The following is a 143,155-nucleotide window of genomic DNA, read 5'->3' as shown; positions in this document are numbered from 1 at the left end:
GTCGTCTGGAATACCAGAGTACTAAACAGCAGTGGGTGTTGCACGAGTTATGAATGCAGAGTGGAAGAGCATGATTAAGTAAAATGCTGACTCAAGTCTGGAGGAGTTCCTTTATTTGTCTGCATGTGGAATTAACCTTACAATGTGAGCACTTTTACAGTTGGCCTGTTCACTCCTCAGCAATAAGTATTAGTGTGTGGCTCCATCTTATGATTCTGTAAGTGTAAAATATGTCCAAAATGAAGAGACACGTCTTTTTTAGTGCTTTTTATTCATTCATCATGGGACTGTTCATCAGCTGTACCCACTAATTTCCAGGGGAAGGAAATCTTAACATGACAATGCCCCCAAAGTGAAAACTATTCAGAAAAGATTCTCTGAGTTTGCTGAAGGACTTGGCTGGCCTGCGTAGAGCCCTCGACCCCAGCCAACATATCATTATCACCCAATCACGAATGGCTAAAGCTCACTTTGGTGCTCTTTGGGAGTAAATCTCAGCAATCAAAGTGTGGACGATGTTTTAGCAGCACATTAATGATCATAGTTGTATGACTTTTGAAGAAGTTGCAACATTCTGGCTTTCACACTGCATTGACCTGTCCACATACTTTAGGTGATATGGTTTATGAAACCATGACACAGTAACAGTAACCAGTCATCAGAATGAACATATGGACAACATAGTTGCTCTACACCGTGAAATCTACACATATATTGTTTGTACATGTTGAGGATAGTTGTGGTAATGCAGCGCTCACTTGAAGGTGAATTGTTTTCAGGGTTTTGTAAAAAGACAGACACGTTCTTTTAGCCTGTGTGTGCAGTTAATTGGATTTCTTGCTGTTAATCTCTAAAGACACTATACTCTACTGTGCATATTGTTTTGGTGATATTTCTTCATGACTTTTATCCCTGCAATGGTGACACTTTCAAGTCCAATCCATTTCGACATCAGTGGTTCCCCCTACAGGATACCACCAGCAGCTTCACCACAATGCACACTAACTGTGGACTGGCATGCTTCAGCTCGGGAGGACGGTCTTTCTGCGATTGGAACAGCAGCTGACTTGATGACGTCACCACATCAGCTGTTCTTGCTCCTGGGTTTACTCTAATTATTCACTGTAAATTATTTTTTAGTCAAATAAACAAAACATCCTAAAATGACATTCCGTGACTCAACAACAGTAGTATTTATAAAAAGTCAACTGTCAGTAGTTTATTTTCTCCTCCGCTACTGTTTCCGGTTGCTGGTGAAATGCATTCTGGGATATATGCTGGCCAGAGTACGCACAAGTCTCCTCTGATGCATCCTCCGGAAAGTGGGAGGATCAAGTCACATCCGGGCATTTTGACCGTGCTTTGCGAGAAGCGAACTTTGAATTGCAACATGTACTCGGGCTGAGACTGATGACGTTTCACGAGTCACGAGGACACAAGTAGAGGAAAGTACGCACAAGTACGCATATTGAGAAACGCCGACTGACTGTGGCACGTCTCTGGCAAGTCCGTAGCAAGTCTGTAGCAAGTCTGTAGCAGGCGCTCAGTCAATGTATTTAAAATGTGTTTCAAATGTATTTTGCCGCCACTTACTAACACTTTGAAATCTACATGTGCAATTGTTGATTAAAAAAGAATGTGCCGAGCTGAGTGGGTGGAGCCACATTTCCTGGGAACACCCATTGTTGTTACGACAGGTCAGCTGCCGTAAATCATATTCATGCTTTAGTTCAGCCCCCCCCCCCTCGTCCCCCCTTCTCTGTATACATCCTTTGAGCAACTACCTCTTCTTCTTTTTTTTTGCTCGTTCATTTTGATGAATGATTTTGCTGGTTTTGAAACTAAAAGGAACAAAATAGTCCACTCCATTTAATTTTAGACAGACCACCATTCACACTCCCATTCACACCTACGGGCAAGGTTAGTGGTGGTATAACAGTATGACATGATATGGTACATACAAATAATAAAAAAACATACAAAAGGCTGGTACATTATACATAGTATGATGTATAAGTGTTATATAATATGAAGTGAAATGTAGTTGTAGCAAAATAATATTCAATACAGTACAGCAGTATTGCATATTGTAATTGTCTATAATAAGGCCAACATCTATCTATCTAGACATCCATCTATCTGTACACTTGGGTATTTACAAAAGAAAAAAACGCAGCTCCTCCTTGACTGAACTAAAATCCATACTATAATCATCAAACTTATTTACGGCAGCTGACCTGTCTTAACAACAATGGGTGTTCCCAGGAAATGGGGCTCCACCACTCAGCTTGTCATCTTCTTGACGGGTGTTGAACGAGCGCTGCCTGCGTGCCACAGCCCTGACACCTGACCACAGGCTTGCCACTGCGGTGCCAGTGTCACATGGAGGATCACGGCCTTGCTGTGTAATTGATTGGTCTATTTCTTTTCATAAGCATTATTCTTCTTTGAAGCCATTACATTTATATTTAGTTTATTGCCATTATACAGTACATAGTACAGAAGTGCCTCTTAGTGCAATTAAATGATTGTGCTTTGGCTACACACCCTCTACTCAACTATGATACATTCATACAAGTAAAAATCCTTTACATTATTCGAGAAGACATTGCACCATATGAAGCACATTCAGTGTCTATGTATACATATACCCATGTGGATCTGACTAAACTATAGCACGTACTGTATATGTGTGACAACAAGCCTCGGCTGAACATGGATCATGTGTTTCAGGCACAAGTGAAAGGCAAAGAAAAGTTTGTGTTTTGGTTTTTCTTTGTCACAATAATCGAGGGACTTTATACACCCTCTCCTCAGAATAGAATAGAATGGAGACTTTATTGCTCATGCATCCATAAGTAGTAAGTCAAAAACAGTTTCAAAGTTTTTGTTTCGCTGCTCTTCATTAGATTAAACACCGCCAAAGTTATCGCTGTTGCCCTGCCCAGTTGTTATCGACTAAGACAACGCAATCCTCCACCTGTGGGGCACAAGGTCGCCTCTGCCTGCCCTCGTCGTCTGGCCGCCGAGAAGAAGACACAGGGGACAGATTTCAGTCAGGCGAAATATATTGCTTACCTTCAAGAGTGATGATACTCAGCAATAATGTCGCAACGTTGCATTCCTTTTGAGCTGAGACAATTGTATTTGCTCGATGGTTAAGCAGTTTTCATCTCTCTATAAAGTCTCTCTTATTATTTACTGATAGTTCCACCGTTCTTGTTATCAAGACTGAACATATTTCATTTCATTTAAGGAAATTACTAAAATGACTGAATGTAAATATGAAATATTACAGAATATAGACTTTTAGTTGAAGACTTAGTCACATTCATGCATTTTACTCGTCACCCAGTTAAACGTCTGTCAGAAATCAACACGGATCCAACAAATTTCTAATGCATTTCAATAGCTGTTTATATGTGAGAGTACTGTAGAATATAAAGTGTATGTAGTAGTACGTGTGCTTAGTATTGAGTGCATGATGCAGAGTTCGCAGGCCTGTGACATACCACATATATATCATACTCATTTTAACTCAGTGCACTTTGTGCATACACACAACTTCAGGAGCGCCTCGCAGTGGTCGCCCATGACGACGGGGCTCACTGTTAACGTATGCAGCAGTTTGGCGCCTTGTTCACAGCCAGTGAATTTCCAGTAGCATGGGAAGTGTCATCAAGGTCAGCAGTAGGCCACTGCAGCTTTGTAATAGGACACTCCACCCTGAGCACGGGAGGAGGAGCCCTGCAATCAGACACAAATCACGCAGGTTCAGGAGGAGGAGCGTTTACTCAAATGATGAAACAAAGCAGGATGTGCACAGCTGAGGTAAACAAGGACCATGAGCACAAGCAGCTTACTCATCTCCACCACTGAGGTTTTGGACGACGTGGCTGAGTCAGCTAGTTTGATGTTGCAGGTGAAGTTGGATTTGCCTTTGGGCAGGTTTCTAAACAGCAGGCGGCAGTTGTTGCCGGGGAAGATGCGGACTCTGGCGCGCTTCTTGAAGGGAGCATGCTGCTCCTCGTCTGGGTCGGTGGTGTCAAAGAGCCTTTCGCCATGTGTATACTTGCAAAACGGTTCTGGTGACCCAGGGGGAACCGAATATTTGCAGTCCATCCTGAGTGTGTTTTCATCTATTGAGCAGTAGTACAACTTAATCACCTTCTGGGCTGATGCACAGCCTATGAGGAGTATAATTCAGAGAGAGGATCAGGTATTTTAAAAAATAACGCATGTTAGAAAATCATTCATTATGTCATTTTGTTTTTAAACGTATGAGTATCAGAACAAAAGTCCTCTATTCACATTATGTAAACCATAAATGATCTTACCAAAGAATAACATTGTGGCAAGGAAGAACATTTTCCCAAGTTTCCTGCACACAAAAAAGAGATATTGAATATAACCGATCAGGTATTACTAATGTACTCTACATCCGAAGCAAACCGCTAGACAATTTATTTAGCTGACATGTCTTTACATTATTGAAGTTGAAATCTCATAAAGCTGACTTTGCTGTTCCGAGTGAGGTCAGATTTTATAGACATTAGTACCACACTTCTGCAGAGGTTACTGGAGAAAAGTCGCTGGACCGTAATACTGAACACACTATAGCTCCACTGTCGTCAGGCTGCAAAGAGATGAACTGCAAACTTCCCTGGTAAATTGCCAACAATGACACATTTCGATGCAAACCTTTGTCGAGTGCACATGCTGCTTGTTTGCCACTTATGCTTAATATGCCAATAAAATACACAAAGCAGTTCAGCTCTATTTTGTTTCTCTCGATGCAAAGCCACTCTTGCCTTCATTCAAATATTTGCTTTAGTGCTGACTCCAGTGTTACACCTAATATTTCATCCAGACTAAAAGAGAAGCATTGTGCAGAGCGCAGCTCAATATTTTACCACAGCTCCTATGCAGCAAGTAATAGTGCATGAATCCTTCTCACCTTGTCTGATGCAGTTTAAGCTTTCCTCAGTGCTCTGCAGTGTGATGCCAGGGGTAGATACAGTAGAGGTCGGCTTATAGAAGAAACAGAAGGGAGGGGAGAGGAGGGGAGGGGAGGGGGACAGAGAGAAAGGGAAGGGGGGAGAGAATGCTGCTCCAGTGTACTTTGGGGGCATTTATCAGTATTGAATAAGAGTTTTATTGATTTGTATCCTCTGTTTTACCACAGGACAGAGGATCGCATGTCAGTACACAAACCTCTGGCCGCATATTGAAAGACTAAATTCAGGCTAAATGAGAAAGAAAAAGGAAGGGGTGAGGGTTTGATTAGCTGAGACACCTCAGCTGCTGTTCTACATTTCCTCTTCATTCAGTGTGCGGGTACAATACGCATGGCAGCAGTTTCTCAGCTACTGTTGCCACATATGTTAAAATATATACATATTACCCACATATACGCAGATAATTACATATAACTAATGTAAATTGAAGATGTATAATACATTTACATCTACATAGAATAAAACACACATCATAAGGGGAAAGAAAAGGACACACAGGATGATATAATATATGTTTGAGTGTCATTTCTAGTATTTTAACATTACAATAAAGAGGGACATAATTAGACTAAAAAGAGGTTTATATAAAAGCTACCACTGATCTCGAGTATGTTCACACACAATTTGCCCATTAAGCAGTTTTATGTTTGTGACTAAGACAAGATGATTAAGAGATCTGATGTGTTTTAGTGTGTATTCTTTTTATATCTAACACTGGAATTAACGAGTGTGCCAAGTAAAAAAAAAAAAAAGGTATTTAAGGCCTTATTATGAGAACGGGCCGGGCGTGAGGTCACAGTAGCCGTCGCTTTTGATCCCCAAAAACAAAGCAGTTCTTCCTCGAGTCCAGATGGATGGACGAACCAAATTCCTCGTCAATCAGTACAATATTTGTTGGGACATTTCACTCAATATCACACACCAGAGTCAACAGGATTCATCCTCTGGAGATCATTCCTCTCTTATTAACATGGTAATCCACCCAATAGCTGTTGAGACCACTAGAATGGCTCGGGAGCTCGTCGCTGCTTGCCTATAGCAAATGAGAGGTATATAGTCTGCATGCAACGTGGCAAAATGTTTCTCTATATGATAAAGGACATGGATAAAATGATATAGTATTGTTAACGTTTCCCAAAACGACAACCAGAATTCCATCTTGTCAAATGTGCTGAGCTAGGCCCACTCTGTCCTCTGTATCCTCTCTGTCCTCTGCAGCCTATCCTCTTCTCACTGCTCATCCATTTTGTCAAGGTTCTTCTTGGACAGTTGCTGAACAACTGTCCTCCTGAAGCGGTCTCCCAGGACACTGACAGAAGTGTTGCAGAGGTCTCTGAAAGACACGGTCCACAGCCAACGCCAAAGGCAGAGGATATCTGTCCCTCTGCACTGTACTCTATTTATTATATCAACACTGCATTCTTTTAAAAACAGTGGCTCCTCTCTTTTCACTATCAAAAGCAGATAAAGCAGGTGTAGTGATCGCTGCCAAAAGTATTCATTAAAGATTCTGGAGCTGTGATCCCTGCTGCTCTTCGGCTGACGCTGCTGTTGATACACTGCAGATGAAACACAGAGCCTCGTCAATGATGTACACGACACAATACTATAAGTACTCTCAGCTATACTTCCATTGTACGAGCAAACTGCACCAAGTATTGATTTTAAACTGTGCTTTAGTTGGAATTTCTGTATTTAGAAGAAACGTATTTTTTAAATATTAGGATTGACCAACAAAAACATTAAGACTTTAATGCTCCATTTTCTGCACTATTGCTTTCTTTATGTGAAAAAAGAAGCTTCTATTTTGAAGGAAATCACCCATTGGCATCATGCTGCAGCAGACTTTGCTTCCTGCAATGTTTTTAGAAAGTTTGATGGTCTGGACTGCAGACTAAAATGGTGCAGAGAGGTGAGCAATAACTGAAACCATTGATCATTTATTCTAACGTGTGTGTTTGCATTGTAGCCAACACTAACGTCCTTTAAGTACCACAGCTGCACTGTTTTTCACAATTTGTCCTTGTACTGTTTATCCCTGTCAGAACTCATTAACAGCACACTTCATTTACAGGATGCAGGGACAATGGAAACGTACAATACTGTCCAATTGTTACTCATGACTACCATATACATTATCCATCAGACATGTCTGACACCGACAGCACACAGCGGGGTCCTTGACATTCAGCTTCAATCTGCACAGCAGACGTCCCGAGCCTCTACACACAACAGCTGGGATGCTTATTTAAGGACCATCAATAAATTACTGTTGAAATGAATTGTTACAGAACATTCCTCCTGTTCCTCCATGTTTCTTAAGTTTGGATTGTGAAGGTGTCAATTGTGTATGTTATGTTTTTTGGGTGGAGGGGGCAATACACTGCAGGGATGACTCATTTTTTTAAAATATGCACTTTTGATTCATCTTAAAGGCTACTCGCATTGTCCTCAACAGCAATACAATCCTATTTATTCATCTTCAAATGACTGAATATTGTTATCCATGTATATGCTTTATGTTTTAAATATATACATGGGTACCAACTGTGTAACAATACCAACACATATTGTATAATATATGAATATAAAAAGTTGTTTTATTTTCCAATAGCTTGTTATCCGTCCCACTGACCCAGTACACGGGGTAAAGACACAGCGTGGGCGGAGTCTCATCTGCAGCACACAGGCCTGCTGTATTGCACCAGTCGAGACACAGCAACATTCTCTGTGGTGTAGTTTGCTCTCTGTAGCAAACAGACACTTACTCTGTGTCTCCATGTGGATTGAAAGCATCTTGTGTTTTTCCTGTTTTAATAATGCTATTCTAGGGCTGCGTCCAACATTGTCTTGATGCCTCATGTTGCACATTGCAGATCCTTGCAGGTCTATGCAATTAATTCACACTTGAAGGAAAATCCCCCCTGCTGCTTATAGCAGATAATAAACAAACAACATTGCATTTGTACATGTGCAATTACTGAACAGTGAACACAAACAACAGTAACGTGTTGTGTGTTATTGCAGAGCAGCAGGCCAACTGCAGAGGTACAGGTTATTACTATGTTACCTTTTAAGAAGCTAAACAACCCACAGGGCTGGAGTGAATATGTATGAACGCATTTAGAATAAAGTTAACTCTCAAACTCCGGGATGTGTAATCAATAGGACAGGAGGCTTTATTGTTCTCCACTGGTTCACCATATGAAATGTGTGGTGTTGTTCCAGTGCCTGTCCTGCAGAGGGAACTCTTCTGCTGCATCGAGATACGACAGCTTCCCAAAAATAATCACGGCTGTAGCGTTAGTAACACTATGACATCTAAATTCACTGCCATCATGTCTAAAGTTTCAGCTCATCGACTTTTTAATGTCGGAACCCCAAAGACTTCACGAGTCACACATGGCGAACTAATGAGCGCATCATGAGATCTCTGAACAGATCTGCCCGATGAATGGAATATTAAAGTGAAATTAATTTCCCTGCTCCTTGATCCCTGATGACGATTTGGTATTTGTGTATAGGATGACAGTCGATCTCTGTATGAGTGCATGTCTGAGTGGCTACGTATAGACCACAGAGCAATACCAGCGTCCTCAGTCCAACAGTGAGCGCCGCTGTCCTGATGCTGATGCTGCTGCGCCGCATATCGGCACATCGGCGCAGCTCCAATCCGGGACGAGGACCACATCCCAGGTAAGGCCGATTGTCTCCTCTGCAAAGAAGAGAAATAAATAGTGTTTAGACATTTCATTTGTGTGATCGCTTTGGCGTGTAAGTGGAGCATGTCTGCATGGCGGTCCGGTTCTTCCACCCGCACTGAGGACCCACTATGCGCATAAACAGTGAGGGGAGATCGGCCGCTTGCTGCAAAGGGGAGACACCGCATAGGCGTAGTCCGGTATCTGCATGAGGGCTGCAGGCAGAACCGCACACCCAGGCCCGCCATCACTGCGCTAGAGGATACTGTGGGCTGTATAGGTGTAAGCTACTTTGGAGAATTGCGTGCTTACTTTGTGTCGTGCTAAGCATCTCGTGTTGTTTTTCTTGGGTTGCATGTGTGCAACTTTCTCATGTTGTCCCATGTTGAACTCTGCCAGGCCCTGAGGTGGTGTGAAGGTTATTGATCCGACCGTCCAGTCGCCATGGAGCTGCACCTGTTCGCCACGGCCTGTCTCCTCTTTGGAAGGATAGTGATAACGCATCAAACTCACAGTATGTGTCTGTTTTGTTTTTGGCCATTTGTTCAGATTGTTACATCTGGGTTCGTTGTCGCCAAAGATAGTTTGACGTTGGGCACTTTATAAAGGCATATGGATGACCAAAAAAAGATTAATACAGTTGCAAAACAAAAAATCTAGTTGCAACACTGAAAAGTAATACAATGCATGTTTTGAAGTAGGATCAGTAGGCTAAATCAAGCCCATATTTTCCAGGACAGTTAGACAAAACAGAAATCAACAATACTGCAATGGTGTGATTTAACTAAGCTGAGAACACAGATGTCAAATAGTTGAGTTCACTTGTGTTTAATAAGGGCTTAAATCATATCGTAAAGTATCAAGCCAATTCGTCCTTGTCCGTCTGAGTGACGTCACAAGAATTCGTCTATATGAATATCACCACAGAGATCAGTACAGATTCATTAGGAGGATCTTTATCCTAATTCAGACGTTTAAATAGTCTCCTGACTTTATTACGAAGACAAGTTATACATTGAAACTGAATCAGAAGATGGGATTTGTTTAAAATGCCTCTGTATAACAGTGACATCATCCACTTGGACCTCTCATGTCCACCTCAGCAGAGACCTAAATTAACATTACCATAAATATGTAATCGAACCACAGAGCCTCAAAGTGTTCAATATTCAATCAATACATAAATAGTGTTAAATTCTTTAATGAGTCAGCATCAACGGGAAGAGACAGTATTAACAGCAGCAGCTAATTTAAAAAAAATTGTTTATGACTTAATAGTGAACACATTTGTGCTCCATTAGTACCTTTTCAAAAGACAGCATTTGAACACATTTGATCATTTGTGACCTTGCAGCCAGAGATGTCTTTACTAAATATTGACATATGTTATTGGGTAGCTTTGGGTTTGTTTGGGATCATCATTATGCTGCTGATAACACACCCCATAATACAGAGCCTCCACAGACTGCAGCAGAATTGTCTCCAGGCTTCCTCTGTGTTTTGCTGCTTCATTTCACTTTGAACTAGAATGGGCACTCGGTAGAGCGCATACCTTCGCATATCACAAGATTGGGCATTGAATTATGAACATTTTGGCATTAGTTGCATGCCAATTGGACAAAAATGTATCGTGCTATGGTAAAAAAAGAGTTTGACCTTTCCATAACCTTGACCTTGACCTTTGACCCGATTGATCCCAAAATCTAATCAAATGGTCCCCGGATAATAACCAATCATCCCACCAAATTGCATGCGATTCAAGAACATTTTGACCTGTTCATGACCTTTGACCTTGACCTTTGACCCGATCGATCCCAAAATCTAGTCAACTGGTCCCCGGATAATAAACAATCATCCCACCAAATTTCATGCGATTCGGTTCAATACTTTTTGAGTTCTGCGAAAGATTTTGACCTGTTCATGACCTTTGACCTTTGACCCGATCGATCCCAAAATCTAATCAACTGGTCCCCGGATAATAAACAATCATCCCACCAAATTTCATGCGATTCGGTTCAATACTTTTTGAGTTTTGCGAATAACACGCATACAAATAAATAAATAATTAAATACACGGCGATCAAAACATAACCTTCTGGCATTTTCAATGCGAAGGTAATTAATGTGTGATTCACATCCATGTTTGCATCTCTTTCAGTGAACTCAGTGTACACGTTTCTGTTCACTCCTCGCGGGCCCCAGATGTTTCCGTGTCTAACATACCTGGAGCGAAACGTCAGGGTGGACTGTGAGTTTCCACTGACCTACCAGGCCCCCGGCCCCTACTGTGAGTATCGGCAGGACAGCCGCCTGGTGGGCAGCACCTTCCCCAACGCCGTCATCTACGTGTCCACAGAGGACCGCAGGAGGAGCAACGTCAGCCTGGTCACTCCGAATCTGTGCCGTCTCACCTGGGCCCCGCTGGCTGATGAGAAGCCTTTCACCTACACCTGCAGGGTCTACCAGGGCAGCGGCTGGAAGGAGAACAGCATGGCGGTCCATCACAGTAAGTAGAGTTTGGATCTTTTGGGGTTATTTGGGTCTCCGTTTGTCCTCCAAACATCAACCCGAAAACAATATCTCAATTACAATTCTGCTCTATTACAGGGATTCTTCCAATCTGCTCTGCAATCAGTGTGATGTTCAAATCAGCGCCGTGGTTTCTATCTCTGGTCATGTCCCTCCCCATGGCTGTGGGTCTCCTGAGTCCGTGAACTCCCACTGTCACACGATACCGACTCAATGGACCGTTCACATGATCTGTGACTCACTGTGGTTTGATGGTTGGTGGTTGACTATGTGTGGGAGGATTTTATTTTGTATTATTTTATTTATTTAGGTAGAGTGTCGAAGCCTTGAAACCCCCTCGAAATAAATCAGACTGGATGAAATCAACCTTCCATTGAGCATTGGGCTATTCTTTAAAAAACTACCTTTTGTGATGTGAAAGATTTTATATAACACGTCAAAATAATTTTCACCACGGTACCTTGAACACCATTTTTTCACTATGCTTTCAAAATGGTGAATAAATCATGACCATATAAATTGAAAGACATTAAAAACGAATGCAACAGTGAACAGTGTTCATTTGCTATTACGATGGCACGTCTGTCGTGTTGATCGGTTCTCCCTTTGTAAATAAGATGAATTGGGACTTATTCATTAAAACAATCATCAAAGTCGTTAATGGCAGAATAAATATACATTTCGTTTTTTGTATATAAAAAAAAGGAAAAACAGATGCTTCCTATAGATTTATATTGCATCATATATTAAGGCTCTGGACACAAATGGGTTTGATTACACTGGCATTAAAAGTGGAGACCTTCCCTCAAACACTAAAGGAACAGAGAGCGTTTTGATTGGATTCATTAAGATACCGACTCATGAAAGATTGTCGGTCAGTTCACCCACTTAAAAAACTGAGTGGTTTGCTGCAGCTCTATATATAAACTATGTAACCCAGACAGGTATTCAGGTGGCTGATGTGGCTATTGAGTAAAAGTAATGGATACCTGCCCTAACACTGCCTTTCCTGCTAGCGATGCTAATCTCTGATATCTTCAGTACCTTTAAGTAAGGCATCTGTATACTGGACCCACCTTGAGGGCGGGGTTTCACCTTGTCACAGCCTCTTGTCTACTCCCCCTGGATAGCAATAAGGCCAATACCTGATTGAGAAGACCTTCGGGAAAAAGACTCCAATGTCCGCTCTCCATGTTTCAGTCAGTGCGTTGATGCTAATCTGCCATGCACCCTCATAAGACATGCAGGTGTGTGACAGTTTTAACTGCTAGTTTGCACATTGTGTTTAATGCTGTGGACGATGCAGAGGTGTGCACGTCTTGTACTTATAGTGATACTGCGGCTGAATGACAATGTCGTCTCTTATGCAGCTCAAGTAATAACTGGTTGACAGTCATCGTTCTCCTACGTCTGCATGTTTTAATGTACACAGAATATGTGTATAGTACGACAGAATATTGAAGCTTCATGTCCCTTTTCAAAGCTGCTTCCATTTTAAAATGTTATGTTTACAGGGCACACACACACACACAATCAGGGCCTTTGTGGGCTCTCTTTATGCTGCCAATTTAATTTGAAGGCTATTTTATCTTTTATCTCGATATCACACTTAACAATAATTGTATCCGCACTGCCTGCCTTTCTGGTTTATGCTACCGTTCTTTTTCGATTTTCTGTATTATTTGCCAAGTAGTCCCTGCAATAAAGATGTCTTTATATTTTTTCAAATAGATAAGTCAGCTTGCTTTGTTTATTTTATTCTACCACCCAAGGTGTGCCAAATGCTATAGCCAAACTATAGTAATTAATAAAAGGTATGCACAATAAAAGTGTCCTGTGTTCTCTCTGCACAAGTCACTATTTCTATATACATTGTTGCTGATAATATTTTATTGCTTAAGATGATCAACAAGATGTTTTCTCCTAAACCCAATCAGCATTAGAAATGCACTGAATTAAAAGGTCTGAAGCTCTGACTGTTTAATGCACAGCTCACTTCCCTCTTACTCAAAGCATGTTGCTGTTTTATTATTTGACGGTTTTGCTTACAGCCGCTGGCCTGCAGGGGGCGCCCTTGTTCAGCACGAACGTTTGGCAGCTCCTAAGAACACGCAGTTTGTTCACGGTATTGAGCCCCGACATGATCGAGTGATCTTTATAACATAAATGTATAATCTTTTTCATTAGTTTCATGAATAATTTAAATGGTTGAGTTCTATTCAGCACGGTGTTTGTGCCGGCACATTTAAAACTGAACTGAGCCATCATTACATGTCACGCTTCATGCAGCTGGACACATGTGCACCTTTTACCTCACTATTAAACACCTACAGTATAGTTACTGGTTACTTTGGACAATTTAAACCATGTGGTGGATTGTCATTCATCAATCAGCCAGCAGTATATAAAGACATTAAAATAGCTCAACACACTGTTGTATTCCTGCTTTTAATTTCAGTAAAAAGATGATCTACTGTGAAAGCCTATTCCTGAATAACATTGTTTGATATCAATTTCTGTCCGACTTTGAAGATAAACAAGCATGTCATGTTGAAACCCTCAAGTTATTCAGTAGGCCTACTTGCTATTTGCTAAAAGAACACAGCCTCACGCTGTCTTTCATGCGTTGTCTCTCATGTGTTCATGAAAAGATGCAGGACCCAAAAACTATAACCGTGGCGATCAAATCCCACAGTTATACACGTATATCTTTAATGTGGGACATGTTTCAATTGTTGAGGGACTCCGTGTGCATAACAAGGGAAATACTATGGGGTCAAATGTTAGTTATTTTCTAGTTGTTCACAGAAGACTGTTGGGAAAGAGTCTAAAAGTACAAACGTTGAAGAAATGGGGCCCTTCAGAGGGAAGAGGCATTTCATCCTGTGAAGACGTCGCCTCAAAACTGTGCTGTGAAAACAACAGCGTCACTAACGGTAAAGACATATAAAAGAATAACATGAAGCAGCTGCATGCAGCTGATGTCACTTCCTGTGATAATCAGTTTCGTGCAGATGAGAGAAACCAGTGGAAATTGTGTCTGCATGGAAATGACAAGGGCTCTTCCTACAAGGGAACAAATACAAATACTAGGTTTGGCTTCCTGCCCTTATAAATAATTAACTATCCATCATCTGTCAGTACCAGACAAAAAAGTACTCTAAAAAAAAAGTGTGACGCAAATGTTCTGCGACCGTAAGGGGAGTAAATACATTTCCCTTGAAATGTAACTGAGAATGTAGTTTAGTTGTATGGGAACATCATATTGTTGGAGACAGGGATGCAGCTACAACATTAAAAATTGCAAAGGATATGGATGTAATTAACATCAGTAACCAAAAAAGGACACGATTATGACAGTTGCAATCATTATATTTTTGTTTGGGTTTATAACCCAACAGTAACATGAGAGATATCACGAACACTATACTCCATTAATGCTAAATTTGGTCAGTATTTCAGATCAGTGTCTGACTTACTGTATAACGCTATCCACATTATTCTCGACCATTTCCTCCTTTCAAAAACACTGACATGTTACTGACATTGTATTATATTGTATTATATTGAGCCTGGAAAATACACTGTAGCATCTTTATGTAGGAGCATTTTATTGGATTCATGGATCATGGAGGTCTGGATCGTGGTCCATGCCGACTACTAATGATTCATACATGTCATACTCATTGATTGTGTTCTTACTCTGTAATGATTCCTTCTGTACATATGACACATATTGCTTCTCCTGGAGAGGGATCCTCCTCTGTTGCTCTCCTGACGATTTCTTCCACTTTCTATTTCTTGGGAGTTGTTCCTGATCCGATGTGAGGTCAAAGGTCAGGGATGTTGTATGTGTACAGATTGTAAAGCCTTCTGAGGTCAATTTATAATTTGTGATATTGTGATATTGGGCTATATAAAATAAACAGAATTGAATTGAATTAGAGCCTTTAAAAAAAAAAATTTTAATTGCAAGCAACTATGATTCTGTCATCCTGCGCCAAGATGCGGCCGGAGTGGTTCGTCCTTATAGGACCTGCTTCCTGTTCAAGAATCATGTGATGGGACTGGATCAGATGGTGCCAGGTTAATGTCGTCATGAATTCATCTTCCTCTAAGAAGCAACAGGGATACATTGCAGGTCTGATGCTGGGTGTGCGTGTGCATATTGTGTTGTACATTAGCAAAGCTCCAGTGGCCCAGACCACCTAATCACCTGGCTTTGTGCCTTGGCCACACAGATAAATTAGCCCGGCCCCAGCTCGCTGTGCAGCACCTCCAGGCCGCACAAACATGGCAGGAATAATGTGCAACAGCTCTGAGCATTAAACAAGCGTTCATCTTCCCCTGCATGCAGATGTTAATAGAGGTTATGCTGCTTTTTGTATGAGTCAATTAAGAGCCTCCACCAGGAGTGTTGACGTGACGTGACATGTTGACACACACACACTCATGCATGCACACACACTTGAACACGTCCTTCCATCAGTCTGTCCGTGCGTGCGTCTCTGTGTGTGTGTGCGTCCGTGTGTGTGTGCATGTTTTGTGTGCCAGGAGGACACCTTTAAACCACATATGTGTCATGTGGTAATAATTGAGTTGTATGTGTTGTTCTGTGCTAGCATCTGTGCATTCGAGAAGTTAAAAAAGAAAAATGTTAGTCATTGTTAAATAAATTATGAGTGATACATTTGCGATAAATTACAGCCACAAGTTACTCACAGACCAACATAAAATGAAAGTGTGCGCAGCTTTTTTATTCCATAAATAAACGGAAATGTAAAAATCAGAAGTTGCTGTCTCAAAAAATAGACTTTTTTTGTTCAAGTCTTCCATACTTGATCCTTATAGTAACATCAGAGGTGGGTCATACGCAGAGCATGTTATGTAACCAAAGAGGCGGACAAGACGGGCCCCAGTCAAACAAATAAATGACAGCGGGTGTCCCTTTAACCCCACTCAGCCACCCACCTTGCTTCTACAAATAAACTTTATTGACCAGTCAGGCAGGAGAGGTGACCCGACGGCTCTGGGAACAACAACCACTTAAGGGCTACAGGCTTTGTGATCTGCCTCCCTGCTGTTGAATGGCTCTCATTATGGGATTAATTGTGTGTGAAGCAGGCTGTGTATGTTAAACTGACTACTAAGATGTTGGAGGAACAGAGTGATGAAAGAAGTACCGTTTCACATTACATCAAATTACAATAAGGCACGTTTCCTTATGATGACAAGGCCTTTGGGATGTGCTGCTGTGTGCATCACAACTGAGTTGTTTAACTGATTCTGCTATAAAATTGATAAACAAAGTTGGAGATACTAAACAATGCTTCGTATTTTTAGCTGGCCTTATTTAAGGAAACAAGCATGTTTGACAGAAACCAAAGTGTCAACAGATGTTGTGACACTTTATGTCACAACATCTGCTTTCTGTCCTGCTCCATTTGCATTATTACTGTAATATATGCTTCAATATTCCCTTCCTCAATGCAACCAGGCTTGAAAAAAAACACACAAAAAAACCTTCAGGTGGCAACAGGAAACAGACCAGATGAAAGATGCCGAATGTTCAATTTGTTTGCTTGTTTGCGAGCATAAAGATCGACTTCCAGGAAGCAGCCAGTTCACCTGAACGCTCAGCGTTTAGCCATCAGCTAAATTTCACATGATGTTCAGTGACCACCACAGGATTTCAATCTGGAACTAATGAAACATCCTTATTAACACCCGTTGATAAAGAAAAGGTGATTAATCTGCTGATCTACTCCTGTTTTAAGATTGTACCTCAAATGTCTCGTGATTATTTTCTTCGCTTCTGGGTTTTCTTCATGGGGACGACATGATCTTCTCACGTTTACAACACAACCTGCAACAAGCTCTATGTTCATATGATGTCGATATGCGGTTTTCCTCTCAGTATGTTGCTGTAACTCATATACATGGTCATGGTGCCATAACTGGCTATTTATTAAGAACTTACTAAAACCAGATAACGTGTACCTCGACAAAACATGTCACTGTCAAACGTGTACTTTTAGACATTTATAATCCAACATTCACAACCACCTCATTTCCTGAGCGGCATTGTGAGCTGAGGAGTTATGCTGGATTTTAACTTTTTCTTTCTCATAGTTCCAACACATATTTTGTACACAGCAACACCAAAGACTTTTTTTTTCGCAGGAGGACTTCACAAAAGCGTCATCCATTGTCCCCGTTTGTATGATTCATTGAGACTACAAAGACGCTTGATGTTTGAGGCATACCGAGGCCTTAAGGGAAGCCAAATATTTTCAAACTAAAGGTTTCCCTTTCTTTTAAATGCTAAATGTGTATATATACTGCCAGAAAGCTTCCATTAAGGCTCTAACAGCAAGAACCCAAGTTACAGCTCATTCAATGTTAAGACTCAGTGGAGACTGAGTAAGTCACAGTTGGAAGGATTGGAAATGTGGAGGAACCAAAGAGCCTTTAATTTGGGGTCCTGCCCTGGGCTGATAACCTGGAAACTATATTTGTAGGCAGTGTGTTAGAGGTACAGCATGTTTCTGTTCCCCAAAATAATTTATTTCAATAATGACTTGTTTCATTCATGTATTCCACTCCCTACAAGTAAATGCATTGATGTCCTTTAGGATAACGAATGGCCACATGACTCAATGGTGTGCTTTCATTGCAGAAACACACATACACACACACAGACACACAGACACACACACAATCTATTTATACAAGCAATGAAATAAAGGATGCTTGCCAATTTAAGGAATCAACACTAATCAAATCACCTGCCATAATGAGTTGGGTGATGCCGTTATTGAAGCCTGCAGTGAGAAGCCACATCAACATAGGTGACTCACTGTCTCGCACATTGTAACATTTTCTAAAGGTTTTTAACGACACCTGAATCACCACGGGACATATTCTGGAGACATTTCTTTTAAATTATTAATATTTGATGTGGCGTTATCTATTGTTTTGTCATTTAACATCCTAAAAATCCACAATGGAAGCAACCTTTTTTCTTTCTTTTTTTAAAGATGTATTTTTATTTACCAATTTTTTTTTTACAGTATATTTATGATGAAATAGCCAGCATTTACAGTTTGTTATACTGAAAGTATTATTTTACAAAAAGAAAATACACAAATGTATAACCTTATAGAAACAACACACAAGGATGATGTTTTTTTTGAACATCATAAGATGAAAACAAGGAGAAAACAAAAAAAGACAAAACAAAACAAAAATATTACACAAACTTTTCCCCATCCCACCCCCTCCCCAACAAATCATTAAGTAAAGCAACCTTTACTTAATGATCTTATCGTGACCTGTGCAACCTGGCATGACCTCTGACGATCTGGATGTGAGCATGTGGGCTTAATGACAGGTGTCCATCTTTCTCGAGTCTCACTCCAGTCCTCACAGCCAGTTTCGCTGTTTGAGATGCTCGGGAGTTGCGCAATAACTTCAATTCACGCCGGGTCATGGTGTCAAAGGTCTTGTCTTTCCTTAACCACTAAACAATGAAGTAAAGATCATCCAAAACACTAAGACTGAAGTAAGAGTTGATGTCTTTGGGCAGCAACATAAATAAACTAATGTAGATGTGGTAGCACGGCTATTATAGGTAAAGAGAAACCATTTCTGTATATAACCGGTGGGGCTAAGTGCACCACTAACCACAGGCAGTCAGAGCCGAAGGAAAAGAAAGAAGCGTCTGTCTGCTCATATATATATATATATATATGAGCAGACAAACGCTTCTTTCTTATATATATATATTTATATATATATATATATATTTATATTTATATATGAGCAGACAGAACATGTTGAGAGCTTAGATGCCATTGATGTGCTTATAATAATTAGATGTCATTATGTTGCCTTAAAATGCTCCTATGATGCAGAAACACAGATAATTTAAAAGAAATTCCTTTAAGTGCATGTGCACATTTTGATGTATGCACTGAATGGGTAACATAGATAATGGCATTATTTAAAAAAAATACCTGAATGTGTATATCAACAATAAAATATGACTGCATTTTATTTTCCCCTTGAAAAATGTGTGCAAATAATTGGGTTTCATCATTTCTTTAATGTCCAATATTACATATACAAATGCAATGCACTCTCTTTATTAAATCATGAATCTCATTTGTTCAAGGTAGCATTTTGGCCGATGATAAAAATTCTCCCGTCAAACATTTATTTCTGATAAGCTTTCACAATTGCAGACGTATACGCATTATTATGAAATATAACTATATTCTGTTTACTGAATTCCTTTCCTTGAGTTTTGTCTCAACAGATGAATTCATGTTTTTAAAGAACCTTTAAAAATATATAATTTCACACAAACACATATTCTGATTTAAAATTACTTACTTTATGACAAAATATTTAAAATATTTACTCGAAAATAATGGCTATAATCCTCCAACACATTAGAAATATCAAGGCAGATGGTGCATAACTCCCAATAGGTTTAAACAGTATCTTTCAAATACATAAAAACAAAACAAAAAGTATTTACAAAACAAATTGTCAAAAATTAAGACAAATTCAATACATTACTTACAGAGGAGAATGGCAGGAGAAGTCCCTTTAACACTTCAGTGGTAGAATATTTCGAGGTATGAGTGTTCATATATTTATTGATATGGTTTGGACTCATATATGTAAACAACCATTTCTGACACAATCATACATACAGTATAATACTTCAAGAATAAGTCATTTAAACCACTCATATACAAAAATGTACGACAAAGGAAAATAATAATTTCATTATTATAAGTCTGTGAGAACTCTTTATTGTGTGAGGCATAGTAGAAACTCTTTGGTGCATAAAAACAGCTGCTGGGAGGTAAACAGCATCAAATCATGTGCTGTGTCAGCGAAACTTTAAAAGCCATCATCCATTTCCAGTCAACTTAGGGATGTCTATCTGCTAATTCTCCCACTATATCATTCATCTTCACTGAGGTGAAAATCTAAAAATTCTACAAAATGGTTTCAACCTGATCACCGTGCTTTTTTTTCAGTTTTTCATAACTTCCAGTGTAGCAGAATGTCCTAATGTAAAAGACGTTAACGTGAGTTGGGAAGATGTCCCCTGATGGCAACATTGAGTCCCAAAAGACAAACTAAGATGTTTAGGATTATTCTTAACAGCCACGTTTTCTAAACTGCATGTAAACACTATTAATGTAAAAGGGAGCATTCAAACTTATCTACAGTAAAGGATATTGGTTTGGACTTTCAGTGAACAGTTTTTAGAAGGCGACATCTCTAATCTTTAATTTACGAAGAAGTAAATTAAATGTTAGTTTGACGTATCAAAACAAATACAGCATATCATGTAACGGTATATACATTGCACACAGCATTGGCACACATTGTTGTACAAGCAAAGTACAAAGCAAGAATCCAATTATAAGCTACAATTAAAACAAAAATATAAATAAATACCTTCATATAATATATGAATGAAAATGAACTTCAGTCAGAGATGCAGCTTGTCTCACGATCTCTAATGAAATCTAACGGTGGGAGATATGGCTGATATTCGATTAGAGTTGAATTTGATAGCACTGTACCGAGATATCTGTGAATAAACATTTAATCCGTGGATGTTCTGGATTTATTGGTGTTTGTTTCTTAGTATGCTATGTGATGTTGTCTATTCCTGGACATGTCCTGTTCTCAGTCACCGAAATATTGTCTCTGGGTCATGTTAGCTCACCATCTTAGCTATGAAAGTACACTTGGTAGAGTGCAGACCTCCAAGGTCCTGGAGCATACGGTCAAATGAGCACCAACAGGTTTAAGCTGATGGGGCCAGAAGTATACAAGTTCAGCCTTGGCAACACACACACACACACACACACACACACACACACACAATAAAGATGATAACATCTTTCAATATGCAGATGATACACTGACCTCACTAGGTTAACACTTATCTACCATTATGGGCTTTTCATTCAACCCTCAAAAACTCCCTAATCAGACTATATAGAACATATTTAGCAGGCTTTTGCTTGATTATAATGTAATATCAACTTCTCCTTTAAATATATGTGTTCCATTTTAGACTTGATACAGGACATTTTAAGCACCGATACAAAATAAACACTGTTTAATGGTTCAGCTGAATACATCCTGATCTGTTGGCTCCAAATTACCCCAAAAGTGGCTAATTTCACTGGGTGATTACTAGTTAAGAACTGATTTTAAAACCTCGTGTGTGTGTGTGTGTGTGTGTGTGTGTGTGTGTGTGTGTGTGTGTGTGTGTGTGTGTGTGTGTGTGTGTGTGTGTGTGTGTGTGTGCGTGTGTGCGTGTGGTCACACCCTAAATAGCTACAACTGTGTTGTGTCCTTACTGCAATTTCAGGTCCCACTCGTATGCTCAGCTGGGCCGACTGGCTGCTGCAAAGTTCATTCCCAAATCAAAAGGTGATTGTGTGTGTTGGTCTAATGTCGAACTGGCCACAAATCATACATTTTGAGAAATGAATTCTGCAAGGCACTCTTTTAGGTTTTGTCTTATGTAATATATTGTAATGTATATGTTTATATAAACACAAATCAGCAATAATAAAAAAATATATACATGTTTCCAGTTTTGGACAGGTAATTAAAAACAAGGCGAGTTTGCAGATGCTGACTTGTCTCTCATTCATTTTCTCTTTGCAGAGTTTACGTTTAATGCAGTTATGACTTAAACCATTTCCTCTAATGTGTCTTATTTCAGTATCTCGATCTAAATGATACACTTCATTAGTTTACTCTATTAAATATAAAGTAGTAAGATGTATTGTTATACATGGAGCTGCAACCCAAACAAGTAAAACAGTTTTTAATTAGATTTTGCCAGATGCTCTGCGGAACGTGACGGCGGTGGCTGATTTACATTTCCCAGTTTCTGGGTGAAGGTGAGCGGCGGCGGGACGCTGAGAAAAACCTGAGAGGGAAAATGGAAAATGTTCAGCGTTGAGAAAACATTTTATTGGTTATAATTTGAATACAAGTACTTACTGACACTCTAGACTAGTTAGTCTCACCTGTTGTGATCCACCATGCGTCCTAGCCTGACACCCAGCTATGTGTGGTGGTCTTCACCCTCTGGGGGAACCCATGAGGACCAGCTGTGGGGTCAAAGTTAAAGTCCAGTGCGCCGCCATCCATGAGGGTGTCATGGAGGACAGTCTCCATGTCACATTCAAACCTCTCAATGGACACGTTGTCCAGGTCACTGGGCAGCCGCTCCTGGTGGTGACTGTGTGGGTGAATAAAGTTGAGTTCCCTGTAGCCGCTGTTGCTGCCGTAGCTCGCTGAAACAGCGCTATTGTGTGTTGGGTGTCCACGCGGGAACTGCACGGATGTCCTCAGGCTGGTCATTCGAGGAGGGGCCCCTGAAAGGCTCCTCAGGGGGATCATGTTACAGCTGCTCAAATCGTGTGAGGTTGAAGGACCCTGGCTGTGTATATCTTGTGGATTTACATGAGGAACGAGAAGACTTTGAGGAGGAGTCATCATTTTTCCTCCATTATGACAGCCCATGTGGCTCTGACGGCTGTAATTAGGCATTAGACAACCTCCCCTCCCCACTTGAGACAGCTGTGCATCTCTACTGGCTTCTGCATCTGAGGTCAGCAGCTCTTTGAGGAGGCCAGCAGGACAAATATACTGGTTCTCATAAGCCCTAAAGCCCGGCTTTGTCTCTGTTCGCGTCTGCATGGGAGCAGGAGACAGGGAGTTCATCCTCACCTGGCTGTACATGCACTTACGGTAGTCCTTCTGTGGGTGCGGAGTCAAGCCAGTGGAGCTGTAGGGACTCTGAAGCATGGCAGCATTTGATGAATGTGAGGAGTCAGACCCTAGCTGGGCTTTAGGAGACATCACGCTCAGGTTGTCCAGCAGGCTCTCCATGGCGCTCTCGGAGCCATGTTGGCCCATGGATCCAGCGACCTCGGAAAGGCTGGGCAGGGTGGAGCTTATCTTGCTCCCCGCTGGCCCAGGGTACATCATGTGGCTATCAGAGTCCCCGAGGTCATCCTGTTCAGGAGGAAAAGGTGAATGGCAGCCGCTCAGCGTGCTGGCATCAGAGCTGGTGCGCGTCCTGAAGGAGCTCCAGGCTTCAAAGTCCTCGTTACTGTGGGAGTTTGGGCTTCCCAGCCAGTTAGAGTACTGGGAGCCGGGGCTGCCTGCACCTCCCTCAGCTGCTTCCTGTAGAGACATCTAAGGACAGAAAAACATTAAAGGTTACACGGGCAACAATAATAATTACCAGTGTATTATTAACTTACATCAAAATGATGGGAGGAGTTTGACATTTTAGGGAATGCGCTTATTCGTTCGCTCGCCAAGAGTTAGATGAGAACCCCGACACCACTCTCATATCTGACGTTAGCACCACCAATTGGTTAGCCGAGCAGAACATTATACTGGGAATCTTATGGCTAGCCGAGTTAATTTCCAAAGGCAGGGGTCCCCAAACTTGTTCCTGCGAGGGCCTCATAACTTTTCCCTTCTCTAATGGGGGCCGGGGTCAGTTTATAACAAAAAGTGTGACGATCGCAGGAGTGCCTAAATGTGAACATTTATTGTTTTCCAGAAAGCCACACATAACCAAATATGAATAACCCTTTCCAGGATCTTCACACATTCTATTTGACAGGGGCTAGTCTAGGATTTGCGTGGTCAGACTGGAAAAAAAAGTCATAATGCGTCTCTGGTATTGTTCAGGGGGGCCGGGCCAAATGTGGAGGCGGGCCGTATCCGGCCCGCGGGCCTTAGTTTGGGGACCACTGTCCAAAGGTGACAAAATGTCCGCAGTAACTTAACATAAATTCAGAAGAATTGTGAGAAGAAAATATTACCAACCTATATACAGATTGATCTTTTGAGTAAATGAGTGTAGTGGCAATACAAGAGAGGGTTTACCTTTTTCTTTGTGGCCCTTCCTCTGCTCTTGGTGAACTTACTGTTGTTGTCCATGGAGGCAGCTCTGCGTCGAGGTGACTTTCCGCTCTTTCCCCCCTCCGGGTTCAGCATCCACCAGGAGCTTTTCCCCGTTCCCTCGTTTTCGATGCGCACAAAGCGGCTGTGCAAGGAAAGGTTGTGTCTGATGGAGTTCTGGGTGGGACACAAGGGAATCATTTGTAAGGTATGTGGAGGCTACAATGCAGCTAGAAGCATCAACATCATTCCACAATTATTTTCCAAAGATGAAGTCTTTCTGTTCAACGGTCATTATTTTTCTCCTGGATTATTCTAGTCTATAAATGATGTTGTTGTTTAAATATTACACACTGATCCTTTTGTGCAGCAGTGAGAATGAAATAAGAAGGTGTATTGCTACAGAGGAAATGTGTATCATACTGAATGGAGAAGAAGCTGGGAGTTAAGTGTGATGTCAAAGCCAACAGATGAACAGGAAGTATGCATATGTCCATATCCTCCGTCAGCAGTATTATGTCTACTGAGCCTTTTCCAATACTCTTCACACTCTCCAGCAAAAGACATTAGTTACTTTGGCATGAGGGAGCGAGGGATGGACGGGATGTGTGTCATTTATTTTACACTAAATAAACACGTGTTACCATTGCATGACAGAAGTCAGTACAGCTGGAGTATAATATATCCGTTTTATGAACACCATGGCGAACAACTAAATAAAAGATGGCATCAAACAGACTTCATGTGCAATAATAGAATTCAAAAGATGTTTCTCCAAACAAAAGATAAATAAATAAATATATATACTGTATATATATATGTATATATATACTATACATACAGTATATGATCATGACATACTGTTTATACTTAGTGTATTTACTTTGTGTACAGTATGCCATGATCAGCTACTCAAGGTTTATTCAACATTAGTATTTGAGAGCATTTTTCACTAATATATATATATATATATATATTTATATAAATAATATACACATATATATATAAATATATATGTATATATAAACATAATATACATACTGTATATATATATTATGTTCATATATATATGCATATATATATATAAATATAAACATAATAAATTTATATATATATACAGGACTGTCTCAGAAAATTAGAATATTGTGATAAAGTTCTTTATTTTCTGTAATGCAATTAAAAAAACAAAAATGTCATGAATTCTGGATTCATTACAAATCAACTGAAATATTGCAAGCCTTTTATTCTGATTTATTGCTGATTATGGCTTACAGCTTAAGAAAACTCAAATATCCTATCTCTAAATATTAGAATATCATGAAAAGTATACTAGTAGATATTAAACAGCACTTGAATTGTCTAATTAACTCAGAAACACCTGCAGGGTTTCCTGAGTTAATTGACAAACACTCAGCTGTTATAAATCTTTTTTTTTACTTGGTCTGAGGAAATATTAAAATTTTATGAGATAGGATTTTAGAGTTTTCTTAAGCTGTAAGCCATAATCAGCAATATTAAAAGAATAAAAGGCTTGCAATATTTCAGTTGATTTGTAATGAATCCAGAATGTATGACATTTTTGTTTTTTTAATTGCATTACAGAAAATAAAGAACTTTATCACAATATTCTAATTTTCTGAGACAGTCCTGTATATGAATCACATCTGTGGACATAGAACTATGCTGGTATTTTTAAAGGACTTGTATGAGTCTCAATCACAATTGTCTGACTAAGCTTCTCCTTGTAGAATGTATATTGATGTGTATAGATGTATTTTTTAATCACATTAAAGTATTTAAACTTTTTAAGTCAATGTTGTTTAGCTTTTGTCCTTTAATTACCTGTAGTTGACGCCGTGAATTGAACATTAGAGTTTATTAGTGGTCATCCTACTTCTCCTGACTGTCGGCCATAATCATATGTTTCCTGTGATTTACAGCAAGTTTGATCTGCACAGCAGATTATTTTTACTGAAAGAGCAGATTCAAAAAACCTCCTCAATAAGAAAGGCTGTATTACTTTGGGCTTAACCAACTTTTGTGTGCGGTCACATTTGTCAGCGTGCCAACGTGTATACACCTAAAGCCTCATTCAGTACATTTTCTCTAATGCTATGTTATGAACTCTGAAAGAGACGCAGAGGCGCCTCCTGCGGTACTTCTCTCAGAAAGGAAAACCCCGAGAGAGAGACGGTCACTCTCACACAGGACACAGATGTACTGTATAGCCTGGTCTCTCTGGACAACACATGATGGTCAATCAACCGATTGTGACACATATTCAAGCATATTAATAGGATTTATTATATATTGTAGATGGCTCTAAAAGTAATCTAAATAAATAAATACAAATATAATATAGCTGCTTACTTAGACTGGAATGACACTTAAAATAATTGTATGACTAGAACAAGCAGCAGAATATTGTTTTGGCTAACTATCCCCATACGAAGGCACTGGACCAGAGCAAGTTCAAGCTCAAGCTATGCATCCACTCGTGAAGCCCGAGCCTCAGAGGGGAGGCAGCGCGTTGTGCGTGAATGAGACATTTTTCCTGAAAAAGAACGCCGGGGGGAGGTTACAGGGTTTGAAGTGAGGATGGGAAGGGCCTGACAGAGGGAGAGGAGTTTTGGGGTCAATGAGTTCACTGTGTACTGAACACAAGCTCTTAAGCTGGCGCTGACAGAGACATGCAAACAGGTCGGATGGAGCAGGAACAGAGAGCAGAGGAGAAGCATCACATGTGGCGTGCTCCCGGGTCGGTGTGCTGCCCCCTCCCCCCCCTTGTGAACCGGACTCCTCCCATTGAAATAAGGCTTCCTGCATCCTGCACATGCAGACTGGCGCTCACTGCCCGGCCTCATAATGAAACGCTCAATCTGACTCGTGTTCATTTGTGTCGTGACCTTTTCTCTCCCTTTTTTTTCTTCTTTTTTTTTTAGAGAAAGACCGGAAATGAGTCATTAGCAGAGGACCTGAGATCTGAGCAGTGTGCTGCACAGACTGCGAACCAACTGATATTCCACCAACCAAAACGACATGTCTCACAGTTGAGATCACTAGTGATATGCAAATGTCTGTAGCCCCTGATTAGTGCGTACAAAGGATCACGGGCTGCATGACTGGGCTATGGGAAGGGGAATTCTCTACTCCGCCAGAGATAATCCTCGTCTGAGACAGACCTCATCTCAGCCCAAACAGAACAAAAGACATCCCTGTCGCACTAGTTCAGGAGGTGCCCCATTCACACATTACGTCTGTGAAAGCCAGACCCATGGTGGCCTATACATTTAATTGTTGATAAAGTTCTTTATAAAACATAATGTTACAGCCCTCATCTTTTAATTAGCTTTGAAGGAGGGAAATCTGTGCACCTGTAACCGCATGGCAGATCATGTGAATGTGGGGCATTAAGAAATCTCGACACTCTCCATTGACCTTGCATGGCAATGGGAGTTCCCATGCACAGATTATGTCGGCCTGAAAGTCACATTATTGCATCATAGAGGACATGTATTGAGTCATTTCACCAGGAATCCAACACAAGCTGGTGAACAAGTTAAGATGCATTACATACAGTGCATCTCATCTCAAAGTGATGTAATATATTGCTAATTGGCAATCAGCCGATCTTGAGTTGAGGTCCACATATATTGCATTGTGTTTGCGTATGGGGTGATGGCAATTGATGTTTATGTGCTTAAAATGCATTTTCAAAACCAATTCTGCATCATACTTTGCTTTATAGTGACCGAAAATCTTTTCAGAATCATGCTTTTGGCCTTTAATTAATCATATCTGCTAAGAAGAAATATATTATATTAGTTTATATCAAGCTTTGTGAAGGAAACGCAACAAAAGGAAACAAACTGTCACTCCACTGAAGAACACGTGAGCTTCACCATTACACTGACCCTACAGGACTGTCTCAGAAAATTAGAATATTGTGATGAAGTTCTTTATTTTCTGTAATGCAATTTAAAAAACAAAAATGTCATGCATTCTGGATTCATTACAAATCAACTGAACTATTGCAAGCCTTTTATTCTTTTAATATTGCTGATTATGGCTTACAGCTTAAGAAAACTCAAATATCCTATCTCTAAATATTAGAATATCATGAAAAAGTATACTAGTAGGGTATTAAACAAATCACTTGAATTGTCTAATTAACTCGAAACACCTGCAAGGGTTTCCTGAGCCTTGACAAACACTCAGCTGTTATAAATCTTTTTTTTAACTTTATATTAAAATTTTATGAGATAGGATTTTAGAGTTTTCTTAAGCTGTAAGCCATAATCAGCAATATTAAAAGAATAAAAGGCTTGCAATATTTCAGTTGATTTGTAATGAATCCAGAATGCATGACATTTTTGTTTTTTAAATTGCATTACAGAAAATAAATAACTTTATCACAATATTCTAATTTTCTGAGACAGTCCTGTATGTCAGCTGGTGCAGTCAAGCATGACCTGGGAATGCTCTTTTCGCTTCTGACACCATGTATTTCCAGATTGCCCTCAGAAATGCAAGCCGTTGAGCAGCAGGCTGTAAATGCAATGCAGCGGAAAAAGCAGTTGTCTCTGCAGACTGAGTCCACCTGCCGCTACCCAACGTCACGGAGAATCACCCGCCGTCGTGCAACGCTTCAAATGCACCCAACGATCTCAACATCATCTGTGATCAATCACCCCGAGACAAGCTGCCGCGGCATGAAGCGACTCCTCCAACTGGACTTCAAAACAATCCCATTGACACAGCTGCTGTGTCTTGTGCAGTGGAGCTTGAGGCTTGCAGTGACGGTCGCGGGATAAGTAAACAAACAGGGGCCGGTTGCAGCGACAGGTGCAGCCGCAGTGAAAGTGGCCTCTACTTGCAACGGGTCCAAACGCTTTACAGACAGTGCAGCGACCGCATCAGAGAGGATCCCCCAGGAGATCCACTGCTGGGGACCAGATGCTACCCGAATAAGTACCACAGTATTATATCAATGATGAGGCCTGATAGTGAGTTTGAGATGAAAAACTGGAGGAAAAAAGAGAAGCACTTCCCAGTTACACTCATGTGGCGGCATCATGCCATCATACAGTTAACACACCAATAGTGACGTGAGACGATGTGACTTTTGATGTGACGTCATGTTCCTCACTTCTAAATCAGAGCTCCGGTGACTCTCCATTGCATTGTTTTTGTGGTTGCTTCTGCCCAAAGGTTATGAAACAAAAGTTGTAGTGAATGAGGAAACACGTGAAACAATTGCACATAAATCAACATCACATTAAAAGTGAAATACGGATCTTTTTGGGTGCCATTGACTACAAAGGGTTCAGCTGTGGTACGCTTCATGAGCGGTTTGTCGTCCGCCCACGTGTTGGCTGAGTCCCCTGAGACTTCCAACTAGTTGATTGTGTAGCTCACAATGTCAATGGACAGATTGACTTCCTCTTAGTGATATTTGGGTGATATATCTGAACTCAGTATGACTATATTATGTTTTTTTAAAAGGTGATAGATATCACATTATAGGACAAATTCAGCTGATGTTTATTGTGTTCCACTGATGAACATTACATATATTCACATATGTAAAAACATTTTTACTGTACCAAGGAAGAGTTTATAAAAATAAGTCAGACTTTTGTATGTTAAAAAAAGTCCTGTAAATAGATTTCCCCAAGAGTTCAAGGAAATGAATAATTCAGATGTGTTACATACATATCTGAAATCCCCTACAATAGCAATCAAACAATTTTAATGTATCAATTAGGACATTTTTCAAAGTAAAAGTCCTAAATGTTTAAAGAAATCGGTCATTTCTTTAATGTTTGAGGTGCTTTATATATGTATTTCCTCATAGTCCGAGGCAATAATGCTACACAATAAATAGAATGCTTCAATCGACACCGTGATCGGTGATCGGTATTATCGGATCGGCAGATACTGATTTCAGTGATCGGTGATCGGTATTATCGGTGATCGGCAGATACTGATTATAGTGATCGGTGATCGGTGATCGGCACCAAAAACCTGATCGGTGCATCTCTAATACCGATACAATTCTGCTAAAAAATACTACTGCAGCCATATTTCTCATTCCTGTCAAATGCAAATGCAAGACAGGAATATAAGTTATTCTCTTTAGCAGCAGCTATATCTCCAGCTTCTAAATGAAAAAGGGATAAATCATCTTCTTGGTAAAAAAGACAAAAACTAATCTGGTGTGACAAGAGTTGACCTCAAATGAGTATGGCTAATGTAGGCTACTGCTTCTTGATGTGATACTGTATGATGGCTCTGGGTGCAACAATACAATGACATATGACGATGAATCAAAGCCGTTATCTATAATAACTGCTGTCATATCACTACCTCCCCAAAGCAGTCAGGGGGTGTAAGTAGGAGAATAGGAGAGCAAAGCACTTGCAGAGATTGCAGTAAAAGGGCAAGCCACTTCCTGACAGTGTCTTCCTGTGCACCCCTCCCCCCTTTCTCCTCTGACCCAGGAAGTACAAAAATGAGCATGCGGCACCTGAGTTGTTCTGTGACATGGCGGTAAAAAGGCACGCAGGAGGAGAAGAGCCCTCCAGCTCGGTGTGGAGGCCACGTCGCCTCTTCATGGCTCCCGGCACAATGCAGGCTACTTCATTAACACTGAGCATCAAGCTGAGTGACCTACTTCTGCCATGGCTTCAAAGTGGGACTATGAAAAGGAATGGGGAGCTTTATGTATTATACGCTCAGCGTTCAAGAAACAAGAAGAATACAACTGTTAAACATCCTCACGTGATGCACGATGGATTAAGAAACAACCTCCTACTCAGACATACTAAGTTTATTAGAAACTTGATCTCTAATCTTTCCCAGCCTAATCTTGAGAGTGACACACATTCTTTTCACACTTTACAGTGTAAAGAAACATCTGATACTTACTTCAGGATCTGACACTATAATCTCAGTTACCTCTGATCCTGTTTCTCTTTCTTCACACTATATTTCTTATTCTCCTCCCTCGACACCCATGAGTATTACCCTGTGCGGGACTGCAAGACAATGCAGAAACGCAAATGCCACAGATTCCACAGGCTCCAACACGTGTCGACAGCAGACTGGACTCAGGCCTCAGCCCACAGCCAGCAAGTCAGCTGGCTGCTCCCCTCCTTCCCTCAAGCCACGGTGGCTCCTCTTCGAAAGCCCCTGACCCGAGCCACCCTTTCTTCATGGGGTTACTTGAAGGTTTTATTCGGCCTATTAAGTTTGGGACAGTCCTCCCTTTTTAACCTTGTGATCCCAAAACAAATAGCCGGCGGCCTATTTTCAGGCCTATGTCCCCAAACATAGCTCATAAACCAACCATTAAACCCCTGATTGATTACAAAATGTTCCATTTACGCAACAAGAAATGGAAACTCAAGAATTTCCTTTCTCTGAATGTTATAGACCACTGTGAATAATATACAGCCATTCATAAAGGCACAGTGGTTGCTTTGAGCTATAGATGTCAGCATGATGACGCAATTCTGAGTCTGGAAACCGTGTTAAATGTCTTAAATTTCTACATGAGCATACTAACATTTGCTAAAGTAATTAGAAGCTAAACACTGATTATTTTGGTGTAATTGGTTTTCAAGTATTTGGTCATAAATCAGTGTTCAGAAATCAAGTGTTGGACAGACACAATCAAAAGTACAATTCACACTGAGGGCAACACAAAAGCGTGTGTCACAGATTTCATGGCAGTCCATACAATGGTTGCCGAGTCATTTCACTTGAAACCACAAATGACGATGTAGAGTAGAAAATTCAGTCTGCATCGAGTTACAGAATACCATTTCCATATCTGAAGCCACACGACTAATATATTTTAACTCGGGTTATCTACATAAACTTCCATTTCTGGTTGTCTTTGTTGATATAATAAAAAAGGGCCTTTTCTCAGCTGTCATCTGATCTGGGGAATGTGTTCAATTGGAGGTAGAGTGAGCTTTTCTACTCAGCTCATCCAGAAAAAAGAGTCAGCAATGTCTGTCAAGTCATATGCAAACATCAGGAGCTTGACAGCACAATTGACAGGCTACTGATTGTAGTGTCGGGGCTCTTTTGACATCCGCGGTTAATCATATAAGAAAAAGAACCGTCACAGGGTTTGCACACATTACTGCAAGCTGTCACTAAAAGCTATATATTAATCCATAAAGCACTGGTCCATAAATATCACAACTGCCTTATATCTGTGCATCACTACAAACCAATGGCTTTTACCCACTTCATAACCTTTAAAAAGTTCAAGTAGCTGTTGGTAAAATAGTTTCTTGCAATTTAATAAACACCTCCCAACAACCGCTTCAGTTAAACTGAGGATTGTGACTTCCTGTTTGATTGTTTAAGGTCACAGTTCACTGAGAAAAACAGTTGCACTCCCAGTAAGATGGTAAAGTACCGTGTGTGCTGTATTCTGCACTCATAGACCCACCAATATCCCAGGGGAAGCACGTCTACCAATTGGCAGGGGCCTTGTGGTAAAAGGCGTGATGATCACCGCACAATTTTTTAGAGGGAAAAACAAAAATGAATCTCCATGACATGAGGGAGACAGGAAGCTCTCGCTGCGGCAGCAGCGTCGCCCTCGCCCTGCCCTCCACCCACCTCCAGTGTTCTAGGTGGAGCTGTATAATCACTGAGGTTCAAACACAACGCCCTCCACCCACCATGAGGTCTCTGGCTTATCTCTAACTGTCATTACAATCACGGCACCACCTCATGCATGTGGATCGCAAAGTCAACACACGGGCCAGGAAGTGGCACAAAACACAACAACGAGCAGGCTGAATATTTATTTACGCCTGTGGCGGGAACGTTGAAATGGAATAAAAATGACTTCACGTATTAGACGGGCAAACATGATCCATGTACGGTCTGTCCCATTAGTTCCTTCTCTTTTTCCAGCCCTGACCCGCGTGTTTTGCAAGGCAGGGATGGCACTGTTTTCCATCCACTCCGCAGGAAATGCATCATAGTTCATTGTGAGGGGACCGTCGTGTTTTTTTAACAGGAAAGTGTAAAAATAACTATAAGCCGGTGGTTCCAAGTCCCAGCCAAGCATGCCAACATTTAGGAATGCAGAGGTTGGAGTGGTGATGTGTTGGTTTAATATCAAAGATAAACAGGCTGGTGCTGTTGTTATTGAGGCATTGCTGCTGCTGTGATTGGCACCCAATGAAAAAAAGGGCTACAGTAAAAACTATTTTTGATTGTTGTAGATATAGAGAGTTTAGCGACTTTTCCTTTCACGGTAGATTCTAAAATAAAAAAAGTAAGAAAGATTATTATCTATAGATATTGGTGCTGAAAGGACATTGGCCGACAAAAAAACTCTCTGAACTCCTTCACCAGAAGGCCTGAAAGAGGGCAGGGAAGGAAGTGGACGGATAAAGAGCAGCAATCCCTTTCTCCAAGCTGCAGCATCCGCTGAGGAAACTCTAGAAGACAAGGACACAAAGATATGAGCACACAACTCAGGAATGGAGGAAGTTTGACGTTGTTTCCCAGCATTCCCTTCTCCCAAGCCCCTTCCCCTCTGACACACTCCCCAACACTGATTGAGCTGTTTGTGTCGCCTCCTGTTATTGTTGGGGGGGGTCCAAACACTTTACTCCACGACGCTTCTTGGTAAAAACCTGATTGCTATCCCACCAGCCAGTGCGCCCACTCTCCATGGGACCGAGTGCAGCTGAAGAACTGCAGAAAGACTCAGAAAAGGAGGAGAGGGAGTTTTAGCAGAGCCATAAAGTCATTATGGAAGCTGCGATCAAGCTTTTCAAAAGCGGGTGTTAGACAGTAAATGTGTCTTCACAAAGGCATTTCTTGACATAACTTATTACGTCTCATGAGGATACCGGGGTTACTGGAAGGTCTGGAAAGATGAAATATGAATTGGGCTCAAATTGTGGTTTTAATTAGCGTCTGCTTTACTTTCTCTGTCTGCTTCTGCCCCCCTAATTTCTATCCCTCACGGCTGAGTAACTTCCTCACTCGGCGAGACAATATTAAGACCTGGATTAGCATGTCTGGACAGGCATTAGGCTACCGCTTTTCCCGAGTGCTAAATATTTCCAATACATTTCCAAGCCACAAAGCACAGCTTTGTAAACGGTATACCAGTTTTTCCATGGGAGTGGAAATGCTGCATAGACCATGAGTCAGCATGTTTTGTGGTTATACTGGATAGAGTGTTGCCCACTGAGGTTATTTCTCTGGAAAAACTAAATGTATAATCTGAAATCTGTGTTGATCCACATTGTTCTCGTGCATTAATCTCATCCATCAAACCAGATTTCATCTGTTGCTCAGTGAAGCCAGCATCTCAAACCTCTCGTTGACAGGTGTATGATAAAACCTCATTTTCTGATATCCCCAGTATTCTCAATACTAAACAAATCCAATATTTTTGCCCTGCTGGACTCCAGGATTGTAGAGAGAAATGTCCTCAAGCCCATGCGAGGTGTTTACAGTCAGACTTGCTGGCTGGTCCTCTGGTGTGTTTCCTCACTGGCACAACACACTGACAGAGGAAACCGCTCCACAACGTCAAAGGTTACTGACGTACCAAAGTTCAGCAGACAAACTCAAGAGTAACTATTCAGCATTTTGAAACCCTGTTCATGGATTGTAGAACTTTTTTCAACAAGGAAGACATATTTTACTCTGGGAGATGGGAGAGATAGTACAATATTCCAATTAGTAAATCTTTTCTGATGAATGTGCACTCAATATTGGCCAGTTCGTCAATGAGCACATTGAGATCATTGATGTCAGTGATGTCATGGTATATTTGGCTGGCTGTAGCAAAAAGAGTAAAAGTTCCGCCATTATTTATTTAAATTATTGTGATTGTCTTATTGCGACATATTAAATTGGCTTTAAAAATGCCTCCCTATATCTCCTATAATGCAACAGTATGTAACAGAATAGGATGGAGCCTGTTTGTGTCCCGTGTTGAGGTTTGCCTGCTGGTTTCTGCACGTTCAGATTAAGGTCTGGACAATATGTTGCTGCTGCCAAAAGCATTGAATTACACCTTGTTGGTGTTTAGATTGTTGGATTGGCGTTAAAGGGGTTAAAGGTCAAATCTCGACCATCAAACCATCCCAAGTTCATCCCATTTCAACATGATGCTTGAGTACACTCACCTTCCAGCCCGCGGAGCTGTTGCTGTCTCCTTTATCCTTGAAGTAAGGCACATTCTTCACCATCCAGTCGTAAATCTGAGACAGTGTCAGTCTCTTCTCGGGGGAGCTGTCTATCGCTTTGGTGATCAGGTCGGCGTACGACATGTTGCCCCAGGCGTTGCGCCGGGACGAGCTGCTCTTCCTCTGGCCGGAGCTGCCCAGGGGTGCGACACCCGGAGGAGGCACCTGTTGCTGCGGCGGCAGCTGCGGGCCGGGGAGCTGCTGCTGAGGATGAGGAGGAGGAGGAGGAGGAGGATGGTGGTGGTGATGTGGATGCACACAGTTTCTCTCCCGACACCGAAAATCATTGCAGGGCATGTGCGGTTTCTGCTCTGCATACTCCTCGTAGTCCTCCTCTAACAAGCCGAGGTTACTGATGAACTCGGTGTTTCCTCCCGGCTCCTGCTGCACCGACGGAGCCGGGGACGACGTGTTGGAGCTGGCCGGGTCGCTGAGCTCCGGCCGGGGCAGTGGCCAGGTGCAGGACCGCGGCCGAGAGAGAGGCTCAAATTCTGGGTCTATTTCGACCGGCTGTGGTGGCGGTACCTCAGCCATGTCTGAGTCGCTCTCACGTTCACTCAGACACTCACATACACGAAATAAATAATGACTCGAAAATCAACAGGTAAAAAAAAAAAGAATGTACAAAAAAAAGAAGTTTCCAGTTCTAAGGTAGAAGATATAAAGAGAGGTTTGTAGTGGATAAGTCAGATAACTGTTTCGTTCAAGGTCTTCACTGAAGTTCACACCATCCTGCACAGACTCGTCGCAACTCTCAAGTCTGCCGCTCTGTCAATGACAATCGTCCAGAGTCTGATGCTGCGTTCAGGGCCCACTAACAGACTCGGTCTTTTAGATTATTCAACTTCACGGTGCGTTTGAGTGCTCTTTGGTTGGTAATTCCCATAAGGACTCGGTTTCAGATGAAATGTGCATTTTATGTGCAATGCAATTATGTATGATTTTAAGTTTAGCTTAGTGATTAAGTAGAACATCATTAATTACTGGACTCGTCTTCATGACTCCTCAGATTCATTAGAAAATGTGGCTTCTGGAGAAACGGGAGATTCAGGAGTTTAACATCTCTAGGCATGAGTTACTGTGAGATGCTGCCACGGCATTACAACCATAACACAAATGAAAGTTTGTATTGGCTCAACAGTGAGTGGAAATACAGTAGGTATCCTTGCTATTAACAACATATTTTGAAACGTTTAATAAAAGTGATGTCATCATTGTTCAACTCTGTCATTGCACATTCTTGGATTATGTACTAACACATTTTGAAGGCACCTAAATGCACCATACTGGACCAGCCGGTCTAGTGCTTTGAGAGATATTGTACCCACCTGATGGGAGTAATTGGTTTGTACACTCGGACCCTTGTGATTTTGACAATAAATTATATTTATACATCTGCTAGTTTAAAAACAATGACAGGTTTATAATGTGGAGTTTCCCCTCAAATGGTCTTGTTTTCTTCAACAGTCCAGATACTCATGATTCTGATATCGGAAACTCTGCCATTACATCACACGTTTTTACATCATATCCAGTTTCATCATATTGGTTAATACAATAAATGCAACACATGTACTGCACTGCAGAGGCAGCTTTTAGTTTAAAAATATCTAAGTCTCGGGTCTTTTGCTAAAATCACTTTTATTAGTTATCCTAAGGTCAGAGGGGGCAGATGCAAGTAGTGCCATCTAGTGGGGTATTTACATAGAAGTTACAAAAACACTTTCTTTGTACTCTATACTCCTACGAGGATGGAAGTGTTGCCAACATCTTATCGAGACAATCAAGTGTTTAAGGAAAAGTGAACAAAATGTGGAAATGAGGCACTCAACTGCCAAGCTCTCATTTTCCACACTTTCTCAGACAATAGCTTTGAGACCAAAAGGAATCCGAGTGGTATATTGTTGTTAACATGTTTTCTTCTTTCCACTTAAAAAGCACTTCCCTTCCAAAGGGCACCCGGTTCATGGTCTTGTACCTACTGTAAACCTGGTCTGAGGTCCTAGATGCTGCACACACGTCATTTGTTTTACAACCTGCCTTGGAAAACACTATTCATAACAATCACAGGTGTTTGGGTGACCTTATACACAAAAGGAGAACAATATTTTCATCAACCGGTTCTCTTTGAATGTGAAGGTCTTCAACCATCCATCTACTCAACAATCCACTGATATTCAAACCTGCCTCGTTACAAAACTAAAATATTTATTCATAATTATAGTATAATGACACAACAATGCTTGCATATCACTTAATACCATTTGCCAATCACAAAAAAAACATTGGATGAGGTAAGTTATTTCTGTGAAAAATGTGGTAACCGAATCCAATTGTCGTTTCATGTATTTGTATCACTATTGAGACATCTTTAGTCTGCATTGGATTAAGCAAATAATGATTGAAAAAATGTAATAATTCAAAAGACAAGTCTGTAATTTTGTTGTTTTATACCATCTGTATTATTTGTACAAGCAACATTTCATCAGTTAGTCTGATCAACATTATAGAGACGGGACATACTGTTCAATGTTGTGCAGCCAGGACACAGATTGATGCCAGTCCACTCCACCAGGAAGAGTTAAGATATCTAAACTGAAGGAGTAGACATGATGCAAAGTCCCACTGAGTAGACTTAGTTTAATGTGTCCACATTCAACAAATGTTGAAAACGTATGGAATTGTCTTTAGCTCAGTCGAGGCAAACAGCAGCCTCCTTGAGGACTTCCTCTTTCTGGTGGAAGTAGTCTCTGAACCAGGAAATGTGTTCCCTCTTCTGTTGGACGGTCAGGAAGGGGTTTCTGGACAGACCGGCCACCACGAGCTCCATGAAGTGACGCACTGGTCCCTGACGGGCAAAACCCTCCTCCAAGTGTTTCTCTAAGAAGATATGCTCATGGAACGGGACACTGGCTTCCTCCTCCAGGCCTAACATAGAGCAAGGAAACTGTCAGAGGGTCATGTTGTTCTTCTCTCTACATTTAGCTAAAATACAGCATGCTTTACTCACCAGCTTCATTGTTGATTGGGTATTGCCACAATTTCCCCTCTTTGGTCCACTGGATCATTTCCTCAAGCCCATTGCGGGGTGTTTGGTTGGTCCACAGAGACAACTGATTAGCAAAGTCCATGTCCCATAGGGTTGGCCGTGCTGGAAATGACAGAGGCATTATGAGCAGATGTCCTGATGAAGTTAAAACCAAGAGCTTTTGCAATGTCACATGAAGGAGAGTCACAGTCCAGCTACTTGACAACATTTCATGACAATAAGCGATAATGAAGGCCAAAAAAGTATCTAGCCAAATAACAACATACATCATGCACTGGAAACAAACAGTCAATAAATACAAGTTGGCTTATTACAAATTCCTTATTACCGACTGTTGAATCAACTCCAGCTTCATCAGTAGTCGGAGAGAAGATGTTAAGTCTTTTTCCTGAGAACAAGTTCTTCCTATAAAATAAAATAAACATTTAATACATAGTCAATCTCCAAACTTATACAAGTAAAAACATGAAGAAAGTATTTACCTCCTCCGAACACCGTCCAGCTCAGCGGTGATTCCTCTATCGTGCGTGTATCCTCGGCCGTCGTCATCAAAACGAATCTGATTGGCTGGCCGAGCATTCTGTCGGTTGGGATTCTTCCCCACTTTCATGTCAGCGATTATTACTCTGAGAAAATATTGTTGGATTCACGTTTATTACATGTGAATTGTTTTTTTGAATCTTTCCATGATACAGGATGAAAAAGCAGATCAAATATCACAGTCTCATTTAAATTATGCAGGCCATTAACATTCCTTTGACTGGAGGCCTGTACGAGAGACATACCCAAGGTTGTTCACGTCCCCTTTCTTCTGGCCCTCGGTGATGGTGTCGTGGTGCCTCAGCTGCCTGAGCAGCTCAGACTCAGCCTGGCTGCGGTCAGGCAGAGTGGAGGCGGCAGCAGATGCAGCTGCAACCAGTTTAGGATCCAGTGTCTCCCTAAAGAAAACAGTGGATGAAGTCAGATCTGGGCTTCAGACGTCCTCTCAAGTTTAAAGGTATAAAGTGAGTAACAGGTGTACCGGCACAAAGCACAGGTAAAACAATCAAACTCGCAATATAAATCAATGGCAGCACGAACCATGTGGTCATCTCATCATGCTTGAGACGAAAGTCAGCATTTCTTAGCTAATGTTGTGATACAGAATACAACAACAAAAAACCTGTTCATTAACAATGCAATGTAGGCGGATGAAGAACTCCAAACCGTCTCTCACTTCTGTGATGAAGCCTCCACTGTAGCCTTCTGAAACATGCTGATAGTGCTCTCCATAGCTGCTGGCTTCGACTTGGGTGTAGACTCATCATTTGGCTTCACTATATTTTTGAGCTTCCTCTTATTAGTTACTTCGACCTTCATGGCTCCAAGAAGGTCGAGGAGACTCTCTTTCCCACTCTTGGCTGCATTAGTCTTCACTTGTTTTGGCGTTGCCACGACCTGCTCAATTTTAAAATCCACCTGCTGCTGCGTGGTACTTCCCTCATCTGTCTTTATCACCACTGGCTCCTCCTCTCTATGTTCAGCCATCTTGATAATGTTGCTGTCATCTTCAACTCTCTGTGTCACCACAGTTGGAGTTTCTGTTGGCTCAGTGTCTTTATCTGCATTTGTTTTCTCAACTTGAAGAGAATTGTCAACATCGTTGTTCTTTTCACAGAGTCTCGCTGAACTTGTGCTGAGGGCTTTGAATCCACCACCATTTGCAACCCTATGTTGAGAGAAGAAAACAGAGTTCATAGTCATATTGGTCGGACCCAGATGGGATCCTCGAAGCTTAAATAATAATAATTACAATACTATTATTACAAAAGGTGGAGGTGGGCAATACAGTCCCCCAAAAAATTGATTTATTATTAATATGATATTTGTGATGATAAAACCCTGAGTTGGCTTTATTACCAATTGCAGAAAGTACTTACCTTAATCCCTCAAATAAAGGTCAATCACAATGTCCCACCGCATACGTGCAGGGTTAGAAGGCCAATAGCCAACATTAGCTGTCCCCAGCTTTTATGTTAACAACACATGTTCTAGCCATCTCGAATGTGCATTGTTGTCACTATACACACTTTGCATCACCACAAACACACCCAAAAGGACCGCTCAGTGAGTAGCTGACGTTACCTTGTTACTTTATGCTTCATGTATCCAGTCCACTCACAGACAAACTCACCTTGAAACAGGAACTGCAGCTTTGTCACATTTAGCTGGAAACACACAGGACTCAAATACACTGACTGAAGAATGTCGCGCCGTGCACACTTTCCGTAATAAAAACCTATACATGATTTCTTCTTGAAACGTCCTTCCACGCTCCTGATATTTGTCACTGTTGCTACATCATAAGGTCCCCCGCGGAAACTCGAGGATGACATTGGTTCCGGACGCAGTACTTCATAGATTCATGGTCTAAAGAGTAACTATAATGTAAATAATGTATCTGTCAAACTTATATAATTGTGGTATTGGCTATTTTTACATTTACAATACATATTCCGTAATTTATTTTAAATACGTTACTTTTCAATAAACGACTGCTCTATCTGTCAAACTGTCTCAATTATAGTCTCGCGATAGCTCAACCGAACGTGACTCAAAATGGCGACGGAACATAAGCGCTAATTCACGAAAGGAGGTCCCAGCTGCAATCCGTGAATTAGTTAGTTGTTTATACCGAAAGATGGATATTCACAGAGAAGAATTGGCTTTGCGAAATAATTATTGTTGCAAATCTCAACATTGACGGTTTTTATTCGCGTAAGTTCCTGTTCGTACTCAGAAAGGAGAGGACAACTTCACACAGGTAAAATGTCATCGGAAGCTAAGTTACTAGCATGCAAGCTAAAACACATCATATGCATTCACTGTAAGTTAATACTAAATAACTCTGCAGTCGTTAATCGGCTTTAAATCCTCATTGTTTAACGTTAGATGTATTGGATAAAGTCGCTGCACTTGCTTGGATATACCGGTACTTTAGAAGTGGCTCGAGTATTGTATGTTGCTGGCTGATTGCTTTTCCGTGAGTAGAGAACCCGCTTTCTGTTCAGCTCGGTGTGTTTATGTACGAACATGAAGCATTCAACCTTTTTTAAAGTATCTATTCAATGGAATTGGTCTCGTGTGCATTGAAAACAAGATTGAACCTTACGATCAAAGTTGAGGTAATCAGGAGTAATAAGTAAGGTATTGAATATCGTAGCGTAACGAAGTCAAGTCGATAACGTTATTTCCTTGAGGCATCTCCAGCCTAAATTACTGCCTCTGCTGATGAGACCTGCATACACTTCCTAACTCCTGATATGATAACTTATTTCGTAAAACGTGGATAATGATAATGAACTGCACTTTTTAAGGTTTGCCAGCTTATTGTTGTAGTCGTATTGGTAATAGCAGTTAACGTTACATTTCTGGGCTTGACTGCTCACGACATAAACATTATTGTTTTGACTTTATGTAAAGCTTCTGCTTTATGTTTGCGGTCGTGTTCTTGTTGTATTCATGTAACCATGTTCAACAGTTGTTTGGCTTATGGCAAATGTAATATTTGTTTGTTAAAAGTGTAGTTTCGGTCTCATAGACTAGAGCCGTCTTGCACGTCGTGTTGAGTTTCCCCTGAGCTCTCTGGCTGATGAGTCATAAGTCCTTCGTTTTTAACATTGACTTTTTTATCATCCCACAAAGCTGCATTGAAACACCCAGTCCTATGCACATTGTCTCACAGCTCAGCGCTAGATACGTGTAACTTCTTGAGTGATATGATTGGCCTCTGAAGTGTTTTTTATTTGTTGATCATGGTCTCCCCAAGGCAGACACATAGTGAAGTCATTTTGTCGAGAATATCTAAATGTTGGGCTAAAATCCTCCATTCTAATATTTACATTTGGCGAATTAGAGTAATGATGCATTCTTAGTAAACTGGAGGCTGTATACATTGTTTGCTGAATCATCATCACATAACTATTTCAAGACTGCTTGTAAAATAAAATATCAAGATGCTGAGTTTGTGGTTATTACTGGTGGTGAACCATTCACATTTTTTACAACTAAAAATGGATTTTACCCTCTAAAAATAATGCTGCAAAACCAGTGTCCCCTGAATAAGAGGAGTACATCTGTTTGAGTTCTATTTTTTCTTTTTGTGTGTGTGAGGGGTGATATTCACAGACCTCTTTTCTTTGTTAGCCATGGCGGAGGAACGTCGATCGAAGCAGTGTTCGGTCACCCTGCCCACAGAGTCCATGAAGGCCATGGCAGAGTCTGTGGGAGTGGGGCAGTTACAGGAGGAAAGCTGCGCAGCCCTCAGTGAAGAAGTCAGCTTCAGAATAAAAGAAATTGCACAGGTAAATCATGGCTGACAGATGAAGATATTGTCGGTCTGTAAATTGCACTGCAACTACATTCTCGATTGTCTTTGGCATAACTGATGAATGATCTTTATATTTTTATTTCTGTTTGGCCTTTCTTCCTTTCACTTAGGATGCTCTCAAATTCATGCATCACGGGAAGAGACGTAAATTAACCACCAGTGACCTAGATAATGCACTCAAACTAAAAAACGTGGAGGTAAGGGAGAACTTGTATTCTTTTTAGCTTTTATTATACTTGATAGATGTTGTTTAAAGGAAAAGCTCAAGGTGAGTCTTTTGCTCTGGTTTCTTTTTATGTTCCGTCTTCAAAGTAAGTTTTCTTTTGTTACAGCCCCTGTATGGGTTCCAGTCGCAAGACTTTATCCCTTTTCGCTTTGCAAGTGGTGGTGGAAGAGAGCTTCATTTCTATGAGGAAAAGGAAGTCGACCTCAGTGACATTATTAACACACCGCTTCCCAGAGTTCCACTAGATGTGTCTCTCAAAGGTACGCAGATGATCAGTAGTCCACGCTGTCAAACTCTAGCATGTTGTATTGTTTTGACTCTAAGCTCATACACCATCCTTGTTTACATCCACAGCCCACTGGTTAAGCATTGAAGGGGTGCAGCCTTCTATTCCAGAAAATCCACCGCCAGGTGAGCCTTGTTTAGATTTTTTTTTCCTCTTTTAAGACTCAAAAATATATACAGTTGCAAAAAAAATTAATATTGGGTTTTATCTACCGTTTTCAGCACCAAAAGAACAGCAAAAGGTTGAATCTACAGAGCCTCTCAAAATCGTCAAACCTGGTCAGGAAGAGGAAGGTTTGATTCCAGGCAAGAGTCAGGGGGCACTCACTGCTGATGGCAAAGGTCAGTGTCGTGTGTTGTGTTGGAATCAAACATTTCTCTCTTGAACATTCCTGTCTCCCTGCTTTCCTTCCTTCTTCTCTCCCTAAACCTTTTTGATTAGGATTGCCTCCATCATCCTATGTTTACTTATGTCTCTTTCAGGAAAGGAGAAGGGTCCCATAAGGTTGAAGCCGCGCAGCACTCATGAGCTGTCTGTGGAACAGCAACTCTACTACAAGGAAATAACAGAAGCGTGTGTGGGCTCCTGTGAGGCTAAACGAGCTGTAAGTCTTGCTTTCATGTTCTTTTATTATGGTTTATTTTCTACATGCTGAGTAAGAATCAGATTTATTTATTCTTGAATAATTTTGACTAGAATTTATATTGTTTCATTAATTGGCTATCAAGTAAAGAAATGGCAAAAAAATTTGTAGCCAACATAGAACGTAATGTGTCCTTACAAAATCCTGCCAAAAAATGATCAAATAGTCGTGACTTTTTTTTGTTAAATGTCTCCTTCAGGAAGCTTTACAGAGTATTGCTACCGATCCTGGACTGTACCAGATGCTTCCAAGATTCAGCACATTCATTTCTGAAGGAGTGAGCATCTTTTCCATCCTCTCCGAATGTCCTAAAACATTATTCACCTCATAAAAAAAAAAAAGCATTTCTGTGCTGAAATACTGACTTTATGTTCTCCTCAAAGGTTCGTGTGAATGTGGTGCAAAACAACTTGGCACTGCTGATTTATTTAATGCGGATGGTCAAAGCTCTAATGGACAACCCCACCCTGTATTTGGAGAAATACGTGAGTGCAGAAGACAAACAAGCGTTATAGAATCTTTTGACGGGTGTAATTTCAACTTTTTACTTTCATCGTCATGTTTACGTTTCTCTTTCTGTATTTGCAGCTGCATGAGCTCATCCCAGCTGTGGTGACATGTATCGTGAGTAAGCAGCTGTGTTTGCGACCAGATGTTGACAACCACTGGGCTTTAAGAGACTTTGCTGCTCGCCTCATGGCCCAAAGTTGTAAAACCTTCAGTACTACGACCAACAACATCCAGTCCCGTATTACCAAGACCTTTACTAAGGTGATCACTTTTTCGATTACCCGTATTGAACATTGCGTCGCCTTTTTAAATCACTTCACATACTAAACCAGACTGACGTGTGTCTCCAGAGTTGGTTGGATGAGAAAACGCAGTGGACGACGCGTTACGGCTGCATCGCTGGACTCTCTGAACTCGGACCTGATGTGAGTGTGATTCTGATTCTGTTTTCTTTAAACATGTTTTTATAATTGTAATCTTAACGATCGGCACCAACCTCCTGATTAATTTCCCCCGCAGGTGATTAAGACGTTGATCCTTCCTCGGCTCACTATAGAGGGTGCTCGCGTCAAAGCGGTGATGGAAGGACCAGTGATCTCCAATATTGATAAGATAGGAGCTGACCATGTCCAAAGCCTCTTACTGGTAACTAGTTTGTGATTTACTATGCACTGAAAAGTAGACTACTTTACCACAGGATTCTAACTTTGTTTACTATTGCGGTCAAAGCATTTCCTTAGCCCTCCTGTTACCTTAGGGTCAATTTGACCCCATTCAATGTTTAACCCTCCTGTTACCTTAGGGTCAATTTGACCCCAGGCTGTTTTTCACTGTGTCAAACATATAAGAAATATCAACTTTTTTATATATTTAAAGGGCTATTTAGGTAGTCAACAAACAAACATAAAGTACCTCACACTTAAACTTGGAAAACAATATTAATTCTAATAATTTTCTGGAGGTTTTAATTGCTGGGGTCAAATTGACCCCGAGGGTAAAATATGTCAGTAAATATAAAGGTAACAGGAGGGTTAAACATTGAATGGGGTCAAATTGACCCTAAGGTAACAGGAGGGTTAAAACATGATATTCATCAGTAATTGTTACTCTGTTTTAAACCAAAACACATGTTTAATATTAACAAAATGCTTTTTGTTTTTCAAGAAACACTGTGCAAGTGTTATTGCCAAGATCCGACCTCAGCCTGACAATGTGGAACAGTATCGGATCGACTACGGTTACCTTGGACCCATGCTGTGCTCCCATGTGATGAAGGCCAGGACCCAAGCAGCACTGCAAGCTCAACAAGTGAACAGAACCACATTAACGATCACACAGGTACATTTAATCCTGGTATATATTATGTTTCGTGAAGTAAATGGTCGTTAGAAAGCTGGACGGATGCCATAAAAACATTGCTATACTATGTCTCATTTTGGCGTTGCATTCACAGTCCAGAGTTACTGTGAAACGTTGCAGAAGGACGTGTAACTAAACAGCTGTTCAATGGCGACTTGTTTTCTTGCAGCCTCGTCCCACACTGACCGTGTCACAAAGTGGGTTATGTGGGTCGGTAGGACAGCGCAATCCCAGCATCATTAAGGTCCCAAGCTCCCTCACTCTGATGTCTCCTCGACCAGGGACCCCGTCGCAGCCATCTCCCTCGGCAACAAAATACATCGTCATGGCAACCAGTGCTGGTGCCTCCTCAACTCAGCAGGTCCTTTGGTTTTTTTAATTCAGTTTTACACATCGCAGAGTTGCTCCACAGCACCGCCACCATAGTAACTCTCCACATGGTACTGTCTCTTGCCTATATTAAGATGGCTGCTGCAATAACAATGAAAGCATCACGAGTGATGGCATTTTATAACAACAAATATCGACTGTTACATTATTAAAAATAAGGTAGTATTTACATTTAAGTACAGCCATTAAACATTTAGATATTTTAAATTAATTAGTAACTTGACAGGTCCTAACATTTAAATTTAATTTAATATTTTTATATTTAATTTAATTTTAGTATTGTATTGTGTATGCATATATGTTGTATATATACATATATATTTTATTTTACTTTGTATACATCTATATCTTTCATCACTGTTTTTTATATTTTATATATATATATATATATATATATTTTTTTTTTTTATTCTAGTGTGTTTAGCTTATTGGTGCTGCTACTGCTACGATAAATTTCCCCTTGGGGATTAATAAAGTATTTATCTATCTCAAGGGATTTTTACTGAAATCCTTTTCTTTAAAATCCTTGTGTGAATTTACAGCCGTCTTTTTGTCTTACCTCCAGGTAATCACCCTCAGCTCTTCCCAGTCAGCCTCACCAGTCACCAGCACTGTGCCCAGTGCCACTTCGACCTTGCAGCCTTTGGTCAAACTGGAGTCTGGAAGTGGCCCTGGCCTGACAGGTTCACGACCGATGCAGAAGTACATAGTTGTATCTCTGCCTTCGTCTGCCTCTTCGTCTTTTGAGACCAAGAGCTCCGTGCTATCGACCTCAATTTCTTCAAACCCACTTGAAGCGGTGATGAAGCTCGACCGGTCTGAGTCTCCTGGAGCGAGCACGCAGGCACCACACTGAGACAGTATAGATAGTGAATATCTTTACCATGTTGATGCAGCTGAACACACCAAGTGATTTGTTTGGGCTGAACATAAAGGGGTAAACTCTGGCATGGTATGAAGGGGAATATCTGAACTCTTGACGGATAATGCGCAAATGTGACTAGACATTGTAAATATGTTAATGCCCAATGAAAACTCAGGTCCAGTTGTCAGATCTGTAATGTTTCAGCTTATATTCTAATTGATTCCATGTTCTTTTTTTACTCTAAAATAAATCTGATTTTGTATGAAAACCTTGTCTAAATGTGTGTTTTTGTTTTTTTCCCCATGTTTTTTTTTAGAAAAAAAAGTGTACAGCTTTCTATCAAATATGTCCTTGGTCCAAACGGCTGTTTAAACAAACTTATTCTCTGCAATGATCACGAGTTTTACTCTAGTAAAAGTAATACTACATTATAAATACTGTTTACATTTATTTAGCAGTAAAACTGAATACATGGCATGAAAATATGATTCATTTAAGCCTACAATAATGAACTACGACTCCTCACTTAGCTTTGGGGTCAATATAAAAAACTTGTCCGAGATTTACTCTGGAGTGTTGTTCATTCACCATTCATCCAGGTGTTGTTTTTTTAACCTGGTGCTCGTGTTTTTCCCACAAAAAATAAAAAATTCAAATAAATGGGTTAAATATCTCCACTATCGCCACCTTAACGTGATGGAGGCTTTTGAGAGTGAGAGCTTTGTTGTCCGGAGCATTAGCCCCTGGCAAACATGTCTGGGAAAGCCTAGACTAAGAACGGTTTATGTGCATTATTTACTTAATAGTAATATAACTATTTGTCAATGACCGGTTCATGTGTTCAATTTAGTTTATTTTGTATAGCCCAAAATTACAAATGACATTATCCTCAGAGGGCTTTACAAACACATGGACATCCCTGTCCCAGGCCCTCACAGGAAAAATCAGGAAAAACTATTTTTGAAAGTACTACTAAGAGTCTGAAGTTACTGAATTGTTATGTATGTTGTATTACCTCGTGTCCTTAAGATGCACTTAAAAAAAATTGTGATACCATATCATTCCAGTAAGTGGCATATTGAACCAACTGAAAATCAGCTCAGAGTGGCCGGTGTTACGGTTCAACCTGAGACCCTGTTAACTGGCGACCTTCGGTCGAATGCGTCTGTTGTTGTCGTAGTTACGGCAGATGTTGATAATAGCAAGAGAACACGCAGCTATCCTCGCTAATGCCGCATTGTTTAGTTCTACAATTCAATGAGAAACCTTCTCGTGTCGTGTCTGGTCTGAACATACCGGAGGAGACGATGGAGAAGAGAAAGCGTCCAGCGACTTGAAGCGTCGCGTGTTGTTTATGGGTTGAAACAGGAAGTTAGCAAACTGCCCTTCCTTTGAAATACATGTGGTCAAATAAATAAACACTTAATCAACATACAATTGGGAGTCTGTTTTGTGCAAACATGTATAACGTAGCATAACTCTAGTACAAAAACAACAACAAAAAATATATTTCAGGATGTTACGGGATTCGAACTCATGTCTTTGGGAGGAAAAAAGGTTAATTGACGGGGATTTTACCAATAGCCCAAGACCGACACGATTTACTCTGTTCGCACAATTAAATAACGTGCACTGCGGTCACTGGTCACCACGAAAGGCAGAGAACTATCAGATCAACTTGTGACCAACACACTGCCGACCACCATGGAGCATGTTGACGTGAACGAAGGAGCACTCGACAATAGTGATGGCTTCTCAAACTAATATTCAGCTGTTTCAATTCAAAACGTCTTTAAAGGACTGCACACTAATGAGAAAATGTTTGTGTTGTTGTCATGAGGTAAACATACACAATCTGGACAATAAGGCCAGAAATGGTCATACATGTATGAATATACAAACATTACACCCATATGTGTTTACCATCTGTCCATAGACCATGGGCATTGACCACATTAAGTTTGTCATATTTACTTTGCCTTATTGTGTCTGTGATTTATGCCACTTAAATAAAGTAAATAAGTGACCTGTACTGTTTGACTTCTCTGTGTTCATGGCTGGCCACACAATTAAGAATTCAACCAGCCAAGAACACAGAGAGGTCAAACAGTACAGGTCACTTCTTTAGTTTACTTTAAATATGACAGATGGTAAACAATCACATATGGGTGTAATGTTTGGATATTCATTGAGAAGCCATCACTATTGTCGAGTGCTCCTTCGTTCACGTCAACATGCTCCATGGTGGTCGGCAGTGTGTTGGTCACAAGTTGATCTGGTGGTTCTCTGCCTTTCGTGGTGACCAGTGACCGCAGTGCACGTTATTTAATTGTGCGAACAGAGTAAATCGTGTCGGTCTTGGGCTATTGGTAAAATCCCCGTCAATTAACCTTTTTTCCTCCCAAAGACATGAGTTCGAATCCCGTAACATCCTGAAATATATTTGTTGTTGTTGTACTAGAGTTATGCTACGTGATACATGTTTGCACAAAACAGACTCCCAATTGTATGTTGATTAAGTGTTTATTTATTTGACCACATGTATTTCAAAGGAAGGGCAGTTTGCTAACTTCCTGTTTCAACCATAAACAACACGCGACGCTTCAAGTCGCTGGACGCTTTCTCTTCTCCATCGTCTCCTCCGGTATGTTCAGACCAGACACGACACGAGAAGGTTTCTCATTGAATTGTAGAACTAAACAATGCGGCATTCGCGAGGACAGCTGCGTGTTCTCTTGCTATTATCAACATCTGCCGTAACTACGACAACAACAGACGCATTCGACCGAAGGTCGCCAGTTAACAGGGTCTCAGGTTGAACCGTAACACCGGTCACGCAATGCCGGCTAAATGCACCAAACGTTATGCTTTTTTTGTTTTTTGACTGAAATCTAAGCTGCAGTATTTGTGGATTCTGGTTAAAGAGTCAGAGGAGAGGACGACTTGGAAACTAGTCCTGTAACTAAAACCATATTCATTCAATTATGTCTGTAGCGGCTAAAACTCCCTTCGTGTCATCAGTAGATGTTTCTTGACATTTCCATTAGTTTTACCACTCTTAGACGGAAAGAACGAGTCTACGCGTGTAATGTGTTTCAACAACAGTAGAAAACAGTGAGTTCGCTCGGTTCCTTTTACTGAATTCTGGAGCACGTGAAACAAGTCCGCCCGTTGATATATCAATGCGCGAGCTCAATACGTCACAACTCACCTCTGATTATTCTAAACAATGCAAATTATAACATACAATGATGCAATCACTATAACGAACAAATCTAAATATGAATCTAAATAATATAGTATCTAAATCTGAGTCTAAATTACAATTACAATTACAATATGGAAAATGGCACTAACATTCCGGCCCCTAATTGCTCATCATGGGGATGACAATTACCTAACTAATCAAATCCATTTCTATATTCTAAAACATTTCTCTGAGGCCTAAGCCAACATAAACAACCGAGACAAGTCTAGATGAGGCCTACAAAAATGACAACTGTAGAAGTAATAATGTCCTAAATAACAATGTCCTTTATTGTCCATGGGGTTCTTCCATCTCGAGCAGGAGACACAACTTAGTTATGGGTCTCACTATGGTGTTGGTCTTCGTTTTGACAAGGACCCGACGGACGAACCCTTTGGCGTCGGGGATTGTCTTCTCCACCTTTCCCATCAACCAGGACCCTCTTGGAGCCCTCTGGTCCACGATGAGTACAACGTCTCCCCCTTTCACATTCCTCTTCTTCTCCAGCCACTTCTGCCTTTCTTGTAGGAGGGGCAAGTATTCTCTGGACCAGCGCTTCCAGAAGATGTCGGAGATGTACTTCACTTGCCTCCATCGTCGTCTGGTGTATAGATCCTCCTTCTGAAGGACACCTGGAGGGAGTGCTGGTTTTCCCTTGAGAAGGAGAAGATGATTCGGCGTTAGTGGCTCAAGGTCGTCCATGTCATCAGATGACTTGGTTAGGGGTCTGCTATTGATCACTGCTTCAACTTCACACCACAGTTTGCAGACATTCGTCGTCGAGTGACTGTAGCTTCAGAAGGTTGGTGAGTATCTTCCGGACTGTTCTTATCTGTCGCTCCCAGACACCACCGTGATGTGACCCAGCAGGCGGGTTGAAGATCCAAGTGACTCCTTTTTGCAGTAGAGTCTCAGAGATCTGGGACTGGTTCCATTCTTTCATCGCCCGGCGGATCTCGTGTTCTGTAGCTACCAGGTTCGTTCCATTATCGGATCTCATAATCTCGACTTGTCCTCTTCTGGCTATGAAACGTCTCAGTGCATTTATACATGAGTCGGTGTCGAGAGAGTGTGCGATTTCTATGTGGACTGCTCTGACTGTAAGGCAAGTAAACAGGACTCCATAACATTTTACATGCACGCGTCCACGCTTTGCTTCGAAGGGGCCAAAATAGTCGACACCGACGTTAGTGAATGGTGGATGGTCAAGCAATGAGCGATCAGGCGGTAGATTCGCCATCTTCTGTTCACTCACGGCAGCTTGACTCTTGCGGCATTTCACACACTTTGAAAGCACATTTCTCACCGCTGCATTTCCTTTGCATATCCAGACCCTTTGTCTCAGCCGAGCAAGGGTATGGTTTCTCCCTCCATGTCCGATTTCCTTATGAGCGTTCCTGATGACCAGGGTCGTTATGTGGTGATCCTTGACCAGGATAGTTGGATGCTTTGTGTGTTCTGGCAAGGCCGCCTGGTGCAATCTTCCACCAACCCGGAGAACCCCATCTTGAAGGAAGGGATCCAGCTTCACGATAGAACTGCTTCTCCTGATCTTTTCACCTTTCTGCAGAGCGTGAAGCTCCTCATGAAAGGTTTGACTTTGGTGGAACTGAATGATCGCAGTTTCTGACCTTCTGACATCCTTGACAGTCAACTGGGTTCCTTTCAGGGTAGATTTCCATTTCTGCATGTGGTTTTCAACTGTCTTAATTCTTGCGTCTTGGCTTTCTGAAGACTGGGCTTGAGACCCAAACTTCTTCCTTGTTTCGCACAGACTTTGAAGCAGTTCCTTCAGCCTCAACATCCAGGCGACAGCCTTCTTCAGGCTGTGCCAGTCGGAGTAATGATGAATCAGCTTGAAGAGAGGGTCTGTGCTTGAATCTACAGTCTTGATGATGTTCACGCTGATCATACGCTTCACTTCAGCGTCTTCTTCACTTATCACTCTTGAGAACTCTGATAGGACAGGCCAGTGAGACTCACTCTTGTTTAGGAAGTCGGGACCTTCAATCCAGCTCTGACACTTCATGAAGTGCTCTGCCTTCATTCCTCTTGATGCGTAGTCAGCTGGGTTAGAAGCCGTGTTGACATACTTCCACTGTGCTGGCCTTGTGTTCTCTCTGATTGTCGATACTCTATTTGCTACGAATGTTTTGAAACGAGCGTCGTCGTTGTCGATGTATCGGAGGACGGTGGTGCTATCTGTCCATAGCACAGACTCTTTGAGGTCCATCCGAAGCTCTTCCTTCATGAGCTTATCCATTTTCACTGCAATGGTAGCCGCGGTGAGCTCGAGGCGTGGGATTGTGACAGGTTTAAGCGGCGTCACTCTGGATTTCCCTAAAAGAAATGAGCAGTGGACTCGACCGTGGCTGTTCTCGATGCGGAGGTACGTGACGACGCCGTAGCCCGTCTCGCTAGCGTCGGAGAAATGGTGCAGCTGTGCTGACATCACTGGACCAAATCCCTCTGGCTTGATGCACCTCCTGACAGAAAAGCTGGTAAACTGGCTCAAATCGGACAGCCAGGCGAGCCATCTGTTTGCCATGTCTTCTGGAATTTCTTCATCCCAGGTAAGTTTCATTCGACAGAGACCCTGGACAATGGTCTTCGCAAGAAGAATGAACGGCGACAGGAATCCAAGGGGGTCGTATATTGAGCTTACGACCGAGAGAATACCCCGTCTGGTGATGGGCATGTTCTTCACATGGACACGGAACTTGAAGGAATCTGATTCTATGCACCAGTCCACTCCAAGGGCCCTTTCCATAGGTAGTTCATCCTTGTCCAGGTCTAGATTCTTGATCTCCTTTGCTCTTTCTTGTTCGGGAAGTGATGACAGCACTTCGCGGCTGTTGCTTGACCACTTAGTCAAGCGGAATCCTCCACTCTCACACAGTGCAATGAGGTCCTTGGCCAAGGCAGTGGCCTTCTTCTCGTTGGACGTCGAGACCAGGCAGTCGTCGACGTAGAAGTGTTCTAAGACTGTAGTTACTGCTTCAGGTGACGACCTGTCTTTTCCATCCTCTGCGGTCCGTCGTAAGGCATAGTTGGCGCAGCTCGGGCTCAACTTGGCCCCGAACAAGTGGACCACCATCTTGTACTCACGCGGAGGCTGGCTCAGATCCCCCTGTGGCCACCAAAGGAATCGTAGAAGATCAGAGTCCTCATCACAAACTCTTACTTGATGATACATCGCTTCAATGTCGGCGATGAGTGCGACGTGTTCGTGTCGAAACCTTGTCAAGACTCCAACCAGACCATTAGTGAGGTCCGGACCCTATAACAGTTCCTCGTTCAGTGACTTCCCCTGAAACGAAGCGGCACAATCGAAAACAACCCGCAGCTTTCCCTTTTGTGGATGGATCACGCCGTGATGTGGAACGTACCACACTCTGCCGTCGTTGCGATTGCGCTCATCTTCAGGAACTTCCACTGCGTAGCCTTTGTTCAGCAGGTCTGACATGAAGGTCTTGTAGTCATCGTGGAAGCTGGAGTTCTTAGCGAGTTTCCTTTTCAGGTTTGATGCCCGTTGCTCGGCAACACATCTGTTGTTTGGCATCACCACATTTTTGTTTCTGAGAGGCATCCCAATGCTGTAGTGCCCATTGACTTTCTTGATTGTCTCAGTCACAGACTTCATGAACTGAACGTCTTCTCGTGACATTTCTGACTTCTCTTCGCAGGCTTGCTCCGGAAAGTCGTGGTTGTATTGCTGCAACAGCATGCTGTCCACGCCACTGACTGAGATTCTGTTGACTGAAGCCCTTTGACTACAGTGACTTGATTTGTGGTGATCGTCACGTTTCTTGAGAGGGCCATTAACGACCCACCCGAGAGTCGTCTTTACTGCGTAAGGCCCGTCACCTTGGCTGTGGATTATCTTCCACGGCTCCATCGCAGAGTGAGCGTTCATTCCAATCAGTATCTCAACATCTGCGTCGATCTGTGGTAACCGTACTTCTTTACGCAGATACGGCCATCTTTCCAAGTCCTTCTCAGCAGGAATATTGTCCTTTGTTACAGGTATGTCTGTGTGGGTGTAGACGTCTGGCAGGCTTATGTACTTGTTCTCTGTCAGACCGCACACTTCCAGATCTGAGATCACGTAGCAGGACACAGGCTTCTCCTGGCCCATAGTACGGAGTAGCACTTGAGTCTTCTTACCATGGACGCCGAGCTGTCTCATCAGTCTTTCGGAGCAAAACGTAGCGGAACTACCTGAGTCCATGAACGCATACGTCTCTATTGTCGTGTTGCTCCTCTTGGATTTGATGCGCACGGCCACGATAGACAGGACACAATCATTTCCTCCGGCCCCGGTGACTGCCGTGACTTCCCTCTTGACTGACGCGTCTTCTTGTGGATGTGAGTGTCCGCTGGTAGAGCTTTGACCTTTCTCAGGCTTGCTGTTCTCTTGGTCAATGTTCTCGTCCCTTTTGCTGTGAAGCAGGCTTGGGTGTTTCTTGCTGCAGATTTCACAAGTGGCTCTCTTTTTACAGTCTTTTGCCATGTGCCCTTGGGTCAGACACCCGAAACAAAGTCCTTTTCCTTTAATGAACTCAATTCTTTCTTTGTTTGGCAGACTTCTTATTTTGTAACATGCGCTCAGGGTGTGTCTGTTGTTGCAGTACAGACATGGCTCCTGAAACGCGTTGCTTGTCTGCTTGTTCTTTCTTGGTTCTGAGGCGCCCCCTTCGTCTGGCTTGACACTCGTAGCACAGCCAGTGGTTCTTTCGGTCCGCCTCCTGGGCAGATTTAAAGCTTGACCTGCCTTTTTCTTTCGCTTCGGAGTACTCGTTGACATCACCGAAGAGTGGGTCTGAAGCTATCCTAGCTTGTCTGTTGATGTACGTCGTGAGATCAGAGAACTTTGCTCTTCTTCCTTCCCTTTCTTGTATGTCGAAAGCTATGACTCTCCATCTTTCACGAAGTCTGAAAGGCAACTTTGAGAGGACGATCCGCAGGTTGCACGGGCTGTTCATCTCCTCGAGATATTCCATGTCCTTCATGACGTTGTTACATCCAGTGAGAAAGATGGAGAAGCTGTGAAGTGACTTTGCATCTTCCGGCTTGACTTGAGGCCATTTGAGAGCCTGATCAACATAGGCTACAGCTATCTTATACTCATTACCATAGTGATAGGTCAAGAGCCTTCTTGCTTCATTGTAGCCTTGTTGTGCGCTCATGTGCTGGCAACTTCTCACAAGTTCCTTTGGCTCACTGCTGGTGAATTGCTCTAGGTAGTACAAGCGGTCTTCATCGTTGTCTGTACGACTGTGGATGATGTGCTCAAAAGCCTTCAGGAATGGCAGGAACTCGAAAGGATCGCCACTGAATATAGGGACTTCTCGTTGAGGTAAGTTAGCTAGTCTTTGTTGTGTGACTAACGTATCTATGATATCCTTCTGGTTCGATATCATTTCGCTGAGTTCAGCCTGCCTTCCATTGGAATTTGTACTTGTGTTGTTGTTTTCATCCTTTACTTGCACATAAGACTTGTGTCTAGGTGGAAGGTAAAATGCACTGTTGTGTTGGCTAACTCGAAGACTGCTAGTCAACTTTGGTCTGACATCTGGAGCATAATGTTCGATGGTCGCTGCTGTAGGCATGTTCTTGATGAGGTAGGAATTCATCCCATCGTCGTCCATGTTATCATACTCTTCCATCACTTGTAGCTTTGCTGTGGACTCTGCGATAGCAGTCTCAACATCTAGCTCCTCCATTTGAGCCTTCAACTGAATCTGCTTAGCTTTCCTTTGAGCCTCCAACTGAATCTGCTTAGCTTTCATTTGAGCCTCCAACTGAATCTGCTCAGCGTTCATTTGAGCCTCTTCCAACTGCAATGCCTGTTTCTTCTTAAGTGCTGCTGCGCGTGCGAGTAGGGCTGCACGGTTAGCTTCCTCGTTTCTACGCAGTGACGAAGCGTGAGATGACGCTTTGGATGACCTTGAGTGTCTGCTGCATATGCTTCGTGCGGTGACTGAACTATGATTTTCTTGTACAGCAGATGCACTGTCGTCTGGATCCACATCTTCAGTGTCAGACTCACCCTGCTGTGTCGTCGCGCCAGTCTTTGGGGTCGCATTTTCAGTAGCGGCCTGTTCGCCATCGGCATCGGCGTGCCGTCTTGCTTTTATTATCCACTGCTCCAAACTAGTCCAAAAGTTCTCATATTTCATGAGGTTTGGCTCACTCCAATACCGCTGGTCAGCTTCCCTTTCATCGTCAGATAACAGTTCACTAACTGCATTGTTCACTTCAGTAAATCTATTCAGAAATTTGGAGTAATCACTGAGATGATCCTTTTCCACGATGAGAGCATTGGAATCATTTATCATGAGAATTTCTATTTCCTCCGCTTTGGAGACCAGACGTGCTAATGCACGTTTCCTGAGCTTCATCTGTTCATCAAGTTTATTTTCTAGGGCCTTTGTGGTCAACTTGATCCTTCTTTTAATGTCTAGCTCGACATTGCCTTCCATCCTGGTTTCATTCAAATCAGACATTTCAATTGGCTATTATTGTTAGACAAGTCTCTTATTATAGCAAGCTCTTGCAAACTTCTGAAATCCAGATCGACAGTCCTTTAACCTCAAAACATGTGAATGCTTTCCAGAAAAGATTCCAGGGCTGTCTTTATTTCCAGAATAAACTCGAGCTTCTTCGTGGCTAGATGTGACAAGCTAGCAATAGCACTTTTTTCAAATGTCCTGTGTGGCCACTGTCTCGTAGCACATCTTATTTGTTCATTCAATGTTGTTCTTTGTGTACTCATCCATCATCGTAGAAGTCGACCGCATATCCGGTCTGCTGCACAGCGTTGTAGACGGCGATAGCTAATCCTGTAGCTGGTTAGCTTCCTTCGTTAGCAGCACGGCATTGTCACCGCCGCAGCTCGCTAGCTCCCGTCATCCGCAGCACCGCCTTGTCATCGGCGCTAGTTTAGTTTAGTTTAGTTTAGTTTATTTCGATCAGCAATACTATACAAAAATCAAAATTTCAACAAAAGAAGAAAGTGGCCGACCGAAAGGGTCAAGGCTGAAGCTATCAAGCTTATAAGTGCCCTAACCTATGCTTTCATGAAAATACTTATTTTAAAGAACCATTACATATACCTATATATATATATACATAAACATATACACATGCATACAAATTCACACCCATATAAACATACAGGACTGTCTCAGAAAATTAGAATATTGTGATAAAGTTCTTTATTTTCTGTAATGCAATTAAAAAAACAAAAATGTCATGCATTCTGGATTCATTACAAATCAACTGAAATATTGCAAGCCTTTTATTCTTTTAATATTGCTGATTATGGCTTACAGCTTAAGAAAACTCTAAAATCCTATCTCATAAAATTTTAATATTTCCTCAGACCAAGTAAAAAAAAGATTTATAACAGCTGAGTGTTTGTCAAGGCTCAGGAAACCCTTGCAGGTGTTTCGAGTTAATTAGACAATTCAAGTGATTTGTTTAATACCCTACTAGTATACTTTTTCATGATATTCTAATATTTAGAAATAGGATATTTGAGTTTTCTTAAGCTGTAAGCCATAATCAGCAATAATAAAAGAATAAAAGGCTTGCAATATTTCAGTTGATTTGTAATGAATCCAGAATGCATGACATTTTTGTTTTTTGAATTGCATTACAGAAAATAAAGAACTTCATCACAATATTCTAATTTTCTGAGACAGTCCTGTATATACACACACACATACCTACATATACATAAAACAATCAACAAAACAAAACCAAAAACAAAAAAGCTTGTCCCCATTATCCGTTACTTATGAAGCGTCATCAATGCTGATACGTCTGTACTTGTCCAGAGTCATGTCTTTAAATTTTTTTTTGAATATCACCAGATTCTTACTTTCCTTAATGTCATCAGTTAAACTATTCCACTGTTTCACCCCACAGACAGATGTACACATGTTTTTTAGAGTTGAATGAACAATCGGCTGTTTGAAATTCCATCTCCCTCTTAGTTCATACTCTCCTTCTCTATCTCTAAAAATCTTTTTAATATTTCCAGGAAGTGAATTATGTTTAGCTTTGAACAGAATTTGTGCTGTTTTGAACTCTACTATATCCATAAGTTTCAGTGTATGTGATTTTAAGAACAGTGAATTGGTGTGCTCAAGATATCCTACATTATTTACGATTCTAATTGCTCTTTTGCATGATGCATAATGGCTGTAGGGTGCTTTTGTAGGTGTTCCCCCACACTTCAACACAATAGGTCATGTATGGTAGAATGAGAGTGTAATATAATGTCTGCAATGATTTATAGTTCAGTATGTGCCGTGTTTTGCATAATATCCCTACAGTTCGTGCTAATTTGGACCTTACATACTTGACATGTTGTTTCCAGCTAAAGTTGTGGTCGATTATCACACCTAAAAACATATTCTCGAAAACTCTTTCCAGCTTAACACTATCCAACATTAATTCTACCGGAGTATTCGGATGTATATTTTTATTACCAAAAACCATAAATTTTGTTTTTTTTATGTTTACTGATAATTTATTGACATCGAACCACAACTTTAGCTTACTCAATTCTGCCGTGACAACCTCCAACAGCTGCTGGAGGTTCTCCCCAGCACAGAATACATTAGTGTCATCAGCAAAAATAACATAATTCAATATTTTAGAAACATTGCAGATGTCATTGATGTACAGTATAAATAATTTCGGTCCAAGAATTGACCCCTGCGGAACACCACATATGATATCTAAGAGAGGAGACCTAGCTACACCCATCTGAACAAACTGTTTTCTGTTTTCAATGTAACTTTTTAACCAATTTAGCCCTACCCCTCTAATCCCATACCTTTCCAGTTTATGTATTAAAATACCATGATCAATTGTGTCAAACGCTTTCTTTAAATCGACAAAAACACCGACTGAATATTTTTTGTTATCACTGTTACTTGTTAATTCTTCGACTAAATCCATTAAAGCCATTGCAGTTGATCTATTCGTTCTAAAACCATATTGTCTGTCCATAAGCAACTCATATTTGTCAATGAAGCTGTCCAACCGTACAACAAAGAGCTTTTCGAGAATTTTAGAGAACTGGGAGAGCAGTGAAACTGGCCTGTAATTAGTAAATAGGTGTTTCCTCCAGCTTTGTGTACTGGGATCACTTTAGCAGTTTTCATATTGCTGGGAAAGCATCCCAAGTCAAACGATAGATTACAGATGAAAGTTAGAGGGTCTACTATAGTGTCAATTACTTGTTTTATTAAAGTCATGTCAATACCATTCCAATCCAGAGATGTTTTGTTCTTAAACTTCTGAACAACGTTCATAATTTCATTTTTATCTGTACCTCTCAAATAGATAGTATCTGGATTTCGTTCTCCGTAGAATATTTCAGCACCTCCTCCTTGTGGAGGGTTTATTTCATTTGCCAGTTTGGGCCCCACATTCACAAAGAAGTTGTTGAAGCTCTCCACCACCTCCTTCTTGTCAGTGATTGTCCTATAATTATCTATAAAATAATTAGACAAGCTCGCGCTATTTTTTTTTCTTCCTAATGACTGAGTTTAGTATGTTCCATGTGCCCCTGATATTATTTTTATTCTTTTCTAACATTAAATTGTAGTAATCCTTCTTACATTTTCTAATAATATCAGTTAATTTATTTTTATATCTTTTATATTTCATTTCTTTTTCTCTAGTTCTATCTTTTATAAATTTTTTGTACAAGGTTTTTTTTTTTTTACAGGCATTCAACAAGCCCTTTGTGATCCATGGTTTATCAGAGCTATTGATTTTCTTATTGCTTTGTCGCATTGGACAGCTTCTATCATATATTGATAACAAAATATCCAAGAAAGAGTCATAAGCAGAGTCTACATCCACTGCTTCATAAACAGTTCTCCAGTCTTGTCCCAGCAATTCCCTTCTAAAAGCATCAAGGGTAACTTCTGTTCTTACTCTACTCAGTCTTGTTATACCTTCATCCTTCATCCTTTTATATTCACAATCGTAGATAACAAACACTGGTAGGTGGTCACTTATATCATTAATAAGTAACCCACTAATTAAATTATCTTCCATGTTAGCTGCCCTTTAGCTGGTTAGCTTCCTTCGTCGGCAACACGATGATCTTCCCTCGCTCTCGGCGACTGTTTTCTACTTAATGTAGCGGCTAAAACTCCCTTCGTGTCATCAGTAGATGTTTCTTGACATTTCCATTAGTTTTACCACTCTTAGACGGAAAGAACGAGTATACGCGTGTAATGTGTTTCAACAACGGTAGAAAACAGTGAGTTCGCTCCGTTCCTTTTACTGAATTCTGGAGCACGTGAAACAAGTCCGCCAGTTGATATATCAATGCGCGAGCTCAATACGTCACAACTCACCTCTGATTATTCTAAACAATGCAAATTATAACATACAATTATGCAATCACTATAACGAACAAATCTAAATATGAATCTAAATAATATAGTATCTAAATCTGAGTCTAAATTACAATTACAATTACAATATGGAAAATGGCACTAACAATGTCTTTCATTTTAAAGGCATAACTGCAACACCGGAACTATTTCCTTTGACTTAATTGTCAACGACCCGGTTAAACGGGTTTCGGGTGTCTGACTTCTGCCTGAGCAGAAAGACGGTCTCCCTGAGTCAAGTGCGGACTGTGCTGTTTTCTACAAAAATGCTTTTTAAAGTCCGGCCCGCAGCAAAGGAAGACTGCAAAGAAATATCGAGAATGATAATGGTGAGGCTCGTTGTAACTTCTTCAACCTAAAAAACGTGCGTCGCTTCACGAATACATGTGATACACATTGCTGTGACGTTATGTTGTGAGTGATATTTGCATCCGCTCATACATTCACACATAACTAAATAACACCGCCCTTTCCCTCAGGAGTTGTCAGATTTTGAAAAAATGACGGACCAAGTGAATATAACTCATGAAGGTAATTCTTTACTTAATACAAATGCTAAGAACAGTTTCCTTGGATATGCAGAGGTGATGTTTTGAACATTTACACCTGTGATTTTCCTGCCATGGATCTAAGTTGTTAAAATCAAATAAGAGCAGGCAACAGTTGGGGGTGGAAGAAAGTAATGAATTCATCTTCCAATGTTTCTTGCACTTGTTTACCTATAATGTGAAGATGAGATGCTGTTACTCTTAATGTGAAGATGAGATGCTGTTACTCTTAATGTGAAGATGAGATGCTGTTACTCATAATGTGAAGATGAGATGCTGCCATTTGGGTAAATGATCTGTCTTGCTTTCCTTTAGAACTGGAACGGGACGGTTTCTGCCAAAATCCTTTCTTTGAATGCCTCGTTGCTGAAGTGCCGGAGGAGCATAAATCTAAAGAAGGTAACGTGTTTTTATTTATTGACATCAGGACATCAGAAAGTCTCTACATCTTCCGCCAGAAACTAAAAACACATCTCTCTGACGGGGAGTAGCTCGTCATACATCAACACACAATTCAATATTGCTGTTATATGTGTAGGTAGTTGTGTTGTGGTATTCTGCCTGTTTGTTTTTTTGATTGCTTGTACCTTTTGTCCGTGTAGGATTCACAGTGGTCGGATACGCCCTTTACTTTGACAGCTACAGTACATGGGTGGGGCGGTCAGTGTTTCTGGAGGACCTGTATGTGATGGCAGAATTCAGGGGTGAATTAAATATGGATTGAGTGGTTGCTTGGTTGTGCCAATCATAACGTGTCTTTACGTTTCTGTTGCATCTTTTTATGTAAATGTTTTGCCCCCACAAAAATATTTTATTAATTTTCCTTTGCAGGAAAGGGCATTGGCAAGGGCTTACTCAGCAAAGTTGCTGAGGTAAGCATGTCTTCGTTGACCACTACATCACCGTTTTCTAGGAGCGATGTGTCCCGTGTGGCGAAGAGGTAGCAGTGCATGTCTTTGTCTCCTCAGGTGGGGAAGAAGAAGCAGTGTGTGCGGCTGCAGTTGACTGTGTTGGACTGGAATACCCCGTCTCGAGACTTCTACGCTGCTAAAGGAGCTCAGGACCTCACCGCCAGCCAAGGCTCGCACCTTCTACGTTTTGATGGACGAGATCTGGACAATTTAGCAAATGAAGCTCCTGAAGATTAGACATTTTCCAAAAGGAAACGTGTCTACTATGCATAAATATGGTTGTTTAACATTCAACCTGAAGACAGCGCTAACATATGCTTCAGTGAACCCAATTCCTCACTAGCTTGTCTTTCTCCTAATTTGACACAATCTTGTTTCATATTATTCTCAAGGATTTTTGTATTTTGAAATTTGATTTTAAATACTTTTTTTTTTCTCATGAAAATACCTTTTGAGCATCATTTATTTTGCAGACATGGATGCATCAGGTTCAGCTTTGTCCCTGCAGCGTGGGCAGTCATATTGTACATCAGTGGTCGCCTACCCGTCGATCGCGATCGACCGGTCGATCTCGGAGACGTTCCCTGTCGATCTCCAAAATAAAATGAAAATAAATTCAGAAACACATTGTTCCTTGTTTTCTAACATTTTCTGAAGTGTCTTCTGAAACATTTTCATTCTGACTGGAAGATTGACGTCAGAAAACATCTCCGCCTGATTCATGAACGCCTGAAAACGGGTTCTCTGACAGCGGTGTTCTCAGCTGTGCTCCTGAAAGAGCAACGTACCACTACAGGTGAGGCGCAGGGGGAAATAGAGAAACACCATTATTGATAACTTCACATATTACACAAGCTCAAAGTACACCGACATAAAACTACGTCATCAATAGATAAATGTTGAAATGCCTGTACCTTCGTGTACATGTTTACGTTACGGCATTAACAGGTTACGCCTGCGCATGCGCGACAGCCGAGATTCTTGGCGACTTGCCAGGTCTTACCTCCGTGAGTTGGGCTTTTCTGCTGTTGTCCTTCAAAACAAAAGCTCAACATTGAGCTTTTTTTTCCTTGTCTGATGGAGCAATCTGGTTTACTTGAAAGTGATTGCAATTGTATTTATTCTATTATTTGAAAAAGCATAGATGCAGAGTTCAGTCACAGCCATAACACTGACTGGAGTCACATGACTTGATGGCATTATGATGAGAGCTGAACGTACATGAGTTGCACTGACTGATCATGTTGTCAGTGTTGTTGTAATTGGATTGGATTCAATGTATTGTCATTGCTAGAGTACAGGTACAGAGGTAACGAAATGTAAATAAATACAACATTTATATTGGTCGTTCATCCAGCTGCTCATTGCAAATGTGTTTTTTCTTGTTCATATATTGTGCGGTTAACAAATATCTTACACTTAAATTCTGTGTTCCTGGTCACATCAATTTGAACGCTGGACCAAAATGACAATTAGGCCAAATAAAAAGTTGTAAGTCCAGTCTGGACCGTCGTTTTCTCTCAACGCCTCAATAGGTAGATCTTGCCGGTCATGAAGGCGGAGGTCAGTGATCTTGGCCTCAAAAAGGTTGGTGACCACTGTTGTACATGAACATCTCTTCACTGGTTACAGGTGGCTGCCCGCTTCGCTTTAAAACATTGGTTATTTCGCACCGTGCTACGAACAGATCGGGTTCCGTCTACATCCAGGATATGGTCAAGCCTTACACCCCAGCACGTTCACTTCGCTCGGCATCTACCAATCGACTTTTGACTCCTTCACTTCGAGCTAATCACTCAACACAATCAAGACTGTTTGCTGTCCTGGCTCCTCAGTGGTGGAACGAGCTCCCAACTGACATCAGGACGGCAGGAACTCTACATTTTCCGCTGGAAAGTTTTTAAAAAACACATCTTTTCTGACTACCTTTTAATAAAAAGTTTAGCACTTCAGTGGCACTAATAGTATTCTTGTAGTTTGCCTTTCTTAAAGAAATGTTAATTTCTTGATTCTTGTTGTTTTGAGTTTGTATTTATGGTTGAATGCACTTATTGTAGGCTATGTCGCTTTGGATAAAAACGGCAGCTAAATTACTGTAATGTAATGTAACATGAAGAAACATAAGATTTTCTCTAATAGGAAATTAAACACAGTTAAGCCCGTAAGTATTTTAATCTTTGCAATATCTGACCATGTTTTGTGAAGATTTTGGAAAATGTACCTACAACACAATGCTATTTGACTTGATTAAACCAATCCCAGGTGTAATACCATATTATTCCAGTAGGTGGCGCATTGAACAAACTGAAAATGAGCTCTGAGTGGCCAATCAGGCAATGCCGGCTAAATGCACCAAACGTTATGCTTTTCTCTTTTCTGGACTGAAATCTAAGCTGCAGTATTTGTGGTTTATGGTTAAAGAGTCAGAGGAGAGGATGAAACTATTTATGTTAAACCCTATTCATGAAATTATGTCTTTATTTTGAAGACATAATTGCAACACCGGTACTATTTTCCTGTGACGTCATTGTCAACAACGCGGTAAACCGGGTTTCGGGTGTCTGACTTCTGCCTGAGCATAAAGACGGTCTCCCTGAGTCAAGTGCGGACTGTGCTGGTTTCTACAAATATGCATTTCAAAGTCCGGCCCGCAGCAAAGGAAGACTGCAAAGAAATATCGAGAATGATAATGGTGAGGCTCGTTGTAACTTCTTCAACCTAAAACACGTGCGTCGCTTCACGAATACCACATGATACACATTGCTGTGACGGTATGTTGTGAGTGATATTTTCATGCGCTCATCTATTCACACATAACTAAATAACACCGCCCTTTCCCTCAGGAGTTGGCAGATTTTGAAAAAATGACGGACCAAGTGAAGATAACTCATGAAGGTAATTCTTTACTTAATGCGAATGCTAAGAAAAGTGTCCTTGAATATGCAGAAGTGATGTTTTGAACATTTACACCTGTGATTTTCCTGCCATGGATCTTAGTTTAAATCAAATAAGAGCAGGTAACAGTTGGGGGGAAGAAAGTAATGAATTCATCTTCCAATGTTTCTTGCAATTGTTTACCTATAATGTGAAGATGAGATGCTTTTACTCATAATGTGAAGATGAGATGCTGTTACTCTTAATGTGAAGATGAGATGCTGTCGTTTTGGTAAATGATCTCTCTTGCTTTCCTTTAGAACTGGAGCGGGACGGTTTCTGCCAAAATCCTTTCTTTGAATGCCTCGTTGCTGAAGTGCCGGAGGAGCATAAATCTAAAGAAGGTTACGTGTTTTTATTTATTGACATCAGGACAGCAGAAAGTCTCTACATCTCCCACCGGAAACTAAAAACACATCTCTCTGACGGGGAGTGGGACCTCTGACACGTCATACATCAACAGTGTCAGATGTTGTTTGTCGATTCCTTTTCGAAGCTTAAAACTAAAGGGATGAAAGGGGCGTTGCACAATAACTGAGCATCCACAGACTCTTCATCAATTCACCATTTTTTTATGCAAGACACACAATTCCATATTGCTGTTATATGTGTAGGTAGTTGTGTTGTGGTATTCTGCCTGTTTGTCTTTTTGATTGCTTGTAGTTTTTGTCCGTGTAGGATTCACAGTGGTCGGATACGCCCTTTACTTTTACATCTACAGTACATGGGTGGGGCGGTCAGTGTTTCTGGAGGACCTGTATGTGATGGCAGAATTCAGAGGTAAATTAAATATGGATTGAGTGGTTGCTTGGTTGTGCTAATCATAACATTTCTTTACGTTTCTGTTGCATCTTTTTCTGTAAATGTTTTGTCCCCAAGTAAAAATGTTTCCTTTACTAATTTTCCTTTGCAGGAAAGGGCATTGGCAAGGGCTTACTGAGCAAAGTTGCTGAGGTAAGCATGTCTTCGTTGACCACTCCATCACCGTTTTCTAGGAGCGATGTGTGGCGAAGAAGTAGCAGTGCATGTCTTTGTCTCCTCAGGTGGGGAAGAAGAAGCAGTGTGTGCGGCTGCAGTTGACTGTGTTGGACTGGAATACCCCGTCTCGAGACTTCTACGCTGCTAAAGGAGCTCAGGACCTCACCGCCAGCGAAGGCTCGCACCTTCTACGTTTTGATGGACGAGAGCTGGACAATTTAGCAAATGAAGCTGCTGAAGATTAGACATTTTCCAAAAGGAAACGTGTCTACTATGCATAAATATGGTTGTTTAACATTCAACCTGAAGACAGCGCTAACATATGCTTCAGTGAACCCAATTCCTCACTAGCTTGTCTTTCTCCTAATTTGACACAATCTTGTTTCATATTATTCTCAAGGATTTGTGTATTTTGAAATTTGATTTTAAATACTTTTTTTTTTCTCATGAAAATACCTTTTGAGCATCATTTATTTTGCAGACATGGATGCATCAGGTTCAGCTTTGTCCCTGCAGCGTGGGCAGTCATATTGTACATCAGTGGTCGCCAACCCGTCGATCGCGATCGACCGGTCGATCTCGGAGACGTTCCCTGTCGATCTCCAAAATAAAATGAAAATAAATTCAGAAACACATTGTTCCTTGTTTTCTAACATTTTCTGAAGTGTCTTCTGAAACATTTTCATTCTGACTGGAAGATTGACGTCAGAAAACATCTCCGCCTGATTCATGAACGCCTGAAAACGGGTTCTCTGACAGCGGTGTTCTCAGCTGTGCTCCTGAAAGAGCAACGTACCACTACAGGTGAGGCGCAGGGGGAAATAGAGAAACACCATTATTGATAACTTCACATATTACACAAGCTCAAAGTACACCGACATAAAACTACGTCATCAATAGATAAATGTTGAAATGCCTGTACCTTCGTGTACATGTTTACGTTACGGCATTAACAGGTTACGCCTGCGTATGCGCGACAGCCGAGATTCTTGGCGACTTGCCAGGTCTTACCTCCGTGAGTTGGGCTTTTCTGCTGTTATCCTTCAAAACAAAAGCTCAACATTGAGCTTTTTTTTCCTTGTCTGATGGAGCAATCTGGTTTACTTGAAAGTGATTGCAATTGTATTTATTCTATTATTTGAAAAAGCATAGATGCATAGATGCAGAGTTCAGTCACAGCCATAACACTGACTGGAGTCACATGGCTTGATGGCATTGTGATGAGAGCTGAACTTACATGAGTTGCACTGACTGATCATGTTGTCAGTGTTGTGTTGTAATTGGATTGGATTCAATGTATTGTCATTGCTAGAGTACAGGTACAGAGGCAACGAAATGTAAATAAATACAACATTTATATTGGTCGTTCATCCAGCTGCTCATTGCAAATGTGTTTTTTCTTGTTCATATATTGTGCGGTTAACAAATATCTTACTTGTTATATGACACTTAAATTCTGTGTTCCTGGTCACATCAATTTGAACGCTGGACCAAAATGACAATTAGGCCAAATAAAAAGTTGTAAGTCCAGTCTGGACCGTCGTTTTCTCTCAACGCCTCAATAGGTAGATCTTGCCGGTCATGAAGGTGGAGGTCAGTGATCTTGGCCTCAAAAAGGTTGGTGACCACTGTTGTACATGAACATCTCTTCACTGGTTACAGGTGGCTGCCCGCTTCGCTTTAAAACATTGGTTATTTCGCACCGTGCTACGAACAGATCGGGTTCCGTCTACATCCAGGATATGGTCAAGCCTTACACCCCAGCACGTTCACTTCGCCGCATCTACCAATCGACTTTTGACTCCTTCACTTCGAGCTAATCACTCAACACAATCAAGACTGTTTGCTGTCCTGGCTCCTCAGTGGTGGAACGAGCTCCCAACTGACATCAGGACGGCAGGAACTCTACATTTTCCGCTGGAAAGTTTTTTTAAAACACATCTTTTCTGACTACCTTTTAATAAAAAGTTTAGCACTTCAGTGGCACTAATAGTATTCTTGTAGTTTGCCTTTCTTAAAGAAATGTTAATTTCTTGATTCTTGTTGTTTTGAGTTTGTATTTATGGTTGAATGCACTTATTGTATGTCGCTTTGGATAAAAACGGCAGCTAAATTACTGTAATGTAATGTAACATGAAGAAACATAAGATTTTCTCTAATAGGAAATTAAACACAGTTAAGCCCGTAAGTATTTTAATCTTTGCAATATCTGACCATGTTTTGTGAAGATTTTGGAAAATGTACCTACAACACAATGCTATTTGACTTGATTAAACCAATCCCAGGTGTAATACCATATTATTCCAGTAGGTGGCGCATTGAACAAACTGAAAATGAGCTCTGAGTGGCCAATCAGGCACTGCCGGCTAAATGCACCAAACGTTATGCTTTTCTCTTTTCTGGACTGAAATCTAAGCTGCAGTATTTGTGGTTTATGGTTAAAGAGTCAGAGGAGAGGATGAAACTATTTATGTTAAACCCTATTCATGAAATTATGTCTTTTATTTTGAAGACATAATTGCAACACCGGTACTATTTTCCTGTGACGTCATTGTCAACAACGCGGTAAACCGGGTTTCGGGTGTCTGACTTCTGCCTGAGCATAAAGACGGTCTCCCTGAGTCAAGTGCGGACTGTGCTGGTTTCTACAAATATGCATTTCAAAGTCCGGCCCGCAGCAAAGGAAGACTGCAAAGAAATATCGAGAATGATAATGGTGAGGCTCGTTGTAACTTCTTCAACCTAAAACACGTGCGTCGCTTCACGAATACCACATGATACACATTGCTGTGACGGTATGTTGTGAGTGATATTTTCATGCGCTCATCTATTCACACAACTAAATAACACCGCCCTTTCCCTCAGGAGTTGGCAGATTTTGTAAAAATGACGGACCAAGTGAAGATAACTCATGAAGGTAATTCTTTACTTAATGCGAATGCTAAGAAAAGTGTCCTTGAATATGCAGAAGTGATGTTTTGAACATTTACACCTGTGATTTTCCTGCCATGGATCTTAGTTTAAATCAAATAAGAGCAGGTAACAGTTGGGGGGAAGAAAGTAATGAATTCATCTTCCAATGTTTCTTGCAATTGTTTACCTATAATGTGAAGATGAGATGCTGTTACTCATAATGTGAAGATGAGATGCTGCCGTTTTGGTAAATGATCTCTCTTGCTTTCCTTTAGAACTGGAGCGGGACGGTTTCTGCCAAAATCCTTTCTTTGAATGCCTCGTTGCTGAAGTGCCGGAGGAGCATAAATCTAAAGAAGGTTACGTGTTTTTATTTATTGACATCAGGACAGCAGAAAGTCTCTACATCTCCCGCCGGAAACTAAAAACACATCTCTCTGACGGGGAGTGGGACCTCTGACACGTCATACATCAACAGTGTCAGATGTTGTTTGTCGATTCCTTTTCGAAGCTTAAAACTAAAGGGATGAAAGGGGCGTTGCACAATAACTGAGCATCCACAGACTCTTCATCAATTCACCATTTTTTTATGCAAGACACACAATTCCATATTGCTGTTATATGTGTAGGTAGTTGTGTTGTGGTATTCTGCCTGTTTGTCTTTTTGATTGCTTGTAGTTTTTGTCCGTGTAGGATTCACAGTGGTCGGATACGCCCTTTACTTTTACATCTACAGTACATGGGTGGGGCGGTCAGTGTTTCTGGAGGACCTGTATGTGATGGCAGAATTCAGAGGTAAATTAAATATGGATTGAGTGGTTGCTTGGTTGTGCTAATCATAACATTTCTTTACGTTTCTGTTGCATCTTTTTCTGTAAATGTTTTGTCCCCAAGTAAAAATGTTTCCTTTACTAATTTTCCTTTGCAGGAAAGGGCATTGGCAAGGGCTTACTGAGCAAAGTTGCTGAGGTAAGCATGTCTTCGTTGACCACTCCATCACCGTTTTCTAGGAGCGATGTGTGGCGAAGAAGTAGCAGTGCATGTCTTTGTCTCCTCAGGTGGGGAAGAAGAAGCAGTGTGTGCGGCTGCAGTTTACTGTGTTGGACTGGAATACCCTGTCTCGAGACTTCTACGCTGCTAAAGGAGCTCAGGACCTCACCGCCAGCGAAGGCTGGCACCTTCTACGTTTTGATGGACGAGATCTGGACAATTTAGCAAATGAAGCTCCTGAAGATTAGACATTTTCCAAAAGGAAACGTGTCTACTATGCATAAATATGGTTGTTTAACATTCAACCTGAAGACAGCGCTAACATATGCTTCAGTGTACCCAATTCCTCACTAGCTTGTGTTTCTCCTAGTTTGACACAATCTTGTTTCATATTATTCACAAGGACTTGTGTATTATTTAGAAATTTTATTTTAAATACCTTTTGAGCATCATTCATTTTGCAGACATGGATGCATCTAGTTCAGCTTTGTCACTGCAGCGTGGGCATTCATTTCATCTTGTACATGAACATTTGTTAATCTATAAAGAAATATATTATTGTCTTTATTAGGAAATTAAGCCTAGTTAATCCCTTGAGGATTTTAACCTTTGCAATATCTGACCATATCAGATTTTTGCAAATTTACCAGCAACACAATGAGATTTGACCTGATTAAACCAATCCCAGATGTGATACCATATTATTCCACTAGGTGGCGTATTGAGCCAACTGAATATGAGCTCTGATTGGCCAGTCACCCGATGCCGGCTAAATGCACCAAGTGGTTTTTTTCATTTCTAGACTGAAATCTAAACTGCAGTATTTGTGGCTTCTGGTTAAAGAGTCAGAGTAGAGGATGAAACTAGTTCTGTAACTAAAACCCTATTCATGGCTGATGTTCTTTCTGTTGATAATTTAAACTCCCTCATTACCAATCAATCGCTGGAAAGTATGTTTATTTTTTGTAAAAAACGTATTGAAATTCAAAGGCACACATGTACAATAAGCCAAAAGAGAAACTGTGACATTATATGTGAAATACACATGTGTGCTAAAATAGATTATAATGCACACAACTTAGCAATGTTTATATGAGTTTGAACCCTTTACTCAATTATTCTGGTTCAAAGATGAGCGTCAACTACAATCAGTGTGGGAAAGCCCTGGTGTAAATATAACTGGTTCCAGTTCAACGTTAAAGTAATACATTTCCTCCATGACTTGCACCGTCAGATTTACTCTCTCTTACTGATATATTTTGATAGATTATTAGATCATTCTACTAAGAGCTTTATTTACTTAAAGACCAGCTAGATTATTGATTCAGCAGATTTCAGAAATTTCTGGTATTGTCTTTTCATTTCTAAATGGGAAGAGATTTTGAGCTTTTTATATTTTGCAGAGACAATTAATTTGAATTTGTAGCACAGCCCCAAGAAGTGATGGGTTTTGTGGAAGTAGAGCGGCTCTCATCTTTCTTGACCATTACACCTGATGGCCAGTTTAATATACAAGATACACAGATATTACAAAGGATTACAACACTTTAGATACAAACTTCAGAAACTTTAACTCAATTTGAAAAAAGGTGAAGGGAATCTGAGGATAATATATTTCTGATTGCCCATTCCAAGTCCTAGTGGGAGTGATAGAGAAGTTTAAAAAAATCTAATCTTCAATTAAAATAATGTTGAAGTAGCACACCCTCTATGGTCAGAGGATCCACACTTTCATTGAACAGCTTTCTGTATGATAAGGTCAACCTGTAGCAATCATTAACACAGAGGACAGGACACGTGCGATTTGGTGTTATATGCACTTATTTAAGGCTGTTATACTTATAGTGGTATCACCACCACCACATTCATGTTAGTCTATCATATTATATGTGATCAACACTGTAACAAATGTTTAGCCGGTCACAGTTTTCATTATGTTGCAGTTTGTCTTTGTAAAGCGACAGCAAACTAGTAAGGTCAATTGCATATATATATATTTATATATATATATATATATATATATAATATATCTATATATCATTAAAAGCTTTAGATTGGATAAAGCCAGAATAAATCAAATCAAGGTTGCTGCTCCTATAGAAAGTGATCATGAGGCTCTGTCATGGTTACCATTGTAAATCCTTCTCATCGTGCATTTCATCTTGTGAATTGACTTCGAGATGACGTTCCCTTCGTCTCCTCTCAGACATATGCGTTTCGACCATAGTTGCCGGGGACCAACTGGGACTTTGCCACAGGCGACTGCACATGTCCTCTGGAGGATGGTTGGTATGGATAAGGACTGGAACACAAAAGACGCCTCTCAGTTCAGAGATTGTGCAGCATATTCCAAACACTATATCCAAAGATCAAACGTGACAGCAACAACGACTCACGTTTTCCCCTCGGGTGTGTCGACCTTGCAGGCGCACATCAGACACGCACCTCCACAAAGGGCGAGTGTGGCTGACGACCAGCCGATATACAAACCCTCCCCGATCTCATACCTGTGACACAATGCAATGAACATATATGTTCCCGTGTATTAATAATAAATCCATAACAGCAATGCCGCTCTGTGCCATTCAGCTCTAGTTCTGTTTCGACCCGGTGACCTCCGAATACAGAGTATTGACTCACTTTGTCCCCGGGTAGAACTGGTCAAAGAACTCCTGTGTGATGTTGGCAGCATACCAAGATATAGCAATCATGGTGGACATCCCTGCAACACACAAAGTGGGATGCAAACAACACACTCACACAGTAACACGCTGGAACAAGGGGTCTTATAGGCCCTAATAATAGCAACGAGTATTCTGTTTGTGGACACAAAGGTCTCTCTCACCGCAACACGCACGGTTCTCCTTAGTCTCACAAACATGCTGTTGCATAAGGTATTTTGCATTGTGATGATGTCTCAGGATGTAAAAGGTACATCCTGAGACATCATCACAATGCAAAATACCTTATGCAACAGCATGTTTGTGCGACTAAGGAGAACTGTTTGTGCCAGGCATGATTTAGCTTTCTAGCTGTTGTGTTGTGTGTTGTGTGATTGTGAGGCCGTGACATCCATCTCCAAGTCTTTACCCTGCAGTACAAAGAACACTCCTCCAATCGCAGCGATCCTTCCCTTCAGGATGTAGTTTTCTCCGCCTATTTTTGAGCACTTCATTCCAACAAGAGTCGCCACGAGACCAAACGTCCCGAACACGATGGCCGCGATCATGAGCGCCCGGGAGGCCTGGATGTACCCTGTGTGCAAAGCATGAAAGAAGTATGAGGATAAATGCTCTTAGAGTTAAGGGTGGGACAAAACAGGATTCTATAGCTCATAATAGGTTAAACGTATTTCCATTATTGGGATAGTCAGAATAATCTGGAATATAGTTGAAAAAGCTGTCTCGCTCTGTATTATCGTAGTTAAGTGAAAAATATGGCTTTATTAAAAAGAAATAATCAATAATGACTATGTAGGAAAGAACAGATGTGTTGCTTATTTAAGAGTGAAAGGATTTTTTCTATTTCTTGGGAGTTTTTCCTGATCCGATGTGAGGTCAAAGGTCAGGGATGTCGTGTGTTTACAGATTTTAAAGCCCTCTGAGGCAAACAGAATTTAATTGAATTAAAAAAAATAGTCATATTCTTTGATGAATGGGATACTATTGTGAATCATAGTTATTTTGTGAAATAATAATTGTGAAATAAAATGTTGATATGGCTCCATGCCTACTTGTAAGATCATGTTACACATTAATATAGATGAACCACATAAACAAATCAAATGCATAGTTGCATTATTAAAAGCAAGCATCACATATTCTTATTGTGTTGCTTGCTTTAGCCGCAGAGATGACATCCATAGTTACAGCAGGACATGACTCCTGTTGATGCAGGTGGGGGCCTCCTAGAGGCCCCTAGAGCACAGCAGGGCCCACTAGTTGCCCTCTGACCCCGAGAGAGCAGCAGGGGCCACGAAGACAACATTAAAGAGCCAGATAGAATTGAACATTTAATACAAGATACGTTCTTGAACCGATCCAAACATCTAGCATTTCCCAACAGATGCACGGTAGTCATAGTTGACGATACCTCTATAGCTTCAGTTGGCTCAACAACGATTAGATTAGATTAGACACAGGTTTGATTCCCCACTAATACGACAACCTTTTAAATCCCCTCTTGACAAAACATCAATATAAATGTCTGTGAACTGGAAAGCGTGTTCATGCTGTGATGGGACGAGGGCATGTTATACCTCAGGGCTCCAGACGAGGGCGTGTTTCACTTCACTTGATACCTTCACAGTAGTTTTGACCAAAGTAGTTAACAGTCTACAACAAATAGGAATGAGTAGTCTGAAAGAAGGTCTGTATATTATTTTATGGTTCTTGAGTTTGTCTGGGTTCGCTGTGGTTGTGCTTATCATATCTCATATTCCCCGCCTTTAATACAGATTATAGTACAGTAGATTGCTCCTGATATGCTTTTAAAGGTACACGAAGATCCTGTCTAAATCAGATTAACAATGACAAATGAGAACAGACATTTCTTTAATCTTTAGTTTGATCCAGTGGTATAAGATTCGTCTGAATTCAACGAGAATCATTTTTAGTCAAACTGTTTTATTGTACATAAAATTCTCACCCTTTTAGAAATTGGAGATGAATTACAATGTTTGTTCCTCCTACATAACGTTTATACTATACTGCTTGAGGAATAACGTTATTCTCGTTTTCTACGTTGCAGTCTCCAAAGTCCTGATTCCTTAAGCCGGATGAGAAGTAATCAGCACGAATACAACTATACTTCTATTTGTTGGCTACCTACCATTAAGTGCGAGCAAAGATGGAAAATCCCGGCAGTTGTGAACTCCTGTAGAGTCAGTTGCACAGGACATCCAGAGGTTTTCATAGATGGTTGATGTGGTGATAACGTTACCGTCCACTGTCGAGACCTTCCAGTAGCGATTAGGAATGGCGATCCCGACCATCAGCCAGGCCAGAAACCCCAGAAGGAAGGCCAAAGCTTCCACTATCTCATTCATGCTCCCTTGTTTCGTCTGTCCAACCGTGCAGTTATCCAGAGAGAGAAACACTTAATTCAGACGTTGATTCCAAGCTATCGTCCGGCGCATACGTGTGGATTTGTTGGAGCCAAATTCTCAGTTTGCCAGACTAATTGCCAGCAACCCCACAGCGAGGAAGAGACAAAAAAACCACAAATTAATGATTCATTCCAAATAGCCAATTTATGATGGCATCTTTTATTCTCGACTCTATTGAACCTTTTCAAAGACTCCGAATGTTTACTCATCTTAAGGGCCAACAGGGACCGACCTTCACGCCTGCCTGTTAGCGACTATAGACCTAAAGCTATTTGTCATCTTTTGACGTTTTGCTTTGAACACTGTGTCAATAATATCAAACTGTTATTGATGGGATCTGAGTCACTTTTTGGCTGCTCACTTCACCCTGTGCATGATGGGTATGTGCGTGGCATTTAGGGGTGAGGGTACCGAGCTGCAGACGACCAGGTCTGTGGACCAGCAGATGAACCGGTTTCATGTCTGACGACTGAGCCCAAAAGTCTTGTTACCTTCGCATTGAAAATGCGGAAGGTTATGTTTTGATCGCCGTGTATTTATTTATTTATTTATTTGTATGCGTGTTATTCGCGTAACAAAAAAAGTTGTAAACCGAATCGCATGAAATATGGTGGGATGATTGGTTATTATCCGGGGACCATCTGATTAGATTTTGGGATTGATCGGCTCAAAGGTCAAGGTCAAGGTTATGAAAAAGGTCAACATCTTCTTGAATCGCATGAAATTTGGTGGGATGATTGGTTATTATCCGGGGACCATTTGATTAGACTTTGGGATCTATCGGGTCAAAGGTCAAGGTCAAGGTCATGAAAAGGTCAACATCTTCTTTTTACCACAGCACGGTCAATTTTTATCCAATTGGCATGCAACTAATGCCAAAATGTTCATAATTCAATGCCCAATCTTGTGATATGCGAAGGTATGCACTCTACCGAGTGCCCATTCTAGTTTTCCTTTGTTTTACTCGTGTAGTGCCGCTCGTTATCAGACCATCATCATCAGGGTGATGAAGTACCACTGAGGCCTTTTGGCCACACATAAAGAAACCCTTTGACCTGACTATTACACATTTTTTACAACCTAAACACAAGAACTGCGCTATGTCAAAGTTGACTTTCTGTAATGAATGTCCAAATATCACAAGAAGTAAACTGTCTCAACAAGAAATATGTTTCACAAGAACTAAGAACAACTTGCTTGACTGCTTGTACATGCAGTTCCCACTGCACACTGTATTTACTGTCAGCTTACACTTATGTTGATTTCTTTGGCTCGATGATTATGAAAAACTTGAGTTGAGCTTCAGGAAGGGAATTGTTTTGTAACAGGGATTGTAATTGAATGAGACTTAAAAAAAAGTGTGTCCACTGCAACAGTTTTTTTGGTGTCTAACAAACCCATGAGGCACATTATGTGCATAATGCACAAATAACAATATCTCTATATCTATCTATCTATCTGTTGATCCCTCTCACTGGTGCTCGCTGGCTGTCTAACATATGCATTACATTAAATACAATGGTGCAATGTAAGGATACTCTTATGATGCTACAGTACTGCTTGTAAGGTTTCTCAGGTTATTTGGTTTTATTGACAGTGATCACCTCAAAATATAATGCAATCCAGTACAATGTGTAAATGTTCATAAAGTGGATGTAAATTCCTCACATACAACTTCAACCTCAGCTCTATCGAGCTATTGTGTTGCAGTGCACAGCTGCTCCTGCTGAGTACAGTACGAGCATTCATTACATATGTTTATTATTTCATTTATTTGTCGAATTATGTATCGAAAGCTCATATTCAGTTTCTAAGAGAGAAAAAAAGAAGCCATAATCAGATACCAATTTCTCGCAGTCTGACAGAGATTATAAAATGTGTCAGCTGGGAAATAAAGCAGGATCATAAGAGAACAATCTGTAAGAATATATGGTAATGTTCCAAAGCATATTAATAGAATTACCAGAAATGGGCACATTTGAATTTTTTTTACAGCAGATACAAAAAAAAGTGACTTTTCTAAGATCTTGTACTGTAACAATCACAAACTTACCTGGGAGAGCAAAAAGGGATGGAAAGTCCCGACAGTTATAGATCCCTGTTGAATCACTTGCACAAGACATCCAGAGGTTCTCGTAGATTGTGGAGGTCGTAATGACGCTGCCCTCCGTGGTGGATTCTTTCCAATACTGATCTTGTAGTGATATGAAAATCAATATCCATCCTGAAAAACCAAGAAAAAGTGCTATAACCTCGATGATTTCTATCATCTTGAAAGTAATCTTTGATTAATAATGAAATAATTAGCAGAACTAATAGATAATACCTCTGTGAGGACCTCTATTCCCAACTTCTGTACCTGATATACATTATGGGAGCGTGAGAACTGAACAGATTTTTTTTTTACCCTCAAGCACTCAAACCTGGACTAATTTGAACATTGATTTATTGGCTGTAGCTACATGATAAGTCTGCTATTCCCGCCCAAAAATCACGTTTCACGTGTCTGGCACGTTACCATAGAAATGTAAGTATACAATGAGCTGCTTTTTTTCTCCTTCTTCTTTTCCTCTTTTGATTGGCAGTGGAGTTATAGAGAATCTCTTGTAAAATAGATATCACGGTTTTAAATCCACGGGCCAAATGTCTGGAATCATCTGGCCCTGATTGCTTTGATGTGCCTTTGAAGCTTCTTCAGGAGGCAGTAAACATGACACTCCATTGTTTTATCAGTAGTAGTGTTTTAAGAAGCAGTGCCTCCATAATTGCAAGATTATATTGTGACTATATGATCAGGATGATCAGAGGAAAGTATAATGATGTGATCTGTGAAGTGATATTGTCATTGTACTGAAGGTTTATGACTCTCTGGGTATCATTCATCTGCTTTTTGTGTTTACTCACATCATCTCGTATTCCCTTTTTGAGGAATTGGTAGCTTTGTGGTTTAAGGGAGGTCATTTCAGGTTCGACGAGCAAACATTAATGTGAAATACTGAAAAGAGAGCAAAACAAACAATGAAAGTGGAGCGAGGTGGGTGATTTATCGGAGGCAGAAAGTGTCTATTTTAGCACTGGTTAAGCATTAACGAGTCTGCTGCGGGACAAAAGATGCATTGAAAGTCTTTCTCTTTTGTCAGTGCATTTTTTTAACTGTAGCATATCAATGTAACCCTGATGGAGCGTGTTGACAGAGTACAGTGCTGTATAGAAGATCAGACAGCCCTGACACACCCTTAGAATTAATTGGTTGTTTCTATACATTAAGCAAACAGTCCAGATCTAGAAGTTTTGACACTTCATAATTATGTTCAGTCTTTACAAAATATTTGCACGAATCTACTATGTGAAGATTACATTAAAAGTCAACACTTTTTCCATTTTGCAAAGTCGAGCTACTCTTTGTTTACGAGGATCTTCGCGTCAGTATCTTATCAAATGTGAATTCTCTTTTGCCAACCAGTAATTAGAAGCACAGTTCAAAGTACTGCCATATACTTACAGTATTGAATAGACATTCAGCCTTTAAATCTTATGTCTGTTAATTTTTTATCTGCTGGCCCTTCCCTCAGTCAGCTGAGTGGTTTGTCCGCGTTGACCCGCCGGCTTAAAGGGAAAGTTCAATGAAACCTGAAAGTTCGTCAGCACCGGTATTTAGGTCACATCCACTAGGTTACTGAGAACACGCATTTCTATCAGGGTCGGGATCATTTGATTTTGAACATTAAGTCAATTATTAAAAATTGTCATCGTAAATTTTTGAGTTTTAAATGCTCAACAGCATTAAAAACTAGAACGGGCACTCGGTAGAGCGCATACCTTCGCATTTCACAAGATTGGGCATTGAATTATGAACATTTTGGCATTAGTTGCATGCCAATTGGACAAAAATGTATCGTGCTATGGTAAAAAAAAGATTTTGACCTTTCCATGACCTTGACCTTTGACCCGATTGATCCCAAAATCTAATCAAATGGTCCCCGGATAATAACCAATCATCCCACCAAATTCCATGTGATTCAAGAAGATTTGACCTGTTCATGACCTTTGACCTTGACCTTTGACCCGATCGATCCCAAAATCTAATCAACTGGTCCCCGGATAATAAACAATCATCCCATCAAATTTCATGCGATTCGGTTCAATACTTTTTGAGTTCTGCGAAAGATTTTGACCTGTTCATGACCTTTGACCTAGACCTTTGACCCGATCGATCCCAAAATCTAATCAACTGGTCCCCGGATAATAAACAATCATCCCACCAAATTTCATGCGATTCGGTTCAATACTTTTTGAGTTTTATAATAACACGCATACAAATAAATAAATAAATACACGGCGATCAAAACATAACCTTCCGGCATTTTCAATGCGAAGGTAATAATGACCATTTGTGAGAACAATTTACCTTGTATTAATCTTTATTCTTTTTCTGCTGTGAATTCCCTGGTCGTAAATAACTACCGTATTCTCACAGAGATGTTTGATCTCTGAAAAAGTTTAATCCGTCCCATTTAACGGAAAAATGTGATGTATTGGCAGAGACAGTGAATACATAACTGTTTTCCCAAGCACAGAAACATACTTGTACATTTTACACTATTTTTCCTTAAATTACTTAAATTCTTAAATCTCAACTGCAAATATGTAATAGCAGTTTGAGAAATGTGATATTGCCATGACTTTGAACAGTCAGTATTTGTGTACCTGTCTTATTGATTAATATGACCATGAACTCACTGTGTCTCTGTCTCTCTCTCTCACACACACACACACACACACACACACACACACACACACACACACACACACACACACACACACACACACACACACACACACACACACACACACACACACACACACACACACACACACACAAACACAAACACAAACACACACATGACACCAAGAAGCTGGACAGGTCCTTGGTGTGGAGGGCGGACCACAGGAGGTCTGTGGAAAGGAACATTTCATCTGATTTACAAGAAAAGCTTTCAGACTCATTTTGGATATGAATGTAAGTGTCTGACCCTCTCGGTTGGTCTGACGATTAGATGGATTTGTACGGACCCTCATAGTCCCAAGAGGGTGAACCCTTTACTTATCCCCTGTCTTTCCCTCTAGTGCCAGCATGTTTACATTAGCTTGTGTGTGTGTTAAAGAAGAAATACTTGTAAAACTCATGACATTAACTTTGGCTATTTTGTGTTGTTGGTGCAAATGAATAATTAATAGTTTGCTCAAGTAACGTGGTGACCTTGTTTCAGAGCGCATCGCTCCATCAGCAATAAGCGTCCAGCTCAAAGCAGAGCGGTGCATAGATAGTATCTCGGGAGTGAAGAGGAAAGGAGGAGAAAGTAGAGAAATGTCCCTCTGTGGAGGCGTGAGGGAGTGGGTGGGGGTTGTGTGGACAGTGGGAGGTTCGAGGTTCCCCCGGAGAGGTGTTCCACCCGTTCCAGGTGAGTCAGCCTTGAGCGGGCGATGGAGCCAGCCTTCCCCAGTTGTTGTTAAGACCAATGCGGCACTGGAGCCAGCCCCCAGCAGACAATGGCAGCGCTGGTGCCACAGCCCCTACGGACACCCAACAGACAAAGGCAATTGCTGCACCACGACCATCAGGAACTGCTTTCTCAGAAAAGACATCTTGAAGGATCCAGCTTTGAGACAGAGTGTTCTTTATCCTTTCAGTTCTTGGTCGATGGAGACGCAGAGTACTCACAGTCCTTCATGTTGTCCCACGCTCCTCCCAGGACACCACCAGGTGTGGAGCTGTCGCTTTCCCTCCCCACCACCACCCCCTCCTCTTGCAGGGGCCCCATCCACCACCAGCAGGTGGTTCACCATCGCGCTCAGCCGCAGGCCACCCACTGCTCTGCCCTACTCCATACCCCCCTTCCACACACATGACTCCCCGACCTTATCCTCATCACTGGTGACTGAATCAGCAGACTACTGCAGAATCATCAGAGTGCTGTAGAACTGGTCACAGGGTGGTGAGGGCAGGGACAGAAGGGGACAGACAAAACACGAGGAAGACAGCACACACCGTTCCTGACCAACTCGGCAACTGTCTCTGACCCTGTCATGACATGGTGATCTCTGTCCACCGTGGCTGCCAGGTGCGCCCATCACATGAGATGGGCTGCAGCCTCTGCCTCAGCCAGTTCCTGACCACCTCAAGAGTGACTGGAGGGCACCAGTTAAATGGACTGAACTCACTCAGACAGGTATGAGCATGGTGCACCAGGTGTCAAGCCAGCGGCAGATGCTACCACACAGACATGAGGGGCAGTCGTCCAGAGGTCCAGCCGGAGCGGATATGGCCTGCACAGAAGGCAGGTCCAGTCACTCTCCCACCGCAGAGGAGGGTGGTGGGAGGTGAGGATGGTGATGCACGTTGAGGGGACAAGGTGAGGGCGACCGAGGGGTAGTCGCTGAGGCTGATGGCACCCCAGCCGACGGCCACCAGGAGCCTGAGGGACACCAAAGCAGCGGCACCAGACAGGGCAGCTGGGACTGAGGGCTGATAGGACTGCTGCTGATGCCATCAGGACCTTCAGCTCTCTTGAGCTGCTGGCCCTTCCTCTGGGTCTGCTCAGCTGGCGCAGGTGTCACAGAGGTGCCACAGGGACAGAGGGGTAGAGACAGGAGGGCAGCAGGGCAGAGGAGGGGAGGAGGGGGAGGGGAGAGGCAGCTTGGAGGTGGGGGGAGGCTGTGAAGGGAGGGGGTTGAAAACAGGGAAGCTTGAAAAAACTCTCCAGGGAGCCCTTGGGCCAGGAGCCTCCCACCTTCTCTCCCACAACCCTTGTGCCCCAGACCTTCCCTCTGCCCTTTGTTCCCCCCTCTTTTTTGCTGCCCTCCCTGACCAGGAGTCTCTTCCCTCCCTGAGCTTGCCCTTAGGTTGCACACCTGGACTCTGCGCTGGGCTTTCTCAGCTCATCCTCAAGCAGCTTTTCACGAGAAGAAGCAGCTTTCAGGTCCCCTGTGATCCAGGGGTGATCCAGGGAAGTTGTGTCAGTTGTGGGGGATGGGTGGTGGATGGTGGTTGATGTCAGTTGTGTGATGATGGGACGTGATGTATGTGTGATCCTGTCCGTCCAGTGTCCGTCCAGCATTTGATGGTCTCCGCTGTTGCGCCAGTCACAGCCTGTCCCATTCTCCTCCTCCACCACCACCTCCCTGGTGGGTTGGTCAGACCCTCCTCACAGGAACAATGGTCATCGTAGCAGCGTCACCAGGCCAGGTGCCAGACGAGGGGAGGCAAGGAGTAAGGACGGTATATATCCTTGTAGTATTACAGCAATTAGGGTCAGTTGTTTCCTTTTCAATGTTGTCCAGTGTATTGTTGGCATGGTTGGGTTGCTTTTTTGATGGAATGTGGTTAAAGTCACCAGAATGTGGTGTGGTGAAATCCTCCATGCTGATGATTCAGCAGAGCATGGATGAGACAGTGGAGCAGCAGCAGTGCAGTGGATGGCATGTGTCAGCTCGCGGCAGCAAAATAACCAAAATGAACTCGAAACTTCACAAATAATGCCCGCGCCCGAACTCTCTCGGCAATGTAACCGGCCAAGAAGCGCTCCTTCACGCAACCGGTCCGGATGGCACCACCGCTCATTGGCACCACCCGTCATTCCTCCCTCCAGCGCTCTGTGTGTAGTCTCTGTCAGCTTCTTAGTCTGTCAGCCGGGCCAAAGCGGCTAGTCAGAGGCAGAGTCCGGAGCGCAGCCACGCACCAGTGAAGCGCGCCAGCAAGTCTCTCCTCAAGACCCTCTCTGCTCTCGTACCCACGCGCCTTTCTCTCGTCATTACCATTCGCCAACCTCGCCACGCCCTCGACCCCGCCTCGGGGGTGTATTGTTGTATCTCCTCTCCGCGCCCTCCCCACCAGCCCGACAGCGGCCGCGCCTCCGTGCCTTCCCCGGAGCACAGATCTCTCCAGGGTCAGGTCTGTTCAGAAGCTTCGGCCTGCAGCTGAGCAGGAGGCAGCGAGCGACGCGACAGTCTCCGTTTTTTTGCTGGCTTTGATTTTAGTCACTCTCCGAGTGAACAAAAACAACAGTAGAATTATCGAAAAAGAAGTTATGGTCCAGTGTCCGTCCGTAACTGAACAAACGTGAAAGAAAGAAAAAAAAAAGAAGAAAAAAAAAAAAAAAAAAAAAAATAAAATAAAATCAAAACGCCACTACTGAAACAAGCAGCCGTTGGCACAGCGCTGACATTACAAAACCTCATAGTCTGGTTACCTTCGCATTGAAAATGCGGAAGGTTATGTTTTGATCGCCGTGTATTTATTTATTTATTACCTTCGCATTGAAAATGCGGAAGGTTATGTTTTGATCGCCGTGTATTTATTTATTTATTTATTACCTTCGCATTGAAAATGCGGAAGGTTATGTTTTGATCACCGCGTTTTTATTTGTATGCGTGTTATTCGCCTAACTAAAAAAGTATTAAACCGAATCGCATGAAATTTGGTGGGATGATTGTATATTATCCGGGGACCATTTGATTAGATTTTGGGATCGATCGGGTCAAAGGTCATGGTCAAGGTCATGAAAAGGTCAACATCTTCTTGAATCACATGAAATTTGGTGGGATGTTTGGTTATTATCCGGGGACCATTCGATTAGATTTTGGGATCGATCGGGTCAAAGGTCAAGGTCATGGAAAGGTCAACATCTTCTTGAATCGCATTAAATTTGGTGGGATGATTGTTTATTATCCGGGGACCATTTGGTTAGATTTTGGGATCAATCGGGTCAAAGGTCAAGGTCATGGAAAGGTCAACATCTTCTTTTTACCATAGCACGGTCAATTTTTATCCAATTGGCATGCAACTAATGCCAACATGTTCATAATTCAATGCCCAATCTTGTGATATGCGAAGGTATGTGCTCTACCGAGTGCCCGTTCTAGTTCATTACTGTTTTTATAAGTAAAGTCTGAAGTCACAGTTAAAACTAATGTTCTCATTGATGCATTTCACTGTATTATTTCAATCTTCATAAAACATTTTTTTTGTGCTGGCAGTATAGAGCACAATTCGTTGTGAAATGGTGTTAAAGTTTGACCCTCCTTTACAGTAGACCTGACAATGATATGTAATAAAACGTAATCCCACAGTCACTTTTACTTCTGAAGTGTTAATTTAGGATTAACTTTTGATGTGAGACCTGAAATGCTCTGTGGTTTAATAATTCACCCCTAGGGTAACCCAGGAGACTGAGCCGATTTAAATAAACAAGTGTGCTGGAGACTCCAGTTATTGTTTTACCAAATATGAAATGTTGGTTTATTGTTATCTAAAATAGATCATCATAGACTTAAACCCCCCACCCCATCACTATGTATGAAGATTTTTAGAAACAATAAATAATCTGGATAAAATACAACACATGACACGTGTCAGATCCTTGATGATATTTTTAACATGGCTGGATGTGATGAACGGTCCACTATGATGGTTCCACTATCTGGGGTTGTCATGGAAACACATCAGACACAAGACAAACACGCACTGGGCGAGGGGAGAGCGGGTGGTCTGCTGGTGCGATCCCTGGCTCCTCTAGTCCACATGTTAACGTTTCCTCGGGTAAGATACTGAACCCCATGATGCCTCACCAGGGCTGTGAGCTGCGAGTGAATGTGTGTGAGGTTCATGTTGACATGTAGTGGACAGCACTTTGAGTAGTCAGAGGACCTGAAAAGTCTATTTACCATTTACCACGATTCTAATCGACATTAACGGTCAAAAGATTGATGAGTCAAACTCAAAAAAGTCCATTAGAAGTAACATTTAGAAGGTCTATACAATATTAATGTCCAAATATAGATATTTGAATTAATACGATGTTTGTGAGTCAAATTTCTAATTGTTATTTTTCATCTCTCCTGTCATTAGCCTGATATAAACACACGGATGTGGACAGTAACGAAAGGAACACAGAAACATTCAAGATTTTATTTATCGCTTTAACTCCTCTTTCTACAATGTTTGCCATAATAATAACTTAAATACTATTTGTTAGATAATAAATAAAGAATGATTTAATGTTTATAACATGTTAATAAAACTAATAGTAACAATGTCAAGTATTGTATAGTTTAAATAATTTATGTTACATAAACATTATATGTAGTTTCTACTTTCATTCATTAGTTTGTATTTACTAAACCCACATATTGACGTGTGTACTATGCCATTATTTGTGCATCCATATTTACATTTCATATATTATTGCACCATCCAATATATGTTTACCATGATTCCACCTTTACTTTAACACTATAAATATTACATTATATATGATAAGATCTAAATATGCATTAATTACAACGATGACAGATACTTGTACAAATGACAGATAATACAGAATATGATTAAGTGGCACCGAATGAGCACACAATGTGCCCACATGTGTTTAATTTAAGACATTCTTTCCACCTGTTTCTGCTCAAAGGAGCACACGTCCTCCACCTTTGGCCTCCACATAGTTTGGATCGAGGTCATTGGGCAGCTTGCCGTTCTCTCCCCAGATGTTTAGCTCTCCAAACACGCCTGTTTCGATCATCTCGTCCTGCCAAGGGATCGGGACGTTCCCGGAAGAGAAGTCGTTGTAGAACTCCGTGTCCTTGCTATCCAGGACCAGACCTTTGATGGAGCTGAAGGCGCCCACGTCATCGGTGTCTTTGGCGTAGACCATCCTAGGGTCGGGGACAAATGGTGGCGGCAGCATACCTTGAGATGGAACACATGAAACAAATTCAATCGCTTTTATTTTTCTAATTCACCATCTAGAATTCACCATCTGCACGACCGTTCCAAAGTTTGGGGTCACCCAGACAATTTCGTTTTTTCCATGAAAACTCACACTTTAATTTATCAAATGAATTGCAAAATGATTATAAAGTATAGTCAAGACATTGACATGGTTCGAAATAATGATTTTTATTTGAAATATTTATCTTGTTCTTTAAACTTCAAGCTCAAAGGAAGGCCAGTTGTATAGCTTCTCTCGCCAGCATAACTGTTTTCAGCTGTGCTAACATAATTGCACAAGGGTTTTCTAACCCTCCATTAGTCTTCTAAGGCGATGAGTAAACACAATGTACCATCAGAACACTGGAGATGGGCCTCTATACACCATTAAAAAACAGACGTTTACACCTAGAATTGTCATTCACCACATGAACAATGTATAGAGTGTATTTCTGATTAATTTAACGTTATCTTCATTGAAAAAATCAGTGCTTTTCTTTAATATACCCGCTTCCAGGCGACCCCAGTTAATCTCTTTAAAGAATGGCTGATTCTTGAGCTCTTCGCACTCGATATTTTTGAACCCGAGGCGTTTCGATGGGTCCTTTTGCATCAGGCCTTCACAAAGATCCTTGGATGCCGCGCTGAAGCTCGGTGTATGAAACCGGATCGTTCAAGATTCTGCGAGCGACCTCGTCGTTCTCAACCTGAAGAAAGAGACCATTGCGTATGTATGATTTGGCACTGGACCAGAGCAAACATGGGAATTGAGGATATTATTTTTCCATAAAAGACACCCGGTGTGTCTGTTCTCCACATTAGTACCTTCTCTCCTCGTATCCTGAAGGGCCCTTTGGCGGCAATCATCTCAAAAACGGTGACTCCCAGCGTAAAGTAGTCCACCGACGAGTCATACTGCTTCTTTTCCAGCAGCTCAGGAGCCATGAAGCCTTTATTTATGGATAATATTATTTCATACACAATAGACTGCTATAGGAGAAACATGCTCTTTATTTCACTTGATATCAATATGTTGGATTTGTACTCACCTGGAGTTCCTGCATATCCAGTAGTTGTGTCTGTTCCGGGTGGAAGTTCAACAGCCAGACCCAAATCTGACAGGCGGACGTGTCCTGAGTGAAAACAGTGGGAAATCAGCAAAAAAAGTATTTAAAAAAGTCATGGTATGGTATCTGTCAAAAAATTATTATTATAATACGTCAAAAAAAAGTCATGATATATTGTGTTTTAAAGTGTGATGAAAAAAATCTGAGTTTAGTAAGTCTTAAAAAAGTAATTGTAGTATACCATAAAAAGTCATAAAAATGGCATAATATAAAAAAGCCAATATAAAATGTAATATAATAAAATAAAATAAAAGTGGATGGGGGGGGGAGGGCTCACCGGCGTCATCCATCAGCACGTTCTCTGGCTTCAGGTCTGTGTTGACGATCCTGTGCTGGTGGAGGTGCTCCAGCCCACAGATGATCTGAGCTGTGTAGAAACATGTTCTCTTCTCATCAAAGCCAGGATTATTTTCATCCACGTTGTACATATGAAACCTGGAAGAGAGGATGTTGTGTTAGAGGAAAATCAACAAGTACATACAGAGTGTATCTCCTTCAGGCTGATGAGTAGAGATGACATCACAGACGTCGGTGCTTTAGAGGTGCAGTGATGAGGTCAGTGTGGGTGTGTATAGAGCTGTATTCATATAGAACACCTGAGGTCTCCACTGTTCATGATGGTCATGACGAGGCAGAGGTCAGCGTTGAGCTGAATCTGAGGGCCTAGTTGTGTGAGACTACACTTCCCAGAGTGCAGCAGCAGCAGCAGCAATCAGTGTTGCTTATTAGGAGCACCTGTGGGGATGCTCTGATGCATTTTGTAAAGACAAGCAGCAGAGAGAGGACGCTTCAGGTCACTCCACGGTTCAACCCAAAGACGGCAATGGTGAAATGATTTGTTTAATTTCATGGTGTTTAAAAATGCTGATTTTGTGTTAAAAGAATATTTCATTTTGAGTTTGGAAAATGAAAAGAATAAAATGTTTAATTAAAATGTAATTTATGTTCTGTCTTAAAGATTACAACCTAATTCACTGGCAGAGCAATCAACGAACTAAAGAAAAATAAAAGAAAGATTAAGTCAGTAATTTGAGTTGTCTTCACGTCCTTTGGAAACGGTGAACAGGAGCTGGACTTGACAGTCAGTCTTGGTCTGGAAGGCGTCGGCCAGCGTCACAATAAAGCGGCTGTGAACTTTTGCCAGGATGTGTTTCTCCACAATGGCTCCCTAAACACAAATCAAACATCAGGACAGAATCAACACAACAAAAGCAAGAATTAACTAGAACGGGCACTCGGTAGAGCGCATACCTTTGCATATCACAAGATTGGGCATTGAATTATGAACATTTTGGCATTAGTTGCATGCCAATTGGACAAAAATGTATCGTGCTATGGTAAAAAGATTTTGACCTTTCCATGACCTTGACCTTTGACCCGATTGATCCCAAAATCTAATCAAATGGTCCGCGGATAATAACCAATCATCCCACCAAATTCCATGTGATTCAAGAAGATTTGACCTGTTCATGACCTTTGACCTTTGACCCGATCGATCCCAAAATCTAATCAACTAGTCCCCGGATAATAAACAATCATCCCACCAAATTTCATGCGATTCGGTTCAATACTTTTTGAGTTCGGCGAAAGATTTTGACCTGTTCATGACCTTTGACCTTGACCTTTGACCCGATCGATCCCAAAATCTAATCAACTGGTCCCCGGATAATAAACAATCATCCCACCAAATTGCATGCGATTCGGTTCAATACTTTTCGAGTTTTGCGAATAACACGCATACAAATAAATACATAAATAAATTGCGATCAAAACATAACCTTCCGGCATTTTCAATGCGAAGGTAACAACGTCAAGGAATATTTAAGGGTCCTGATACACTTACTGTCCAGACACACAGGTGTTGTTTGCCTGATTACACCGACATGGCATTTAATGTCATTGTATTTTAGACGCTGGCTCTACTTGAAGCCAAGCTAACCAGGTGTCTTTAGTTTAGTTTAACTGGACTAACTGATTCATGAGTAATTGCTTTCTTTCTTAAAAAATAAGTCAAAATGTCTCTTTTTAAAAAGGTGTCTACAAACCCAAACTGGTGCAATTAGTTACATCAGTGCTACGAGAAGTGGTCAACTCTTGTCAGACTTCAACATCCTGTAGCATGTTTAATTGAGAGGACTAACCTGAGGATCTTTCTCAGAGGCAGTGTGAATTGTTTCTGAGTCTTAAAGAGACTCACACGCTTCTTTGCATTGAGCCTTTTTCATCAAAACAAAACCTCTGGGCTTTAAGTCCGACTTATTTCCTGCTTTAGTTCAGAATAATCTTGCTAGTAGAATGGTTTCACGTTGTGTTGTTACTCTTGTTACTCACTCTAAGAATGGATCTCTACATCATCGCTTTACCTCGTAGCCTTTGCGCTTCTTTAGCCTCTTTTTCGCCAACTTCTTGTTGGCGTACATCTTGCCCGTCGCCTTGGCCTGACAGGCAAACACTTCCCCAAAGCTTTCTTTCCCCAGGACCCTGAAGTCCATGAACCACTCCTCGTCGAAGGGCTGGCTCTCCAGCCACTTGAACAAAGCGCAGGAAGAACCCGCTGCCCTTGAAGCCATCGACGGCCTTCCCCTCCAGGTGCTTGAGGAGCTGCTGCTCGCTCTCTTTGAACAGGTCGCCGCGGGCTTTCTTCAGGTCCTCGACGACTCGAGCGACGGCCTTTTCTTCCAAGAAGCCGCACGAGCTCTTTGAAGCCGACTTGTAGTATTTATTGACGACATTCTGAGCCTTCCGCACCCTCTCTGTCTCTTGACATACGGCGTAGTCTTCGATGTCTTTCCACAACTCGACGGCATTTTTATGGCTCGCGCAGCTCTCCAGAAACTGCTGGAACAGGCGCTTGCCGACGGGCTGTTTGACACATGCTGTCGAAAGTGGCGTCGACAGATGTTTTCATGTGTTCACAATCTCTGATGTGTGGGAGCTTCACCCTGGCGCGCATCTTCTTGTCCCGCATGGTGGCCGCCGCCGCCGCTCCGTCCACGCCGCCACGAGCCGAAACGTAGGCGGAGTTGGCCACCACCGTCTCCAAACCACCGATGTCCATGGCTGCTGCCTTTGTCTGACACACACACACACATCCAGGAAAGAAGTTAACGAGAGGGCTGAAAAGGGCCTTTTCAATCATTGTGATCCTACGGGGCGCAGAGTTTTGACATTTTTAATGCACAAAAATGGGATTTTTGATTAAATCTGCTGTGATATTCTCTTCTTGATGTTGCTACTCTGATTTGAGTTCATCTGTCTTGTACGGTTAACATCTTTTTTGTCCTATTTTCTTTATTATCAATCAATAGCACCAAGTTATAATCTTATTAAATGTTCATAGTATCATTAAAATGCTTTTTGTACAACATACATAATAAGAGGCACCGAATTGTATTCATTTTTTCCTAAGTATTATAATGTGTAGCCATCCATAGCCAATATAAACCACACGGGTTATTTTGTTTGATCATGTCCTCTTTCAGAATACTAATTCCCCCAGTCTTCCTCATACACAGAACCGTGTCAATGCTCCAGGGCATCATAATCATAACAAAGGCTTTTCCCATGTTGTAGTTGTGATGTGCTGCGCCCTGCTGCTCGAAAGACACAAGTCACGGAAGAGGACTTTTTATTTCAGATGCTGCAGACAGGAAACGAAGCTCAGCTTGACCTCGCATCTGCAATGAAGCATCTTTCCCCTGAATACTGGGCCCTTCATGTGCAACACGACTTGTCCCTGCAGCCACATGGGACAGGAATGTAAAGTGGATCACTGGATCACTGTGTTAGTCTTTCCTGGTGTGCATTTAATGTGTCTAAACTGCTCTTGACCTGGTACGTGTCGTACCAGAAGTGATACTGTTGGCTGTAGTGCTTTCCCGACTTCACATAATTCAATTATGAATGACTGCTGATACCAGGGATTTACAACACTGGTAATTGTCCTCCTTGTTAATTAACCTGGTTTTATCGATGGGTTCCTAAATGTGTTTAAACAGGAGGAAGACTTAACAGAAGTGAGGTCCTTATTGCACGTACAATGTAAATAATAACCAACCATCTTTAGTAAAAGCACTTATTGTGCCAGTGTGATACATTTTGATTATTATTACTGCAACACATTCATATCCAACCATAAGAAGGATTCTGCACTTGGAGGACAGAGAAGTTCAGCGATGCTTGTGATGTAAATATGTTTACTATTGTATTAAAACAGGCTTTATTGTCCAAGAAGTTTTCAAATGGTTTATTTAGTTTAGGATGGACTGTTTTCTCAACCTATAAAAGAAGAACACCACTAAGTAAAGTACAAGAACCTCAAACTTCACTACAGTACTTGAGTAAATGTCCTCAGATATCATCTTTAATTAATACATAGAAAATAGAACATTTTGCCCAAATGTAGTTGATGCCAGGGTTTAGTTTAAAATGCTGAATTATGCAATATAATTGATTCTAACATCTTTAACGAGGGAACATTTAATGTGTAGTATGTTATGACAAACCAATTAATAATGTCTTTAGGAGAGACAGTATTTGACGTCATGTTTCACAGTCCATACAGCAGCACTCACCGTCGACTTATTTGCACGAGCAGGGAGTCAAGAGAACTTGAGGGCACAGAATGAAATCCAGTCGTGTAGCATCCAACATGTTTGTTCCTCCTTCCTCTTATCGTCCATCAACCAGAACAAATACAAATCATCTCTGTGCTGTTGGACCCTGAGCACGTTTCCTTTCCTTCACGTCTCTGACCATCCTTTCCTCACCCCTCGTCCCTACAGTGTGGCGTGTTGGAGAGGTCGGGGCATCGAGTCGCGGTTTACTCACCTGAAATCCTACTTGGGTGTTGATTAGCTGGAGAAGGCTTAGCACCTGACACCGTGGGAGGGAGCAACGGGGCAGAAGCTATAAGTGTAAGTCAGAAGCAGGAGTGATTACTGATAGGGGGCTCACTCCGTAGGGCCGGTGTTACTCCACTGGTCCCAAAAAAAGAGTTCATGTTTGGTTTTAAGGATTTTATAGAAAAAAAGGGAACGAAATACAAACCACGGCCCTTAATTAATTAATTAATTAACCACGGCCCAGGCTGCACAACAAACTGCAGTAGATCGCTGGAGATCTTGGCACACTCAGCACTTTATTTTCCTGGACACTTTAACCTGCTGGAAATTCACTTTAGTCACTGCCTTGTGGAAATATTTAGTTTCCTCTGTATATTTAGTATTTTAGTATTAAGTATTGTTATTGTGTTTTAATTTTATTTTTTATTAATGCTCTAATGTGCCCCTGTTGCTGTGATCCTGAAATTTCCCCACTGTGGGACAAATATAGGAATATCTAATCTAATCTACTATTCTTGATTGATAAGTGTCCTATTTTCCTTGTCAAATCTATATGTTTTGAATCATACCCATGAGGAAAAATAAATGCTATAAGATGTATTGCAAAGCAACATCAACACATTTTGACTTGTCCTGTCGAGTCAGACTGCATTGGAAGTGGATTGTTGTTTGCATAATCTTTGCATATATTTTACATTTAGAAACTAGAAAGAAAAAAAAATAAGTTCACGATCTGACCAGCATCCACATTTTGGAAAGAAAACAGGTTAAAAGGTGCATGGATCAAGAGCCGACACACAACACATGTAGATCTCTTTGTCTATTTAGGTCCGTTTAAACCCACTGCCTGTCCTGGGCTTCAGACACTGAGCACAAATCCTGTTCAATAGGGAGTAAAGGTGAAGCAGATTTGGCGTTCATGTCTAATCTAGCTCAGTGACGAGAAACACACCCATGAAAAGAGTTCAGGCGGACACAGACAGACCTGCATCCATCTCTGCTCTTGCATTTGTCAAGTGACCCCCGACCCCCCCCCACACCTTTACATATCTGGATCATCGATATCAAACATCGTCTGGGTTCAAGTAATTCAGTGTAGAATCTCGATTACACGAGCATGCTCGTTGGAGTTGATCCTCCGACTGCATCGGCTGATGAAACAGATGTGAACAATAATTAGAAGTGTCTGTTCTCCCACACACAATAACGTCTAATGGATGTTTTAATGGCTCTCAGCAGCTCCCCTCAGTGCTGCGGTGATGTAGACTCCACGGTGTGGCCAGTACACTATGACGTCACTGCTGGTGGTCGTCAGAGGTATGAGGCAGTGACGTCCCACCTGAAGCTTGTTGCTCAGTTTATAAAAACTATAAATAAATTAAAAAACAGACTTATTATACCACGAGGAGAGCCATGCTGGGATTAAACACAGAAAGATATTGTTGGGTTGTCGAGTAGTTAGGGAGACTTTCCCAGAACCGCTTCAATAGTCCAAGACTTGATACAAAAAAGCACACTGGGCACATATTTTCATCACAGTTAAGATTTATTTCATTCAACATTTCACATTACAAATATTTAAAAATTATGCATACTGTTATAAATAGTTGGCTGCAAACAATTAAATAACATTAGATTTTTCTTTTTCGTTTTACTAGCACTTCTACAGACCAACTCCTAGAAATATGGACATATCTGTATTACATAACTTAATTAGAAAGGAAAATACAAAAATAGGAACTTATAAAGTGAAATGACAATAAAAATTAAGGTGATATCTTAAGTAAAAAAATGCTATTAATAAATACAACAACCTTCCCATACACAGTTAAAAACTATTGAAATCTTGCCATTAAGTAACATCATTAACAGACAAATATTTAAATATTTATTTTCCTTCAGAAAATGTGAACCATATATTGTGGAGCACAATATAGCAATTAGTAAAAACTAGACACTTTAACATATTAAAAGCTTCACCTCAAAAATATAACAAAAATCTGATCAAAATTATAAAAATCAATTATACATTCCAATTAAAAATATACCAATAAACATCTAAATACATTGTTGACCTAATAATTACAATGCAATCAATCACAGTAGCTTAAAATAAACAAAATAAGCAAATGAGCACAAAACCTTTAATGTTTTAAAAATAACTTCAATTATTTATATTAGTACAAATAGTTTGATTTCTTTTCTTTTTTACAAACACCAGCATGAAAAGGATTACAATAACAGTAGAAAATGACTGTGAAAAACATATTAACATCTTCTTTAATTAAATGTCTGCAATTAAAAATGGCATTAAAGAATTACATTGCAAAGAGTCTTTATCTGGAAAAAGGTTCAAAAGAAGTATTGCACATAACAACTTGAAGTTAACTTGCAACATTTACCACATTCAAGTCTTTAAGCTCCCCTTCCTCCAGATAGGTCTACATACGATCCCTCGACAGACAGCGTGAGCTCTCCAGTCTTTCCGAACAGTGTCGCTCTAAAGGATGCTCAAAGTCCCGCACTGCCCCGATCATTCAACGTTACGCTTCTGTCTGGTTCTCGACTTATCTCGGTCATGTGCATCCTGCAGAGGTCTGCATATGGGGAAGCGAGGCGGTCAACACGAGGGCAGGGCAGGGCAGGGGAGGGGGGGGGGGGGTGAGAGCGGGTTTGGGGTGTCCTTAACAACTTAATAGTTGAGAAACATTTGGTGCACACCACAACAATTAATTTTAATAGCTAATTCATGTACTTGTCATTTTCTCTTCTTTTTTTTGTCATGCATGCTAAGGATTACAATAGGTGCTAGTTGGCAAGTTCAAGAATATAGATATATATATATACTTTTTTTGAAATATTAAAATATCTAAACACCAAACATCCATTCTTGTGATACGAGATTCAGCGTTACGCGGGAACCAAATTTTGCATTCTCCTTATAATAAGTTATACTCCATCTATGGAGAGGAAACCAAGACAGAAGTTACCATTTTCCAACTAGTATAGCCATGTTTAGAGACATTAACATCGATTTCAAATTACAACTGTTTTTTAATTTTTTATTATTCTCGCCATGCTGTTATTGACCAGATTGCCTGGAAATATTTAGTGTACGAAAAGCTAAGACCAAGAGAGCAATACACTTTGGTCTCTCCTCTGCAGATCTGAAGCCGCGTCAACAGAAGTGCGCACTTAGTTGTAAAGTTTCCTCAGCACTGAAATGTATAAAAAGCATAATTGAAAATAATATATATTGAAATCACCCAACTTTTTTTCTTAAAATGAACATTTCCATATATGCAGATCTCTCAGTAACAAAAGTACAAAAGCTACCTTTCACAATGTGAAAAATTGAGGTATTGCAAAAAGGAGTTTCCCCATTTGTGAAAAATGTGCCTAAAATGACTGTTGGAAAAAGAAAAAATATTTAGAAAAGTAGTGCATAATAAATGTTTATATGTGCATGACAAAATAATTTAGCTAGAAAACACTGTACCAAAAATCAGCAGGCCATGTATAAAATAAATTTTTTTCATCTCATTTAACAGCAAATTCTTCACAAAGTGTTTTAACTTCTAAAATGCTCACCCACCACACAACTAATGTCCAGGGTGCAAAACTGGTGCAACGACGGCGATATGAGGAAACGTTTCTCACTAGTGTGTATGATCAAGTTTCTGTACCAACTCCCTGACATATTTAAATGCTCGGCTAGTCGGTTCCCACTGAGTGACGGGAAACGTCAAACAGATGTAAGGACTAGTTTGACTTTTGCTGTGTGAATGTGCACTTAATGTTTAACTTCCCGCAGACCTATTTGAGATAAAAAGAACTGTGCCTACAAGCGTGCACCTTCATTTTGAGCTATGGTGCCTTGTGTGTGTGTGTGTGTGTGTGTGTACGTCTGTGTCTACAAGCCCTGTTGTTTTTCCAGTGGTGTTCTAATGCGTTTTAACTGCACTGTCAAATATATATATATATATAAATACATTATGTTCAAGGCCAATCTTTGGTTTACTGGGCTTGACAGATGAGCAAAACTGGGTCGAAGTGACAGAATGAAAAAAATATATATGAGAAAACATCCTGGAAAGAAATGAGAAAGAAAAATAAGAATAACGACCTAAATAAGAAATGAGCTACAGTATGACCCACTACTGCACAGCCATCTTTGGTTCCCAAAAAACCACCGGGTACAACCGACTGCCATCGAGAGCAAACTGCATGTGGGTCACAAGTGTGTAGTAGTAGAGCACACTGCAGAGACTATCTTCATTTATGCTTCAAAAACACTGGATGCTGAGTTGGATTAGCTGAGCAGGAGAAAGGATAACGGGTCTCGCCGAAAGGGCGGAGACCCCTTCGTGACTCAAACGTGTGCTGACGACTGGGAGAATCAGACATTGAATTGCTTCTTTTATTAAATGTAGCTGACTCTCAGATGCAAAGTAGAACTTTTTTTCATTGAAGACTGGGGAGAACTGCACAAAAGCATTAAAACTAAAATAAAAAGACACTAACAAAAAAAGGACAGGCATTTTTTCCCTGTTTGGTGGTCGTCCCCGTAGAAACTGCAGTGAAAAGGCGGCCACTCGACCGGCCTTCTCTCGAGGAGTTAGCAGAACTGCAGTCCTGAAGGATCTGGATCCAAACCCGACGGACACAGAAAGCAGGGTTCGGTCCGCGAGGCCCGCCCCTTTGTTAGCCGCGAGCTTAGCAGCAGAGGCCGCAGCAGACATGAGGAGGGGGCGTGGGGCTGGACTCTCTTTCCCAGTCGGTCTGTCTACCGACTCCATACATTCCCCTCATACACTGTATACTGTATTCTGTCCCGAGCACAACCCTGGGTTTGATTATAGAAATAAGGAGGTGATGAAGCAAGCGAGTACAACACGGTGCCAGTGACATCACACGCTGCCTGTTGCATCACTTCCCTTTGATTATAGTTCTAAGGAAAGGAGAAAACAAGCAGGTGACGATGTTCTCTCTCTCGCTTTTCTTCCCTTGCTCTTTAACTGTCTTTCGGCACATTAGCAGCTGAGTTTGAGGTATTAGTTTTTGCATGTCAAAATGGAGATCAAAACCCAAATATGTGTTTGCTAAAAATTTTGTTGCAATTTTCAAGTAACGTCAAAAGATTTTAATGATGTTGGAAATCATAAAGAGAAAGGTTCAAACATTTTGATATGGGAGGGAAAAGAATCCATTTCGTTCTGCAGTGGGCCCTCTGTTCCTCAAAGTCAATTCAAGATTCCGCTTTGGTAAACTACGAAGGGTCTCGTATACTTTTTAGAATTGGAAATAAGTGCACTCTTCTTTAGCAACACCTTTTTCAATTCACATTTGTTCTGGAGCCTCTTGGATCAATAGAGAACACCTTTCAGAAAACAAACAGCCTCTGGAGACTCGGTACACAATAAAAAGCAATAGCTCTGCTACAAAACAAGTCAATCAAATATCAAATAAAGTGTATTGTTTTGGGGCCTCTTGTATCAAAATTAAAATACATTTAGAAAAAAATTGCCAATTGAATAGCAGAGTACCATATCAAACTTCAAACTTTCCTATATATGTACTTTTTTTGAGAAACCAATAAAATATTCTTTTAAAAAAATCAAACGCATAAATAAAATTATGTTACACATCTTTTTTCCTTGCTGGACATATTTGGATACAATTCCAGTTTTTCTTTTCTATCTTCAAAATATAGATATATATTAACTTAACAAAAATTAGGAAAAAGGTTCAGCGAAATTGGAACAAAAAGGAACCAGCAACAGAAAAGTGCATTTATTTGTACAATGATTTGCGACTCCTGCACTACCTGCCCTCCTGCTGCCCTGTTGCCTCTCTCCCTCTCTCCGCCGCCCGCTCAGTTCCAGCGGAAGGAGATGTGACGGGGTCGGTCGCCTCCTTCCTTCACCAGGGGTTTGTGAAACTCTCGTCCGGCGCGTGAGTGGATGGCCGCCCAGCAGTACTCGCAGTAGTACTGCAGGCAGGTGACGTTGGCGCAGAAGAACGGCGCAAACTTCCCGCCGCAGCGAGTCCCCTGGCACTCATCGCACAGCTGGTCGTCCAGCACGTATGGCTTCACTTCCACCTGCAATCGGAGGCGGGACGCATTTGGATTTAGTGGATGATATTTCTCTGATGGATGCTTTTGATGATTTTTCTGCAAGCTTGCAGGAAATGAAAACATCTGGCCACTGGTTTGTCTGGAAACAGGCGCACAACTTGTTTCATGTCAGTAAAAGCATTTAGTTTTCCAATCAAACCTTTCTTCATCGCATTTCTGGTCTGTGTTGGCTCGCAGCCAATGTATGTCGCTTATGTAAGAGGATCTCAAAATTGTATCTTTCCTTTTTAGCGGCGCAGTCGGTGGATGAGCTTTAAATGTTGCGGTAATGGAACGAGGAGGAGCAGCTAGAAGGAGCTGCAGAGTTCTGAGTGTTGATTTCAAACTCCTTTTGCATCCTTGTTCCTCCAACTGCTTCATGATGATTGTCCGACGCCGTCGACAACATTTGCCCAGCGTTGTGTCAACGAGAAAGCAGCATGATATTATTACAGTATTTCATATGATGACGTTACCTCAATAGATATTTGTTGGATTTCTGTTCACGCCAACTTGTTCACTCCATTGTGTGCAACTGTGAATAATGTGTATGTGCAAATTACAAAGTCGTTGGCGTGTGCCTTTTGGACGGTTTGTTGCAGAACAGAAGTAGGAATCAACTTTTAATGTTGCTGCAGTGGCGTCGTAAAAATAATCTCACACAACATCTAAAAAAGTCTCACTAGCCTCACTCATAAACCGCTCTCCAAACAAATAAGCACTCGTGCTCATCAAACCAACCCTGTACTGTAGAGGGAACGGTTTTCATAACTTGAGGATTGCAGAGTTCCCAGAAGGAGTTGAAAGTAGCGACGCCGTTGGAAAAATGGTTTCTGTCAATATTGCAGAGTGCAGCGAAAGCTTCAGAGAAGCCACAGGAGAGCGCGACGCCCTGAGCTTTAGTCATCGAGTTCCTCCGCTACACCGACATCAGAGCCTCCGAATACTGGAAGCTACGCAGAAGGAAAGAGAGCTCAAGGCCACCGTGAGGTATGCGATAATGTATTGTGCGACCGTGAAAGTGAATACCTGCATCGATGTAGAAGCAGCAGTTACAAATATCTATACTTCATAATCATCAGTTGCTAAATTTTTCAGTAGCGTTTCTTGAACTAGTACAATCCTTTGAACACATTTCAAGGATTGATAGCGTTTATTTTTTTAGGCTCGATCCGCCTGCGGCACCAGATATGATGAGGAGACACTAGAGGGCAGTCTTACAACAGAGGAGGTGATGACAGCCTCAACCTATTTGTCTCGGGGAAATCAGCAGCCATGACTGGTTCCCAATAGAACACAAGAACTTTAACCAAAAAATGATTAAACGACTCTTTTCACAATTTGGTATTATGCTAGAATCAAATGAGAAGGCACTGACTATTGACCCAGACATTACAGCTCATACTGGCCTCTTTCTATGTTACCCCGCGGATATAAACATTACCTCAAGGTTCTTGCTCTACAACCTGAAATGATTCGTGCTGAATATCAACAAGCGAATCGTCGACTGCTAATGTAAGAAGGTGTTTCAATATCATCCATAGCTCCAAATATGAGCCACGCCAATGCGTGGCAGCACTGCGTGACGTTGGGGAAGGCTTCCGACAACGCCGAGTGGCAAGAAGTGCTCGAGACAATCGATGGAATGAACATAGATCTGGAAGCTTGGAGTCATGACGAGTAATGCCATGTGCACTGATCTTCTGAAGCGACTCAACTATTGTGCAAAATGTCCTTCCATACAACACGTTCTCCACTAATAAGCAAACATCATGTATAATGCATGAGTTGTTCCTGATCCGATGTGAGGTCCTGGGACAGGGATGTCGTATGTGTACAGATTGTAAAGCCCTTTGAGGGAAATTTGAATTTGTGATATTGGGCTTCACAAAATAAATTGAATTGAATATACAGTGCTGCATTTCCCAAGCTCTAGTGAGACTTTCTCTCTTCTAGCACGACTCGGATGAGGGGGACAGGCGAGGAGAGTTTGAGAGAAACGGAACAGGAAGGGAGGCGTGGGGAGACAAAGGAAGAGCGAAGAGGCTGGAGACCGGAAAAATACCCTGAGCTCTCTTTTATTTCCACTCACCCGTTTATCGATTTCTCCGTGCTGCAGCTGGACAAAGCGAGCGCTGATAGCAGCAATGTAGCTCTGCTGGTTAGAGAAGGCGACCCGCCCGGCTCCCTTGGGGTACTTCAACTCGGGGTCTGTGTCGATGCCGGCGTAGCAAACGCCACCGTACAGGCGGTCCATGATCATGGCCAGCTCCACTGCGGGGGAGGGGGGGGGAGACACGCGTCAAACGAGTTGATCAAAACATTCCCAAAATCAAGTTTGACGCACAGAATCAAAAATGTAACTCTTTATACATGAACTCAGGTCCAATGTAAACACACCATGTCGATGGAGGTTGTTGATCTGAGAGTTTAAAGCCACGACACAGATTAATTTAAGTCTCCAAGTTAACAACAAGTCTATTCAGTCTTTATTGTGTGTTTCCCAACAGAAGTTGACAAACATGCAGATTAAGGGGAGAGAAACTTGCTAATTAAATGGGCAACCTTACTTGTTAAAACATTAAAAAAAATAGGAAATGGTCCGTGTTTTTTTTATGTGCATATTTTACATGTGTAAATTACAAAAAACAAACAATTGATGCTCCACAGCGATGTATGACCTTGGTCATTTCCATAACTACAAGGAAGAAGTTAGGAACACAGCTACCAACAGCGTGGCTCTCAGGATAAAAAGAGGTTTTATATTCTTCCCAGCACAGTGAGCCGCAGAGGGAACATCCTGACAGGACCAGCGAGGTCATAGTCGACCTGCCGCACGGTGACTCGCCGCACGGTGACTCGTCGCTCTGCCCCCTGAGCAGGTATCATGGTCATTATGAACACAAGCTCATACAGAAAGTCGAAAATAGTTTACAGCTGGCATTTAAACGATTGGGATGAAATGAGAAATGAAGGATGCTACTTAGTGTGGCTTAGTGTGATATACAGTATAATCATAAGAAGAGATGGATTGAATTTGTATCAAAGATTTTTGGATAAATGACAGAAAATATGAGATTCAACCCATATGCACACTCCAAACGTATGAAGTGTGTCATTATAAAAGCTGATTTGTTGGAGATTCATTTCAGTGGAAAGACTTATAAAAAGGAAATATACCTGCACGGAGCGGACGAGGGACACCTCCAACAAAGATGGTTTTCCTCGGGTCCAGAGGCTGAGATCCATCCATCACAAAATCGCTGTCGTTCAGGTTCCACGGGCGGATCTGGACCTGTCACCCCCAAAGCCAACAGGTTTTCAGCACGCTAGTTTCACGGCGGTCAGTGGAAAAGGCATACAGTTTGTGTGTGTGTGTGTGTGTTCCTACTGACCGGCTTGTCTTTGATGGTGGGGCTGGACACGCAGAGGTACAGCTTGCCGTCCTCCTCGATGCAGGCGTCAATCAAAGCCTGCACTGAGCTCTCATCCTGGAACAGCAGGAAGGCGTAGCCTACACGAAATACAGCAGAGTTATTCAGGCGGCCGAGGACACGCTGTACATGTGGGAATTGTGCGCAGCGATTACTGTGACTGAACACAACCGCCTGCATTCACAGTAGGAAGGCACGAGCTTTTACAACTGGACAGCGAAACGGACAAACAGTCCACACACAGATGTTTTGGCCCCCGTTATTGCCAAATTGTTTTAATTGACTACCGTACTGTACTTTGTCTGTGAAATGTGCAATATAAATAAACTTTACTTACAGTTACAAAATGCTTCAGATAACAGCCTTAAGACAAAAGCCCACTGCACACATATGAATAGTGGGAGTGCACAGATACAAGGCTAACGATGCTGGACTGAAGGATGCGACAATCCGTTACCAAAAAACTAGACAAATCTGTCTTGTTCTCACGCAGACACTCAAAGACAATGAAGCAATAACTGAAACCTTTTTCCTGGAGTAAGAAATTGGTGCAGGAATTAGTATTGATAAAGGTCAAAAAAGGTTTTAAATGAAGAATTTAACAAACCTTTGGGTGGGAAATAGGATTTGCTCTCCGCTTTGTGAGGCCAGTCCACAAACAGGTGTCCAAAACGCCGGAAACTGGCGGTGATCTCATCTGAAATTAAGCAGACAGAAGGCATGATTCGTTGGCAGCTGGCAATTAAAACAAATAATTAAAAAAACATTAAAAAGGGTACAGGAAGGGTCCTGCGTCAGAAGGCATCCTTAATGTTCAGTAAGATGCTTGTGCTGCAGGTGTTATTCTCCAATGACGTCTTACAATGATGGTATAACTTGCCCTCAAGTTTCAATTCGCCAAAAATGAAATCCCTTTGATCCTAATGCAACTACTTTACCTTCATCGATGTCCGGGGGCAGTCCTCCCACAAAGACCTTGCGTGAGTAACGCTCGACACGCTCTCCGTTCTGGTGTGGAAAGCAGTGTGGAGAGCCCAGGCCCTGATCACTGCGCTCGTCGTCAGGGAAACCATCCTCCATTGGGAAGAGAGAGGAGTGGCCTGAGTGAGAGAGAGAGAACAGGAAACGTTTATTTCTTGAGGAGAGACATCGGTGTGAAGGTTCAGGGGGCGTCTGTTTTTACTGCATTAAATAGTCCACCTGGTGCTGGGTGAAAGGGGAAGAAGGTACATATTTATTTTAGTCTTGATCTAACGTCACTTACCACATCACTTGGGCAAGTTAGTAGCATGCAAAGCGTATGGATGGATAACATATATCTTTATTTCATCGGGCACCAATTTGAAATGTTGAAAACCACTTTGCCATGGAGATGTTGACGTGTGAAAAAGAGTCATTTGTAAAATAATTAAAGTGGAACAATAAACAAAAAAGTAAGAAATAAACTAAATGTCCCGTAATGAGCTGCTCTGGATAGGAAGCTTCTCTGCACGTAACAGTCGCCGCCCTCAGCAAGTCCACATAGTGGAGGACTGTGCATGCTGCGAGAGTCTTAGGCTGTGTTGAGAGACTAAGCCCTCCCCGGCCTGTTCCTGCACCTATACAACCTGAGCTGCTTTATAAAGAGTTATGCAACGGAGTTAGCCGCAGCTTACAGTGGGTGCTGTGTGTGTGTGTGTGTGTCCTGCAATGTGCCTTTCTTTGCTTCTGCTGCAGTGTGTGTACATTGCATATTAAAATGTGTGCGTCTGTCCGCCTCATTCATCAACTTTGAGGTAAATGTGACAATAACTACTATCGTTTGACTTAATGTTGCAAAATGAGTGAGAGGATGAGAAAATAAAAAGCAAGCAGAGTCGAGCATCATGACAGAAATGACAAGTAAACAACGAGAGACGCATGAGATCATTTCTCAAGCTCACGACAACATTCGGCACTTACAACCATGCAGACAAACATGTCACGTCACTGTACTGATGCAAATCGCAGAGTCGTCCAAAAAATGTTGCCGCATACATCTAACAAACAACCAATGCCCTCACACCAATAAAATCATATTGGCAGCTTCAGTCGATAAATTGAGACCTAGAGATGGATTATGCAGGACATAATGTACCCATGGTAATATTTTACCTCGTCTCCTGCTATAATTCCTGGCTGCATGTGGAATAAGGACACATCAGAGAAGAGGGTGATTATAAAAGATGCATAATACACTGAACCAATAAAAGAGCCAGGTGCTTCATGACAACTTTCATCGCCTGCCTGCCCTCAGCTGTGAGTGAGAGTTCGCCTGTGCAACTGTCACCACGGGACAATAAAGATAAAGTACAAGTCTGTATTTCGAACACTTCAGGGAAGAAAGGTACTGACTTGTAGCTTGATCACGTCAACACAATGCTGTTATCTCGTGATGTCAAAGACTGGAGATGTTAGGCATCTTGACATGTGGACACGTGGCTGTGTACACGCTACTCATTATCAGTGAAATAAAAAACACAATCAAAAGGCAACAACGGAAAGATCAATACATCAGCAACAAAGATTAAATAAGCCCGATAGCAAAATATAAAACCAGTAAATACAGGCACCAGTATTGCAACATTAGACATTAGACTAGAGGCTGAACGGTTGTGTAACTGTGTGTTATCATGCGTCACAGTGGAGGTGGTTTCATGCCTTCTCATTAAGGATCATTTAAGGGAAAGAAGAACTTCCCCAAGGACTGAACCTAGATGTAGACCATCGTAGGCACAGTGATGACAATATAAGATAGTTTAGTTCAGCCTTATCAGGGACCATATTCAAAATGACGATCTAAAAAAAGATTAAAAGATATGCTTGGTACCAGATTTACTTCTAGCTCATTTCCATCTGCAGTTCGTGGGCAGGTGAAGGGAAACGAGACGCCGCAGGGCAACGCCCATCCCGTCTGTTGCGGACGCAGAGGAAGAACTCGCGTGGCAAACTATGGTGGGAGTCCAACTCTCATCCAATATGAATCAAATGAAACGGCCAGAGTTAATAACCGTTAGCGTCCAGTGTTTCTGGGTCTGGCCAGCCCGTTGCCCTCCTGCAGTCACGCGTCAGACTTTTAAGCAAAATGCATCGACATCAACAAGCGGCGACCGTTTTAACCTCCATCGTTTCCAATTTCAACACAAAAGCAGCCGTGCGGCCAAGGAAGCCAACAGCGGCACCAAAGAGTGGCTATCTGCCTCTCCTGCCAGCTGACAATGGTTGAACGCATGTGGCCATGGCAACCGCAGTAGTTAGATTGAGGCACACAACAGTGTTAAACCACTCACTCGTGGATTCTTCTTAAGCCAGATAGCTTTTATTCTGAGGGAACACATATAATCAATGGCTGTGATTACTGGGTACTGCTTTAAAAATTTATGTTTCGCATTTTAAATAATTCAATTGAGAATATATCAATATAAAAAGGTCACAATGGCTTCTTTTCTGGTGGATTTTACAGCTCCATCAGACCGCAATGCAGTTCACTCGATGACAATGCTCTTTTAACTTTTTCCATTTAATACGCACACAGGGACATGATGTTTCTTTACGAAGAGCTGAAGCAAAACAAATGAAAATGTGGACACTGGAGAGATTAAAGTATCGACTCATCTAAAACTGTAAGGACATGAAGACGATGAATTAGTGGCCAGAACACGAGCAATAATCCTTCAGTGGACTTTACCGACCCGGATGGACATTAACTCTGGGGGGGGAGGTCATAGAGAGAGGGCAGAGAGAAACAGCAAAGCAGATTGAGAGAGAGCAGAGTGCTATAAAAAGGTGCATGTGTGAATAGTTGTGTGTGTGTGTGTGTGTTAGACAGAAAGAGAGAAATAGATTGGAAGAGATGGGGAAACGAGCTGATTATAGACGATGTGGGTTTGAGAGAAAAGGAGAGCGTGCGAGAGAATCAAGAGAATGAAGGATGCAATTTGCTTATGCTTATGTCTCCTAAGACACACACACAGAGAAAGAGAGAGAGCTGGTGTGCAACCTCTGAATCCTGCTTATCCGCTGGCACCATCTGTCTCAGGCTTGATGACAGCTCCTGACCATGTGATCTCACCATGTGACCCAGCGATCTCGTGAAGAAACTACCCGCCTCTCGTGTTTTAAGACCAGAAGGCAAAAGCTACAACAACACAGTTGCATAATGATGCAGAGAATGGGGCAAAGTAGAGGTGACTAATATCAAACTACCGTTGTGGAAACTGCGGCATGTCAACGGGATTTGCCAGATTTTATTCAACCATTGGAGAGAGTTAAAGTTATCTATATACAGTTTAAAGGCATTCGTCACTTTGTGCAACGGGACCATATCTGTTAATCAAATGACCGTTATAAGGACAAACATCTTTAACTACAAAAGAGCGGCATGGTTTGCATTCAAAAAACCTAAAAATCAGCAGCGACGCCGCTAGTTTGGTAAAGTAGAAGATAAAAACAATCACTGCTCATGCAGCCAATCGAATACGAGTAAATTACTTTTATGATTATGTTACTGCATTTCCTATTTCTTGCCTCAAATGTTTGCAGAAAAATAAAACACATTTTAAGTGCATCATTTAGCTTCAGAATGTGATCCGGCTTCCATGTTGAAAATAGTAGAGCAAACACCAAACTACGCCCAAGAGATAATCGCTGTGCAACGGACTGCAGTGGAACATTAATCCGTACAGAAACCCCGTCACGGGTTGTGCACGCACGTGAAAAGCAAATTACTGACACAGTTTAGCAATCATAGTGTGAAATAAAGTTTTACTGCAGATCGTATCAGCTGATATTCAGTCAAAATAAGCAATCACAAGATCAACATTGATGCTCTCTAGTCCAGATCCCTGATAATGCTCCATTGTGAACAACCAGCATAGCGGGGCTCCATTGAGTCACATGGTGCATTCAGGCTCTGTTCAGAAGAATTCAGTATTGGGCTCTGTTCAATTATAACATTGTCATAATGTGTTCAAATGTTGAAGGAGTAGTTTTCACAGCAATATAAAATAGAAATTAGTGTATATTGTGCCCCGCTTCATCCACTTATGTATCTGAGGGACAACGCAGTCACAACAGTCGTAGGAAAGGACCCGACAGACGTTCACAACTAGGTGAAGGGTCATCAAACGAACTGCTTTACTTTTTATTAATCCTGCCGGATGTGTGCATATTTTCAGATGAAGGAACGAGAGCTGGATTGAAACATTATTTTAAAAGTGATAATCTCTTGTAAAATGAATGGCAGTTTGACATTTCATCAAATATGTTTGAAAAGATCTGATATATTTTGATGTACTCCAAATAATGTATTAGTTGTGTACCAAATAATTAGGCATCATATTTCTCACACAAAAACCTTTTTATCCTTTATGACTTATCGTACGTACCATTGAGGGGTAACGGGTTGTCTGCTCCTGGATGGGGGAACCCCAGACGACCTGCACAGGGAAACAGAACAGACACATATATGGAGCTCAGGCCTGAATACATCATGCACAAGTCGTATGCTATTATTCATTATTCTAAATAACAACCTATGTTTCAGCACAACGTACAGAAGGATCTATTTTGATTAATGAATAGCCTTCAAAAAGTATCACATTATTTAAAAATAAATAGAAAATATAGCACTTCTATCTCAGTTAAGCAGTTTGAAATTTGGCAACAGGCTGTGACCACGATAATGTTCTGGAGATTATTGCTGCATGTGCAGAGATTCACTTTGCTGATGGGCAATATTTGAACAAGTCTGCACACAATGCAGGACGTATTCCTGGGCGTCACCCGGTGTGACGCCGCCCGTCTCTCCCCCTCTGAATCGACCTCCATTTCCCTCTGTGTGCCTCAGCCACATATCATACATTTCACATCAAGGCATTTGCCAGGCTCGTCTCGCACGCGAACACACGCGCGCACCCACACAAATACATGTTATGATGCCAAACGAGCTTCAAAGTTATGCAAGGCCCGCTTGCTGCAGAGGGATAATGAGATGAAAGAGCTGAAATAGTGCAACCATTGTTGTATGGGTACGAACCACCCTGTGATTGGTGCATTCCGATGGCGCATGGAAATCGGCTGGCCCCTCCCCACACCTTGCTTATCGAGTCCCCAGTCCTCGGTCGCTGTGGTGCATACAACGAGAACTAGACCACAGAAAGCAGAACGTACCACCAGGGGCTAAAGGACTACACGACAGCTTTCCATACAGCCAAGCACAGTCATGACATTATGAACATAAATATCCAAATTCACTTTCTCTACAAAAAAAATTAAGTTTAATCAACACCACAATACGCAGACCAGCTAAATTCCTCCACACTGCAGTTTAACCCTCTCTGTAATTTAGCAGAGTAATATACGTGCCGATAGGCGCACCACCCAAAATCAAAGTCCATCGGAGCGCAACACGTCATATTGGGAGTTTACGAGCCTTTAATAGCCCCTGAGGAGCAAGTGAGCTGGCCCGTAAGCACGCCGCATACAAGCGTCCGCCGGGCTCTCCGTGCCCGCTCTGTGAACCTTATTTGCAAGTGGCCGACTGCGGACATGTAGAGTTTAAACACATGCATGCAAGGACACAGAGCGCGGTGGTGTGTGTGTGTGTGTGTGTGTGTGTGTGTGTTGTCTGAACAGAGGGATCCTTTCTGTCGGTCAGAACAATGCTGGAAACGATTCAAAGTCACTGCTACTGTAGACATTTTGTCTCGCCTGTTCCCTTGCTTCATCGAGTTTACTTTGTTCAATATGTGCCGTTGGAACGAGAGGTTTGTGCTCCGGTTATGTGAACGCGCCTGCGTATGCACGCTCTCTGATTATTTTACTTGAGTGTGTGCATGTGACAAGAGAGCAGGAGGAAGCAAGAGGCATCTGGTCGGGAGAAGGGTCCGCGCTGAAGGAACCGTGCTCCAATTGCGTTTCTCTTTTTCCTTTGCTGCGAGGAAAAAGGAAAGGACTCGCTCAAGTCGCTGCGAGACTTGGCATAGCAATTTACAAGCTGGGACTAATTATGAAAACAAGGAATAAACCGATAACATTTTGTCGCAGGCCGAAGGCAACAAGCCAGAAATGGGGTGAGATGTGTTGTGAAGCATCATGTGAATGCAGTAAAGAACGGGGCACTGAACACCAACAAGTCTGTAGAGGAAGAAAGCCAAGGTCGAATAAGAGGGGAGATAAACACGTTATACAATATATTGGATAAAGCACCACTTCAATGGCTATATAACCATTATAAAAACATACAAACTGTGTGTATTTCTGAACCAAGATAAACGGAGCTGCGACACAATTGGACAAAGCAATCAACTCTTATAGGAAGTTAGGTCAACATCTCATAAAAAAAATAAAAATAAAATGTAAAACCACCTTCATGGTTCAATTCTTAATGAAGAAGGTTTTCAATTTATAAGAAAACTTGTAGTTTCCAAGCTCTGGGATCTAATCTAGTCGCAGGAATCTGTGCCAGCATGGCTGGAGCGGAGACACCAGAACGTGGCTAATGAGGTAACCTTCCAGTCTTCCACTATTAATATTGAGAGGAGATTCACTAGAGTTTGACAGCAGAACATTAGATCACAGCTGGATGTGGCTGCGCCCAGTGGGCGTGAGGCTGAAACAAATAGGTGATTGTGAAGTATCTGGAGCTCAGATTCTTCACTCATCTTGTTATTCTGGTAGTGAAACTGCTATACATGTGTGTTTTACTGGGCAATATATGGGATTATAAACATTCAATACAATTAGATACATCTTGTGAATGGATTTGTAGATCTTTTGAACTGAGCTTGAAGCAGAAACAAAACAGTACAATTAATTTGCGTTACCCTTCCCCATTAGACTTCAATGACGTAAACAAATAGAACAAGATGGTTGTTCAGGAGTCATTGTCCAGGGTGAGGCCTGGATAACAACTTAAAATCTACACCCAAATCCCTGAACTTCCACTAAAGCCTCGACACCAAGGTGTTTCCCTTCAATCATTCATTGCCAGAACGAGTCCTACAAGCTGCTCCCTCTCGGCAAAGTGAACAGCCCGTCTCATTATTGTCATTTCCTTTCATTCCTTTCACAAACACAATGTGCACTCGTCCTCCAGTTAAGCTTCAATGTTATAAATAGGCTACACTTATCAAAACGACGGGAACAGTCAGGCTCCCCAGGTGGCAATTTATACTGCAGATACGAATGCTAAATAACAAACACAAAAAGATTATGGAAGAAATCCTGCCAGTTTATTTGGCAACCTAACTGTGACCAAGTTTCTGTGAATGACTGCTCTGAAACAATAATCAACACTGGCCACCGGCCGTATTCAATGACCCTTCGGGGTTAGCATTTGCCAATGTTCCCCAACATCATTCAGCCAATAACAGACATCCCCTCGTCTCTATTTATCACTAATCCAAAATAGTTAGGAGTCAAATTTCCAATGGATGATTCTCTTTTTCAGCTAATTCTCAGTGTTAGTGCCTACTTTGTAATTTATAGAATATTTATTCACAATGTATTAACCTACTAGCTAAAACTAGCTTAATAAGGTGTACACTACCGTTCAAAAGTTTGGGATCACCCAGACAATTTTGTGTCTTCCATGAAAAATCACATTTATTAATTCAAATGAATATAAAATATAGTCAAGACATTGACAAGGTTAGAAATAATGATTAATATTTGAAGTATTAATTTTGTTCTACAAACTTCAAGCTCAAAGGAAGGCCAGTTGTATAGCTTATATCACCAGCATAACTGTTTTCAGCTGTGCTAACATAATTGCACAAGGGTTTTCTAATCAGACATTAGTCTTCTAAGGCGATTAGCAAACACAATGTACCATTAGAACACTGGAGTGATAGTTGATGGAAATGGGCCTCTATACACCTATGGAGATATTTCATTAGAAACCAGACGTTTCCACCTAGAATAGTCATTTACCACATTAACAATGTAGAGTATATTTCTGATTAAATTAATGTTATCTTTATTGAAAAAACTGCTTTTCTTTGAAAAATAGTCATTTCTAAGTGATCCCAAACTTTTGAACGGTAGTGTACCTATTTTTGATATTTTGAATCCAAATGTATATTGATAAGGATAGTTTACTGTAAATAACAGTAACACATCTCAGTATAACATAATTCAGCCTCCTAAACAATCACAAAGTTGAATCAGCAACTTTTCAACAGAAACTGAATATTATAACTGTTAAAGATACATTTGATTGCAGAGCTGTTGCTTGAGACCAAATAGTAATCAAGGGATTTACACACAACCAGAAATAAAACAGTCCCACATCTCTTTAAAAACGGTTCTTCTTTTGCTGACATCGGTTTATGGGCACCGTTTGCCAACAAGCAATCAAAGGTTAATAGATAAACGACGGTCACACTACAGGTAACGGCAACATTCATTTGTATCCATCACAAATGTGCCCGACCTTTTGGATGAAAACAACTGTGCGTCATTGTGTCGTGAATTCTTTGTTATCATCATTTAAAATGGGAGGCTTTGCAGCAGTGATTATTAGAAACTAATGATAACCAACTTCTTCAGTTCAGTGGGAGTCCATCCATCTCTCACAAATCCCCTCTTAAATACAAAGCCTGCGCTTCCAGCCGCCCTGTATTCTCGCCACGTCTCCTTCTCAAAATGCATGAGAAAAAGAGGTCAGACTCATTGCATTGAATTTGTTTAAAAGTGAGAATAAAAAAAACTCTGAAAATGTTATTCCGTGGTGGAAGGGGAGCAAAGGATGACAGGGGTGCGGGTTGACCTCTCTTATTATTGCCGATCACAACACTAGAAGATGAGAAACGGTCTAGACATCTGATCTGTGGAGGATGTGGAACTTTTCTGCTAAGAATTGGTGCTAAATTGTGAATAAGTGTGTGAGCAGATATCAGCTCGACCTTGAAGTGAAACAATCCAACTGAATGTTTGGCCCAATCATTCCACATTTACAGTGCATCTTCACTACATACGTTTGATGTTCATTTATTAAAGGAGTAGGATAAAGTTTCATTGAATTGAATTACTAAACATTTTACCATAACATTCGGCTTCGAGTTCAGATCAATCTTAATGGAACACAGAAGGAATCACACATGTATTGTGTAATTTATATATAAATGTCTCTCTGAACAAAAATGTTTTAAATGCACACACAAATAACATTATATATGAAATGTGAAAAAAAATCCACATTTGAAAAAAACCGCTTGCTTTAAATTTATGGAATAAAAATCCACAAAAGAACTAATTTGGAAGTTGTTACATTTATATACAAACTGTTAAACCTGTTAAACTGCTCGTAATGTGCGAACGTAACTGCATCTGTGTTGTGAGCTCCCTTAACGTCGCTCAACTAGGACAGTAAACATTTGCCGAGCTCTCTTGTCAAAGGTCAAATGATCTGCCTTTAGTATTTCACGTAGCTACATTAAGTTTGCCTGTTATTTGGTCTTTCCTTCAACATTGTGAATGTAACCTTCAATCCAGTTGATTTGTATATTTTGTGTGCAGGGAAAGTTGTGAATCCTTCTGTGTGCATTCATTAATTTTGAGAGTAATCCGACCACGTACTCCCAAACTTCCAATTTATATTTTTCATACGCTGGTTTCTCGTTAAACTAATTTGAAATGAGCTGTCGCATGCCATGGCTAAATATTGTGCGCTGGCCTTGTACGAAATGATGTCATACGTGCATTACACGTTGATAAAAATACATCTTTAGTAGTTTTTGAGGTTCTTGATTGACATATTTACCTTTCAGAGTGTCCTGCTCGGCCCTCATGATGTCGATCAGGGAGCTCTCGAGCGTGTTCATGTTGAAGCTGTCGAATGATCTGGTGCGTTCCTGAAGAGAGGAGAGAGAGAGCAGAGACACCACTGCCTCAGTTAACCCAAGCTGGCCAAAGAGCACACGGAAGAAGAGGAGACTATCAAGCTGACAGTCTCAACAGTCTGCGCACGATTAATTACAAAAAATAAATAGAAATGGGGACCCACCGAACATTTTACCACTTAATTCTTGCTTGAGCTCATCTCAAAGAAAAATACAAAAGACTGTTTTTTTCCTCCTTGCTTTAAATACATGCAATACATCAAGATAGTGTTGCTTTCAGTTATTAATTTCAGCTTCTGACACATAAAATGTGGCATAAATGACAAATAAAACAAATTAGCAGTGAGTCCTAGTTTTACATTCGTGGATTCTTGAGTGATTCACAAATATATTCTGCGGACCGATGTCAAATCTGAGAAAAAAAGAGGTTGGATAAACAATACTTAGAAGTTATATTTTATGTTTAAACATTCCCCAATGCTGCTTTTCAAGCCAGAAACCCGGAGTCTATGGTACAGGTGTGTGAAGCATGAGGGACACAAGGTTTATTAAGAGACAGTATTTCTTTTCTCCTTGTCTTATTGTTGAGTATATATTAAATTAAAAAATAAATAAAAACTCTCCTCTTCACTTAGTTATTGTGCATTTAACAGCTATATATTTTCCTATTCACGTCGGGAAGTCAACAGTTAAACCACCAGTAGAAATTAAGTACGCGCTGAGGCAATCCTTGAGCGGCGGCATCCTTGGCATACTGGAAATGTTTGTATGCACACAGAAATATGTGTAAGAACACACAACTGTAATACACAAAATAGGCAAGCACATAAAAAACATGCACACACACGTGCACACGCATGCAGATAAGACTTCTGTTTTGACTCCACCTCAGCCAAACTAAATATGCAGCCACTGACAACAACTTGTTTACAAATTCTGATAAATTATTTTGGCTTCCTTCTCTAAAAAACAACCACAGACACTGCTGCTGAAGCCCACCGTGCGAACATGCATATCATCCTCCTGCTTTACATTTATATAGTCGGTGCAACATGTCCCCATGACATGGTGTGATTGTCTGTCTAGTGCCTCTTCCTCATTTTTCCAGTCATTCTTTAATGTTTCAAAAGCAGAAATACCTTTAAAAATATATTTCCATTCCTCATTTATGCATCTCTCACTGCACAGAGATAATGACTCTTCTGGCGACACATTGTTGTTCAATAAGCTGCAAAGAGTGACTCAAATGATTATGTTTTTCTTTATTGCCTGATCACGACACAAATACACTTTTTTTTCTTTCTTTTTCTGCTACATATCCATTGTATCCACCACTTGGTTATTTCAAATGTATTGCTACAAGATCAGGCATAATTGATATGGCTGTAATCAATAAAATATGATATTAATATTATTAATAATAACAAAGAATATATACAATGATCTGCCCTCGTCACTGTTTAGTAAGCTCTGCCCTCAACCTCATTTATAATGGACGAGCCTCGCACAACCAGAATGAACCAACCTGAAAGTAACCATCTTAGCATGTGTTCAACAACCAGGTCACACCTTCACGACACAGACCAATGAAAGCAAAAGCACCTTGAGAAAGCCTCGTAGCATACTCTGTTACACCACGAACTCCACAGGGGTCAAATGCTAAAGGGTTCAGAAAAACAGACCTGCGTCAGAGAACCACATGACCAACGGCCGGGGCAGGCAGCTCGCTTTTTTTAATCTTCTGTCGGCAGTGGTTCTCAAAATCTAACAGCTACTTTTCCTAACTGACCAGCCATACAGCCTGGCACACGCTGGCTGATGAAACCACCAAAACGCCTCATCTGGAGCCAAAATCTCACAAGCATTTTGGCTGGTGCAGATTTCCCTCACCGTCTGAGGGAACATGATGAACACAGAGAAAACATGATAGAAGAACACACCCACTGCACTCTCTCCCTCAAAACAAACAACACAGGGATGTGGGCCAGACTGGGTCCACTATTTTCTCATATCCGCCTCAGTATCTTATGTCGACTTAGGGTATTGCTTTAGCTCAAATAAACCAACCATTCAGAGACAAGGGAAGCAGAAACAAGTTCAGAACTGGTTACTGTGGGAAGTAGACGCCACTCGTGAGTATATCTGAGGCAAGCACGTAAACACATTACCCAAGACAAACACGAGAGGTATCGCGGCAAAGTGCCATATTTCTGTCATCTTTTCTAGAGGTTATGTATTTCTGTGATGCACAGTAAGCAGAAGCTCTTTTGTGTTTCAACAGCTTCAAAACAATTAAATGCCTTCATTGGGCGTCATTATTTACAGCAGCAGTTCACCAATGCAGTGCTGCAAGGTAATCCTGTTAGATTGTTTCAGGACGATAGGAATTCATTTAGTGGCTGAGATGGACGCAGTGAGCGGACATGAAGCCCGGCTGGTGCCTTGCCGTTGCTAAGCATTAGCCTGCACAGGTGCAGAGGGTGATTAATCAGCAGGTTTGTGCTTTCGTTTCCCTCAACAACTGACCAGCACAGTACTCGACCGACCGACCCACACACACCCCCACCCCCACAATATAATAACCATGACCCAATCGAGTTAAAGCTAAATGGATCGATATGGAAAGACACGCCTCTTTTTCTACAGTGACTGTCAATAAAAACCTGCATGATGGATTGATTTGCATTATACACTATGGCTAAGTGCATTTACCAAGCCCGGTCGCCATTTTGGAATCTGGTTTAACAAACCTTGTGAATACGTATTTTCATATAAACGAGTTCATCTGAAACAAAATAGTCCTCTGATCATTTGGGAAAATGCAACTTAGGCAATGCTACCTGAAACCGGTTAGTTGATTGAGATCAAATTCATCAGCAAATTTTTTGATGATCGATTTTTAATTTCAGGCTTTTTAAGGCAAAAATACTGAAAGTGTGTTGGTTCCCCAGCGTGATTTGCTGAAGTTCTTTGTCCTCACACTATTTCAAACTGAATGACGTTGGGTTTGCTACTGCTGGTCCGACAAAACAAAACAATTTGATGACACAAATATAGGTTCTAGGAGATTGTGGCTCTTTTTGTTCTGAACGAGTCAGCAATCAATCAAGAACATGACTGTCAGATTAAATGTGTAAATGGTCAGACGGAGCAGGCACACGGTGCTCCAGCTTGTTGCTCGACTCACATGCCCCATGTCATATCCATCAGCTGTCACACACATTAACAATAGACACTATTGGGGATCTGTCAGAGCAAGTCAGACGCAAAAATGCATGTATATAAAAACACTTGAAAAGCTGCATTTGTACCTGTAAGAGTGAAAAACGTGTTTAAATGACCAAATAGCTCAGAAAGTCAACTATTTTTTTCATAATAACCACCACAAAGCAGAGGGCAACCTCCAAAAGATTGTGATGACATATAGGGAAGTTAAGAATGATTAAATACAGCAAGTTGTGGGTGATTAACTCCAACATTATTCACCTGCCTGTTAATGAAAAATGGAAGTTGAGGGTGGAAGAGTGGAAAAGGTAATAAGGCAAAGCACATAAATGCCTTATGATTTTGAGGTTTTCAGAGGCTTAAGTTGTTCCAAATCCACCTCACATTCATAGGAAGGCTGATGTTTTTCCCCTTACTTCCTTTAATCTAATTACATCCCGATACATTAGGGCAGGAGAGAGGAAGCCAAAAGCAAAGAAGGGAAGGGGGAAATGGCAGATGGAAGAAAGGGGATGAAGGAAAGTGAGGAGCGAGGTAAGGCAAAGTCAAAAGAGAAGAAAGGAGGGCAGGAAAGGGAAGCAGGTTGTGCTTTCGGTGCTTGCGATTATGTTTCTTCCTGGACAAAGTTCTTCAAAGGCCTGCTATGACATTAAATACCCCAAACTGTCAAAAAACAAACCATCACCCAGTGTGGGCTGAATGACGTGTCAGTGTTTGGGTTGCAGCAGGGGGCCGTTTGGGGATTAGAGTGAACGGACTCCTTCATGGTATGCCGCAAGCTCGGTCTATGCTAAATACAATATGGCACTTTGCATAGACTATGCTAGGACACATGTGCAGAACACATAGGACACACACACACACAGCAAGGGGGGGGGGGGGGGCAATAGCCGAAGCCCATACAGCTTGATGGCCCAGAGAATGTATCTGTCGACATGCATGCGCAAGAGAATTTGCATGCACACATGAATAAGGGAAGGGAGGCTACCCGAAAAAAAAGGACGCCTCGTCATGGAAGTCTCACGCTAAACCCGAGGCAGCGACAGACACTTCCCGGTTTCTGATACTTGCCTAAAGACCTGCCATATTCACGAGGTTGCCTTTCAAACAATCGGAGGTTAAAAGGAGGCCGGATTCTCAAGTCAGACAAGAGGTGTGCAACATTTGTTTCCACTACAGGCTCGAACAGGCAGTTTAATAACGAACCTTCACATATAACGGCACGGTATACGGCTGCAGGAGCTCTAAGCTGCACAAACAGGGAGGAGGGAGCTGTAACCAGCGGTTACCCCGGTAGCTTACCGAGACAATATCCTGTCCTGGCTTACTCGCCTTCAGGCACTGCAGGTCTTGATCTGGTCCCAGGCCAAATGTACCAGTGTAAATGAGCCCAGTACACCTGACAGCAGAAGGCCTCGGGACTTGAATTTCACAGGTGAGGAATTAGGGAGCAAGGAAAGAAGGAACATTCATATGGATTTTCTCCAGGTGCTTCGATTTCCTCCAACAAACCAGCCGGCTGAGGTTCATTTGCCAGTCTAAATGTGCCCGTCATTGTGAATATGAGCATGTCTCTTTGATTGATGGGCAACCTGTCGGGTGTTCCCTGCCTCTTCACCAAAGTCATTTTGGATTGGCTTCAGTCCCTTCTGCAGGAGAAGCAGGAATAGGGAGTTTTTCCTGATCCGATGTGAGGTTCTTGGACAGGGATGTCGTATGTGTACAGATCGTAAAGCCCTTTGAGGGAAATTTGTAATTTGTGATATTGGGCTATACAAAATAAACTGACTTGAATTTAATTGAAGAGTGGATTAATGGATTCAAGGATGGATGGGTTGAAAAGCAAGAGAGAATAAAAAAGAAAAACAAAGACGGCTTTCCTGGCATTTAAAACACACTAATTTCTGGCCTGGGGCTCGTTCCGAGCTGACCAGTGTATTAGCAGTGAGTAGCACTGGGTCTGGTCTGGAGCCCATCCCAAATACTAAAGCTGCTCCAGTACAGCAGTGGCCCTGCCTGCTGCAGCTACAGGACTGGGAATATTTTCTCTTTGTGTGCCATGGTGCTGGACAACACTTTGGATGAAATACGGAATATGGCTTTTTTTCTCAAACTGCATCTACACATTTCCTCATACCGACGCACATTAATGTCAAGAGCTAAGGCAATTACAAGAAAATGGCACAATATGTAAAAGTACACAGAGAGGGATATTTGCTTTAGCAGATAGGTTTTGTGATATACATTAGTCATACATATTGCTGTTTGAATGTGCGATTACATTTACTGAAAAGCATCGAACTGCAAATATTACAAAAGATCTACTTTATGGAATTCGAACATCTGCTGGGTCTCAGTTGTAGTTGCAATAACATCTGATCCAAAAGTGTACAAAGATAACTTTGATTTCACAAAGGCTGGAAAACAATGCGACTTCTGAAATAAAAGCAACTCATCCTTCATCTGTTGCGTCAGGGCTAAAATGGAGACGGTTGGAGAGGACTTATAGTGAAACTGTGTGACAACAGTTCCTCATGGCGTCTGTTTAGTTTAGCGTTACAGGAGCTACACCATTTCATTACCAAACCCGGTAGTGCCTTGTGTAAGGCAAGATGTGTCATCAGTCCTCTAAACACTTCATGATCTCGACAAACTCTGACATTTATTTAAAGAAACGCATCAGTTTAGGCTATTCCAAATCAGCAAAAGCAATGAAATGGGAGTTAATTGAAATAAAGTGGCCATACTTTCGTCAGATGTTATAAACTATGACACATTTTCGAATTATATTACAGGGGGTGGAACAATACCATTGGGGACACACACACACACACACACGCTTTGGGACAGGTCAGATTTGAACATGATCCCATTGCAGCTACGAAGTCTTCAGCAGAAATACATGTCAAGACATGTCAGCACAACATCCTGACCGTTTGACCTGCGGTGCACCGAGTCATTAATTGAAAGTAGAGATAAGGAAGCGCATGGAAAGGTCACAGCACGCATTTATGACAGACTTGATGGCAAGATCAGTAAAGCGCTTAATGAAGCCTTTTACCGGGTCATTTGGCCAAGCTGCTGCTGTTGCAACCTCCCTCTCTCCCCCCCCCCCCCTCCTCCTCCTCCTCAATCAATCATGGGCTGGATCAATAAAATGAATCTGCCTCCTTGCTCCCATTACCTGTTTCCATCAATCCAACCATCTGTTTTCTCAATGCATTGTACAGTTGTTCAAGTGATCTTCATTGTGAGTGGACTCGGCTATCCAAATTACACTATGAATAGGCTGGCATTTTGAAAACGAGTTGCTAGGCTATGGCACCCACAATCTGGGTGATTAATAATTAGTAATCCTGAAAAATCATTGGCCATTATGACTGGGCCTTGAATCCACTTTTCTTTTTTTTGCTGTTGGACGGAAAAAGATAAAAAGTCATTCTTGGTCATCCATTGCTGTGATTGTTCTCTTTGTTTTTCCCATCTTTACCTTCCTCTCATCTTTTTCTCTATATATCGATGAGGCCTCCCCCACTCCAACGCCCCCGGCTTGTACACGTGGCACACACCACTGCAGTGACAGAGCCACATTAGTCATCATCACATACATACAGCTGTGGAAGTGCACAGCCCAACGACTAAGCTAACACCCCCCCCATGTCTAAAAATAGAAATTAGAAACATACTCTATCAACAGCTAACATGAATTACATATATGTTTAACCATGTATGCATGAACACACACGCTTCAGTACATAATCACAGAAATATATAAATAGTATTCCAGATTTATTGCTGAATCATACAATAAGACTAACGCAGCAAAACTGACCTGGAAGGGGAAGATGTTATCGCTGCGGCCGACTCCCTCATCCATCCAGGACTTGGGGTTGAAGCCTGCGGGACTGTTTCGAGGGTACTTCTGGGACGCCACATGGTTGTTCGGAAAGGTCTTCTTCAGAGGAGAGATGGAGTTGATGGGGGTCATTCCGCCGTTCAGCCCTCTGCGATAATCTCTGCCCTGAGAGCCTCCCCAGCCGCCGCTGCCGCTACCATAGCCTCCTCCAGGACTCCAGGAGGTAGAGGAGCCGGGGGAGGGAGCGGGGCTCTGGTAACTGGCTGGACCCCAGGGGGACGGGGGCTTGTTCAGGCTGTTGGACAAATGCGGCAACTGGCTGAAAGCCGGATTCCTGTGCGGAAAGGGCGGTGGAGGGTGTGGCGAGGCCGGGGAGCGCCGATGCTGCTGGTGTTGGTTGTGGGGGTGTTGGAAGTGAGGGTGTGGTGGGGGAGCCGGGTGGTGCTGGGACAAGGCCGCCGCTGGTCCAATCTGGGGAGAGAAGTTTCCGCCAAACCCTGGGCTGACGTGGTGTGAGAAGTTCTGGAACAGCAGGGGCCCGTTGTTGGCAGACGCCGGGTTGAAGAAGCCGACATCCTCATTGATGATAGTTGATGGCGCCGGCGGGATAGCAGCTGACCAGTTGTTGAAGCCAGTAAGTGATGACGAGGTTGTACCGGACTGGACCTGGCCAGTTCCCCCAAGACCGGACGTCTCCTGGTAATCAAAGCCCGTCAAGACAGGAGAGTCGAGACGCAACTGCTTCTCCTTTCCGTTACTTCCATCAGACGTGCCGTTGTCCGTCTTGCCTTCATCTGACCGGGCCTTTTCCAGTTCTGAAATGATCCCACCACCACCCTCCTGGTGACTCCCAGGGGACAACTGCTGCTGCTTTTCTTGCGTTTCTTGCATTTCCTGTTGCTGCTGCGCTTTGGGCTTCTCTGGGCCCCCCAGGATTTCGTCTTGCACGCTGTTGTGGGTGGCTGAGGCAGGAAAGAGCCAGGGAGAGCCCCCCGTGGTGCCATTCCCTGCGGCTGTGGTGCTGTTTATGAAAGCAGCAGGGCTCTGCGACACATTTTGGTGGTGGTGTGGGGGCTGCAGATGCGGGTGGATTCGAACTGGGAATGCAGACTTGTTGCCAGTGTTGTTTTGAACTAGGACTCCAAACCCGTAATCCCCCATTTGTTTTCTCCCCCCACACACAAAAGCTATCCCGTGATCGTTTGTCCTATTGAGAGAAGAGCACACAGGATGGCATGCACTGAGTTAGCAGTCGGCCCCTCTCATTCCATTATACATCAAGGGATTTAGAAAACAACTGGGTGAGACGAATAGACAATTTATTGTGACATAAAAGATCGTTTTTGTTTGATTTGTAGGTTTGTTTTACTCCCTCAGAGAATTCCTAGACATGACAATCATACACCCCTGTCATGAATGAGCTAATTATGTGCTGAACAATCTTTTACCCTTATTATTACTCCGAGCGGTTTAAAAAAAACGCCACCCAGTTAACGTTACACATTCAGCTAATTATAACCCCGTGACGTTGCCAGCTGAGCTGCTGGCAGCCACCAGCACATAGCTGGAGCGCTGCTGCGCCGAGTCGGCACGAATGTCCATTTGGAGACGTTTTATCAGTACAAAACCAACTGTCAGATAATCACGTGCCCGCGGCGACACCTTAAAAGTCACCCCGGCTGCGCGAAGTTGAACTGAATGTTAATCACATTCACTATAAACCGTCTAAAACCCACTCGACCTTGTTTGACAGCTGTCACCAGTCTGTGGAGTCCAACCCTCGAAATGTGTCGGATGAAAGTCACACAATGCACAGCGTCACACGCCGTTGCTCGTTGTTACACTCGGACACGTCAAGTCGCAGCCGGTTAGAATAAACGAGACGCGTAAACTGGCGAATTAGCATTCGTTGCTAACGTTATCTAGCTAGCAGGCTACCGGCCGCTAGCATAGACGCTAGCGAGTCGGACAGGCTCGAATACGGGCGAATAAAATGTCGTTTCACCTTCTGATCACCACCTTCGACCTCGGCGACGTCTTTGTCGAGATCCTTTGCTCCGTTTGAAAGCAAGGCGGTGTCCTTGAAAAAAAAAAAAAACGAGTGCGTCAGGCAAAAGCTTTTCAGAGGCGATTTGATAGCTGACTCTAACAGTGCAGTCGGTCAGCTTTTTCTCTCTCTCTCTCTCTTGCTCTCTCTCTTCTCCTGACGTGTCCTGCCTGCTCAATGACACAGCTCTCTATCTGCTGCTCCTGATCTGGCTGATCAACGAGCTTTGTTAACGTGGCAATGACTGAGATGTATCCGGCCGCGGTTCTCTCACAAGCCTTATTCGATCGGTGTCATTTTTTTCCCTTTGATTTTAAGGATATTCTCTCGCTAACTGTCTTTTCTACAGAGCCGGCCGATTCCTGTGTGCGCTTCCTTGGCTGCCCCTCTCTCCTGAAACCGACCGTGGCCGAATGACAGCGACTGACAGCGAGAAATCAGCCGAGACACACTTCCGCTTCTAGCGCCACCCTCTCCACCGTGACCACGCCCCCCGAGAGCCACACCTCGGTATGCGATTGGTCGGAGGACCGGCAGCCTCGTCGGATTTCTCCCACATTTAAAGGCCATGCGCCAATACACCCATTCCATCCATAAGTACTGCCCACTGAGGTCAGAATTTTTTTTTTTTTTGTAAAGAGCGAGAGAAAAAAAGGAGAAAAAATATCCTCGCAAAACGGTCCTGTCTTTTCAAGATGTAGCCAGGATCAGGTCGTGAGAAAACCGAGATACCCAACCCCCCCTTCGAAAGGATGGCAATGCCTTCGAAAAAAAGAGTATCTTGGCCCAAGCTTTTCGATCTCATGCTCTTTGTAAATGTGGAAATGAAACAGGAAGGTACGATACATTTCAGGAGCTGTTTTTTCTCTTCAATTTGGATATATTTACTTTATAATGCTTGAAATGTTCAGTATTTAGTTGGCAGTATCATACAAGTTGTAAATAAAATAATATACATATATACACTACCGTTCAAAAGTTTGGGATCACCCAGACAATTTCGTGTCTTCTATGAAAAACCACACTTTTATTTATCAAATGAATATAAAATATAGTCAAGACATTGACAAGGTTAGAAATAATGATTAATATTTGAAGTATTAATTTTGTTCTACAAACTTCAAGCTCAAAGGAAGGCCAGTTATAGCTTATATCACCAGCATAACTGTTTTCAGCTGTGCTAACATAATTGCACGGGTTTTCTAATCAGACATTAGTCTTCTAAGGCGATTAGCAAACACAATGTACCATTAGAACACTGGAGTGATAGTTGATGGAAATGGGCCTCTATACACCTCTGGAGATATTTCATTAGAAACCAGACACTTCCACCTAGAATAGTCATTTACCACATCAACAATGTAGAGAGTGTATTTCTGATTAATTTAATGTTATCTTTATTGAAAAAAAGTGCTTTTCTTTGAAAAATAAAGTCATTTCTAAGTGATCCCAAACTTTTGAATGGTAGTGTATATATATATATATATATATATATATATATATTTTAGCATTGATGTCATAGTCTATGTGCGGGACTGAATTATATTCGGAGGTGTTTCTAATATTCTGAATCTTTCATGTCAGGAAATGTGAAGGACAAAGGATTAGAAACCACTCACAAAGCTTCAACATCACCTTTAACCATGACCTCAATAATAAAAACATTATATTTTACACATATTGAACACTGTCAACAGAAACTGGACATACGAGTTTGCAAAGATATATAGTGGTAGGACTATATTATTGGATTGAATGAGATTGAAGGACCTCCTCTGGTATTTAAAAATGAGACCCATTTCAACTATTCCCTGCACGCACAGTATTCTCTTATATAATATTGTTAATCTTAATCTCTCTCAATTTGTGCAGTTTCTGTCCAGTACATCACACTATAGCTCACAACCCATGTGTCTGCTTTTCTCTACTCTGCCAGATGTCTGGCCATCCAACCCTATTTCCCTCATCACCCACCCACACCATTTCCGATGTCTCTTTTCCCCCCTCTCCGTCCTCCTCGGTGTCCTTCTCTCCTGTACGGTCATTATCACCTCGAGGTCACCAAACGGCTTTGACTCCGTCAGTATCGCTGACCCTCAACTGGCAATGTTACATGCAGCAGCAAATTGCTATCTTATAAATCTGTCATCTCAAGTCCAGCTGGGAAAGAGTGATAAAGTAGGGAATCTGTAGTGTTGTGCATTATTAAGTATGTACAGAAAGGATGGGCAGGCACTGGGAGGTGAATGACAGGAAGTATTGGAAGGGTTTTGGAATGACCAGTAATCCGATTAAAAAGATGTATTACAGATGTCTGATAGTAACACTATTTACATTATGCTTTCAAACTGATGAGACTTGTGTAAATACCCTCACACAAAAGAATTTGGAAGTCTCTAACGCAAATTGGAGTCAATGTTTTGTTAGAATTTGATGCTAAAATGTTTTAAATGCAGGCTCTCCATGTACCCAAGAGAGAAGACAAATGTCAAACTCTCCCCATTTGTACTGTTCACCTCGACAAATATCTTCCCCTCAAGAAGAAATTATAACTTTTGTAAATGTTTCCACAACCACGTTTGTTTTATGGTTGGATTACATTTTAGAATTGAGGAGCAGCTCAAATATACTTTCAGAAAAAAACCTCTCAAACTCACATTGTGTCATGGAAATTTTCAGTTCCTTTTCATTGTACGTGAGGCACGTGTCATTAATGTCCTGCGTCAGAACAAATTGAATTTAGAGTTCAAAATATTCTGCACTCTTTATCTCTTCTGGAATAACGTGATCGGTCCTCGAATATCGAGCAATGGATTTCTGTCGGTGTGTTCTTCACATATCTCGAGAACCGTTCATCGGATCTACTTCACACTTGGTGAGTGTATTGGTGGGGACCAAGGGGAGTGCTTTGTGGAATTCGGCGCCATTTAATACAAGCGGATAGCCGACAGCCACTGTGCCATTGCAACTCAAATTGTGTACGTTTTTCTTATACTAACTTAGAACACTAAAACCGTTAATAAAATAACTCAGGGCCCCCGTCTTATGTATGTTAATTTGGGTTTCGTTTCAATGAGTTAGAATAGGAGGATTCAATATCTTTCCTATCTAAACATCATAATAAATCTATAACTGTGAGGGACCCATTTAGTTGGGCTTTCTGCCATATACTTAACGTATTAGTCTGCTCCTTGTTTTCCTCCTGAACTAGAGTGTCAGCAGTGTTTCTGAACGTGAATAGACACAAATTTGGTTTATGTTCGAAGTCATGGCAGGTGTATTGTTCAGGATTCAAGGCAGGACAGTGTTTAGCTCTCTAAGAAAGCTGAGATCAGCAGTATCGCTGCGTTGCTTTTTAATCAATGTAAGCCCAACGGCAGCCAAACACTCGCCTCATGCATTTCTATTATATATTGTCATCACTATCTGTGACCTCCAATCCCTTTTCTCATTTTCTAATCTCCATTTTGTTCCACAAACGTATGTGTTCATGTGAAATCTTAATCATACGCTGAAGGGTTAAGAATCAACAGGGGGAAGGAGTAATGTTGGATGGTTGTAAAGCTGCTTTACATTTCTCTTGCGTGGGGCAGAGTATTCCTCTCACGGCGGGGTGGATGTTTAGGCAGCGAGCTCGGCACGGCGTCAGGGTTTCTACAGAATAACCGGTCTTACAGGCCGCACTCGAGAGACAACACCCTCTCCTCCTTCTTTCCCTTTCTCTGTCTGTCTTTCACTCTCTGTCACATCATTACCACAATCATACATATTTATCTAGAGTTGCAGCCCAAAATATGACTGTGTACAAAGCTACTGAGCCGTGCGGTTCAGCTACTGTATGAAATAGCTAATAGACAGGTTTTCTGGCAAATGAGTTGTGTGTTCTCGGCTAGATCCAAGACTGGATAGGTGCTATGAATAAAACATTGAATCCATTAAAAAATTAATCGCCTTTTACCTTAGGCATAATTATGGTACAATTCCTCCCTGAGTTCATGTGTGTGTGAGCACAAGTGCTCAGTTGTATGTGTGCACTGAGAGGCTGAGTTCAAATGTGCATATGCTAATTTCATAACTCCAATGTTGATCATTTATATCTTACGATCCCATTTTGAAACAGTTTCCTCCTCCTGTGATGGCAGGGGAATATCCTTCCCTTAAGCATGTTTTCCAAGTTAACATTTGGGAAACAGGGACTTCTTGTTCTGCGTTTGTAGGGAGTGGGGACTTGTGATGAAAAATATCACACGTCTCCATTTGTTTAAATTTGTATTTAGTGTCAGGATCCATTGATGTGGACAAAAGGATGCCTGCTATGGAAGACAGTGAGCTGTGGTACCACAGTATGTGAACAATCAAACACGACCAGCTATATCAGTTCCAATATACCACTATTTACACCTACATAATACTCATGACACATTGTGCTTTTTTATCATTAATAGTAGGATAGAGACTGCATGTGTTGGCATGAGGAACAAAAGATAAGTTGATAGTGAACTAAGCCGGAGTCAGATTTACATAGTGAAGCTATAAATACATATCTCATATGGTAGGTTGTGAACTTTAGTGGGCTAGTCATGAGGTATGAACCTCCAGGGCTGAAAATTAGTCCCCATCAGGCCCTGTTGGGTCATTCAAGGTTTTGTATTTGTGTAAATTATGTAGATGATACAGATAGATGGTCTTGGAATGATGTAACGAAACCTCATGATGTGCTGTCGTAAGGTTGTGTTTGTGTCCTATGAAATATTCAGGGAGCGTTCATGTTACCAACAAAACGATGTGGACGTGCTCCTGGGCGGCTTAGCGACACAGCAAGGACCTCTGGGTAAAGGGCAAGTGGAAGAGCAAGGTGGGCTAAATATAAGAGAGGATGCAGAATCAAACCATATGTCTGTATTAACAAGGACTGTAGCTGCACTGCATTGGGTTTGAACCTCAGGACGACTTGATAGATGTGGCAGAGCCTCACTCCGTTTTCAAATTTTCTGTCATAGTCATATTGAATTGGTTTAACCAATCATTCATTATCATTGATGAAATAATTTGAAATATAAAAAAAAAACATCAATGTTTTTAATTTTTTATATTAAAGAGCAACTCCTCTCAATGTTTTTAATCTGACAGCCTGAGACCTTTCACATCCTTCATCCATGCAGTGTATGTTGCCCTGTCGTTCCCTCCCTGAGGACTCTATACTAATTAAGGCAAAAGGGTCTCTGCTGGGTACACGCCACGACGACTGTTTGAAAAAGACACATGGACTGAGTGAGTGAGTGAGTGTGTGTTTGTATGTGTGTGTGTGTGTGTGTGTGTGTGTGTCGCAAAAGCCAGGCTGATTTCATGACTCCATTGGGTACAGACGGGATAATAAATTACAACAGAGCAGCAGCTGGGGGTCTGTGATGTGATTGTCAATGTGTGTGTGTGTGTGTGTGTGTGTCTTCGGGCATACTAGATTGAACAAATATGTAGTTATGTATATTAACACACAATTCAAAATTCAACATATTTCATTGTAGCAAAATTGGAAAATATGCAGTTTGACTAATCTTTTTATCATACATATTTAGTATAACTGGCATAGAAAATGAGTATTTTTCCATGGTGGTAGCAATAATCAAATGAGGATTGTGCATTATAATGCCAAAAAGTTTCCCTTGATCCTTGTGGATAAATTGGGTCAACGATGTACTAAAAAGTTATAATTGTATATCTTTCACCACATCTCTGTATCTCTGAGTGATGCATGTAGTATATGTGGAAGTCTGCAATGTGTGAATTTGTTGTTGCCATGGAAATGTCGAATTTGGGCTACATGTTTATTCATTCACTGTTGGTGACACACAAAAGGGATTCAGATGCTGCTTATTATCATCTTATCTTCATTTTTAATGAAGAAAAAAGAAAAATAATTTAGAAACAAGTATTAGTCTGTCAAAGTGTCTGTGCATGTGCTGTATGTGTGTATGTGTGTGTGTGTGTTAGTGTGTGAGAGAGTATACATCAAGAATGTGCACAGATGTGTGTGAAATCAATCAAAGGAGTAGTTTAATTTACCTTCTAGGAACTTCTCCATGGCTGATGAGTCTGGCTGGGTGATCGGCTGAAAGGAGCCAGGACAACAGATGCTGAATGAATGCAGCGGCCAGCTTCAAGTCAGAATCTCCCAATTTGATCACTTTCCATGTTTCTTTTTGAATCGCATGATCTTCAGTTCACAGATCAAGTCTCTGAGGTTTTCTTTTTTGGCATAGTGCAAAATCATAGTTACATTTCCAAATGTATCCAGCACGTTGGTTTATAACTAAATACCGGCAAAAGTAATGGTCTTCCCATTATCCGCAGCTGTACTTTATGTTTAGTGCAATTAGCCAGTGTTAGCATGCTACACTAGGATGGTGAACTTGGTAAACATTACACCCGACACACATCAATACATTAGCATCATCATTGTGAGCATGTTAGCATTCGGAAATTAGCATCGGTGGATAGCGAATTAAAAGAGTGGAGCTAATTTTTTATCAACTCACTCAATTCTATATGTGTTCAAACATCAGATTATAACTAACCACTGATGGTAGATTTGCAGCTATTTTGTCACAAATGCAGGGCTCACGCATTTCAGTCTTATCTCACGCACTCCCGCCACACATCGAATTCCTCACGCTGAAAAAACCTCTCGGCTATTTAATGCTTGAATGCAGGGGTGCTCAATACGCCGATAGATTGTTCCGCTGCAGAGCTCCGACGCCGGTCTGCGCGCATTGGGATGGAGCAAAAAAATAGTCACTAGCACCCCGTCAACAACTTTTCTCGGAGTAGAAATAGTCACTAGCACCCCCCCCGTCAACAACTCTTTTCGGCTCGATGCCGGCGCGCGCAACGGTCAGCTGTATCGGGTGCTGATGGAAATCTCACGCTTGCCTGTCTTCAAAACTTGAGAGCCCTGCAAATGCCACGTAGTTTCTTTTTTTTTGCCGAGCAGGATGTCAACATTGTTGCCCTCAGATATTCTCAAACTCTCCGACTTGAAATAACAACCAGGCCGCTGCCATTACCACTTAGCTGCTAGCCAACTTGTTTGTCATAGCAATGGTTGCAGCTCCTTCTCTCACTCAAAACAACATGGTTTGTTTGAGGTTAGAGGGTGAAGTTGGTTTCCCTTCTGTCGAAGAGTCTGTTTGTTGTCCACTGACCTGCAAGTTGTACCCGACTCTTGTAGGGTCTGTCTGCAATGGGTTCATTGTGTGTGTTTGTCTTTCCCTTGTTTTCTATTTCCTGTGTGTGTGTGTGTGTCTGTGTGTACACATACACAGTGCTGACAGAGGCTAAAAGTAAGACCAATGGACAGAGGAATGCTGAGTCAAGCAGACCTGAGCCACTCACTGCCCAATGAAGGTACAGAGCATGTGGCCTCATCAATAATGAAAAATACCTCTTTAAGGCCCTGCAAGTCACTGATGTGTGTGTGTGTGTGTGTGTGTGTGTGTGTGTGTGTGTGTCTGTATGTCTATGCGTGTCTTCGGACATACTAGATTGAACAAATACGTAGTTATGTCAGTAAAAGAAAAAGAAAAAAGATGCCTGTTTGAGTAACGTTTGGTTATGAAGACATCAGGCTCGTCCATGTGTCTCTGTGGTCAGAGAGGGACACGGTTAGGTTCATGGTATTTCCAGATCACTTTAACTGCGAGGTGGAGCTCCATGTGTCTCTTATCAGTCGGCACAGCTGTACCTCCGAGGATACTGTGATGTACTGTGATGTGTGTGTCAGCCAGCAGTCGTAGTGTGACACTGCGACTATCAGCCGGTGGTTTCCAGACATGAACACACATAGTTCCCTCCGGCAACTCTGTAATGCCACAAATCTGCCTTCCCTTAACTCTGAATTTAGAATTAAGACATTTTTGGTTCAAGTTCCTAAAGGCTGAACCTCATTGCACTTTGAATTGCTTTGATCTTAAGTCCTCACTTACATTAATTGGATGTGTTTTGTGTGACTCTGAGCATCTGGGTCAATTTAGTATTTATCAGCAACATATTCTCATTAAAATATATTCCGCATTTATTATTTGTCCAAAGACTATCTTAAAGCATACATATAAGCAGCCACAAAAACAAAGTAACAGGAAGACGAGGCAGAGATGGTCGTCCCAGTGAGTTGACTTATGGGAGGACATTTTTGAGCATGAGGAAAATATATTTCTTCAAGGCTGAAGATGAGTATGGTTCTCACGCATGCAACGTTTCCATTTAAAAACTGCAAAAACTATGAGAGTAATCTCACTGGACTGATGTCAACCCAAAAACTAGACAATATGCCATTTTTGTGTGGATTGGACCAGTTCCCAGACAATCATTGGAGACTGCATAATATCCTCACAATGATATCACATACTACTGAGCTATTCCTTTACTCCACCTCACACTTAACTACTTTTATTTTATCCTGTGTATTTCTTCTATTAAAAAAATCGAATTGCCCTCATGCCCCCTATCGCATGAGGATATCCTGTCAATGTATGTGCTATCTATGCAATTATGCAATGTACTCCTGATAATATCAGTGCTGATGAATTCACAAATGCATATTGCGGTTATTGCAAGCCTGCTGAGAAATATTAATGTGATGATGAGGTTTTATCAGGTTCATTTGACATGGTCTTCTATATTAGGAATCAGTGGGAGTTGGGAGCCTTCGAAAGAATAAGTGATTCCTCCTTGTCATTGTTTTATATTGTTATATTCAGATACTTCATGATTACTTCTACAAATGTTTCTATCATGTGGTCCCTTTAGACCTAAACACAGCCAAAAGCTAACAGTGAACTGGGGCCTCGTTCCCTTTCATCTCAACTTTATCTCAAACCACTGTTCAATTAATTGTTTTGGCCTGAGCTTGCACCAAAAGGGAAGTACTTACGCTTTACTCTGGTTGCACATGTACGGGAAGAGTTACATAACATGACATGCTCCATGATTTCGTAATCGACAATATAAAAATCTGATCTGAAGCAACATCTCAAGACTTTGAGGTTTCAAACATATCCGAGGAAGGACGACTGTAAAAGGAAGGCCACTGATGCACAGGAGGGTCGCAGGAGTTTCACAAATCATTTTTTAATGCTTTGGCGGGTTATGATGGCTGTACGAGCTGAGTTATTATCAAGCAGAAAGACTTTGTGGCCTTTCCAGTGAGCGACAGTGCAAGAAAGGGTCCTTCAGTAAAGCGATTGATCCCTCCCGCCCCAAACCCTCAGAGCACACCAGGATCTGTTGTGTTTATTAACCTCAGTTTGCAGAGCTCACAATCTGGCCCTTTGGTAGTTAGGGCCATTGATTGGAGTTTAACATATAGATGATCAATCGGTTAAAATCGCCAGCAACCTTTGGGCTCACGAGAGGCACACGGCATCGTGACTGGTCATGGGAGTTCTGCGTGCATGCAAACAAAAAAGCATGTTGTGTGCATTCATGCATATGTATTCATCATATTTCTATAGAGATGTGTTCACTGTGTAAACATTAATTAATTTATCATGAAAATTAAATATATACACTGTCTACACACATAAAGGGAATGGGGCCCACCATGCAATCCCTGAAATCATTAATAACAAACGGTTATGTACAATAAAGGGTATTTATTTACTTTATGACATCCTCGTGGGACGGCTCTGGTAATGTCTTTCTGTCTGTCAGACGGTAATCTACAAAACATCTTATCAACTACTGGATGGATTGCCATGAACTAAACTGAGAGTTTAGTGTATCTGACTTGGTAAATCCTATAAGAACAACAAATGCTCTTGCATGAAGGCCCCTGTGTCCCGACGGGAATACTTTCGATAAAACATGCCCAATAATTTGGTTAATTACTAAATTATCTGTAAAAGTAATGACATTCCCAATAGTACTTAGTACTAATTAGCTAGTGTTAGCATGCTAACACACTCATGATTGGCTCTGTAACTTTTACAGATGTGAGTTGTACTTTAAATGAGTACATAATAATGAGGAGTCACATAATGCACGCAATATGATGTTATGTTTGGTAGACCACATACAGGTCTACCATAATAAATCTTAATTTAACCATACGTTCAAAGACGAGGGGTCCGTTTTCTGTATTGCTGCTTGCACAATGACGCGCCAACATTTTAAACTTTTTCTTCTTTTACCGTTGTCTGTGTTGGTGCTGTATACTGTGACCCAGTCTCTCTGTGTCTCTCTTCCTCTTAGCCAGCAGTCGTGGACAGATGGTAGGATCAAAACCCATCAAACATTTACAACCTCACAGACGCAAGCCTCATCACACTCCCTCCCTGACATCACCCCCACATGTACATACACATACCTGCCCAGACGCAAGCTTTCTATTATTTTCAAAGAGTTTGATGGCGCTGAGTGGTACAGATCCTCTCTCTGACCAACTCAATGTTTGAGCAAAAAGGATCCTATATGCTCTGCTTTACTTCAGCTTAACGTCATGCATTCCTTATGTTGTGGACATTTTGGTCAAGGACTTTCATTATGACATATTGAATCCATCAGACTTGTTTTACTGCAGCCTTGAGTCCCCAGGGTCCAATATCTCAAACAAAGGGAGAAGGGCGATAGAGAGGCAGAGAGGACAAAGATGATGAGTCAAGGCAGAGAGAGAAGGAGAGTAAGAGGAGGAAAAGGAGGAGTGTATTGAGGAGGATAGGAAGAGAGAAACACAGATGATTAGCAGGCGGGGGAGATAGAGGAGGAGTGGCGGAGGTGGAGAAGGAGGCACAGGAACTAAAATGGATAGCTGCATTGCTGTCATGCTACAATGTCCTTCAGGCTTTCACTGAAACAACAAGCACCCGTTGACTGATGACAAGAACATGCAGCAAACTCTCTCACACAGAAGAACTCAAGCCCACATGACTTGCAGAACCACTGATGTATTTTAGGGTACGAGTCCAGCATCGTAACCATGATGTCCTACGTGCTGCGCTTCACTGAATAATGTTATTTAGCCGATAGATAAATTGCAGCCATCCCTCTGGTCAAAATAAATATATCATTTTGTGACTGCAGTCCTTGCAGAAATGCATGTTCAAACAAACATAATGGATACTTACATGGGGACAAAAGCTTGAGTTAAAATTGTGTAATAATGATTGGTCTGTTTCTGCCAAGTCAACCACGGCCACCTCGATGACAACTAATCATCAGCCGTAGTCAGCTTGTCTTTAGCGCTATTCTATATTCATCTGAATCACTGGTGCTGCTTTTATTAATCATTAATTTGTATTTTGACTCTCATGCTTTAGGGATCATGACACATTGGCATGTTTCAGTCACTGGTGTTCATCATGAGATCAAACTACATGTCCAGTCTTCATTGTACTTTTTGTGAACGGAAGTCAAATCCCTCACTCTCAGTTTGGCTTAATCTGCCAATGTAACACCCTCTTCTGTGTGTCTCCCCAGTGTCTCTTGATTGTTCATTCCCTTCACCTGCCCTCAGCCACTCCTGTCTCTTGATTGTTCATTCCCTTCACCTGCCCTCAGCCAAACCTGTCTCTTGATTGTTTATTCCCTTCACCTGCCCTCAGCCACTCCTGTCTCTTGATTGTTTCATTCCCTTCACCTGCCCTCAGCCACTCCTGTCTCTTGATTGTTCATTCCCTTCACCTGCCCTCAGCCAAACCTGTCTCTTGATTGTTTATTCCCTTCACCTGCCCTCAGCCAAACCTGTCTCTTGATTGTTCATTCCCTTCACCTGCCCTCAGCCAAACCTGTCTCTTGATTGTTTATTCCCTTCACCTGCCCTCAGCCACTCCTGTTTCCCTGATTACTCATGCCCTACACCTGTGGGTTATCCCCTTATATATTCTCCCATTCATTCCTTTGTCCCCTGCCGAATTGTTGTCTACCTCTCATTGAGTCCCGTTTAGTCCCGTCATTAATTCTTGTCATTGATAACAGTCGTTAATCCCTGTCGTGCTCCTGTTGTTAGTCTCTTGCTTGTGTGACTTTTTCCTCATTAAAGAGAGTGTTTGTTACACTTTACCTGGACTCCTGCCTGTTTCCTCTGGGCTTGAGCTTTTAAGAATCTGGTACACAATAACTAACGGGTCGAGGAGAGCTCTCCAAAACTCCAGTAACATACCGGTCAACAAGAACAGCACTGCATGGTGCAGTGAACTGTTCATAGCGACTACAGTTAAAAGTCACAAAAAGAGAAAGCTTTAATCTGCAAAAGGCAAAGTTCACAACTGAGTGGTGAACGTCGTAGGGGCAAGCAGATAAAGATAAATATATATTCCTCATGAGTTGTTAGTAACTAAAACAAAGCTAAAAGCCCAATGTCATCTTAATCCAATGTTTTTTGGGATGGGCTAAGCGAACCAGGAAGAGAGAAAACCTTCTTGGCACACACACCGGTTGAGCAACTTTGACAGCAATGAATTGTCGGCATCTTGGAAAACCACTTTTTGCAATCTATCTATGTGTCTAACTGATCACTGGAATACAATAACCGCGAGAGCCACAGTAATTATGGCGGATCCCAAGGAGGCTGTGTCTGCTGACTGATTATTTAACAGAATTTTCATAAGATGCACCATGGCGAAGGAGATATGCTATAAAATTCAGCACTACTGGAGCAATAGCTAGCCGAGCTTACTGTGGGATAGTAACACATACTACCAAATGAGGGGAGCTAGAAAATCAGACACTAAATTAACAAAGATGTGTGTGCGGCAATATAAGTGGAGATTCTACAAGAAAAATTCCATGTCAGAAATGTTTGATATGTTACACACTTAAAGAAATTCAGGGTATGTCAGGGTATGTTACCAACACATCTGTTTTTATTCTGGTAAACAAGGTCAATCTATTTAGAGACACATTTTTTAAAGTGTCAAAAATAGCAATAATTGATAATTGATTGCCTTGAACTATTTAAGTCATACAAGGTTTTCCACTGGGAGTAACGCACATTGGTATACAGACTGTCTGCTGCATGATCTGCAACACAAACAGAGATAAAATGATTGCATGAAGGGTTAAACGTGGTTCTCTGTGACCAGGCGATATGAGTTTGAAGAGCCTTAGTAGAGCGCAGTGAAACAGTAATGGCATGAGCATACCCAATGCAAACATAAACTAAAGAGAAAACATTTGCCTGCTCATATTTGCCTGGATTCATGCACTGGCTGACCCACCGACAGCTTCGCTGTCCATGCTGCCTCTTGTCACACCTTGGTCTATAATAAGCTGTGTGAGTCATGCCATTTTACACAGGCAATTACCCATAATCACTCTGGGCATGCAGGCCACCAGAACGACATAGGCGCAGAATAACACAAAGGTCACGATAACACAATAGCCGTAATTCCAGTCAGTGCGTCATTAGGCACACCGTGCATATTACGACCATTTTTAATTTAGGGATAAGTTATAAAGATAGTCCAAACAATATCTCTATGTCTCTCTTTCTCTCTCTCACTCTTTCTCACACACATACACACACACACACACACACACACACACACACACACACACACACACAGAAACCCAGAGCCAGTGATGAGTCTGAAAGCTCTCCCAGTGTTGACAGTGCTTGACTCATTCTGCAGTGTGCCTGCAGTCATTGAGATGCATAGCGAGGCCTAAACAGAGTTCTGCCAAGTTGTAGGCACCACCATAAACACACACACATGCACACACACAACACGCTCACATGCAGATATAGATGCACAGGAAGAGACACAGCCAGGATCATGTGAAAAGGCAATTAACTACAACACTTAATTTCTGTGGTGTAAATTCAGAAAATAGAATATGTGTTGGGTGGATTTTTTTAAAGAGGAAATCATTTAATGGTGTTATGATGAACGTTGCAGAGGTCTTGTATTGTGCCGAGTCCCCACTAACATGAAAGCTACAGCTCTGTGACGTTGTACTCAGGAAAAGATGATCTTTGAGCTCAATGCTAATGTCACAATGATAACATGTCTAGCAAGGTATAATGTTCTACATCTTAGTCAATATTAGTCGAGAAGTATTAGCACTACAAAGCAGTTTTTCCTGAGCTGTTGCTTTGAAAATATGGCTGGTGCTGCTCCTGCAAGAAGAGCATCACTCAAAGTTGATCTGGAGATGACGAAACAATGCAGAAACCCTTCAACACGCTTCTTTAAAGTGCAGGTTAAAAAAAGGGGGCATAAAGAGCTGTATCTGCTTTTCAGGTTGATGCTGCATGTTCTTTTGTTCACCTCCAATGGAACATGTCTGTCAATTGATCTGGACTAAAGCACCTAAACATATTTTGGTTCCCACAATTCATTTTATGGAAAAAAAGTGTTCATCGATTACATCTAATAATTATTGAAAATATAAAACTACATTCTCATCAACCCTAGCTGTACTTAGTAAATAATGCTTTTTAGCTTATATTAGCAAGCTAAAATGCTAAACTATGGCAAATCTGTTAAATACCATTAGGTAGACATCAACATGCCACCACTGCCAATGTCAATGATTCTGATTTGATTGTATTTATTTTCATTAAAATCCGGACAGTATTTCCTGCGTAATCCTGCTGACAAACAAACAAAACAGAAAACATACTGTGGAAAGATATTTACCCCTGTTTGGCCATTTCTTGCTCAAACAAGTACATTCATAAAATGTATTATTGATCTTTCTATTTTAAATTCTCTATTGATATCCCTGGGCTCTAATCAGCAGTTGCAGTAAGCTGGTTATTTCGTCACACCTCAGATGTTGCTGTTCAAGCTGATGTTGAACTCAGTGAACTCTCAGTGAAACCCCACTAATTAAAATCCAATCCGATGTGTCACACATAGATTTTTTTTTTTAAGCGTGGACTCAAAAACATGTTTAGTTGAAAGGAAGGTGCATTTCAAACCAAAAGCACAAAGCAACACCCTGATCTGTAATCTGTAAAGAGCATTTAGTGGAACAAAGGTCACAAGGCAGCAGTTTATCTGCATGCACGTTTGGGGGAAGGGTTGGCTCGGTGAAGGGATTCATAGTGTTTGAATTACAGGCCAGAATGTTTAAAGAGGAACAATAGTCCACTATGATTATAGCACAACAAGTCATGTTGTCAGTCTCCCTGCATGATGTCAGATTTGACCCATGACTTAAAGAAAGTATGCACAAAACATAATGGAAATGTACAGCAGATTTGCTGCAGATATTCATGGCGCCTTGATGGTGAGGCATATTGTTTCAGGTGAAAATGAAAATATAATGTGCAGATGTCCATGCTGTGATATGAAAGTCCCTTTTTATTTGAATGCCCATATGTTCTTTCCTCTCGCATCATCCTTCGGACACACCACCCCTTGTCAGTATGTTGTTTGTTTAATCCAATAGTATGGAGTTACATGTTATGGACGTAGAAGATAATACTCAGATTCAATACATTAAATACAATGGTTTAAAAATAATAACTCGTTCAAAGAAGGGATCATTTATTTTGTGTCAAAGAAAAAAGAGATGTGGTTTTTAGGTGAATTATTTTTGATCAATATTATTTGTATATTTACCTTCTTTCTGGGCATTCACTTGAGCTTTGTTGTCAATACATTATCTTTTTAAACACTATAATCACTGTCAAGTGCTTAGCACAAGAACATTTGAGAAACACTGCCATTGCATCAGTATGAAGGAATTGGCTTCTTGTTCTCACTGTGTCATTATTATTCAATCCGTTTACATTGATCTCTGCATGCAAACCTCACAGCAGAATAGACATCCAACTCTTTTTTAAAGAATAATGATAGTCACCTGATCCTGCTGTTATAATTGGGGTCAAGGAGAACTCATCATTTATGAAGAAATATCCTCATTCTCATCTCTTTCTCTGCCTGTGTCCTTGCTGTTCCACTCCAACTGATATTCAATTGTGTGTGTGAGTGGTGTGTGTGTGTGTGTGTGTGTGTGTGTGTGTGTGTGTGTGTGTGTGTGTGTGTGTGTGTGTGCGTGTAGTCATCTAAGAAGGCCTCAGAGGAGGTTTTTGTCCCACATCGGCACCTTGACAGACACGTCTCCCTAATAACTAGACCACAGACTCCACACACATTCACACTTACACACAATGATTACACAGATACCTGAGGCCAGAAACAAAGGGAGGAAGAGGTCTGTACCAGAGAGAGAGAGAGAGAACTGCACTGTCAGTATACATCCAGCCTCATTTTCTAGAAAGCTCTACAGTAATTCCTCAATGAAAGGGAAACTGCAGCGTCACTCCGAACAGGGATGCCATTTTGTTTCAGAGGCAGTGCAGCACTGGAGTATCCGGACTCCGTGATGTACACACACAGGTTTGTCTCACCATGTCTCCCCGTCTCTCTCATTGCGGATTCCACTGAGTTTCGCTCTGACAATTTGACACCTTTGTCTGTATGTTTGCATACTGTTTTTTTTTTTTAAAGTCTTTGTCTCAAACATGCATTTTTCTGTCACACCCGCTCTTATCTTTACTCTCTCTTTTACTCAGTGTTCGGTGTCCCGGTGCCACTGATCGCCACAGGTAGCAGAGATAAAATGATTAGATTACCATGACAACATGAGGGAGGGAAGTTGGCGTTATTTCTGAGGCCATGCAGTCTGCGTAAACAAACTTCATGACAGTGATGAATCATCCAGAGAAGCAGGACCAGTATGTGAGCCGCTCCCTAGCTCCTGCTGATCCAGTATGCATGTGTGCATGTTTACATGTTAAACTAGGGAAGCTCCTGCAGTCATTTCAAATGTAAATAATGTCAGGATGGTGTTTTGAGTATTCGTGGTCTTCATCTGCATGATGTTGACACATAACACTCAGTTTGGTAAAACGCGTTCCTCAATGGCACCTTGACTGCGGTTGTCAAGGGAGAGTCGAGCACCAGTTGTTCAATTTCCTCCCACAGATTTTCAGTTAAGCTCGAGTGAATTTTCCTCTTTAACCTTCACAAACACATTTCCTCATCTTCACACCCCATACCTGACTGGTTCTCTTTCACCTGTCTTCCTGCTTCTATTGTTCTTCACCTCCTGCTGGGAACAGACATATGCTGTACCATTTCCTTTTGTATTCCTCCTCCTGTTCATCACCACCATTACCCAGCCCTTCGCCTTTCTGTCTACTCTGGTGGTGGTTTCACAAACGCAGACCTACATTTTTGCACCCGCAGCCTCGCCATAGCAACAGAAGTGACTGTGTGACTGCCTGCATATCAAGAAAGGGAAAAAAAAGGAGGAGAGGAGAGTTGCAGTAACATGTGTCTGCTTGAAGAAAGATAGTGAGGGGAAACGCCAAGCTTCCCTCTCCGAGAAGATAAGTAGGTCAGTCCTTATCTGGGGTTGAGTTTAGCTTATAAATAAATAATGAAGTCAGCTTCACAGTAAAAACACCAACTAGGTGGAACACACTCTAAATATGAAAGCCCACTGAATTGCATTATGCAACGTATCCTCACACAAGTTTCAACTACTTGGTTAAGTTTGAGAAAAACATGGTGCTTTGTTACGTAAAATAACTGTTTGTCACGTCACTTACGTAGGTGGTGTTTGTAAAGTATGGAAAGGTAGCTAATGGTACCGACAGTGATTGAGAACAGCCGGCTCTGACATATACACACGGTTACCTGGTTACCCATCATGGTGATGAGTGATGGAGGCAGATGTGGCCGTCAGACAGCTGAGATACAGTAGATAATGAGAAGGTAATCAGTAGCAAAGTGTGTGTGTGTGTGTGTGTGTGTGTGTGAGAGAGAGGGAGAGAGAGATTGCCTGGACCCTGTTGGAGATATGAGGTGCATTAGACAGATGGGGCATGTGATAGGTCACATCTGGTGATGGGTGGAGAGGACAAAACAAAGGGTAGTTAGATTTTATATGCCTTGTGATTTTTAGGGATATTTTATATTCTTTTAAGGAGGGAAACTATTTATATGAACACACTATATATGTTCGCATTAGGATTAGAGAGAAACAGCTAGCTCTGTCAATACACATACTGTACCAGCAGCACCCCGCAAGCTGAATCATTTACACCATGTAGCTCGTGCTTTTTTTCTTCATTAAACAGAAATCTAAAAACTTAGATTTCCTTCTGAGTTCGTTATATCTCACTCTCAGACAGAAAGTGCATATGAACTGTTCCTTTAATTACAAATACACAAACTCTTACACTACAAGGCCTGAGAGAAGAGGATTCAATTCAATTCAGTTTATTTGTATAGCCCAATTTCACAAATTACAAATTTGTCTCGGAGTGCTTTACAATCTGTACACATAGACATCCCTGTCCCAAAACCTCACATCGGATCAGGAAAAACTCCCAAATAACCCTTCAGGGGGAAAAAAAGGGAAGAAACCTTCAGGAGAGCAACAGAGGATCCCTCTCCAGGATGGACAGGTGCAATAGATGTAATGTGTACAGAAGGACAGATTTAGAGTTTAAATACATTCAATGAATATGACAGAGTGTATGAATAGTTCATAGTAGGCATATTCCACGATGGAGACCTCCACGATCCATCAGGCAGATGGCGGTAGAGAGGAGGAGTGGGCGGAGTCTCAACAGTGGGCGGAGTCTCAACAGGACAGTGGCGTAGTCAGGAGCAGGAATTCCACGACCAAGACCTCGATGATCCATCAGGCAGATAGGATCTATGCCGTCTCATAGGGTCCGATGACCCCATGAGACGTGAAGTCAAAAGGACTCGGGAGAAAGCAGAGTTAGTAACGTGTGATTGAGAGATGAAAATTCATCCTTAAGGAGAGAAAAAAAGAGGAGATAGGTACTCAGTGCATCCTAAAATGTCCCCCGGCAGCTATAAGCCTATAGCAGCATATCAAGGGGCTGGACCAGGTGAACCTGATTCAGCCCTAACTATAAGCTCTGTCAAAGAGGAAGGTCTTCAGTCTACTCTTAAACGAGGTGACTGTGTCTGCCTCCCGGACTGAAGGTGGAAGCTGGTTCCATAAAAGAGGAGCTTGATAACTAAAGGCTCTGGCTCCCATCCTACTTTTTAAGACTCTAGGAACTACAAGTAGTCCCGGATTTAGTGAGCGTAGCTCTCTAGTGGGGCAATATGGTACTACAAGCATCTTAAGATATGATGGTGCATCACCAATCAAGGCTTTGTAGGTTAAGAGAAGAATTTTAAAAGTGATTCTTGATTTTATGGGTAGCCAGTGCAGAGCAGCTAGTGCAGGAGTGATGTGATCTCTTTTCTTTGTTTTAGTGAGAACACGAGCTGCAGCATTCTGGATCAACTGGAGGGACCTAAGAGACTTATTAGAGCAGCCTGATAATAAGGAGTTGCAGTCATCCAGTCTCGAAGTAACGAACGCGTGAATCAATTTCTCTGCATCTTTTTGAGACAAGATGTGCCTGATTTTTGAAATATTACGGAGATGAAAGAATGCAGTCCTTGAGATTTGCTTTACGTGGGAGTTAAAGGACAAGTCCCGATCAAAGATAACGCCAAGATTCTTTACAGTGGTGTTGGATGCTCGGGCAATGCCGTCTACAGAAACCACATCACCAGATAATTGATCTCTGAGGTGCTCAGGGCCGATTAAAATTACTTCGGTTTTGTCTGAGTTTAACATCAAGAAGTTGCAGGTCATCCATGTTTTTATGTCTTTAAGACATGCTTGAATTTTACCGAGTTGGTTGCTCTCCTCTGGTTTTATCGATAGATATAGTTGAGTATCATCTGCATAACAATGAAAGTTTATGGAGTGTTTCCTGATAATATTGCCCAAAGGAAGCATGTATAAGGTAAATAAAATTGGTCCAAGCACAGAACCTTGTGGAACTCCGTGATTAAGGATGGTGCCATTTCCCTCCCAAGCAGTGCATCCTCCATCTGTGCATGGTGCCAATAATGTCTTCTGCTTTGGGGTATTATATCTGTCATGTTCTACTCCAAAACCCTGGTTATGTCTCTTTTGTAGACAGCCAAACCAAACCACATATGGTATTTCAAATATATGTTCCCTTTTTGAATGAACTTTCTCAGTCATTCTTTTCCCAGCCACTTTTCTTGACTCTGGTGTCAATGCACAGCTTTGTTTAATAACCTGGTTCCATAACATGCATCCTGCTCTCAGGAACATTACTGCATCTATTTTCATTTGCCTTAATAGGGCATTTATCATATTTAGTGTCCTAATCTCGCTTTGCAGTGGCTCAGTCATTTTGGTCAACCCCGTTCACACGAAAATGTCACCAGGTATATTGGTAATGTCAATGAATATATAGCTTATCTCCTGGAACACTTTTGCTGCTCTTGAATGCACATTAAAAAACAAATGTCATCTTCTCACTTTATAACATCCATATCAAAGGTGTCGGTGCTTTTACACGCAATCGACAACCTATGCATTGAAATAACAAGGAAGCCTTCCGACTTTATATATTATTTTGTTCTATAACTTCCTCTCTACAACAAAAGTGAGAATATTTTTGCAAATATGTAGCTCGTTCTAGAGGTTCTTCTCCAGCAGGTAAACAGACAAACATCAACTGCTATTTACAGAGCAGCGCTAATGAAACAAGTTATCCTGCACAGAGCCGGGCACAGCTGGTGATGTCTCTGTTGTGATAGTGACATCGCAGAATGTGTTGGGTGTTTGTGTTTTATTCAATTCACGACAATATGATGCCATCATCAGTCAACCGTGTTATTGTGTAGCAAGCTTATTGTTACAACCTATAGCATCAATACAATAAACATGATGAAAAGATGTGATTCCAGACCAACAAAGTGAAAATCATGTGACAAAGATCATCTTTTTAATTGGCAGATTACAACTTTGAGAAATGTACGTTAGGCTGTGTGAGTGCATTTTGTATTTAAAATTAAAAGCCAGTCGTAGTAACCAGAAGTTGAAACAGGAACTGGAATAAACAAACAGGGGGTGACCTATATTCTAACAAAATATAACTTTGAAATTATTTTCAAATCTGACCAATATTTCACACATCCTTCTAGAGAGATGTTTTCTCACCTCTTTTAATTTCTGGGAACTCTGACACTTGTGGCTCTACATGATGAAACCACTGAGACGTGTGGACTGGTGCTGGTGCGATGTACACATGCACCGGATCACAGAGGGGCTGGCTGCAATGGGTGATCTGATTTCCCAGGACAATGGGTGACCTCACCATGTGATTGAACACCAACACTGGTATCTCTGGTTACCGTCGTCGTAGCAACAAACGCTAATGCTGCATGTCCTGATCTGTGTTGATGATGACAGCCTGGTTTGGACAGTTAATCCAATCCTATCAGCAGAATCTTCCTTTTTTGGCTTTCCATTAACTCTCCCAACCGCTCATCCTCCTCTCTTTATCTCTTTCTAAACCTAAATCAATGTTTTATTTGTCACTCTCTTCATGAAAAAATAAGAATGATAGCAGCGATATTGTGCTTTTCCTGCCGGGCTTATTAAATTATGCTTAAAGATTAAACAAAACAAATACTGAACACATATTTGATGCCAGTACTGGCAGTGTGATGAGGCTAGTTTTTATCATCCCGGCTGATTCCTCCCATGGTCTGTGTAAAGAATTTTGTCAGATTTGAAGGAAGATTAGGAGTAACAATGCTTTACATTCTGTAAACTGC

The 143,155-nt window shown here is 41.5% G+C and overlaps 10 protein-coding genes and 1 pseudogene across 13 annotated transcripts; 5 read left to right on the top strand and 6 right to left on the bottom strand.

The window, feature by feature from the left end:
- The first annotated feature begins 8,637 nt into the window (after positions 1-8,637).
- si:ch211-215c18.3 (uncharacterized) lies at positions 8,638-13,019 on the top strand. Its single transcript, XM_056411454.1, has 4 exons — positions 8,638-8,714; positions 9,119-9,233; positions 10,878-11,225; positions 11,327-13,019. Exons 2-4 carry the CDS (start codon positions 9,164-9,166, stop codon positions 11,431-11,433), a joined length of 525 nt encoding a protein of 174 aa, XP_056267429.1. The 5' UTR covers positions 8,638-8,714; positions 9,119-9,163; the 3' UTR covers positions 11,434-13,019.
- A 6,316-nt stretch (positions 13,020-19,335) lies between these two features.
- On the bottom strand, positions 19,336-36,192 carry LOC130190684 (forkhead box protein O1-A-like). The gene is made up of 4 exons (XM_056410233.1): positions 35,413-36,192; positions 24,212-24,403; positions 22,330-23,506; positions 19,336-22,229 (listed from the first exon to the last, which is right to left on the bottom strand). The coding sequence occupies exons 1-3, from the start codon at positions 36,004-36,006 to the stop codon at positions 22,352-22,354; spliced, it is 1,941 nt and encodes a 646-aa protein (XP_056266208.1). The 5' UTR covers positions 36,007-36,192; the 3' UTR covers positions 19,336-22,229; positions 22,330-22,351.
- A 1,715-nt stretch (positions 36,193-37,907) lies between these two features.
- On the bottom strand, positions 37,908-40,787 carry mrps31 (mitochondrial ribosomal protein S31). Its single transcript, XM_056408215.1, has 6 exons — positions 39,738-40,787; positions 39,307-39,459; positions 39,004-39,147; positions 38,850-38,926; positions 38,483-38,623; positions 37,908-38,400 (listed from the first exon to the last, which is right to left on the bottom strand). Exons 1-6 carry the CDS (start codon positions 40,262-40,264, stop codon positions 38,165-38,167), a joined length of 1,278 nt encoding a protein of 425 aa, XP_056264190.1. The 5' UTR covers positions 40,265-40,787; the 3' UTR covers positions 37,908-38,164.
- Positions 40,788-41,126: 339 nt separating this feature from the next.
- Positions 41,127-47,457, top strand: taf6 (TAF6 RNA polymerase II, TATA box binding protein (TBP)-associated factor). Its single transcript, XM_056407440.1, has 15 exons — positions 41,127-41,324; positions 42,707-42,864; positions 43,001-43,087; positions 43,223-43,376; positions 43,471-43,527; positions 43,624-43,743; positions 43,885-44,006; positions 44,245-44,322; positions 44,429-44,530; positions 44,634-44,816; positions 44,906-44,980; positions 45,075-45,200; positions 45,720-45,893; positions 46,084-46,275; positions 46,870-47,457. Exons 2-15 carry the CDS (start codon positions 42,709-42,711, stop codon positions 47,158-47,160), a joined length of 1,917 nt encoding a protein of 638 aa, XP_056263415.1. The 5' UTR covers positions 41,127-41,324; positions 42,707-42,708; the 3' UTR covers positions 47,161-47,457.
- Positions 47,458-61,029: 13,572 nt separating this feature from the next.
- On the top strand, positions 61,030-62,937 carry LOC130191451 (thialysine N-epsilon-acetyltransferase-like). The gene is made up of 6 exons (XM_056411096.1): positions 61,030-61,175; positions 61,326-61,377; positions 61,710-61,793; positions 61,997-62,098; positions 62,226-62,266; positions 62,363-62,937. The coding sequence occupies exons 1-6, from the start codon at positions 61,113-61,115 to the stop codon at positions 62,540-62,542; spliced, it is 522 nt and encodes a 173-aa protein (XP_056267071.1). The 5' UTR covers positions 61,030-61,112; the 3' UTR covers positions 62,543-62,937.
- Positions 62,938-64,861: 1,924 nt separating this feature from the next.
- LOC130191882 (thialysine N-epsilon-acetyltransferase-like) lies at positions 64,862-66,855 on the top strand. 2 transcript variants are annotated; one of them, XM_056411607.1, is made up of 6 exons: positions 64,862-64,997; positions 65,149-65,200; positions 65,500-65,583; positions 65,918-66,019; positions 66,153-66,193; positions 66,283-66,855. In XM_056411607.1, the coding sequence occupies exons 1-6, from the start codon at positions 64,935-64,937 to the stop codon at positions 66,460-66,462; spliced, it is 522 nt and encodes a 173-aa protein (XP_056267582.1). In that variant the 5' UTR covers positions 64,862-64,934; the 3' UTR covers positions 66,463-66,855. The 2 variants fall into 2 exon arrangements, with proteins under 2 accessions (XP_056267582.1, XP_056267583.1); XM_056411608.1 differs by lacking the exon at positions 64,862-64,997 and adding an exon at positions 65,000-65,076.
- A 1,942-nt stretch (positions 66,856-68,797) lies between these two features.
- Positions 68,798-70,687, top strand: LOC130191883 (thialysine N-epsilon-acetyltransferase-like). Of its 2 annotated transcripts, none has more exons than XM_056411609.1 (6): positions 68,798-68,933; positions 69,083-69,134; positions 69,406-69,489; positions 69,824-69,925; positions 70,059-70,099; positions 70,189-70,687. In XM_056411609.1, the coding sequence occupies exons 1-6, from the start codon at positions 68,871-68,873 to the stop codon at positions 70,366-70,368; spliced, it is 522 nt and encodes a 173-aa protein (XP_056267584.1). In that variant the 5' UTR covers positions 68,798-68,870; the 3' UTR covers positions 70,369-70,687. The 2 variants fall into 2 exon arrangements, with proteins under 2 accessions (XP_056267584.1, XP_056267585.1); XM_056411610.1 differs by lacking the exon at positions 68,798-68,933 and adding an exon at positions 68,936-69,012.
- A 473-nt stretch (positions 70,688-71,160) lies between these two features.
- LOC130191881 (claudin-15-like) lies at positions 71,161-75,167 on the bottom strand. The gene is made up of 5 exons (XM_056411606.1): positions 74,951-75,167; positions 73,211-73,375; positions 72,761-72,842; positions 72,517-72,627; positions 71,161-72,422 (listed from the first exon to the last, which is right to left on the bottom strand). Exons 1-5 carry the CDS (start codon positions 75,165-75,167, stop codon positions 72,323-72,325), a joined length of 675 nt encoding a protein of 224 aa, XP_056267581.1. The 3' UTR covers positions 71,161-72,322.
- Positions 75,168-85,608: 10,441 nt separating this feature from the next.
- Positions 85,609-87,823, bottom strand: LOC130211633 (rhodopsin kinase GRK1-like). Its single transcript, XM_056442507.1, is given in 6 exon segments — positions 85,609-85,971; positions 86,500-86,642; positions 86,644-86,699; positions 86,818-86,942; positions 87,042-87,125; positions 87,397-87,823. Coding segments are annotated over 6 exon segments (843 nt in total). The 5' UTR covers positions 87,548-87,823; the 3' UTR covers positions 85,609-85,687.
- LOC130191680 (rhodopsin kinase GRK1-like) lies at positions 87,819-90,177 on the bottom strand (annotated as a pseudogene).
- A 3,311-nt stretch (positions 90,178-93,488) lies between these two features.
- Positions 93,489-121,927, bottom strand: cpeb4b (cytoplasmic polyadenylation element binding protein 4b). 2 transcript variants are annotated; one of them, XM_056442491.1, is made up of 11 exons: positions 121,464-121,927; positions 119,435-120,665; positions 112,299-112,389; positions 106,921-106,971; positions 103,649-103,672; positions 102,454-102,615; positions 102,123-102,212; positions 101,477-101,595; positions 101,262-101,376; positions 100,174-100,355; positions 93,489-98,066 (listed from the first exon to the last, which is right to left on the bottom strand). In XM_056442491.1, exons 2-11 carry the CDS (start codon positions 120,617-120,619, stop codon positions 97,839-97,841), a joined length of 2,247 nt encoding a protein of 748 aa, XP_056298466.1. In that variant the 5' UTR covers positions 120,620-120,665; positions 121,464-121,927; the 3' UTR covers positions 93,489-97,838. The 2 variants fall into 2 exon arrangements, with proteins under 2 accessions (XP_056298466.1, XP_056298472.1); XM_056442497.1 differs by lacking the exon at positions 103,649-103,672.
- Positions 121,928-143,155: the final 21,228 nt, after the last annotated feature.

Source organism: Pseudoliparis swirei, chromosome 3 (assembly GCF_029220125.1).
Source record: "Pseudoliparis swirei isolate HS2019 ecotype Mariana Trench chromosome 3, NWPU_hadal_v1, whole genome shotgun sequence".
NCBI classification, from domain to species: Eukaryota; Metazoa; Chordata; class Actinopteri; order Perciformes; family Liparidae; genus Pseudoliparis; species Pseudoliparis swirei.
Note: the sequence above shows the minus strand (reverse complement) of the source record. Positions and strands in the feature narration are given on the sequence as shown.

Coding starts and splice junctions, on each gene's coding strand:
- LOC130191883 (XM_056411609.1), top strand. CDS start 68,871: ATGCATTTCAAAGTCCGGCCCGCAGCAAAGGAAGACTGCAAAGAAATA. Junction 69,490..69,823: donor GGAGCATAAATCTAAAGAAG/GTTACGTGTTTT, acceptor TTGTCCGTGTAG/GATTCACAGTGGTCGGATAC. Junction 70,100..70,188: donor TACTGAGCAAAGTTGCTGAG/GTAAGCATGTCT, acceptor TTGTCTCCTCAG/GTGGGGAAGAAGAAGCAGTG.
- si:ch211-215c18.3 (XM_056411454.1), top strand. CDS start 9,164: ATGGAGCTGCACCTGTTCGCCACGGCCTGTCTCCTCTTTGGAAGGATA. Junction 9,234..10,877: donor GATAACGCATCAAACTCACA/GTATGTGTCTGT, acceptor CATCTCTTTCAG/TGAACTCAGTGTACACGTTT. Junction 11,226..11,326: donor CAGCATGGCGGTCCATCACA/GTAAGTAGAGTT, acceptor GCTCTATTACAG/GGATTCTTCCAATCTGCTCT.
- LOC130190684 (XM_056410233.1), bottom strand. CDS start 36,006: ATGGCTGAGGTACCGCCACCACAGCCGGTCGAAATAGACCCAGAATTT. Junction 24,404..35,412: donor ACAGCTCCGCGGGCTGGAAG/GTGAGTGTACTC, acceptor TGTCCCACCCAG/AACTCCATCAGACACAACCT. Junction 23,507..24,211: donor GAAGGGCCACAAAGAAAAAG/GTAAACCCTCTC, acceptor TTCTGTCCTTAG/ATGTCTCTACAGGAAGCAGC.
- LOC130191881 (XM_056411606.1), bottom strand. CDS start 75,167: ATGAATGAGATAGTGGAAGCTTTGGCCTTCCTTCTGGGGTTTCTGGCC. Junction 72,843..73,210: donor AGTGTTCTTTGTACTGCAGG/GTAAAGACTTGG, acceptor TGTGTGTTGCAG/GGATGTCCACCATGATTGCT. Junction 72,628..72,760: donor CAGTTCTACCCGGGGACAAA/GTGAGTCAATAC, acceptor ATTGTGTCACAG/GTATGAGATCGGGGAGGGTT.
- LOC130191882 (XM_056411607.1), top strand. CDS start 64,935: ATGCATTTCAAAGTCCGGCCCGCAGCAAAGGAAGACTGCAAAGAAATA. Junction 65,201..65,499: donor AGTGAAGATAACTCATGAAG/GTAATTCTTTAC, acceptor GCTTTCCTTTAG/AACTGGAGCGGGACGGTTTC. Junction 66,020..66,152: donor TGTGATGGCAGAATTCAGAG/GTAAATTAAATA, acceptor TTTCCTTTGCAG/GAAAGGGCATTGGCAAGGGC.
- LOC130191451 (XM_056411096.1), top strand. CDS start 61,113: ATGCTTTTTAAAGTCCGGCCCGCAGCAAAGGAAGACTGCAAAGAAATA. Junction 61,176..61,325: donor AAATATCGAGAATGATAATG/GTGAGGCTCGTT, acceptor CCTTTCCCTCAG/GAGTTGTCAGATTTTGAAAA. Junction 62,267..62,362: donor TACTCAGCAAAGTTGCTGAG/GTAAGCATGTCT, acceptor TTGTCTCCTCAG/GTGGGGAAGAAGAAGCAGTG.
- cpeb4b (XM_056442491.1), bottom strand. CDS start 120,619: ATGGGGGATTACGGGTTTGGAGTCCTAGTTCAAAACAACACTGGCAAC. Junction 103,673..106,920: donor CAACCCGTTACCCCTCAATG/GTACGTACGATA, acceptor TTCCACATGCAG/CCAGGAATTATAGCAGGAGA. Junction 100,356..101,261: donor CCCTCGTCCGCTCCGTGCAG/GTATATTTCCTT, acceptor CCTCCCCCGCAG/TGGAGCTGGCCATGATCATG.
- mrps31 (XM_056408215.1), bottom strand. CDS start 40,264: ATGACTATGAACTCTGTTTTCTTCTCTCAACATAGGGTTGCAAATGGT. Junction 38,624..38,849: donor TGGAGTTGATTCAACAGTCG/GTAATAAGGAAT, acceptor TGTCATTTCCAG/CACGGCCAACCCTATGGGAC. Junction 38,401..38,482: donor CCCAATCAACAATGAAGCTG/GTGAGTAAAGCA, acceptor GCTCTATGTTAG/GCCTGGAGGAGGAAGCCAGT.
- taf6 (XM_056407440.1), top strand. CDS start 42,709: ATGGCGGAGGAACGTCGATCGAAGCAGTGTTCGGTCACCCTGCCCACA. Junction 42,865..43,000: donor GAATAAAAGAAATTGCACAG/GTAAATCATGGC, acceptor CCTTTCACTTAG/GATGCTCTCAAATTCATGCA. Junction 44,817..44,905: donor TTACCAAGACCTTTACTAAG/GTGATCACTTTT, acceptor GTGTGTCTCCAG/AGTTGGTTGGATGAGAAAAC.